Genomic DNA, 126,983 nt, shown 5'->3' with positions numbered 1-126,983 from the left:
ACCACATTATGGGTCGCGTCGTTACAGTTTCTAGTTATACAAGAGAAATTACAATTAGTCATAAAAGTAGAGAGGAGCTTGCAATGACGCACATAGTTCTCAATCCCCCAAATAGAGTCATCCCCTTTTAGGTTTTTGATAACAATCTCTGAATCACTCTCCACCAAAACAAAAGGATGATGCAATGAGACCGCCGTCTCCATGGCTAAAAGACAGGCCGCAGCTTCTCTAGTGAGTGGGTCAGAGAAGTGTAGCCTTTTAACCGCCACCCACTATACTGATTCGTTATGATCTCTCGTAATCGCCACAGCACACATAGTTTCACCTCCGACTTTGACATCGCAGTTGATTTTAACCCAATCTTCCAGCGGTAGAGACCAAACCTGAGTCCCAACAGACTGTGGAGGGGAAAGAAGGCAAGAGCCATAATCTGTGTAACAAGAAGAAATAGAGTCAGTATAGTGTTTAATGTTACCCATTGATTTATTATGTACCTTGTCGTTGCGGGACCTCCAAATCGTATCTACCACAATCGAGGCATAGAGGAATAACTCATCAGTATCAACTCCTCTGGATTTAAGATTCCAAAGAAAAGTAACCCAATCCCACATTCGGGCTTCTGAATCCAGAACATGCATAACCCCCCACGGAGAAGATCGCCAAAGGTGGAAGGCAAAGTTACAATACAGAAACAAGTGCTTTGTGGTCTCCTCAGCCTCTCCACAAATAGGGCAGGAAACCTCCTCAAAACCTATTCTCTTAGCAAGAGGGGCTCGTAAGGGTAGAGCATTGGAAAGGATACTCCACCAATGGACCTTGTGTCGCTCCAAAATTTTTGAGTTTCAAAGTTTGTTCCATAGTGCCGGAGCAATGTTGCACAAGGGAGCCTGGTCAAGGGCTTGAACAAGATAGGCAGACTTGGTTGAAAACAGACCATTTGATTCTTTTGTCCAGATCCATCTATCCCTTCCTTGGCCACTCGGATTACCGCCTCTTAAGATGTTACTAACAGTTTCCTGGTCAAAAAGGTTGTGGAGCTTGGGTGTGTCCCAATTTTCGTCAGGTAGAAGTAGATCCGACACTTTCTCTAAGCCCCGTTGTTGACGATAATTGGACTTAGGGTAAAAATTCGTACCATGGATAACCCAAGGGTCATCCCAAATACTTGTCTCTCTCCCATCGGATATTAGCTTGCACACCCCTTTTCTTAAAATCTCTTTTGATCGCACCACATTTCTCCAAAACCAAGAATCAGAGCTCTTAACCTCACAGTCAAAAAATTGTTTACCCTTAAGGTACTTAGATCTGAGAACATTACAGCATAGTGACTTTTCCTCAGTAAGCAGAGCCCAACCCCACTTAGCCAGCAATGCCTGGTTCATCTCTGCAATCTTTCTAAAGCCAAGCCCCCCACGGGACTTTGGAAGGCACAACTGGTCCCAGGCTTTAAGACAGATGCCTCTATTACCTTGTTCACAGACCCACCAGAAGTCCCTCACCATACCATCAATCCTAGATGAAAGCTTTTTAGAAAGCTTTGTCGTCTGCATCGTGTAAACAGGAAAAGCAAGCCCCACCGATTTGATCAGTGTAGCACGACCAGCCTTTGATAACGATTTTAATTTCCACCCATGGAGTTTTGACACCAGGTTATCAAGGATGAAGTTAAAATCTGCATCCTTCTGGCGAGATCTAAGAAGCGGGAGTCCCAAATAGTTTACGTTACCCATTTCACAGTTCAATTCCAGAGCCTGCCTGATGCCTCGTTTCATACCATCACTTGTGTTACCGCTAAAGAAAATGGAGGTTTTGAGCTTATTAATTCTCTGACCAGACCAATCACAAAACTTTTTCAGGCATTGCCACATACCCCTTGCTTCTTCAAGGTTTGCCCTGCCAACAAAGATCAGATCATCGACAAAGAAACGATGGGAGAGTTTGGGGCCCTCTCTGCTTAGCTTTATACCACTTATGGTACCGTTATGAAGGGCGTGCTCAAGGATGCGCGAGAGGATTTCAGCAGCCCAGATAAAGATGTACGGAGATAGGGGGTCTCCTTGTCTAATGCCACACTCTGGGGTCAAACTGTTAAATTTCCTTCCATTGAGAAAAAGGTTGAAGGAAGTTGTTGTGATACACTGGCATACATAGTGGCAGAATTTGTTAGGGGCCTTGAAATTACGCGGAACGTGGTCAATAAATTGCCAACTTAGTTTGTCGTACGCCTTAACCAGGTCAATCTTGATTGCAAAAAACCCCTCTTTCCTTTTTTTCCTCTTGAAGGAGTGTATGATCTCCTGGATTAAAACATTATTATCTTGGATGTTCCGGCCTGAGACAAAAGCTGCTTGAGTAGGACAAATCAATCTGGGCAGGAACACTCTGATTCTATTTGCAATGATTTTCGAGATCACCTTATAAATCACATTGCACAAAGAGATAGGTCTGAACTGGGATACTTTTTTAGGGTTGGGGACCTTAGGAATGAGAGTAATATTTGCAGCATTAAAGCCTCTATGCATATTCCCTGACTGGAAAAAGTCCACAACTGCATCACAGAAGTCTTGTCCCACAGAGTTCCAATAGTGTTTGAAGAAGAGAACTGACATACCATCCGGACTGGAGCCTTCAAGCTTCCCATAAAGAACAACGTTGTCTAATTTCCTCGTGACCTGGGATCACCTCAAGCTCAGACTGCTCCAAAGGGGAGAGATGATCATGGATTAAGTAGTCTAGGCTTTCCAGAGGGCCCTGAGGCGGGTTTTTGAAAATTTCACCCAGAAAACCAGAAAACTCATTACCAATCTCTTCTTTATTAGTTATCCACACACCATCCTTGTCCAAGATACTATTCACCGAGTTTCTTCTATTACGAATCGTGGCGGAAATAAAGAAAAAATTAGTACACTTATCACCATCCCTAATCCAAGAAACCTTGGATCTCTGTTGCCAGTAAATTGCTTTCCGCCTTAAAGCCTCATTAAGCCTTTTCCTCACCTCAATCTCCGTAGCCCAAATTCTGACACCAGCAGGCAAACTTTGGACAACTTGTAATTGACCCTCCAACTTAGAGATGCAAGAATCCAACTTACCAAATTATCCTTGAATTTTTAACACTATTTGGTTTTACTCTTTAAAATATATTATTTGTTAATTTTTTTAAAAAAAATATAACAGTTATATAATTTTGTAGTAGTGCTTAATAGTATTGACACGTAAAAAAATACTAGACACCACTAATACTTTTTAGAGGAGTGCTAATCACACCTTATTTTACACTCTCTTTTGCACTCTCTCTATATTCTAATGACAAGTGTCATTTTTTAAGCAATGTTTATTGAGGAGTGCTAATCACATCTTATTTTACACTCTCTTTTGCACTCTCTATATTCTAATGACAAGTGTTATTTTTTAAACAATATTTATTTATACCTAATATCTAGTCATTACATTTCTCAATTATCGAATACTGAACCTGAAATGGAACTAATGTAATGGAAAAGGATGATACTGGAAACACATTTCCAATGATAATTAAATAAAGGTGAAGGTGATACGTGTGGGGTACTGTAAAACGTGGCATTGTATAATGTGGTCAATGTGGGCACGTGTCCAAAAGTTAATGGCTCACTGAATTGGTGGAGAAGTTGCGAGAGACGTTCAATTCAAACACTTGGGTCTTCAGTTCACACAACAATGCAGCTGGCTTCAATATCAACGCACTTCACGCGCTCTCTTCTAATACCATTCTTTTTTTCTTTCTTTCTTTTTGGGTACGGGATTTCATACTCAAGAGAAAATTAGATGGTTGCCATTTGAGTCACAAATTAAATTGCCATTGACATAAAAATTAGATAGTGTTAGTGTTAATATCGTTAGTTACATAAATCATCATATACTAAAATTAACAAACCATTCAAAATAATAATAATAGTAAAAAAAAAATTTCTATTATTTAGAAACTTTTGTCACACAAAAATATTCAATAAAAATTCAGCAAAAGAAATAAACCAAAATTAATTCATTTAGATTTATTATATATATTTGTGATATTTATGGTGAAATTCTTTTAATATTTGTAATTGTTACATATAATTCTAATAAAATAAGTAATGATAAAAATATCTTATCTTATTATTTTATTGCAGTCGTATTATTTTTTGATTGTTAATTATCATTTAAGCTCATTAAGTGCCACCTCAAAAACAAGTGACGACATATTTTTTTAGCTTATTTAATGCATAATTCAATAATATTTCTGAGTTGACATTTAATAACTAAAAAAGTACGACTGCAACTGTTGCCCCTGATTTTGCTTAAAATACGTGGACCAACCGGATGGTGACACGTAGATGGAAAGGGTTTAACATTTGAATAAATCAGGTAAGTCTCCTTAAGCCCAGGATTACTCTAGGCATGCCTCCCGGAGAAGGCATGTGAGTCTCATGTGCTCTCGGAGAGCAAGGCTACAACAAAGGCATCTCCGGGAAGGTGTCAGGTCTCATCTGAACAGTCATCTCGCATTTAATGCCGCATGGGAGGAGGCGTATTGGAATTGCCATATGTAATAAAGTCTAACGGCACAACCCCCATTCTCTACCTTCTAGGCTATGATCAATAAAGTCTAGTGACGGCTGCTCTATGAGGAATCACATCAGTCAAAAAGGATAAAGGACTACACCCATAAAAACCTTACAGAACCTAGGGATTAGACCATGCATTACCTATGATATATTCATTGGGAATGTGTGGCTTTACTGATAGATACAGAAAGACATGTACCTCAATTCTAGGGATCACCCCACATAAACACTATAAATACTCCCAAACTCATTAAAGCGGGAATCGAGAATTCTGGGTTTCATAAGAACTAGAAGAGGAAAAATCCACAAAGAACATTCTCTGTAATAAATACTATCATAAATACACACACTCGTGGACTAAGGCTCATTAACGCCCCAACCACATAAAAATCCCTCTCTTAATTCCTTATAGTTCTTTCTATTATTATTATTATATTGGTTGCCGAAAATCTCGGTCAACAGCAACAAAATCATAAAATAAAATACTTTTGCCGCCACTTTTTATAATTAAGATCATATATGTAACAATTATAAATGTTAAGTAATTTGGCACAAATATCCCATATATTTTAAAAAAATCTAAAATACATTTATTTTAATTTTATTCTTTTTATTAATTATTATTATTATTTTAAAAAGAAAAAAAAAATGGGCAATAGAGCGAGTAGGGATGAACTTACATTCGCGCGAATATGAAAAAGAAGCATACCAAATTTGATTGGTATAACTATAAATAGGCAACTTTGTGTGTCACATTAAAAAGCCCCTACTTTTCATTTTCACCTAAACTAATAAACCCCAAAACCCCTCCGCCCAAAATGAGCGGAGCTCTAATGAGGAACGCCGCCACAATCCCACGCCATCTCTTCAAGAAGTATTCAATCACAGATATCTTTCTTCTGCCCGACCCCATACGAGCACCCCCACTCACTTTCGCAACAACCCAACAATCTTCTAGACCTTTCCTTCGTTTTCCTCACTTTTTAAAGAAAGCCAAGGAGTTTGAACTCTCTCCTTCTTCATTTTCCTCCGCTTTCTCTTCCTCTTCCTCTTCTTCTTCTTCTTCCTCTGCCGCTGCCAAGGAGGTTGGGATTATCAGTTGGTATCTGGGCATGGTTAAATGTCGCCCTATTCTAACAAAAAGTGTTACTTCTTCGCTTATTTACATCGCTGCTGATTTGTCTTCTCAGGTACTATGAATAAAATTGTATGTGTTTATATTAGGCTAATCATGTCAGTTGTTTATTTAATTGTAGAGCAAAAGGGTTCGTTTCTTTATGGTATTGATTGAACATTTTGATTTAATAATTGGGTTTGAAGCGTTTTATGCTTTAGTAAATGGGGTTCTGTAGATTTGTTGGGATTGAACTCTGTAGAAGGGACCTGTGTCTTAGCACCTAGATGAATACGGATGCTAATGTTTTAGGGGTTTTATTTTCTCATTCCTTCCAAAGATTAGGGAGCTTTCTTTGGTCGCTAGCTGCTTATCAGCTTATGGTAGTTGAAGTTAATTGATCTTTATTATGCTTATAAGAGTTTTTGTTTCTTATTTTCAACAGACTATAGCTAACAAATCTTTGGACTCTTACGACTTCTTGAGGACTTTACGTATGGCTGGATATGGACTGCTAGTTTTAGGACCTTCACTGCATTTTTGGTTCAACTTTGTGTCAAAACTTTACCCAAAACGTGATCTATTATCTACATTGAAGAAAATGGCTATGGGACAGGGAATATATGGACCTACGATGACTGTGATTTTCTTCTCCCTTAATGCTCGTTTACAAGGTAAGTGTTTCTTTGGTTATTATTGTGTTATGTTTGTTTGTGTCCCTGGAAAACTTTATGATGTTTTCATTCAATATTAGTTCAGTTGGAAATTTTATTAACGTGATTGAGATCCTGATCACAGGATCTTATTTTACATTACTATTAAATGAAATTTCTAATTTTATAATTATCATCTTTTTGTTGATTAGTTTTTAATGAATAAGGATTGAGACTAATCTAAAGTTTGTTAGTCGGTTATGTTTCTAAGTTAGCTGCCATTATTGCCTAGTGCAGGCGAAACTGGCTCAGAGATTGTTTCACGGTTAAAAAGAGACTTAATCCCTACATTGTTAAATGGAGTTATGTACTGGCCCATGTGTGATTTCATCACTTTCAGATTCATTCCTGTCCATCTTCAGGTAAACCTTATAGAATTTATTTTTCTAGTTTCAGTTCTCATGAAATTTTATGAATGAAATCTGTTTCTGGAGTACTTGTAGTGCAAATTCAAGTCTCAAATCCAAATATATCTTATGATCTCTGATCAGGGTATTTTGCATTATAGTGAAAACCTGTTCATTAGTTTCAATCTCTCTATTGACTAATAAACTACTTGGTTTTTCTCATTTTGACAGCCATTAGTGAGCAATTCATTTTCGTATCTATGGACTGTTTATATGACATACATGGCGGGCCGCGAGAAAGCAACTGTAACCACAGTTACAGCTGATTGACCAAACAGACCACTCGCGTCCAAGCTTTTAACTTGATTCTCAAAAGAAGGAAGCTTGCTCTTTCTTCTTCTACAAAACCAGTAAGGATGATGATGTGAATCAGAGAGCGACCTATATGCCTCTTCAATTGAAGAATTGATTAAAATGAATCATTTGTAGCTTAGTTTTGTTTACACTAGACTAATCCCAACAGGGTTATGTAAAGCATTGGGTTCAATTGTTTGAAGCCTTTTAAAAGAGTACTTTCACAAGCATTTATATTGTTTATTTATTTATTAATTTTTCAGGCATTTTCCTGATTAGTTTCTTTTTATTGTATTTTCAAGTTTTTTCCAATGCTAATTTGGACAGGCATTGTTTATGTGAGTTTTGTTGGAAACTAACATTTGTATTTTCTTTCAATATAGTATATGATAATAATCTTCTTTATTGTACGGAACGAAAAAGTTTACATATTAATTTATTAATCTAAATCTAATCTTAATTACATAGCCATGCTTTAGAAGAAAGAAACATATGCTGCTAAATAAATTGGGAAGTGCAACAAAATGACACTTAATAGTTCAAATGTAATTACAAGTGACTACATTTCTGGAAATAAAATAAAATAAGATCATTTTTCTTTTTTAACAAAAAGAAAGAAGTACAAATGAATGAACATGACAAAACTAAAAATGGTATATTTTATGTACATGAACAATTGGAATATTAGTACTAGCTGAATACTGTGTATCAAGACTTAAAACTACTGAGACTTATCAAACTATTGTAGTGATAGAGACATTTATGTTAATTTCCAAAAAATGAGATTCAATTGCAGATGCAAAGTCAACAAGTCAGCATTCCAGAAAAAGATTCACAGTAGCTTAAAATTGGTATAGGATGCTACATTATAAGCATTCAACATCTAATAGATCAACTTGGAGAGCATAAAATAATTTGTTAAGGGACACAATAATTCCATGATTCCTTGAGTAAGTTACATAAACAATAAATCATATAGAATAAAATTGAGTTTTACAAGCTGGGTGAAGAATCTTTTGGGATATATGATCCTTGATCAAGATAAACAGTGTTCTATGCTTTCTCAAATGCTTTGCCGGAACCACTATTACCATACACAAGAAGAATTAGTACTTGGTTACCATTATGAAAACAGAAATACAAAAAGAAGTTATATAAATATATATATATATATATATATAATTCAAGAATGGTGTTAAACTCTTCAAAAAGTAAGATCATTAAATGTATCAAGGAGTTACAAATGGTTGTATAAACATGCCCCCTCCATAACAAATATCAATTCTATATCTAGATGCAACCTAATGAACTTACTCAAAACTTTCCCACAGAACCCACTACTTATTTCCTATTGTAATAAATGTGACATTCTAACATGTAGAGACCAAAACTCATGTGAGGTTAAAGAATTGATTCAAATTACTGAATCATCATGTCTTCTGGTCTGCACAACCGCTGACTTTCTGGCCAAGATGCAAGTTTTGTAACTTTTGTTCACTCTTCGGAAGCACGCAAGCTAATCTTCTCAAGCTGTAAGGCCCAATCTTGTCCAATTAATTTGGGATTTAACTCCATTGCTGCATGGAAATCTAATAAGGACAGTTGACTTTGCTGTCTTCCTGGGACTACTGTTCCATTAGCACCAGCTATATGCCGACTATTTAGCTGTTCCATACGACCATTTTCACGCCTTGACGCAGCAAAACGTATACTTGGCTCAATCAATCTTTTCAAATATGCATCGAGCCCATTATTCAACAGGTTGGCACAGTCCACAGACATACTGAGTCCTTCCATCTCCAACTTCTGTTTCACACGACTTCTTAGCGATTTTGTATCAGGTAGCTCACCACTGTTTTGACAGGTCTCTGGCCAGTAAGATAAGTTAGACAAAGTTTTACGAGCTCCACCCAGATTCATTGATACACCAAAAGGAGCTGTAACTGGGCTTCTACTCTGTACACCAGAGCTTCCTGCATCCTGTTCAACTTCTTCCCCATCTTCTACAGATACAACTTCAACTGGAGGTCTGCTACCAAGAGAAAGCAATTCAGTAGCACTCTGCTGCTCTTGTGCCTTGGAAATCAACTCCTCACATGTAATGCTTTGAGGTTTTCCATAAGGGCCCAAAGGACTAGGCCGATCTCGAAACTTACGGTCTCGACTGACTGGAGACCTACCCTTGCGAGGAGAAGGAGTAAAGGCATCCCCATAGAGAGATTGAAGATTATTCTTCTGACTTCCATTTGCAATTTTAACATTAAGGGTGCTCCCCACTTTCCTTATACCTTTTGTTGGTGGAATTTTAGACAAGCATGCGTTCTTCACAATTGATCGAATGAGCTGGTTATGAAGAGGGAGATTTTCCCTCCCAATAGTCCGAATACAGAACTTGTTGAACTCACATTTACTCATCTTAAAACTGAACAATCTTCTAAGCTGATCAAAGTATTTCTCAGCCCTCTGAAGCCCAATCTTCTGGACAATCATAGCTTTCAGCCCTAAAGTGTCAATTCGAGAATAACTTTGATTGAGAGACATCTTAGCCTCCCTTATTCACAAAAATCAAATCTTGTATTCTTCAGCAAAACCCAGATGACAATCTACAGGATCGTCAATCCGAAACCCAAAACCCTAATTTCCCAAAATGTTCCCATCTGTATAGCGATCAAAATTGCATTAGAAAACACTTGCCCAGTTTCTTAAAATGAAAATAAATTAGAACCCATCTGCAAACTTAGCACAATAACGCACTTTCATCATTCTAAGATTTTAAATGACAAAAATTCAAACATAAAAAACTGAAAAATATTGTCCAAATATAATTCACAAGTATAAAGATCATAACTTTACAACAATCTACAATTAAGGAATTATGTAAAAACAAGAAAGATAAACACCAAATACGATTAGCAGAGACTACGAAATTAGAAAATAAGAGAAACCCATTACTGTAATTGGATGATAAATCAAAACCCAGAAACCAATTTAGCGATGGAGCAAGGTAGAGTGAGAAAGATATACCTAGGGAAGGTGAAGACGGGTGTGAATTGACACCGAAATAAGAGTCTTCGTGTTTGTTTGTTTTTTCACTTTGCACATCCTTTTTCCCCAAATTGGCAATAGTATGTTTCTGGCGATTAAAGCCTTTTCCTGTCAACCTGTTTGTTTGTTTTTATGCCGTAATTTAGACAAACCAAACAGAGATTAAGAAGTAATGCTTGTGAAACATTCTTCTATTGAAACACACGTGACCCTTTTGGTGTTTCAAACGTGACATTTTAAGGGAACGTTTGTTTGCTCATCTATTCTTTTTCCACTTTAGATATAAATATGACCAAAAAGAAGAAAAGGAAGACAAGAGTGAATTCTTTTGTTCTGTTTTTATTTATATATTTATTTGGATTAGTCAATGTCTTCTAACTTGGGTACTTATACATCGGGAAGACTTTTCAATCAACGGGACATTGAAGATAAAATAAAAGATTAGAATTAGATTTAGAGAGTTCCCTTTAAAAAAAACAAAATTATCTAAAAGAGTGTTAAAGTGACATATCATCATTACATATTTGTTTAAGAAAAATACTAAAATATCAAATTTATATGTTTTAATTTCTTATGAATGTGATCACATTGTTGAATAAATGTTGTTGGTGGTCACAAAGAGTGTAAAATGCTATTGGAGTGAGTAAGATGAATATGTTATTGTGTGTGACCTAAATCTAGTTGTCTTTTACACCCCCAATTTAAAAAAGCTTCAAATGTGATCAAGTCAACTAAAGTAGTAACGAAAGAATTTGTTTTACACTAACTAAGGTCATAATATAAATATAAGTGTATTTATGGAAAACTACAATATATTTTCTATGTGTCTAAGTTGTAAGTGGAAAGTAAGATAATATTAATGTAATTTACTTAAGCATTTAAAAAGCATAGTGAAAATTTAATTAAATAACCTAATTAATGCTCTAATAATAGGGAAATTTAGTTCTTTTAGTAAGATTATAAAACTATCTTATCCAGTTTACTTTTCATAGGGAAATTTTATTTTTTTGCCCTTAATAAAACCCCAATATCAAAATTTAGACCCTCCACTAATTTGTACAAATTAATGTAATTACATGAACTTCCTATTTTACCTTTTTTTTTTAAAAAAAAAAAATTGTTAAAAACTAAAAAACTTCCTCTCTCTCTCTCTCTCTCTCTCTCTCTCTCTCTCTCTCTCTCTCTCTCTCTCTCTCTCTCTCTCTCTCTCGTGCACCTCTCTCTCTCTCTAGAAAAAATTGAAAAAACTTCCCCCTCTCTCTCTTCCCTGTTGAATGTTTATTTCTCGGTGGGCGGTGGTAGAAAATCGAAGCACACCCCAATCACTCAAGAATCTTACACTATTATAATGGATAAGTTGTGTTTTAAGCATTTTGTGAGATTTTATGTAATTTGCTTTTGTTATATGTGTCGTATTTGTTAGAACTGGTGTTTTTTGGTCTGAAATGGTAGAGATCTTGCAAATCTAGTTTTCTGTTGAAATCTGGGTTTACCAGATGTTATCAATAGTTTATTGATAGAATATCGATGTTACGTTGATATCCTGCTAAGAAAGGTCAGGGATGACCATTATCGACATGATGTCGACAGTTTATCGATATCATGTCGATTAAAAAGCAAATTAACATACATAAGTTATTTAAGAATTTGTCGACATTCGATCAAAGTTGAAAGTAGTTTGACCAATAAAATTGTCTGTGTTGTTAATGCATATTGATAGGATGTCGTAGGTGTATTGATAGGATGTCGACACAATGAGAATAAAAAAATTTGACCTAAAATGTCAATAATTTGTCGACGGTATGTCTATATTTTGTCGACAATGTGATTTAATTGCTTTTTGTGTGATAATATCGACCTCATGTCGACATTGTGTCGACAATTTTGTTTACTAAATAGGCGTGATCATATACTTGGAATATCAACAACATGTCGACAGTATGTCGATATGTTGGCGACAATGTGATGTAATTGCTTTCTGTGATTGCTAAGTGTGATATCGATTGAATGTCGACATCATGTTGATATTGTGTCGACAAATTCTCAAATAACTTATGTATGTTAATTTGCTTTTTAATCGACATGATATCGACAAACTGTCGACAACATGTCGATAATGGTCATCCCTGACCTTTCTTAACAGGATATCAGCATCGATATTCTATCGATAAACTGTCGATAACATCTGGAAAATCCAGATTTTGACAGAAAACTAGATCTACAAGATCTCTACCATTTCAAACCAAAAAACACCAGTTTCAACAAATACAACACATATAACGAAAGCAAACTACATAAAGTCTAACAAAATGCTTAAAACACAACTTATCCATTATAATTGTGTAACATTCTTGAGTGATTGGGGTGTGCTCCAGGTTTCCACCACCGCCCACCGAGAAATAAACATTCGACAAGGAAAAGAGAGAGGGAAGTTTTTTTAGTTTTTAACAATTTTTTTTTTATTTTTTAAAAAAAAAAGTAAAATGGGAAGTTCATGTAATCAATGAAATTAATTTGTACAAATTAGTGGATAGTCTAAATTTTGATATTGGAAATTTTATTAGAGATAAAAAGTGAAATTTCCCTTTTTCATATGTACAAAATTATTTTAAGTAAAAAAGAAAAACTTGTCACAAAAGTGACATAAGCAATCAGTCAAAACCTTTCAAACTTTATATATATAAACACATATATTTATTGGAGAAAAGAAATAATGTGGTTTATTGTCCAAAGTAAAAAAATAATTTTTTTCCCGTATAATAGTAAAATTGAAAAAAAAAAATATATATGAAAAAACAGTATGATATGTAAATTTTTCAAAAAAAAAAAAACATATAAAAAAATTATATGCTAGCTCTTAAGAGTTTCTATAGGAATTTATTTAATCAAGTGTAATAGAGTTCTTAATTGATAAACAATAAATAAAAATAAAATTTAAATATTATCTTATTATATACAAATAAAAAAATATTTTCTAATAATTGGATCATATCAATTTTTGATTGGATTTTAAAAATATCATTCAATAACCGATTTAATATAATTAGAATGTAATTCCTAACAGTATCTTTAGGGAGCTACACCATTGTGCTAGCTTTTCTTTGATTTCAATAACATTCTCACTTTGCAAATAAAAATAAATAAAAAGTTTGAAAGTGCATATTTTTAACTAAGTCCTTCAAGTTAATAATGTAAAACTTCATAATTAATTAGTGAAAGTATAGTTTATTCTCCATGTACACAAAAGTTGAACTAATAAAATATCAAGAAAGCTCCTTGAAGTTCAAATTTTAGGAACTTTTTCTGATAACCATCTAAAATAATGGAGTCAAATGAAGAAACCATAAACACTTGTTGCTTATTTCTCAAGATTCTTTACAACTTTTTAGATAAATTGGTTTATTGGTTGATCATAATCTTTGTTTGCTGATTCTTAAGCTAAAACTTTCTTATTTTTCTTTCTAACTAGTGTCTGGTGTGTTCTTCTCAATTTTTTACTATTTAGCCTTTACAAGAAACAGTTTAGATTTCTACAAAAGAATTTGCTTCAAAACATATCCCAACTAGCCAACTTAAGTGGAAAATGGATCCACATAGTTTTGAGATTATTTTGTTAATATGAACCTGTGAAATTGTGAGGTTAGCCATCACTACAAGTGTTTCTCTACAGTTACATTCGACACCCTATTCGATATTTTTGAAGATTCTTGCTCTGTCTTAGCTGATGAATCCGAAAGAAGACTAATCGAGGCCTCATCTTCAGCTTCTTGATGAAGTTTTGACACAACCAATTGGTGTTCCAGGCTAACAGTAGGAGGCATAGTAAGTTCAGGTTGTTCTGAAATGAATTGCATCAAATTCTTTTCCTTTACAAGAACTAAAATGGGGTACAAGAAGACCCCTAAAATGATTACTGCACAACTTACAAAGAATGTTTTCACAGAAGCCAAACACATAACAAGAACAAGCAAAATTGCAGGAGGAATGCACAGCATTGTTGCACCAAATGTTTCAAAGGGAACTCTGTATGGTCTGTGAAGGTCTGGCTTTTCGATTCTCAGTTTAATGAAGGCTGCAAACTCGAGTAGCATTCCAATGGAATATAAGAAGTTGAGAAATTCCAATATTTCTTGAAAGCTCATCCATGACAAGAATATGACTCCAGTAGCTGAGCACAAAATGCTTATGGTTGGTGTCCCATATTTAGACCTGCAAGTTTTAACAATCCTTTTAACAAATTCATTTGAAGTTTTTCGGGTAATTAATAGAGTAGACAAGTACTAACAAATTCATTGTTACCTTAAAGCAAATATAGCTGGAAGCATTCCCATCTCACTCATCCCAAGAAGTTGAAAAGCATCACTACTCATTTCTGCTTCAAAAAGTCCCATGTTGGACATTGCAGCAGCTGCCTGAATCCACCACTTGAGCCAAAATCCACCAATTAACAAACCAACTTCTGCAAAGTACCCATCACTCCACTCATTAGGGGAAGAACTCAAAGCTCCTGTCCCAGCAAGAAGTGGAATCAAGTATGAAAAAACCACCAAAATCACAGCTCCAAAAAGTGCCTTTGGGAATGTCTTACTTGGATTCTCAACTTCCCCAGCAAGAGTACTTGCCTTATCCCAATAGTTTAAATTCCAAAACATACTATTGAAGTACCCTCTCCAATCCACCTTTTTCAAATCCACAACAAGCCACTGCTTAGGCTTAATTCGAGGAATTGAAAGAACACTCATTACAACAAATGGTAAAAGAGAAAAAATGGCTAGAGATACAGCAGAAAAGCCAACTATATGTAAGCCTCTGTAGTTCAAGTAAGTCAATGAGACTGTAATTCCTAGTAGAGCTGGGATTCGAGCTAGTAAATGATTAAAGATTGGTAATGAATGTTTAAGGTAATCAAGGAACAATACAGGGTAAAGGGCATTGTCCATAACCCCACTAAACCATTTCCAAAAGCCTTCTTGGAAACCCCAAAAGGGTCCAAAGGCTGCTGATATCCAAAGCACATAACCACCATTTTCAGGGAAACTTGTGGCCAATTCAGCTGTTACTAAAGCTTCTGGGATACTCCAAATAAAGGGAAATATTACAAAACCAAGCAAAGACAGTAAAGGGCCACCTCCAGCTCTAACTGAATCCTCTACTCCAAAAGGACCCCCAGAAACATCATAGAATATCAGGGCAATAAGAGGTAGTAATGTCAGTTTTGGGTTTTTATTCTTAACAATAGGATTCTCTGCATTGCTTATCATCATTCCCTCTTCAACCAAACACTACTAACCCTTTAAGACCCAAGAGCCTAATGAAGAAAATTATCAAAAAAAGTGTACCTTTATTAAGGATTGATTGGAAGAGATCACTCTTGTTCTGCAGCTTTTGTTGAATCTCACATGGAGTTTGAAATTGGCAGAATCCAATCTTTGGGGTGAGGCTGAAGTTGAGGATTTAATGTTTGATAAAAGTCAAATTTTGATTGTATGATACAATACATGTATAGCACACAATGGAGGCATGTGGGACCCCATGTGACGTCAATTGATGATTCCCCGTGTCCATATTCCTATCCTAGGAGTTAGGAGTAGGACAACTTTGTAGTTTGTACTATAAAATTATCATATAATAATGACACTATTGAATATTGATAAAAATATTTTGACTCCTACAGGAAGCATATTCACTATTGAAAAAGATTTAATGATATTTCCACACTAAATAGGTTTTTTTTTAATAAATTATGGAATTTTATTAGTAGAAAAAAATAATAATTTATAATTTAATTGAGACATTTTCTTAGTTGGATACACAATCAGAATTAGAAAAATAAATCAAATAATCATTCGCCTAATTTCTAAATCGTTTGACAAAAAAAAAAATAGATGAAAAAGATTACAGCATCACAATTAACCTTAAAAACACTTATATTTTATTTTATCCACCGCTTAGAAGACACAACAGTAGAAACTCTTGCAACAAATTCAACCTCGTAGCTTGAGCACTCAAATTGTGTAAGGTACGTAACTGCACCACTAACAACCTCTTCAGTTGCAAAAAACTTGTTATTCCCAATTAGTAACAGTGATGTAATGGCAAAAAAAGAACCACAACAAAATAAAATTAAAACTTTGTATTTTAATATTATCAATTTATTATTTAATTCATTAAATACAAAATAATAAATATGGTACTAAACTAGTTATTTTGCAACTACAAAGGCAAAATAGAAAAACCAACAAAGAATAAAAATGCATTACAATTAAAGAGCAATATTTTCTCATCTGATTACATATATGTATTACAATTAAAGAAAAAGAAAAGGCAACCCACCATGGCTCTATCATATTCCTTTCCTACCACATTTTCTAAAATCTCAACAGACTGATCAAAACTAATATCACATTAATAATCAAAAGCTAATTTTAATTATGCAAATATTACATCAGAGAATTTCAGTTCCAATTGTATATAACCAAGTTGGTAATGGAATGGAAATTCACATAACTTAGATATTTCACATGTTTGGTTTACATAAGCTTCTCTCTGAAACTTGCCATGTTTGTTTTGAAGATTGTTCTGAATTATTACTCATTTTGGTCTCAGGTAAAACGTTTTTTAAACAGATGATGCCGCTTGGCTGGATCTTTGGGCTTATTGCTCTTGAGCTGTCCTTGCCCAGCAAGTCTGCGTCCAGTACTGTGTAACGCAACACGGTTTTTATAAGAAAAGAGGAACTAAGATAGGAAGAAAACACAACACCACACCACATGGTGTCATTGTTCCACCAAAATACATAAAAATCAATTTAGGCTTCAAAAACCAGCATACCTGTACTCCATGTAGACCATTCCATTTGCACCTGACATGGCACTCATGGATCCCATAGAACGACGGGCTTTATGGAGGGCTATGTCATCTGCATCTTCTTCCAGTTGCTCTAACCCAACTGCATCATCACCAGCACTCAACACCTACCATGAAGAAACATATCAGGAATTTATACCTCAAAGCACTAAAAAATGAAATGTGAAGGAAGCAAAATAGATAAATACTTTTGAGAGAAGAGATAATTGTTCTTCAAGGCGATGATAACTCAACTCAGGCCCTGTATCAGCTGGAGGCAAACTCGTGATCACCTTTAAGAGTAAATTAAAGTAAAAATTAGTAAATTTGCAAGATCCAATAATCGTCCTAGTACAAAACCAATAACATGATAAAGTGTGGTAAGCTGACAAAATAAAATACAAAATTATTAAAAGAAAAAATAAAGGATACCTTGAAACTATAACCTTGATCGATCAAGAACTGCTGTCTTTTAGTTGAATAGTACATCTCCTGCATAGCATTCAAGCTAAATATGTTGGGACTAAATAGATGATATGAGTATGAACATACATGAGCGTTTTAGAGTAAATAACAAAGTATTATCTAGTAGTGGTGGGCTAGGCTTAAATAAAAAATGAGGGAACAACTAACCTGTGTATCAGTTGATACAAGTGAATAAAAGAACGCATTGTACTCTTCTTTACCTCCTGCCATCCTATCCTGAAGCTTACCCTGTTGATCGCAATAATTCATCAAACAACCATAATTACAGTCACCGTGAATGATGCCAATTAGTAAGTACTGCAGTCTTCACGGAAATTAAAAAATGACCATGTATCCCGTAAGCAGAAGAAGCCATTTCAAAGTAATTTAAAGAAAACTATTAATTAATTGTTCTGTTAATGTAATGATAGATGATGAAAGTGTCACCCAAAACAGTATGAATACAAACCTTAGCCCTAAGAATACGACCCAAACGCTGAGCCTCCTGACGTCTTGAACCAGCATGGGATGAAATCTGAATGATCACGTTGGCCTCAGGAATATCTATGGAATTATCACCAACCTGTAATATAAAATATCAATCACCATCCGGGAAGAAATTCTAAGCTTATCTACTGTTTCCAGCTTATAATAAACTAAGGGAAATTTGATTTTCTATACTTAGAAAATCAAAAAAAAATTTCCCTAAACCAAAAATTTAAAACCTAAAAAAACTATTCTTTTTTTTTCAAAACCCCAAAAATACCCCCCTCACAATATTCTCTCTCTCTCTGCATCATCTCTCTCTCCCTCTATCTCACCCCAACCGCCCACCCTCACCCGAACCACCCTCACCCACCCACGTCAACCCCAACGCCGATCACCACCCTCACCCCCGTCGACCACGACCCCAACCCCTCCGACCCCAACCCCAACCCGAAAGAGCAACCCCAGTCCGACCCCAACCCCTCCGACCGTCTCTGAAACTTTTTTTTTTCCTGCGATTTGAGAGAGGGAAGAAGACAAAGGTCCGATGGTCGGACCTTGGGGTCCGATGGGTCCGACCAATCGGACCCATCGGACCCCAAGGTCCGACCGTCTTTTAAATTTTTTTTTTTTTTCTTGCGATTTGAGAGAGAGAGGGGAAGAGAGAGGTCCGATGGTCGGACCTTGGGGTCCGATGGGTCCGATTGGTCGGACCCCATCGGACCCCATGGTCCGACCATCGGACCTGGGGTGTGGGATTCTTGGGACCGGCCGAGATAGAGAGAGAAAGAGAGATGCTGTGAGAGTTTGGGGGTATTTTTGGGGTTTTGAAAAAAAAGGTATAGTTTTTTTAGGGTTTAAATTATTGGTTTAGAAATCAAATTTTTTGATTTTCTAAGTATAGAAAATCAAATTTCCCATAAACTAATTTGTTTAGAATATAAAATGATTGATGCAATGCAACAATGGTAAAGGGTATGGGATTTGTTGAAATAGAAAAGTTATTCAAGCCTAAAATTAACCAGACACCAATTTGTTTGTTGCTTGGTTTTTATTCCTTCAGTTTTTAAGAAAAAATGTATAAACCTCCTGAAGCAATGCCAACTAAAATAAACATTCCAAAAATATAATTTTAAATTCACAAGGAACAAAAAAGAATCATGGTAAAAGTAAATGACAATCCAAATCTTGTATTTTGACCCTTTGTTTTGCAAAGCTTACTAATTTGGATCCTTCGTTTTGCAAAGCTTACAAATTTGGACCTTTTGTTTTGCAAAACTTACTAATTGTACCTTAAAATAACAATCCAAATCTTATATTTTGCAAAATGGAACGTAATAGTATCTCAAACGCAATTTTGGTCGAACTTCTTTCGAGTAAGGAATAGAATAGACATTGAACCACAATTGTTAAGAGTTAGGGAGTAGAAAGGTTTACGGTTAGGAAGGTGAATATTTTAGAGTTAGGATAAAAAAAAAAGTTCGACCAAGCTCAAGGTATTATTATGAAAAAACACAGGATCTGAATTATTATTAGCAAAACAAAAGGTCGATGAGTAGCATTTGCAAAACATGGCATTTACCCTAAACTATGTATTCATTTCATATTGAAATCGTGGAGTAAGCCAAAGTGGAGTACCTTTGAGAGAAAGATGGTATTTACATCCCGACTAGTTTTGAAAGCTTCAAGAATTTTTGTCCTCTCCACGTGACTGCATGAAACATAAGTACATTAGCGAAAGTTAGACACAAAACAACACCCATTAAAATGCAATTCATAGAGGAGAAGTTATGTGCGTAAAAAAAGAACCTGGTAGCACCATAGATCATGGGTTTGCGGAGTTTCATAGCATACTCCGTGAGTGCAAATAGGTTGTCAGCAAAAACAATTATCTTATCACCACGTTGTTGTTCATGAAACCGGATGAGAAATTCACATGCCCTAAACTTGTTTGGATTCATCACATAGAGTGCCTAAAAATAAATAAACCCATTATCCTGTGGGTTTTGTAAAGTTGGTAAAAAATTAAAAATTTATAATACAAGAAAATTATATCCAGAATCCTCTGAGTTGATTACTAATTACCATTATAGTCTACAGATATAGCTGGGGGAATATGTTTGCTATACATAATCCATTAAACAATTCATTTTTATAGAATTACATAACAAGTTAACATAGCAAACTCAGACCAAACTCTCCAGATAACTCAAGATTAAACACGATAGGTACATAGCAAGAGTAATAGCTCTTTTATTTCGGCTATTACCAGCAGAGTTATCAGGCTATCAAAGAAACTGATTTAGTGAATCATCATTAAGAGCCCGAAAGAAATAATCTCTTATAATACATGATGTCTCTCACCAAGGGCCAGATATGAGCTAAGGCAGGCTAGGCGCAGGCCTAGGGCCCACCCAGCCTAAAAGCCCGAAAATAAAAAAAAATCATTTTAAAAATACCACATTTCCTTTTGAAAAAGGTCCAATAATTTTATTGCTACCTAAGGCCCAATTAATCTCAGGCCCGGTGTTGCTCTCACGGCAAAGAAATCTTGCACCAAGCAAGGAAAATGAATATTTAAAAAATCAAATACCTGTTTTTTCTTGGAGTTTTCTTTCTTTAAATATTCCGCAAAAAACTCCTTCGTCATTGGACACCACACTTCAGCGCACTGTACATTCGCAATAAATCCACCTTTTACCAAATCCAACCAATTTGCTTCATACAATTTGGGACCAATAAGAAAATTCAAGTCTGTAATCCTCTCGTCCTCTCTCACCAGTGTGGCTACAGTCACATAACAAAATTTCACTTCCAAGCCAAAAGAACTAAAGTCTGTGTGTTAGTGTCCTCTGCAATAATAAAGGTACACATACATACCAGTGAGCCCAAGCTTGCAGTGAGATTTAGTGATACTAATGACCTTTCTAAACATGTGCGCTGGAACAACATGCACCTGAACAAACCAATGTAAGTTGATGTTTTAAAAGGCTTTAATAACTTATTTAGCTAAAAAAATTACAAGGTTACCTCGTCCATAAGCAGTAATCCCCATTCTCTGTTTCTTATTTCTTCAATAATCTTTTCTGATTCTTCTGACCGTTTTCCACCAAAAGCAACCATGTTATATGTTGTTACAACCACTCCAGCATTACCACGGAATCTTTCTTTGCTATCTGATGTAAAACGACAAATTTGATCCTCTCGGATGGTTGACCAGAGCCTAAACTGAAATGCCCATTGATCCACAGACACGGCATTAGTTGCTAGACAGAGACAACTCTTTTTAATTCGGCTGGCTGCAGAAACACCAACTAAGGATTTTCCAGCACCACAAGGCAACACAATGATACCAGATCTTGCTCTTCCTGCAATATTCCAAATAATGAACTTGTATGAATAACTTGGATTCAAAGTAGTATGACTATGATTACCAAAGTTAGTTGACAACTCTGAGAATAAGTATCAAAGTGTCATTCATTTATGCTTATCATTGTCAGAAATCACCAAAAAAAAAACCATTTAGAATATTAGGCAATTTCTAAGTTACCAGGAATGAGAGAGAGCATGAGCAAGTTGAAAAGATTCCCAATCAATCTATGTATGATTTTATTAATTACTAGAAATTAAATGATTAAACTTGGAAAGCTAATTATACCATTTCCAAACATTTTACTCAAGCTTTTCTCCTGATATGGTCTGGGTTGTGCTTGAGGCTTCAGCTCCATGTCAAGGTCCGGATTGACCTATAGTACCATATGAGCACATGGTTCCGTATATCAGACATACCCAATAAATCAGAGAAAATCTCTCACTTGTACACTGACCACCACAGCTATCTAAAGCAAGGAAAAGATCTTGTAAACTTACAGTATCATTTCTGAAATCATACTCCTCTAACATGGGATAATTTAGAGCATTTGGCAAGCAACGTTGCTTGACATTTTCAACCTGCCAATACTTAAATCCTTACTAAAAAACAAAAAAAATCTAACATAAAGCAAGTAAAGATTCAAATAAAGTGGTTTACAAAAGAATATAAAATTATATAATTAGGCACAAAGCAACATTTCCAACCCTAACGTGGGCAATGCATTTCAGCATTTGTCATTTTTGAGGGAAAATTCAATGATATTTATGTATAAAAAATATACAATTTTATATTTAGTGATGGTATTTGAATCAAAAGAACATGGGTGTCTAATAAACCAGCACTTACTTCACAAGCTAGTATACAATAATATGAAACTGAGAAGTGCTATAAGGCACATGACAAAAGTAGGCCTCGCAAACCTGTGAAGGATCAACTTCAAATGAGTGAGTTTCTTTTTCTTCGGCTGCAGCTGCAATTTCTGCTTCATTCAGCAACCCATCATGACCATCTACCATCTCACCCATACTTTTGCTAATAGTAAATCCATCGTTTCCATTCAGACCCTATAAACAATTTGAAGTTAGATACATTTCACAAAACAATCAACTAATCAACTAAGCAGACATATAAATGACCAATCTAAAACTTAAATACATATAAGCAACTAAGGACGTATGAACTTCTCAAAGTCAAAAATGAAACACATGCTTGGAAGGGTGATAAATTCACCATACAATCCAAAATGTATTTACTTATGAATATGCACTTAACAATAAGGAGAGCAAGAATGAAATGTCAGGAGAACAAAAAATCCTAACTAGAAACATTATGACATCGAATAACTTACCTCAGAAATAATCCTTGCTCGAGATATAACTTCATCCTTGAGCAAATTCTTTAGCACCTGCATATAATTAAAACAAAAAAAAATTATGATCCTAAATTCCCGATGGCAATGTGCATAACGTGAAAAGAAAGAGGTGAAGTATGAGAGTGGTAAGTATCCTGCCTCTGGGAAGGGGGATTCGACAAAGTATCTATTCTTCTTAAGAACGAGCTTCACTTTGCCATAATTAGCCGTAGAGCCATGTATGAAGTCTATCATCTCTTTTGGAAGCTTAGTCTTAGACAATTTATTCAAAACAGCTATGATTGTTTCAGTTTCAAGACCAACAGACACAGCGGCATACAAAGAATGCGGTGTCAAGTTGTATTCGTGCATTGATTCTGGCCTAGAAAACAAGTCACAGGCATAGATGTTCAATAACCCCACAAACAATATATAGCAAATGTCGACTACAACTAACAAACTACATTAGGATTAGACTTTAAATTTCATACCTGCAAACTGGTTCAGCAATTGCAATAAGAAAATCGTAAGCTTGTTTATACAAAGGTGAGAAGGTTTCAAGGAAAATGCGTCCATCCGCACAAGCCCACAATGGCCTATTGGCGTGGTCAGGTTTCAATTCTAATTTGGTAAAATCCCTCCTTTTCCCCTCACCTTGAATCAATCATAGATTGGCCATAATCAATCAATCAATACCCATAATCCTTAATCGACCAACCAAAAAAGAAAATAGAAAGTAGTAGAAAGAAACCCCTTACCTTCACGCAAATCCTCATCGACTTCATCCCCATAATAACCACCATCGTCTTCAACAAATGGATGATTCCTATGCTCTTCCTGAACACATTTCCCTAATCAAATTAAAGCCCAATAACAATGATAAAACTAACATAAAACTATTGCATCAAATAAACGAATGAATGAATTAAACCTTCGCCGATGATTTGTGCTTCTTATGGGGTCGACCCTTATTATCACCTGAAACATCGATTCAAACAATTAACACAAAAGAAAAAGGATCTAGAGTGAGTCTGATGAGAAAGAGAGAATTTGGGAAAAATACCGTGTCCCATAGCTTAGCTTCTATGAATCAAAATATTAATGTGATCAGCTTCTGCAAAAGTATATAACTTGAACTTCTACTCAATCCACTTGTTCACTTCAAAAACCACATTTTCTTCTTCATATTCCATAAGTAATGATATATAAAACAATACATCATACATATACTAATCTAAATAAATATATGATAAAAATAACACAACAAAGTGAGAACAAATTATAATCAATTATTTAAAAAACTATTTTTACTCCTTACATTTTTAACACTACCCGAATTTGCCCACTCGTTAATTATGCCCTTTATTGTGTTAGGTTAAGTTTTTTTTTTTTTACTGTTTATATTTTTATCCTTTAAATTTTGACCAATACAAAATTTTTTTCTTATTATTAAAAAAAAATAATTTAAAAATTATAATATTCTATGAATTCTAAAAAAAATATAATAAAAATTATTTAACAAACTATAAAAATATTAAATTAATTAAAAAATATTAATTTTATTTAAAAAAATATAAATTATTCGTAAAATAATATTTTTAAACTTTATTTTATTTATAAACACATATCTTAAAAAATAAAACTAAAATATTGAAAATCCAATAAATAATTTAAACAAACTAAGATTTTTTGAAAAAAAAATCAAATTTATTTGTATTTATAAACTCATATCTTAAAAAATAATTAAAAATTCAATAAAAATATAAAATTATTTTGAAAAAAAAAAATAGAAATTAAACTAAAAAAATGTTATGTTTACTTAAACAAATCTATATTTTTTGAGAATAACAAAATAGACTCGTTTGTTCTCGAAAGACTATGCATAAGAGCATAAATGTAAAAGAAAGACCCTTCAATTGATCTCAAGATAAGAAAATTACCTTGTCATAATTTGCAATACCCTCATAACCAGAATAATAGATAAGAATCTAATGAAATACATCTTAGATGACATATACCGAGTTTTTCTTTTTTTTTGAAAGTGGACATATACCGAGTTACTTTAATAGAAAACATCCATTTACAAGATACAGAGTTAAAAAAAAAAAAAAAATCAAAAAAGGCTAATTAGTAATTTTTCTCCATGAATTTTGACATGTACTAAATCGTGCTCCCTGAATTTTTTAGTCGTTAAAAAATTCCCCCGAACTATTGAGATTATTAAATTTAAGGATTTTTGTCTAATTTTATTCAATTTTACTGTTTCAGTAATTGTTTATGTACTAAATCATGCTCTCCAGACTTTGATATCTACCAAATCATGTCCCTCAAACTTTGATATATACTAAATCATGTCCCTTGAACTTTCATCCATGTTAGAATTTTTTTACTAAAATTAGACAAAAGTCCTTAAATTTAACAATCTCAATAGTTGAGGGGAAATTTTTAACGGCCAAAAAAGTTCAAGGGCATGATTTGGTACATGTCAAAATTCAAAAGAAAAAATTACTAATTAGCCTTTAAAAATCATAGCTTCTTGATCAAAGCCATTGGCTTAGGCTTCAAACCAAACTTTATTCATTGTCATAGTGAAGTTTGATATGTTAAATTTTTTTCTATATCTTATCATTTACCAATTCTTAATGTTCCTAAATTAAATCCAAAAATAATCCTCTGGTCAATCTAAAAAGCATCCACAAAGTCCAAAATAATACCATGAATATATATATATGTATATTTATATAAAAATCACTATGCCATTAAAGTTGAAATTAGATTTCATAGAGTATAAAATATCTATCAACCCAGTTCATAAAATTGAAAACCTGCTAACGAAACTGACCTAGGGATTTTGATTACACACAACTATATACATAATTAGGAATAGGGATGATACCTTTCGTGGCCAGTGGTGTTCGAATATTTGGCCACGCCGAAATCTCCTAATTTTCTTATCGAGTAATGGAGGTTGAGACGGACCGATGGAAAAATCAGAAAGATAGAGCGGCATCGGAGTTCAAGGTGGACAAAATGGGGGCTGAAACGAAATGGGCACCGAAGTTCAGAGAGAGAGAACGGCACCAGAGTTCTCAAGAATGAAAAATAGAGCCAGAAAATCGATTTTTCTTTGAAATTTTCGATCGAGCAGGCTGTGTGATGAAGTGGGGAGAATGAGGGTTTTGTTATCAGTGCTAGTAACTATATAACTATATATATATATGTATATGTGTGAGTTTGAGAGAACAAAGAAGAATCGGAGATGAAGAATCGCAGATAATAATTTTGATTGTGGGGGTGAAGAATCACAAATAAAACAATCGGTATTTTGTCTTTTTTTTATTGGAAAGAATGAAAGTTCATATGTATTTTGGTTTGAATGGTTTGAAAAAAATGAGAAAATGAATATAAGTTTTTGATATATATGGAATAAAAATTTAATTACACTAAATATGATATTTTTTTAAAAAAAAATTATAAATATGAGAAAAATTTATGAGAATTGTTATAAATATTACATTTAATTAAAACTGGTTTGAATTATTTTATGTTATTTATATTTATTTATTATTATATTACAAAATTGGTTATATTTTAATTATAATCGGATTGAATTATTAGTTTTTATTCATTGAACCAGTTATATTTTTAGTTATATTTGAGACATTTACTTCAGTTGACTTTAATTTTTCTGGTGATTTTTCCAGCGACGGTAATTTTTTCGGCGACTGTGCTTTTTTCGGTGACTTTTCCGGCGATACTAACTTTTCCGGTACCGGTGATTTTTCCGATAAAACTTATTATTGTTTTACAAATATGGAATTTCTATTTTTTTTTTTACAAAAGTATAGCATAAAAAACTCATAACCTTATAGTGTTATTTATTTAAGCCATAAAAAATAAATTATATTCTCAATTCCTATATTTATGAAAATTTCCTATAAAAATATGGCATATTAAATACAATAAAAAAATTCAAACGTGAAAAAATATCATAAAAGAGTGACACACCTATAAATGCCAACTTTTTTATAAAATCTATGTAACTTTCACTTAGCAATAATGTGTCCCCAGGCTCGTGTGAGACGCAAGTCATCCTTAATTTATGGCTAATTAATAATTTTTTTCCCAAACTTTGACATATACCAAATCATGCCCTTTGAATTTTCTAGGCCGTTAAAAATTCCCCTGAACTATTGAAATTGTTAGATTTAAGGATTTCTGTCTAATTTCATTCAATTTTACTGTATCAGTGATTGTTTATGTACTAAACCATGCTCCCCAGACTTTGATATCTACCAAATCATGGTCTTCAAACTTTGATATGTACTAAATCACGCCGCTTGAATTTTCATCAATGTTAGAATTTTTTTATTAAAATTAAACAAAGGTCTTTCTAAAATTAAACAAAGGTCCTTAAATCTAACAATCTTAATAGTTCATGGGAAATTTTTAACGGCCAAAAAAATTCAGGAATATGATTTAGTACATTTCAAAGTTCGGGGAAAAAATTGCTAATTAGCCTTAATTTATTTATTTATTTTTATTATTAATTATTAATTATTTATAGTAATAATAATGTTAATTGTATTCAGAAATTTTTGTAACAGTAACTTAATGGCACGTTTACTATACAGTAATCAGAATCGGAATAAATTAATGGAGAAATGTAACGGAATAAATGAAAAATAATCGGAATCAATATTTGTAATATGTTGTTTACTAAATTTTTTTAGAAATGGAATAGTTGTGATTTATCTTGTTTACTTTATTAGGAAACGTAATCGGAATGCTTAAATTGACTAAATTGCCCTTTTGAGTTAAACTATATTATATGGTAGTTATTTTGCAAGACATATTTTAAAGGACAAAATTGTCATTATATATTTAATATTAAAAAATAAAATAAAAATAATAAAAATCCAATTCTGGCTTAATGGCATTCCTTATAAAATTGGTGGGAGAAGTTCTCCCTTTCTTTTCTCCCTTATTTAATCAACTTCTCCCTTTCCTAATTTTAATAATGCAAGTAAACAAATGTAAGGGAATGATTACCTTACTATTGATGCCCATTACTTATTAGTAAACATGCCATAAAATCTAATAAGTTCACTTCTTCTTCTTCTTTTCTCTTCGTCACCCCTAACCCTAAACCCACCATATCGACACTCGACGCTCTCGTACTCACCATCACCGGTGCCGGAAAAGCCTCTCTACTCTCTGTTCTACCACCCTCCCCCTTGAGGTTATCTTTCGTAGATATTTAAAGCTCTTTCATTTTTTTATGGCTTCAAATTTTGATTTTTTTCTATCCCCAAATTCATGACTTCTTATCTGTGCTTAAGGAGTTAAAATAAGAGTATTTGATGAAGACAAGATGTTTGGTCAAAGCTAACATCTTTATTTTTTTTACATATATTGAGACTTGAGTAGTAAAGTTTATATTTTTGTTGTTTTACAAATAAGAATGAGATGTATAAGGTTGTTGTTGTTGATGCAGTGAATTATTAGTACTAATTCTCTCCATACTCCATTACAGGAATCATCCACCACAACAGGCCTCCTCACTCCCATTAGTTCTTTTGTTGCTAAGATTTTATTGGAAGCTAGTTTTAAGGAGTTAATGTTATTGGGAAGAAATTCAGTATAGGAAAAAATCGGATCTTTATAAATAAAATTTGAAATGAATATGGGCTATCAAGTTTCTTGTGTAAATTAGTTGCAACAAGCTTCTTGTATAAAAAAAAAACAGAGAGCAAACCAGAAATGGCGGATGAAGAACTCAATCCAGCTTCATCTCCATGTTTGTACCTGTTCTCAGCTTTTCTTGCCATGGAACCCTCAGACTCTCTGATCGAATTAGCTCGGGTTTGCGATGAAGGGTCGGTTTCAGAAAGAGTACAGAGATTCATTTGGAGTCATTGCATAAGCAAAGTTGAAGGAAAATTTCATGCACCTTATTTGAAGAATTTTTTGAAGAAGCTTATTAGTGAAGCTGAGAAGAACTGCTGCAGTGTTTTAGATGAAATATATGAACAATATGCTTTTTATATGACTTCATTAAAGGATGAAGTTTCTATGGGAGAAACTAAAAGGGTCAACAAATGCATCTCATTTCTTTTTCCTGATGGCTATCCAAAGTGGAGGAAATTGCTGATACAGCTCCAATGTTCTCTTAACATGCTTGAAGGGGATACTGGGTGTTCAGTTTGGCCTTCAAGTCTTTATTTATCAGAGTGTATACTTTCCTATCCTGAATTGTTTTGTAATAAATCTTGTTTTGAGGTTGGCTCAGGAGTGGGTTTGGTTGGCATTACTCTTTCCCATGTAAAAGCTTCTGAGGTGCTATTAAGTGATGGTGATGTTTTGACTCTAGCAAACATGAAAGTTAATTTGGAGTTGAACCAGTTGAACCAAAACAAGGTAAAGTGCATTCATCTTCCATGGGAATCTGCAACAAAGGAACAACTTCAAAGCTTTAAGCCTGACATAATTTTGGCTGCAGATGTTATATATGACCCTGTATGTCTCCCACATCTTGTTCGAGTAGTTGCAACTCTTTTAAACCACACAAAAAAATCATATTCTGAGGAGGAGGAGGTTAACAACTGCCAAGGCTCTTCAATGGGAGAAACACAAGGCAATCTTGGTCTATGGAGGAAAGGTCCAGTGGCCCTCATAGCTTCTGTTATTCGCACTATTGACACATTCAATTATTTTCTTGAATTGGTAGACAAGGCTAATCTTAGCATCACAGACATAACCCAAACACTCAAACCTGTGAACCTACTTTCTTACATGAAGTCATACAACAGATCCAGTATAAGCCTATTTATTGTGTCATCTAAATAACTAATTCTCTCCCTCCTCTTACCCCAAAATTTTCCTTCATTTTCATTTTTTTGCCCTTCATTCAATTTTTGTGTTGTATTGCAAGAGAAAGCTTTAACTCTGTATTGATTCTTCCTTAAAACGATAATGGTTTTGAAGAAGAAAAAAAATACAATCCTTTTGATCTTCCTAGTAAGAGTACTAAGAAAGTTGTTACCTTTTTCTCTTTGGCTTATTGGTACCGTATTTTTTTTAAATTATATAAATTTTGGTAACTTGGTTTTAATTTTTTTTAGTAAACTAAGTGTTTGGTTGTATTTTATTGAATGATAATTAAGTCATAAAAGTATACTAAACTTTAAATTTTGATATTTTTAATATATTTTTTAAAATAATATGAGTATTAATTATTTAATTTTTTAATTTTAATAGAAAAATTGGTCGCGAATTTTGTTTAATATTTTAATATTTAGACACGTACTTAACTTTTTTATTTTTTTTAGCAGAATTACTTTTTAAATTTATTTTTCTTTGTAAATTTAAAGTGTTAGTTAAATATCAACGTCAACTACCAATTGGATCACCACTGTATCTCAAAATATATTAGTTTTGATAATTTTATTTTTTGACAAATTGGTTCTCAAATTTTTATTTTCTTAAAAACATAAAAGGCCACCTATTGATACTACTAGGTATTTTGATATTTTAGGGAAATATTACCAAGAGCAAAGTTGAGAAGTATTAATTGATACTACCAAGTATTGTGAATGGAATAGAGCCATCTATTGATAATTTTTTATTTTCTATATGGTTAATTGGTGATATGTAGGGCTATCTTTTATTGAGAATGGCTATAGAATCAAACAATTTAAACAATTAAGTTCAGTCTCGGGTGACATGATTACACAACATGGGTTTAAAGGACTTGATGGTTTGTGTGACTATAATATTTGCCCTCTAGAGCAAAGTTTACATGCCTATATGCACCTTTCTTTGTGGGCTCTCTATTGGAGGTTCAACAAGTATTACATGCCGTGGGAGAGGATTTGGCTGGGCGACTTTGCTGATGTACTACAGTGATACCTATAAATCAAGAGCAAATTCCTCAATCTCACCTTGAGGTCAAGGTGACTTTTTCGGCAAGGGTATTGATAGTCATAACTACCAGGAGCCACAAATGGTGTTTTTAAGAGTATTTGAAAGAGCTAAAGAATTATAGTTGGCTTCAACTTACATTTCAGTAGTGAGAATTATTGTTTCACGTTGAATGACGAGAATCTCTCATTCCTCAATTTCGCATCGAGAGGCAGGTTGCTTGTGGGTTTTTGACCAAGGACAAATGAGCTCGTTTTCGATTTCAGCTTCTAATCTTGAGTATGAGTTACAAGTCTTCATTAGCACTCCTTATGGACATGTCATGACAGCAGCTTAACGAATGCACTTGTTGGCTTGGTTCTTTAATAGAGGACGAACACAAGTTATACCTTCAAATTCAAGATACGAGCAGACAGGAAGTACCGCAGCTACTCGTTGGATTTTCGACAAAGGACGATGGCCAAAGTTTTTGTTCTAATGCTTTCTCGCAAAAGGGTAATTTGGGCAAACATTGTTGTTCTTCACCTTGAAAATAAGGTGAATTTTAAGCGGCCAATATTGTTGGGCCTTGGGATATTAGAATATTAAATAAAAGGGCATAAGTATAATTGTATTGAGAGTATTGGTATTATATATAGAAATGAATAGTAAAAGAAAGGGTGTGAAGAATTTGGCTTAATTTGTAACTGTTTTGGGAGAGAATCAGGCTCTCGAAATCCTAGAATTCTTAATTTACTCATAAAAGATCTTTTAATAATAATATCTAAACACTTTGAAAAACACTTTTCATTAAAAATAATCTTCATATAATAGTTATCCAAACGATAAAAATAAGTTAAACCTTATACTTTGAACTATAAGTAAAAGTAAAAACTTAACCGAACAGAATCATGTATGATCTACATTCTAGAAAGAAACTTTACACACAATTTTGACACCATCTTCACACTGTGTCTGTGAGTCTAGAGTTTGAAGTGCATTTCATCTAAGCTTCAAAATGGTCAAATGGAAGATTTTACTAACAGGCAAAATACAAGTTAAATTATATAAGGCAACATTGTTGTCATAAAATACAAATTAAACAGCAGCCCTTTCACTTTTTCATGCAGCCTCACTGAATGAGTACCCTTCAAGATTTGCCTTCTCAATTACCTCTTTCTGCTCCATTAGATCATTGAAGAGAATGAAAAAAAACATGTCAAAACATAAGAAACTGAGTATTGTATGACATGGAAAAAAGATAACACTAGGATCTGCACCTAACACTACAATATTTGGGGACCAGAAAATACCCAGGAGGGACTTGAACATCAAATCTTTTAACAAATAGTTTCAATGGAATTGAGAAGTATATTCACGATACATTATAGAGGGCAATATATAAACTTGTTTTAAAAAAGACTACAATAACGAAGAAACAGTAATTTACCTGGATCAGTCTAGTGATAATTCCAGGACTTCGCTGCTCATAATCAAGCATTAAAAAAGAGTAATTACTAGTGGGAAAAAATCAAATATTTTTGGGATCAAGTCAATATAAGGATTCATCATGTACAAATGAAAGGAATTTGGAAACCTCAAATTGCTTTTTATTCCATGATATGTCCTTCCAAGATTTTGAATTGAGTGAATCCCACGAGTCTGGAATAGAAACTGTCTCTACATGTTGGAGAAGTCTCAAGCTATCTGCAATGGAAAATGATTATATTGAATGCTATTAGGTCAGTCTATCATCTATTTCTCAGCACGAAGAACTAGAGCTAGTGTAAAATACATACGAATGAATGACAAAAAAGTATAACAATTTTACTTGTGAGGAATGCTTCTTCCCAAATCTCATGCTCCGACCACATTGGTGCTACTTCTCGAAAGGGGATGCCTTTGGTTAAGCATACCCTAAATAAGTAAAGGATGTCAAATGCAGTAAACTTAATAGATCAACAAATTGGATATTGTTGTGTTCTGCCCCGACTAGGATCTTAACTGAATATCAACAAAAAGAGGCAAAATCGCAGAGAAAATAGAGACTTGGAAGTCAATAGGAGAACTAGACAGATTTGATGTTTGATACTATACAGAGAATATTGAAGAAACATTGGAACAACTTGTCAATTACAAGCTAATTCTCTCCATAAGGCTCTAATTCTTCTTACTCTCCTATATACACTATTGTATTCCCTTTATTGACTATCTTCTCCCAATCCTAGATACTTTCATTATTGCGATTAAGAACCAGTTAATAAATAGTGAAATTGGCAGTAGAATCATGGGTTAGAACCAGTTAGATACTTACTCAATGACTAGTTGCCGAATAACTCCTGGAAGGACACCATCGCCAATAGGTGCTGTTTGAACTTCAAAACAATCTATACTTTCTTTCTCGTCAAAGGACGTTCCTTCAGCACCATCTTTGTCCTGAAAAAACCTTTACACTGAATGTCATGCACAAAATGAAACAAGTGGAAAGGCATAACCTACACACTTGGTATAAACACAAATAACTCTAAGATTCAATTCTTTTATCCATAAAGTCAACAGTCTGATAGGAAAAAAAAACAATGAAATGGTGTCACTAATAAAGTTCTTCCATTACTCCATTAAAAGGCCTGCTAGTAGATAACTCGATACTATAAATCAAAGTTCATTGAAGCTTAACACAGCCAGAAAATCTTACAACTTGATCATTCTTCACCTTGCGACAAACAACAAAGAAATTAGTAACACTGCCTTCAAGTAACCGATTGCCGTCATTTGACAACAAAAGATCAGTTGCCAAGGGAGGTTTCAACTTCTCCAGAGATTTTCTCACCCTGTAAAGAAAACACCACAATTCCCATATGAGAGTAAACTGTCAAAGCAATATAAGGGTCTTAATTGAAAATTTATATTACTACTCCATAAATAATGAGACGTAAAGAAACTGAAGCATAGTGTAGTGTTTCCTTTTCTATTCATGTGTGTACATTGTTTGATGAGTGTTGTGAACATAATTAATGCTAAAACTAAAAAAGGACAAACCCAAAATAACACAAAACATGTTACTTTCGCATTGAAGATGGGAATTGAGAAATCTACCTCACCCAATCCGAGTACTTCGCAGACGCAACATCCCTCCCAGGACCAACCACAGCCAAATGAGAACCATTTTCTCGGATGCCAAACACAGGAGGCACAAAATCTCCGATATATACAAGGACATCAAAAACATCTACCACACTTTCACGTCTCACATTCTCCTTCTCATACTCACTCTGAGTCTGAATCAGTTTCTCGAAATTTCCAGTTACTAAAGTCGTAATTGAAAGTTCCTCACCCTCACTCCTCTCCTTGAGCGCAATCGGCACAACTTTTCTTACAGAATCATTAATGAGACCACGAATTTCCGATTCCCATGTCCCAGAGATCGTCGAGAAATGAGGCGACGAGTCTTTCGAAAATCTTTTAGCCTCGAACAGAAGCTGCGGATGCGAATCCAAAAGTATCCGTACAGATTGAGAGAGTCTTCTCAAATGTCTTTCCCAGAACAATACGCAGGCACCATCGTTGTGAGAACGAGTAGTCGTGTAGGCACCTTGGGGAGAAAGGGAGTTTCGTGTTCATTGTTGAAATGGAACAAAATACACACACACAGAGAGAAAGAGTTTACCTGGATGGGTTTCGAGGAAGGTTGATAAGGGAGGGATGTGGGTGGAGTGAGAGAGAACGCCATTATTGAACAAGAATTTTGAGTTTGACATAGCTCAGATCTTTGTTATAGAGCACTTATTTTGTTTATTAGAAGAAAAAAAAAACAGTATGAACTATGAAGAAGAAAAGGAATCGAAGAGAGTTTCTTGATTGAACAAAGCTCTATTCACAACAAACTAACTAACAGATCGATTAGTTAGAAGACAGTTAAAGAGCTTAACTGACTTAACTAAAAACTTAACTAATATCATTTACATTCCTCCTAAAACTAAATGGTTAGTGTTGAAAAATTCACTGTCTCCTACTAAATTCAACAATGTTTCCTGAAATTGATAGAACAATAAATAAATTATTGCTAATAGTCAAATAGTAATTAAAATATGAAAAAGAATACATCTTCAATAGTTCATTTTATTCTGTCATTACTAAAGGATCAACAGAAAATGAAGGAAAATTATTAAAGCTCAACATACAATCTCAAGAAAACATTATATAATTTTAGCCAAGTATAATCAGATAAGATGATTTGGAACTAAACAAACTAGCAAAATGTATGTAGACAAGTTTCATTTGAATATTTATATGTAAGAAGAACAATATGATTTCAGTTCACCCTCAACTCATCATCAAAACCATACACATACTAAAACGTAGCTATACTATATTATATATATATGTACTCAAAAAAGAAAAGGAAACAGAGGAATATCAAGTAATAATAAGTAGTAACTAATTAGTAACCTTCTGGAAAATTAGAAGGGTGAGAGAATGCCAGAAGTATCTCTAGCTGCCCATCCAAATGTCTTCTGTGCCATTTTTGTTTGTTCTGAAATGAGAGAGAGAGAGAGAGAGAGAGAGGGTGAGACTACTAGAGTGAATACTCATCACAGACACCAAACCAAAAGACATTGCATATTCGATTTCTAAATATTACAAGTACTTCTACAAATAAAATCGACGAAAATAAAAACACCAAATCCACTCAAATTGAATACTTAAGAGTGGATTATTACCATACATGATATCAGTATTTGTAATATATCAAGTTAGAGAATGAGTACATCAAATATCAGCCACAATATCAATCAAACCAGAAAATCTCATACACCCCTCCCAAAAAATCTCATCAGTTTAAACTATTCTGCAGTGAAACCATTTGTGATACTTGATGAGTTTATCTTTAAGGAGCTGATGCTTGAGAAGAGATCGACTGGATTTCAAACAGACCCAGACTCTACAAACATTAAACCCAATTTTCTTTTATTATTTTTGGTATATTGGCAGGCACTAACAAATCAAATGTGTATATAAATAACGAAATTTGTAACGATAACCAGAAAGATTACTTCAGTGATAGGCGAAGAGAAGCTGTTGACCTTAACACTGGTGACAATGGTGTCGAGATTGGGATGAAATGATAAAAAAAAATAATTAGGGGTTGGGATAGATGATTCTGCGCCAGTTGAACCTGTACAAAAAAAATTTGTAAATCCCCCAAACTGAATAAGCCGCCCATATCAAATCGAAAAAACCGATAAAATTTACAAACAAATAATCCGAAAAAATAATAAACCGCCCACTCTGTTAATTGGGCGGGTTGGACCAACCAACCTAACCAATCCGATTTTGCACCTTTAATTTTTTTTTTTTAACTTTTTAGTTTGTATTATATAGGGAAATTTGCGGCAAAAGTCCCCAAAAAGTTCACGTTGATACAGATTAGTCCCCAAGGTCCAAAAATAGCGGCAATAATCCTCAAGGTCACACTTTTTATTTGTCCGTTGGTCTCCAAGTTAACAGATTCGTTAAATCCAATTCAAATGCCACGTGTCGAAATATCATTGGTGGGTGTTTATTATTTTAATTTAAAAAAATAAAAATAAAAATAAATAAATAATTTAAAATTAATTTCTTTTTTTCTTTTTCTTTTCTTTTTTTTTCTTTTTCTTTTTCTTTTTTTTTTCTTTCTCTTTCTTCTTCGTCTGTCTTCTTCGTCTTTTCTTCTTCTCACTGCCAGAAACCCACAACCCCTAACCCCAAACCATCGATTCCAGCCCTCGATTCCAGCCCTCTTCTAAAGAAAACCGCAGCATAGAACAGGTGGCGGACTCCTCCAGCCAACTCGACTCGGACTCGAAACCAAAAGGAGACTTACTCGCAATAACAAAATCGACACTCGAAGAAGCCATGGAGGAGAGAACCCTAGCCTTGGGCCATGAGGGGTCAAGAGGGAGAAAAGCTTCGCCGCACCTCAGCACGGCCGATGCGACGCCACGTACTCCGCTGAGGGCGGTGCGTATATCCCAAATATTCTGGGTAGTGACGAAGAGGTGAAGGCGAGGGGTAAGCGGAGACGGGAGGCGAGGGAGTTGACGGAGGCGAGTAGGTGGGAGTAGGCGAGTAGGTGGGCTGGAATCGATGGTTTGGGGTTGGGGGTTGTGGGTTTCTGGCAGTGAGAAGAAGAAAAGACGAAGAAGAAAGAGAAAGAAAAAAAAAAGGAAAAAAAAAAAGAAAAAAAAAGAAAAGAAAAAAAAAGAAATTAATTTTAAATTATTTATTTATTTTTATTTTTATTTTTTTAAATTAAAATAATAAACACCCACCAATGATATTTCGACACGTGGCATTTGAATTGGATTTAACGAATCTGTTAACTTGGAGACCAACGGACAAATAAAAAGTGTGACCTTGAGGACTATTGCCGCTATTTTTAGACCTTAGGGACTAATCTGTATCAACGTGAACTTTTTGGGGACTTTTGCCGTAAATTTCCCTATTATATATAACATAAATATATAATAATATAAAGTTATATACTTAATTATTATTTTTAAAATATTGTAATTTAGTGGAATGTGATATTTTTAATTTATTTTTTTAATTTTTATTAATTTTGACTTTAAAATTTTTAAAAAAATAAAAATTTGGTCGGTTTAGGCAGGTTAATCCGACCAAACCGTTAGTCGGTTTATAGATTTTTTTTTTTACATTAGGCGGATTGCACTTAAACTTTAGCAACCCGAACTTTAAATTGAGCTAGAAAATATATAGAATAAACCGTACAAACCGATTGATGTCCAACCCTCCGTTGAACTTTCAAAGGTTGAGGATAAAGATTTTGGGGTCGGAGCAGTAAAAACACGCCGGAGCTAGGGACGGAGAGAGAGCCCTCTATTCATTCCAGAATTTTGAATGACAGAGCCGCAGTCTGCATAAAAAATTGAAGATGAAATTATTTGTAAATACAAAAAAGCCCTCATGAAAAACTGAGTGAAGGATATATTTGTAAAATAAGCAAGAGGATGGAGGTTTTATTGTAGTAGAAATACTGTGTGTGCTTCCTCTTTACTTCTCTCTCTCTCTCTCTAACATTTCCGAACCAGAATGTTGGAATCCGAGAAGAACCCATTGCAGGGTGTACTCAAATGTATGGACAAAATTTCCTCTTTCATCCAAATTCACCTCTCAAATTTCATGCTTCCATCACCCAAACCACCTCTTTTCTCTCTCTCTCACTCTTCCAAACAAAATCCTTGGAGCACTCACTCTCTCCCTTCCATACCCCTCAAAAACACCAAGGTACTCTTTTTCTTCGTCTTCTTATTTGTCTGATTGCCTCAGCTTTTGATTCTTCGGTTTGTTTACTAAGTGTTTGTTGGAAGTCCCGACTGAGTTACAACGATTTTGTCTGCTCTTGGAGGAAATAAACATGAATTGGCTCGTGGGCATTGCAATTCTATATTATCATGTCTAGTAGAGCAGTAGATTAAATAAAGGATTAACTTTTGTTTCTTTCTTTGGCAAATCAATATGGGAAGGAAAGTTTATGAATTTTTAGAACTAAAATGATAGTGATATCTTCAGGAAAAATCAGGTGGACCGGTTTCGAAAGAAGAGCTTGGAAGAGCAACATGGACATTTCTTCACACTCTTGCTGCCAGGGTATTCTTCTTCTTACATCATTTATTTTCCCTGTTGTTTTGTTCAGAGTCTAAATACTTGTAAAATTGGAGATTTTCACATTTGATTTAACTGGAAATGAACAGTTTTCTCACTTTCCAATGTTAGTTGGGAAACTGAAATGATTACATGTTGGCCATTTGCATCTTTCACACTACAAGATGCAGTTAAAATAGAATAAAGCCTCGTGTAGAATGCTTTGGTGATTCAAGGATTGTACTCATCAAACTTTTATTTTTACTATCTATTTTAGTATCCAGATAATCCAACAAGGCAGCAGAAGAAAGATGTTAAAGAATTGGTAAGATACATTTCCCCTATTTATGTCCTGGACATTATATTCTTGAATCTAGAAACTATTCATGAGGAGGTTGAAATTTAATTAATGACTAAGCCAGATAGTGATATGCTTGTAAGAATTTGTACTTTTGGAAGAATTTAGAAAAGTGTTTAGATTTATTTGGTATAATCAGGCTTTTTCAGTGGTTTTATATTTTCTGGTGGCATGCAGATGGCGATACTAACTCGAATGTACCCTTGCAAAGACTGCGCAGATCACTTCAAAAAGGTTTTGAGGTATTATCCTTCATGCCATTCTGGGAGAGGTCCGGTTATGCTTTGAGGGTTTTTTTTCCATATTTTCTCCCAAACAAAATTTCATTTCTGCTGAGAGCTCTGTGTGTAATGTGTTAAATTATCTTTGTATGTGTGTACGTTCTACTATCTCCAAGTTTTTTCATATTCGTTTGGCTTAGCACATTTCAGTATGGTCACCATATTTTCGCCACTTGGGGTAAAGGTCTAAGCCTTATGCACATGTTTTTGGGGGGCCTTTATCAGCATCCTGGCTTTTATGAATTTGCAAATGAAACTTCTAAAACATTGTATTTAAACACAGATGGTAAAAATGAATTACCGTGTTTACTTATGAAATGAGTTTGAAGCCATCTATATAATGTTATTTTTCATGAATTTGGTCATCCCTCTGTGTTGTTGTTTTTTTTGAACAATGAACATTCATTTCCCTGTGTTGTCTTATTTGCTCTTAACTTCTTAGTTCTTTCATCATCAACTGATTATTTTGGTATTCGCACCTTTGCCATATTGTCAGTGAAAACCCTGTACAAGCTGGATCTCACACCGAGTTCTCTATGTGGCTTTGTCAAGTGCATAATGTTGTTAACAGAAGGTATTTTTCGTTTCTGGTCCTTATGTTTTAAATTGTCAACATACTTTTTTATCACCTGTCCAGAAAATTTGGGCAAGTTAATAATTTTATGGACTTGTATTGCGCATTTTTGTCTTTCTAGATTTTTGTTTCATAGTTTCAATTATTAGATGGCACTAGTTGTTGCTACAGGTGTAAGAGTAAGGGAAGACGATGACATTGAGCAATTAAATAATTGTTTCAATTGGTAGAATTTTTGTAAAGAAAACAGAAAAGGAGTAATAAATGACATGGGCACGGTCATAGCATTGAAAAACACCTACATACTTAAGATCCTTGATATGCAACTATGTAAGGAATGTATTATTGCGTAGAGATGAAAGGGGCAGAGGCTTAGCTTTCTCGCAATATTATTGTACCTCATTGGATTTGGATACAAATGTAGATTGATACATGTTGTTTGTAGTCAATAGTTATACCACTTACATGTATGAGTTTATCAGTAACACCAAGTTGCATTGTGTGCAAGTGTTAAGAGTTTATCAATATATGTGGTGTTTTGCTGATATTCTAGATTCTATTTGGTTATTCTAGATTCTATTTGGTTTTTCTAGATTCTATTTGGTTTACATCTATCTTCACAAACAAACTACTAACATTATTTCCTATTGCTAATACTGAATGGCTGCAGTCTTGACAAACCAATATTCCCATGTGAGCGGGTCGAGGCTAGGTGGGGAAAGTCAGAATGCCCGGAGCGCGAATGTGATGTACTAGGTAGTACAATGGATTTTTCGGATACCCGACTCTAATTTTAGAATGACTGAAATTATTGTTGGGACTGTCCATGGCACTATTATTTTGTAAATTACTATATATATAGACATTTCATTGAAGTGGTAGTAATTCCTCCAGTTTTTCATAAAGGCAGTTGAAACAAGGATAGAAACCTATAGATAGGCAACAATGTTCAAATGTACTTAAACGAAGGTACACATTTTGATTCTAACAAAGCTAAATGGTCAAAACAAAGCAACAACCTCCATGAACCCTGCTCTGATTATTGTCCATTCCTGTCTTCAAACCGATCTAAAGGGAGGAGCCTCGCCGAACTTCAGTAGATATGCTGTTTCATGGACTGGCCGCAGTTGCTGGATCAACTGTGCATCCAAGTAGGCCTCACAGGAGAAGCACCAAACTGATAAATCACTGTCATAATTATAGATTTAAGAAACCACATGAGCCAAGAAAAACTCGAATTTAGAATGTACAGAATTGACAAAATAGAGTAAGTTTGGGTTGAACCTGTAGCTAAGTACAAGAGAATGGTGTGTTTGGTGGTAATGATTGAGCATGTGCTTGTTCACAAAACGGCTACACAATACCTCCTTGCAGCACAAACACAGCCAATTCTCTTTTGGGTGTTGGCACCTTTTATATATATAAATATAATTCAATAATTAAAAACAAAATGAATTAATCAAATAGAAAAGTGGGAAGAGAAGAACTGGGTTGGTTTATTACGCACGTGTGGCAAGGAGTATGAGGTGTGGGGATATGAGCGAGATCGGAGGAGAGGGAAGGCAAGTGATCGCAGGTGGTCTTCGCCTCTACCCAACCTGATTCGGCTCCGTACAACAACTCCTCATCTTCTTCCTGATAATGAAAATGTTTATGGACAAGTCAGGTGAAGACTCCATATGTATGTTAATTGGGAAAAAGAGAGAAAGAAAAGAATTATGATGTTTACCAAAGGAGCAGAAGAAGAGGAAGAAGCAGCTGCGGCCTGGTTCGCCATGGACACACTTATTTTCTCAGAAAAAGGGTGCAAGTGAATGAAGCAACGAAGGTGTTTGTCTTTACGGATTCCTAAATATTTTGGTTTTTTCACTAATTACAACGCCTTTTTTTAATTTTTCACTAATTACAATTTGAGCCTGTTTTTTTTAAAATAACATTTTATCTCTTGCTCGAGGGTGCACATCGGGCGGGTTTTAATGGGTTTCAGCTTTAAGTTCGGGTGTATAAAATTTAAGGATAATTACATAAGGTATTATTTTTTGCAAAAAAATTATATTTTTACGTTTTAAGAATTCTTTTTACATTTTTACTATTTTCTATAAAAGTAACACAAAAACAACAAAAAAACTACATAAAAGTAATATGAAAATAACATTTACATAACATCAAAACAATAACAAAAAATAGCATACAAATAACAAAAAATCAACAACAAATTAACAAGAACAAAGCATAAAAATACCGTATTTTCTGTAAATAAAACCAAAAAAATCGTAAAAATATTTAAAATTCCGTAAAACCATATTTTTGTAATTTTTGTTTTATTGTTTTTGTGTATTTATGAAATAATCCCTAAAATCTATAGCCCAAACTCGCCCGTTTGTGTGACCGGGCTTTTGGGTTTCGGGCTCGGTGGGTCGGGTGCAGGTGGTTTGGGTCCAAGTGGGTTGGGACTGGATTTTAGGTTGGGTTAGGCCTTTTTTTTTCTCTTTTTTTTTTTTTGAAAAATATCAATTTATATACATTTTTTTTTTCATAAAAGTTCTCAAATTTTAGCAACCTTTTCACTTTAAAAAAACCTGCTAGACATTTTACAATACAATATTTATAACTTTTATATTATAGAAAATATTTACTACTTATCCTTAACTACTTCTAAACTTATTAAAATTTCTAAGAAAAATTAATCTAATAATTTTTGTTGATCTTGCTTCTAACCAACGACATTGAGTTAAGATAAAGCAATTAGATAAAATAAATAATAGAAAGCGAAAAAAAATAAGTTAAAAGAACATTAGAATTTATAGAAGTTCGAACCTTGTGAGAATGGTATTTGTTGTATTGACTTGAGAACACGAATGAAGTGATCTTCCTCTTTAAAGCTATTAAAATTAATCTATGAGTAATTATTTATTAAATCGTTTTTCTCTCTTGAGTGTTCTCTTATAACTAAACTTTCGTCTCCCTCAATTATGAATACATGTCATTATGTATAGGAGCTTATTGATTTCCGTTAATTTATAATAAATAAAATAAAAAAACTACATTAATTCTATAATTACAATACAAAGAATGGGAAACTAAGGCGTATTGTATTTATTCTCCGACCTAATATCACGAATGTAGGGATTATCTTCGTGTCTTGGAAGCAACGATGCTTGTCTCTAAAATTGCCAACTCACATATCCTACCCGGTGCGTGCGAGTTAATCACGTGATTATACTTTGGTCGGATGTCCCTTGATTACTCTGCTCGGACATCCTGCTATATGTTGATGATAAAACTTTATATCAACCTTCGGGGGCTGCTAGGAGTACTTCCTTTTGCCCGGGTAGAAAAATATAAGATATGTGTCATCCAGTTTACTGTCACGTCATAGTGCAAAAAATAAGATAACATTTGTCTCTAAGTCTGCACGGGACCTTCTTGGTCGCACGTGGACTTCATTCGGTCAAGAGTCTTGTCCGGATGGATGACATGTGTCTTTAATGGTTGAGGTTGATCCGACATGATTTCGACTAGGGTTTAGAGTTGAGGTTGATCTAGTTCACTGTGTGACATTTAGATTATTTACTTAATGCAGATCATATGCTAATTTCTTTTAGAGATACAAATAGATAATATATAATTTAAGATCTTAATGATAGAAGAGTTAAAGTTATTTTCATAATCTGTTATCATTTAAAGAAAGAAAATTGATAAATTGCATTCATAATTGGGTAACTTAAATAACAAGATTCATATTTTTAATCTTTCATCCATAGTCAAACAAAATTAAAAGTTGTTTTTTTTAAATTTTTTTTTTTTTGTCAATTATTTTTATTTCTTTTTAACATTATTTTGAATAAACTAAATAGAAACATAAATCTAATTAAATAGTAGTCAAATTTAATTTTATTTACTTGAAAGTTAATAATTTTATGTAATGTTTGTGGATGTAATTTTATGTAAATTTATCACCCTAAACCAAAATATAGTCCATTATTAAAGATTTTTTTAAGTAGTAATTTTTTTAAATCAAATCGGGTAGTAATCGGGTTTTGTCCGTACGAATAGGGAAACCAAATGCGGGTCAAAGCGTAGACGATCAAATTAGGGTTTGGAGTCTCAACATATATAAGCAAGATTTCCACTCTTTCTTAAAACCCTAGCCTATTCTCTACAACTGCTTCAACTCTCGATTCCAGCCCTCTTTCTCTCCCGCCTCCCATCCAATCATGGGACACTCCAACGTCTGGAATTCTCACCCCAAGAGCTATGGCCCCGGTTCACGCACCTGGTAACGATCTAATTTCCTACAACTTCTTCGTTTTGATTCAGATTCAAGTTATTTCTTTTTGGGTATTTCATAGATTTCTAAATATCACTGAACACTGTGATTTTGACTTTGTTTTGTTGTATTGTGTTGGATCGTTACCATTATCGACAGCCGTGTGTGTGGAAACCCCCATGGTTTGATCAGGAAGTATGGTCTCATGTGCTGCAGACAGTGCTTCCGCAGCAACGCCAAGGAGATTGGCTTCATCAAGGTAAGATGCTTTAATGATTTTCCCATCACTTTAGATTTACTCAAACCATTACTGCTTTGTATGCTTATTATTGCTTTGCACCTTTGTTTGTCTTTTCTTTCCCTTTTTGCAGTACCGTTAAGAGGGATTTGGCTTACAAATTTTATTGGAGCGGATATTATGGCCTAAAGGATTAATCTTATTAGCATTTTATTTTTCTGTTTTAGATCTATTTCTTAAGAAGAAAGATTTTGTTTTCATGTTTTAGTTTTGTTCTAATGATGACCATGAATTGGATTTTGAATCCTTTGGATTAAAGTAAATTTAAAGTAAACTTATCCGCTCATTGTTCCTACCATGCTTTTATCATATTTGTTCTGTTTTTCTCATGCCTATTTGTTTGATGTTATTACCAGTTGACATATTTCATGGCTTATTTTGATTAGTTCATGCTATTCGATATGTTCAAGTTTTTCTGTGCAATTAATGTGAAGTTGGTTGTGAAAATTTACCCTATGAGATTTAGGGCAATGTGAGTTTCTGTTAGCCATGCCATCATTATATTGTAATTGTATTATCAATTTTACTTTGTCTCTAGCTCCTCGAGTAATCGAGTTTGTTAGCATTTAGTTTGTTCAAGTTTAAAATGTTAGGAGAAGTTTTCTATATATCAAGTTAGAACAATATTTTATGCTCTTACCTTGTGTTGTGTATCTAAATGTTTCAAGGACTATGCTAATCGATAGGCCTGTCCTAATTTTTGACAAGTTGAGACTCAAAATCTTGCCACTTCAAAAGCCCAATAAGAAATTGGATCATTAAAATGTAATCTATTAATGTTGAATCTGCTGAGTTGAACCTAAAACCCTTTGTAGTTGAGACACAAAATCTTGCCACTTCAAAGCAGTTGCAACCTTTATTGATTACTGTGATTAGTTATAGTTTAGACTTGGGTCGTTGAGTTTAACTTAGAATAAAAGAATTAGTTGATCCAATGTGTTACATATTCAGTCTTAGTTGACCCCAAATATTTGTCGCCAAATCTACTTTAATGTGCATTTAGGAACTGGTGGTTACCACATATTAGGTTGCATGCTAATTAAAGGGTATTATTCTCTAATTTTGATTATTCTTGGCCTTTCTTGCTGTCAAAGTTCACTTTTTTAAAAGACCAGGATAGTACATTTATTTTCGTTTTTAAAGATCAATCATCTCTTATAGGGACTCATGTGAGTGAGGCTTTCATATTTTTTCATTTTCTTTTGGGACCAGTTCTTGATGAGTTGAGTAGTTAGTAGGGTCATTTGAACTTGTCTAATAGTCTTGAGATATACTTAAATATCCCCCATTTTTTTAGTAGACACCTTTAAAATCAAGGAAGGTAAAATTGGTTAAAAATCACAAACAGTTAATATTATTTAATAGATATAATGAAAAAGAACCAAAAACTAAATCTCATACCTGTCTCACTTTATAAACTAAATTTTTTATTTTGAGAAAGTATTGCTAGATAGGAATTCATTCTATGCACATGCCTGCCTCTATTTAAGAGGGAATATTGTCCATTCATTATGAGAGTTGTTTAGATTTCCCATCAATCCAATATACCCAGTGAGCCATTAGATGTCATATCTTCTTCATCTAAATTCTATATCCATTGGCTAGCATTGGTTTCATGAGACTAATGAGAATGCTTACTTAAAAGTCCTACCTATATCACTATATTTATTTGTATGTTTATGCTTATATTGTTAAAAGCAATCACTTTCCAGTTCACCATTCTTAACTTTTTTCAAGCCTTACCATCCCAAAATCAGTAAATAACAAACTAGAAGTCACAATTTTACACCAACATTACTTGTGTTGTGTTCTTATAGATGTCATGACATAATTAATTAGTAACTTAATAGTGACATAGAAAAAGAAGAAAGAGGTATTACATAGCATTTTATCTATTTTTTTTCCATTCTATATTCTACTATAAAAAGAAGAAAGAGGTATTAATTAGTAACTTAATAGTGATAAAAATTTAATTTAAAAATATTAAATATTATTTTTATCAAATGCATATAAATTTATATTATAGAAAAAAAATAATTAAAAATATATAAAAAATAAAAATTTTATATAACATAGATTTTTTTTTATATATTTGTGATTATAATTAACTAGATTAAAATATTATCGTTATTATAATAGAATCTTAACAAGTCGCATTATCAAACACTCAGTTCAGCTTTTTTCCACAGTTATGCTACAACTGCTTTTTCTCACAGCATAGCTACAACTGCTTTTTTTCACGGCACAGCTGTGCCAAACTGGCCCTATGGATCTAATTATTGCAAATGAGTGTTAAAAGCAATTAATTCTGAAAAATAGAATTAAGAAAAAGAGAAGTCTCTCCTGACAAACCTCCTTGGCTATTAATATTATAAATATTATTATCTCATTCTCATTTTTTTTTCATTGGAACCCATATGAAATTCCTTTCCTTACATTAGTTCTTTCTATATTCTAATTTTAATTACCTTAGAAATTTTCTTAAATCAATAATTTTAGTCGATTAATTAGGAAAAATCTTTTTAAGGTCTTATAAGTTATCCATTTCTGCATGTATTACAACGATACGAATAATATCCAACATAATTATAAGATGACGTCTTATACGTTGTCAATTTTTATAATTATTATTAAATTAAAATATAAGAGATTTAATATTAATTACATAATAACAATATAACACTACTTGAGTGTTGGACATGGTTGATGGCCTTTAAAATTCATATGGAACTAATAAAAGTGCACCTCCAAATTATGTAATATAAAATTATATTTACTTATAATTACACCCGCATATAATTTTTTATATCGTATTTTTATAGTGGACCTCATTTATTATTATAGGAGAATTTTTTTTAAAAAAAAATTAATATTTTATTTATAATTTTATGGTCTAAAGTTTTTATTTATAAAAATATATTTGTAAAATTTTAAAATTACAAAAATACATTTTATTAAGTAAAAAAAATAAGAAAAAACTAAAAAAAAAAATAAGAAATTAATGTTATAACAACTATAAATCAATTAATATTAAACTATAAAATAATTAAAACAATCAAAAAAATATTTTTTTGACAACTATAATACAATTATAAATAAACTATAAAACAATTAAACGGTTTATTATTTTTAATAAAGAGGTATTTTTGTTAATAAAAAAATTTAAAACGTAAAAATATATTTTTTTTCATATTAACGTATTTTTATAATTTTTTTTAAAAAATATTTAGTCTATATTATGTAAAATTTTCAATTAAATATGGTCTTTTATGTTCAATAAAATCATAAATATAAATTAACGAAAAGGAATTAAATAGTACAATAGATTTAAATTTGTATCATATAATTTTCTTAATTATTATTTTTGATTTATGGTTTAATTACAAAAATATTGAAAAAAAATATTGAACTGTAAAAATATTAAAATTTTCGTAACAAATAGTATTTTGTGTATTTTTAAAGGTATGTATACAAATTAAACCTAAATTAGTAAAACTTTCATTTCCACATGTACGTGATGGAGCATTTTTCTTGTTCTATTTGCATATTGAAGAATGAGAAAGAAGACACCAGTGAATTTTGGCCTATACATTATTTCTCTTTAATTATTACGATTCTCAAATATAATTAACTCAGCAATTAACACAAATATTGTATAGTTGATATTTTTACTATTTTATATATGTGGTTTTATCTTATATAAAGAACGTAGCTTTTATAAAATTGTTTTCAGAAAAATCTTGAAATAGACAGACTCATATTATATCATATCAACTTGGCCCCCGAAGCTAATTCTCTCTATACATATTTGGATTGAATGGAGATACCCTAACTTATACATATTTATTTAATATATATTATTATTATATTATGTACATACATGTGTGTATAAGCCTTATTGTGTATGTGTCACCAAATATATATATATATATATATATAAACATTAATGTATAACTTAGAATAGAGGAGATGTTAAGAAGAGAAAATGTCAAAAGTCGTGACTTTGATCAAGGTTTTGGGGTGCTGAAATTAAAGGGAGTTTTGCAAGACACGTACATTTTTTTTTTTGAATAGTGTACTTATTTTATTATGAGACTAAATATTATTGGTTAATTAGAATTTTTGTATTTTGATATGTATTAAATCAGTTTTTTAAACTTTTTTAGCTGTTTAAAAATTCTCCTTTAATTATTGAGATTATTAGATTTAAGAACATTTATTAAATTTTACTAATTTTGTGATTGTGTACTAAATCATGCTATTTGGACTTTACTATCTAGCAAATCATGTCTCTCGATCTTTGACATGTACTAAATCAAGCCACTAAACTTTCATCCATGTTAGACTTTCTTTACTATAATTAAAAAAAAAATTAAATTTAACAATCTGAATAGTTCAAGGAAGATTTTTAACGAATTTACAAGTTTAGGAACATAATTTGTACATGTTAAAATTCAAAGGACAAAAATACTAATAAACCAATATTATTATTATTATTATTATTATTATTATTATTATTATTATTATTATTATTATTATTATTCTCTAACTTTGGAATCTTCGATTCGAAGAAATTTAATAAAGTAATATAAATTCCAACCAAATTATAGCCACATTTTTGTTTCGGTAAATAAATAGTCACATTTGTTTTATTTGTGGGGTTGAAGTGGAAAGGAGAAGCAACGTTGGAAAGCTATGCCTTATATTATACTAGGGAACTAAGCCGCGCTTCGCGCGGTGTTGTCCAGCTTTTGTAATATTATATATATATATATATTGTACTTATACTGAGTGATATAATTTAAAATATAACATTTTGATGTGTGTTATTATAAATAAAGTAATAGTATTGAAATCAGAAACATAATTTACTATTTTTAAAATATATAGAAAAGTGATGATTTTGTGATAAATATTAAAAATGGTAAAATTACGTACATGTATTTTTAAACATAATAATATTGTATATGTTCTACAAAAATTAATAATTTAAAATTAAAATATATATTTTCTTATTTATTAAGAAACTTTAAGAATTTTTTTTAATTAATATTTGACAAAGATTGAAAAATGCGAAAATATATGTTGCATTAATTTTAAAAAAAAATTACAACTAATTGGAGAAAATTAAATTTATCAATTACTCAAATTGTAAATAAATAAATATCAATCACATTATTAATAAATAATACTAATTTTAGAACAAACAATAGTGAAATATATATAACCTATAAGTTTAGCATTCACAATAGTGTCATGTCACGAAAAGTATATACATAAAAAGATATATTTAAGAAGTCTTATTATTCTAAAATAAAATATCATGTATTAATAAATGAATATAATTTAAATTATTTTATGGATATAATCATTTTAAATATAAAATGACAATAATATTTTTTTTATAATTAGAAAAATTGAAAAATAATTTACTTTATATGAAAAATAAAGATTGAAAAATATGATATATGAAAAATAATTAAAGATGTTTTTATAATTATTTTAAAATTTGATAAAGATTGAAAAATATAAAATTTTACTTTACATTCACTTAAAAAAAATCAAGTAATTGGGTAAGATTAACATTATTAATTACCTACATAGAAAATAAATAATACTAACTTTGTCACAGACCAAAATAAATAAAAAAAAAATGTTGATGTATATAATCTAGAAGTATATTACTCACAATAGTTTTTAAACTATGTGAGACTTTTTCAAAATAACTCTCGTGTTACTAAAAGTATAAAAAACAAAAAATGAGAAAAAAGATACACTACAATAAAAAATACATAGCAAGTCACCACTTTTGTTTAGACTTTCCTTTATATATATTGATATTAATTATTTTATTTTATTAATTAAAAATGAGAAAAATAGATAAAACAAAGAATGTCAACTAAAATTCATGTAATGCCACATAAATCATTTTAAATTTCATATTTTATTTTTAATTTTTAATGTAAAACTACAAAAAAAAAAATTATATTTTAGGTAAGAACATCAATTTTTATCTCTAATTTTAACCATCTAAATAATTTAAACTAAACTTAAAAAAATATAATAAGAAAAATGCTATACTATAAAAAAACAACTTGTAGAAATAGATATTTTCTATATTCTAAAATTTAAATAATAAAAAAAGTAACAAAAAATTAAAAAAATATATAATCAAGAATTCTCAAATAATCTTATAAGTATGGTCACCCCTTACAGATAAATTTTTAATTTTTGAAAAAATAAAAAGTTTAAGAGAAAATATTTTAGTTGTAAAAAAATATTTTTAATGAGCAAATAATATAAAAATCTAGAATAGTAAAATAAAATTCGTAAACTAAAATTAATTTCATAAATATATGTATAATAAAAAATAATTATTACAAAGTTAATTATTTTATTGGAAAATAAATGACTACTTATACATATATAACAAATTTATTGGGTAAGAAATTAATCAACCACCCATAAAAAATAATATTTCTTAGACAAATGTAAGTAAAATAATAAAACTATTATTTATAACTTACATGGATAGCACTTAAAAAGTTTTTAACCAATGTGGGACTTTTAGTTTGTATATGTAGTGTATTTTTGAAAAAAAATAAGAGTGTGTTAGAATAAAGGAAAAATAGGAAGAAAAAAAAATAGGATGCCACTTAGACTCTTCTTAGGCTTTCCTTTATGTATATATATTGATTATAATATATATATATATAATTTAATCAATATGTATGCAATAATAATTAATAATAATATTATCATAGTTTGTAAAAGTTTTTATTATCAACTTTCAAAGCAAACTAAGTCATGCCCCCAATTAAATAAATATCACACTAAGTGGGTATGTTACTTTTAAACCAATAAATAATTTGGAGTAAAGCTCAAGTCACATGGTCCTCTCAAACATTCCAAACATATCATCATTTTTATTATTAGCTACATAATTAAAAACCACTAAACTACCCAATTATCTGCCTAATCCATTTAATTTAATTTGTATTTACTACTATTTATGCACTTAATGCTAATTTTTTTTGTTAAGTAAGAAAGGTGAGTTCTTAACAGATTTTCATAATTATTATCGGTTAGTAATGTAATGATTTATAAAATAATTTGTCTGATCTCTCACTTTAACTATATACAATTTCATAGTTGTTATGTCATTGTTTTGATTGTCCTCAATATCCAAACTGGGATTTAATTTAACTACTACATTTACAATTTTAATTACCATTATTAATCTCTCTAAAATTATATGTCTCTTGTTTGTTCCACCACTTGCAATTTGATATACCATAAAATATGTACTTATATAATATGTGTATAAATAGATAATTTCTCAAATTATAACTAATGACACAGAACAGAAAATATAGAGGAAATTCTTCAAGTTTATCTGACAAAAACATATGTGTGTACTGTTGATCAAACTTTTCTATTTTTAATACACATGATCACCTTCTTATCTGATTTTCATCAGAGGATCACTAATTTAATAATACTTTCATTAATCTTTTGTCTGTTAAAAAAAATAAAAATAAAAATAGAATGGGTTGTATGTTAACTTCTTTTGTGTCTATATCAAGTTCAATATATGTAAAAAGACCATCAAACATGTCCCACATATACACATATATGTATATTATATATATTGAATAGTTTAAAGTTAAAAAAAAAAATTAAAAAAAATTGACATCCTCTTTGCCTCATTTGGTTTTGTATGCTAGATAGTTCCCATAGATGGGTGTGTGTCTTGGAGGTTCTGGGTTCGAGTCCCAAGTAAAAAATAGTTGTAATATATAAATGTTTAAATTAAAAAAATATATTTTTTTTAAATAGAAAATTCTTGCATTAAAATTAACCAACAAATTCTGCTATCAAATAAAATAGCAAGTCAGTTAGAACATCCTCCACATTGAATTGACGACCAGAATATAATATAGAAATTTTAACAAAATTTGAACTACTATATTAGTTCATCGTTTAACAAAAATAATAGAAACATTTCATAAAATCGAAAGTAAATTTTAACCATCAATATAATAAATGACTCTTTTCAACTTCCAATTCTATGTCTCCACCATTTTTTAAGAATACTCTTTTATAATTTTATATAATTTCATTATAAAATGTGCTTATGTTAAGTGCTAATTAACCTCATATATATATTTACAAATTCAAAGTCAATAATTTTTGAGTGGCATTATATTTTATTCTTCAACTTTTTAAGGAAACAAAACAAAAGTACTTCAAACTATTTTAATACTACATATTAAGCTAATATATATATATATATATATATATATATATATCTTCTTTTCCAAAGCACATACATTTAATATAGAGACTACTTGAAGCTGAAGATACTCATATCCAATTTCATTTACCTTAATTTCTTGACTTTTACTGTGTTGACCTTGGATGGTCAGTAACAATCTAATTATTTATTTTATTTTTCTCTTGAAAATGAAATAAAAGGGTTGTTGAATAGAGGCAACAGAAGTTGATTAATTATAAGTTTGATGGAACAAAATAACTGCTTAAGAATAACAACTAATAAATTGTTAAGGGAAGTTGACCTTGCCATTAATTAAGTTGTTAATTGAAAAATTAAAATGAGATATATTTGAGCAATTGGGATCATTATTATTACACTTGCTTTGCTTGGCCTAAAAGTTGTTACTTAATATATGTAATAATATTGGACCACTTCATAATTTTTATGTTTATTTTAAGAAAACCCTTAATGGAAATACAAATACTCCCCTTAAGAAAAAAAAAAGAAATTCCCATTTTGGAAAATAGATTTGATTGTAGAGACTATTGGAAATTTAATGAGAAGAAAGGTTGGACCCACAAGTAAAAATGTATGAAAGCAAAAGGGCAACTATAGATTGAGGAGGACATTGATAAAGATATGTCATCTTGTTCTTAAATTCATAACCCTATGAAATATATATCATGGGTTTTAGCTTAGCTTGCAAAAATCACAACTATCTATTCTAATGTTATTATTTATTTATAAAATTTTAGTTTACTTTAATCTTGTTAATTAGTCATGTTGTACTATTAAAGAAGTTATTGATATTCAACTATTTGTCCCCTCAAAAAAAAAAAAAAAAAAAAAAATCAACTGAAACCACTGTTTAGAAGGTCCTTTCATGTAGGTTAGCTCAATTCATTCATTATTTCGTCATGGGGTATGACTTTAATTATATATTCATTAAAAAAAATGGGGGAACAAACCTGTTTTTGTTGTTATTAATTAAAAACTAGGACATAATATTAGTTTTGAATTACATAAAGAAATTTTTATAAAAATATTAGATTTTGGGGGAAAGTTTACAATTTTACTATTATAAATTCTTATAAAAATACTATTTTTTTTATAAAACAACCGTAAAACAACAAAATAGAATAATTAAAACAACAGTAGAATAATTTAAAAATAATCGTAGAACAACAGTAAAAATTTAACACAGTATATATAGTATTTTTTTTAAAAAAAAAATCCACCCCACAATAAAAAAAATAAAAAAGTTAGAAATTTCAATATATAATATAAAAATTCTTTATATAAACACAAGTTTAGATTCAACCTTTTTATTTTGTTAACATGTAAGACAATGTGTTTTTTCATTTACTAGAGAGAATTAATAATAATTATTCCAAAGGGTTAGTAAGGAAATAATAATAATAATAATAATAATAATAATAATAATAATAAAAGAAGATAAAATAAGAAGACTATAAAAAGTTTTTGTATTGCTGTTGGAATTGATAACTCAATGGTCTGTCATCCCACTTTTCTCATTATTTTGTTATTAATTCACAATTAAAACAAATAATATTGCACCACATGTTTCTAACTACACTTGATTATTTCTTTTATGAAACAAAACTCAACAAATTAAGATGATGTACACATTACCCACCAAGGGAATGGCCTCTTATTAATTATTTTACTATAATAATATTGCTAATTAAGCTACTTATTACATAATTACATTAATATTATAGGAGGGAAGAGACCATCATATAACACGAGCTAGACTGATTAATTAAGGCATATTAGGCATAATGAGAACATTAAACAAAACCAAAATGAGTATGTCCAAATATATCACTCAATTTACTGCTCACTTTTTAGAGTTCGATCACATTAGATTTTATCCAAATTAATAATGAAAAAAAGTTATGCCATTTGTTAGAAATATGCAACTTTTTAACCCCAAGATACACAATTAAAATTTAAAAACACAAAGGTCAAAAGCTTGTTAATAGTGCGTCCACAATTAATTTGGTAAAATCAAAAACAAACTTATGGAAGGTTTGAGATTTGAAAATAATTTTATGTTTTTGAAAACTTAAGAAGTGGGGGTCCATATAAAAATATTTGATTAGTTTAGTGTTTTTAAAAACTAAATTTGAATATGATTTTGAATTTTAAGCTTAAAAATAAAAACAATAATTTTATGTTTTCTATGTTTTTAAATTATTGAATCTAAAAACTCTTTAAATACTGTCTTACTTTTTTTATTTTGAGATTCCCAACTAATCACAAATTTAACTTTTTAAAACTCAAAAATATAAAATTACACTACAATCAATCACATATTTAGAAACAATTTGTCACATACAAAATTCAAATTTTTGTTTCCAAAATACTCTTTTAAAAGACAATTTTTAAATCTTAAACCAATCAAGCCCTATTCAAGACCTAAAAAAGTCTTCTCCCGAAGACCACCACCTGTTCAAAACTTTTCTTTAACCTATTCTATGAACCACAATAGATCATCACAAGAAAATCAAAACCTAGTTGAACGTACTCTAGGTTTTTACAAAGAAAAACCTCTTCTCACAAAGCTAAGATATGAAATGAAGTTAGAAGAGATAAGAGAAGAGATTGTTCTCTAGGTTTCATTTATGCACTTATAAAAATCCTAGAGATAGCTATGACACGTTTTTACAACTGTATAAATTTTTTTTCTAAAATAAAATAATCTTGGATTTGAATGTTGATTGATCTGTAGCAATAGATTCACAGTTTGATGTGATAAATTAATTTGGATCTTCTTTACTAGTTTCCCTTTTAAGTTCATCTCCACCAAATTAACCATAAAATCTATCATATAAAACCACACGATTTGTTGTATAAAACCAAACCCGAAACAATTAACAAAAAATGAATTAATGTAATTTAATTATACTTTTATATCTTTTATTTCCATAAAAAGAATATTCTCTTTATGAAAATAAACCAAATAAACTAAGATCTCTCACCTATAATCAAATCAATATAATATGAAATATTAAATATCTAAATTAAATTAAAAAAACAATATTTTCTCAACTAAATTGCTAAAACAAAATTCACAAATAATAGCACTTAAATACTATTTCATTATCACTACTCTAATTAATACAACTAAAAGATAAATTAAAAATATATATTAAGAAGGTGAACAGAGTACTTTGATAGAGTGGTTAATTTAATATTGTGTAATGATAAGTTATCATCAACATACATTAATGTTCACTAAGTGTATGCTTTTTAATAATTTCATATTTGTTTGGCAAGTGCAAGTATTGATGAGATGGAGTGGTTGATTTTGCCTATATATGTGTATCTCAACAATTTTTTTTACCTCGTATGAATCATGGTATCTTATTATGAAAATTTTATTATAAGGCTACCATTTTTGTCAATACTAATATAGGTATTTAAATTTTTAGCACTTTGAGAATTTTTTTTTTTTAAAATAACAATGTATATTAGTTATAATTGATATTTCACTAATTTTAATTTTTTTAGAAATAATTTATAGTGTCATAAACAGGTATAACATTCGGTTGCATGGATGCTTATTTTTTTTTTCCCTTCATACGCATCCAATAAACTATTTTAAATTATATTATTTGGAATTTTTCGAAAAGATAATTTATAGTGGCATGTTTATTATAATTATAATTATGAGATGGAGCAACAGACATCATGGAGAGAAGAGAAGTTTAGGTTTTGGATTTTCTAAGGGCCTTGCCGTGGTTATTCGATGAAGAAGAGAGAGAAGGAGAGGGTGAGCCCGAGAGATCGGGGTTGGAGCTGCGTGCGATTGACAGAGAAAGAGAGGGAGAGTTGAGAGAGAGAAAGAGAAAGATTAGGGTTTTCAAAAAAATAAGAAAAAAGAAGAAGAAAAAAAAAAAGAAAAAGTAAAAAAATAAATTATTTTTAATTATTTTTTGTTTTAAAATTTTTAAATATTTAAAATTATTTTTAATAATTAATATTACATAGACTACTTAAAATTTATCACGTGTAAATTTACCACTTAAAATTTACCATTATGATACTTAACTGAAGTTTTTAGATAAATGTATAATAAACAAAATAAAAGTGAGGTTACTAAATGTGTAATTTAAGTAATATTGCCGTCAATATCTCTTTTTTAGATCATTAGTTGATATAAGTATGAAAATAATATATTTTGTATCAAAACAATGAAAATGTACATGCTTAATTTAATAAATTTATGTATGAAACGAAATAATTTTTTTAATCTTTAGATAAATGTGAATTTATATGTATATTTTCAAAAACTAAAAAAAGTATAAAAAAACAAATAGTAAAAAACAAAGCTACTTTACAAAAAAATATATATAAAATAAATTATTTTTATTACATTAAATATTTTATTCATTTGTCCAAAACTAAAATATTTTTGTTACATGTACATAAGTGTACATATGGACAGTCCACTATGATACTTAACTAAAATTTTTGGATGGAAGTGTAATGAGCAAAATAGAAGTGAGGTTACTAAATGTGTAGTTTGGATAATATTAGCGCAAATTGTTAGACTTTTTATTTGAGCTTACATTAACTTTTATTAGTTTATTAAAAGTACCACTCGATGGTTGTAGACACAATTGTGCGAGAAGTGGACAAGTTAATCAACGGTGGGTTGATTGGATAGTTCTTTGCTGTGTTAGTCCATATTGTTGGTGATCATAGTTAATGGGTTTAACATCTGTGTGTAAAGTCTAGGTGAAGCAGAAGTGTGAGCTTTTCTAGTTAGTTGAAACCTTTGATAAGCAGGCCCAGTCCAACTAGGATTATGTAGCTAAGTTTTCTCCCTAACTCTATAAATATATATTGTCTCATCACAATTGTATACTTTTGATAAACAAATAAATAAAAATACTTCTGATTTAGAAGCATAAGGAGGAAGACTTAGTTGATAGTATTACACTATCGAATTGTGGTAATTACCATGGATCAATCAGGTACGAATATATAATTATTATTTATTATTCTTGTGTTCTATATTATATACAAATTGATCTTGAGTTTATTATTAATTTTTCTATCAAATTGTGTAATTTCTATGACTCAATCTAGTAGGCATACATAATTGTTATTTATTATTCTTGTGTTCTATATTATTTATAAATTAATCTTGATTTATTATTAATTTTTTTAACATAAATATCTCTTTTTATTATTAGTTTGATACATGTATTGAAATAATATATTTTGTATCAAAACTATAAAAATGTACATGCTTAGTTTAATAAATTTATGTATGAAACGCAATATATTTTTTTGTTTAATTTTTACATAAATGTGAATTTATATGTATATTTTCAAAAACTAAAAAAGTATAACTAAAAAACAAATAGTAAAAAACAAAGCCATTTTGCAAAATATATATATATATATATTTATATATATAAAAAGTATTTTTATTACATTAAATATTTTATCCATTTGTCCAAAACTAAAAGAATCAAATTTTATTTTTCATTTTGGTAGGAAATAGTAAAATAATCAAATGTTTTTTTTTTTTTTTTTTTGTATGAGTAAGAAATGAATGAATAATTAATATTTTGGAATTAGTTGTTTTAAATCATAATTATATAATCCCCAAGAAAAATTCCTAAATGTCGTATGAGTTTTCTTTTTATTCACAAATAATACGTAGTGAATATATAACTTCTAACATAATATATAGGATATATATATTTCTGCATAATTAAATTATTACAGCTTCAGAAAGAAACAACACAATAATTACTTCATATGAGAGAAAAGTATTATATGATTACTTTTTAGACATATGATTCAGAAAAAAATAAAACAATTACAAGCAAATATTAATATAATAGATGATTAATTATAAAATAAATAAATAAATAAATAAATAAGAGTGCTACTGTCAACCTTCTATTACAATCTCTTAATCAACATTCGTCTCTAAAAACACATGTAGGAATATTTTTTGTCAATTTTTATGACAGTATTCGTAAATTTTTAAATAGTTTACAGTGCTAAAAATACGTTTAAAGTTTTTTAAACCCGTGGTAAATTAAAATATCAGAAACTCTATTTTTAGTATTGTAAATTATTTAGAATTTTTCAAAAATTTACAAAAATAATAATATAACGAATACTATTAAAAAAATCTTTTAAAAAAAATATTTCATCATGGGTTTTTTTGGCGTAAAAATTAACTAATTAATTATAATAAGATTTTAATTAGCTTTCCTCAAAAATAAAATAGTAATTAAGAGGGTTTGGGAAACTGATAATTAATTATTTTTTTTTATAACTTAAGAAATATTAATGAAGATTAACATATAACGTTTCTTTCTACAAAGAATCACCAAAAAAAAAAAAAAAAAAAACCGAAAGCCAAAAGCCCCAACTTCTTACTTGAGAGACTCTACACTCTCTCTTATACGCTCTCACACACATCACAAGCTTCACCTACTCTTTCTCTCTCTTTCTCTGAACCCAGAAAATGCAGACAATCGGCTGAAAAGTGAAAACCCATTTCAAGATTTGGCATTCTGGTTCGATTTCTTGAATCTGATATGTGGGTTTCTTCATTCTTGTGGTTGTGTATGTGAAGGGAGGTCTGTGAGTGGTTTTGTTTAGCTGAAAAGTGAAAACCCTTGGTCTTGGTTGGTCTTCTTCTTCTTGGAGAGGGCAATGTGAGGAGAAGCAGTGTTTCTGAACAGAGAAGGCCTATGATGGTGGCAGCCATTTCAGGAGCAACAGCTTCAACAAACCCTCAAAACCCAAAGACATCTTCTTCGCTTCGTCAACAACAACAACAACAACAAGGACAACAAACCCATCTTCAAAACCCATCGAGACCACCTCTCTTACCTTCAGAGAAAAACAATGGCGTTCTTCCCAAAAAACCAAGAGGTAGACAAGTTTCTTCAAGGTACATGTCTCCTTCACCTTCTTCTTCCTCTACTTCGAATTCAACCACATCGTCTTCTACCTCTTCTCGGAGATGCCCTTCTCCCTTGCTCTCACGCTCCACCAATTCCACTTTGGTTTCAACTCCGTTGAACTCTTCGACGCCGAAGCGGGCTCAATCAGTGGACCGGCGGCGTCCCGGGACGTCTGCCCGCTCCACGACTCCTCTCCCGGAGTCCACCAGGCAAGGCAATGCCGCTTCGGAAGTTTCAGCGGCGAGTAAGCTTTTGGTCACTTCGACAAGGAGTTTATCGGTTTCTTTCCAAGGAGAGGCCTTCTCGCTTCCGATTAGCAAGACTAAGACAGCTGCAACGCCGAGCTCGCGTAAGGCTACGCCGGAGCGACGGCGTTCTACCCCCGTAAGAGGGAAAATCGGCGACGGAGGAGGAGATCAGGTAGAGAATTCCAGGCCTGGGGATCAACATCGGTGGCCTGCGCGAATTAGGCAAGGGAGTTTGAATTTGGGTACAAATCCGATGTCGAGAAGTGTTGATTTTGGCGGGGACAGTAAGAGACTCAATGGGTTCGGATCTGGGAGTGTGGTTCGGGCATTGCAGCAATCAATGATAGATGAGAGTAGAAGAGCCTCCTTTGATGGAAGATTGAGCTTGGATTTGGGTAGTGCTGAGGTTTTAAAGACAGTTCAGCAAACCCCAGATGCTAATTCAGTGAATGAGTCTTCTGTGCCTTCTGATCTTACAGCTTCTGATACGGACAGTGTCTCGTCTGGTAGCACTTCAGGAGTACAAGACTGCAGTGGGGTTTCCAAGAGCCGAGCCGGGCCTCGTGGAATTGTGGTGTCGGCGAGGTTTTGGCAAGAGACCAATAGCCGTTTGAGGCGTTTGCAGGATCCGGGTTCACCATTGTCGACCAGTCCCAGTTCCAGAATGGGAGCTTCGTCCAAGTTTGCTCAGCCAAGGAAGTTCGGTGATACCCCATTATCTTCTCCAAGGACAATGTCTTCCCCTATTAGAGGAGCCACTAGGCCTGCATCGCCAAGTAAACTGTGGTCTTCTTCTTCAACACCATCACCATCCAGAGGAATTGCTAGTCCTTCCAGGGTCAGAAGTGGAGCTTCTGCTCACTCTAATGGTAGTTACCCTGGCACGCCTTCAATTCTGAGTTTTTCTGTGGATATTCGTAGAGGGAAGATGGGGGAAGATCGAATTGTTGATGCACATATGTTGAGACTTCTGTATAACCGGTATCTGCAATGGCGGTTTGTAAATGCAAATGCAGATGCTACCTTCATGGTGCAGAAATTGAATGCAGAGGTACGTTTTTACTTTTGTTATTGCTTATATGATTTTAGTTGTTGACATGTTCAAGCTTGATTTAATCTGTACTCCTTTATTATTTCGAAAGTGACCTTCTGTTCAGCAGAGGCAATGGCATGAAAATTCTGTAGTGTAGTTTAAATTGTTGGTATGGCTGATTGTGTAGGTGCTTAGGGCTATGTTCATTTATGTGAGTTGAATGACTTTCCAGCAAGAAAGTGGTGAACTATAAATCTTAGGCTAAGTTCAAGTTGTGATCCAGGCACACATGTTGAAAGGATCGATTAGAAGAGGGAGCTAATAACCCAAGTGTACTAGAATGCTATGCAGTAGATATAAGGATTTTATTGTAGAGTGTCTATGTAGGTTGCTTTTATCTTAAGGCAAGATGTGGTATTAACAAAGACTAGAAAAATGATCTGGAACTGTTTCTTTCTTTTTCATCAGTTTTCATTTTCTTTTGAGCTTTTTCTTGCAATTTGATTTGTGGTGCTTTTGAGGACGGGGTTGGGGAATTGTCCACTCTCATATATATGGCTAGTTGGTGTATTCAATGCCGTTTTATTATAAAAAAACAAAATTCTACATATGGCTATAAATGTGTTTAAATTACTAGAAAGTTCATGAGTTCTTGTTTGCTGGACCAATTAGGGGTTGTTGGTAAACTTGTATGAATCATCTACCAAGTAACATATGCTATATATGGTGGTTTAATAGCGAATCTTTCTACGAACATAGGCTACTTGTCGAGTATGCATACAGTGAACCTTAATTTGTGATGGTAATAGATTTTTTTGATTCTTGTCTGAACTATTTAGTCCCATAAGAAAGTTAAAATAAATAAAAGTAGATGAAGAAATAATGTCTTGTGAACTTGTGATTTTGTTAGTTTTTGATAATATAATACTTGAGCTTGAGAACATGTCTGACTGTGCCCAACATAGAAACTTACCCATAAGTGACCTCTATACTTTATTCAGGCTGTCTCTAGATGCTTATGTGGTTTTATTTGACCTTTATAACACATGGAGAATGAGCCAGTGGTTATCTGCTGTATAATGTATGGTTTTGCTGTATAATACATGTTTTTGCTTTGTATCTCATATGTTGCATTTGCTTAGATTAGATTTGCATGTACGTGTTTTGAAGTATGGAAAACCTTTGCTCCCACTGCATTCTCTGGCTCTATTTGAGGCAATGAAATAAACTACTTGTTTTGCTCTATAGCATTGTTGGGGGTTCAATGATCTAATGATATTTTTTTCTCTTTTTGGTAACAGAAAAATTTATGGAATGCTTGGGTAACAATCTCAGAGTTACGACATTCTGTCACACTTAAAAGGATCAAGTTACTATTGCTGAGGCAAAAATTGAAGCTCACTTCCATCATCAAGGGACAAGTATGATTCAAATCATTATATGTCTCTTAATTTAATTGGTGGTTTATAATCACTTAATTCCTAAGACACCCATTGTCTAAAAAATACAAGTTTCTGTTATTTTATTTATTTATTTGAAAGAAACCAGTTTCTGTTATTTGAAATGGAGGAAGGCTAAAAGCTTACCTGGAAGTATCTTCACTTAAAATAAAATATATTACTAACTACATAGGGCTTAAGCAACAAACCTTTTAACTGTAGTAGAAATATAATCAGGACATTTTTCGTGAGCCCACCTTGTCTAACCATATATGGTTTTTTTTTTTCGAAATAGAGTTTAGCAATACATGAATGCATATGTGGTTATGATTGGAGATATTTTAGAACCAATATGCAACTGTGTCTAAACTTGTATTGGAACATGGCAACAGGGACCAATATGCTATTGTCTCTAAACATGTATCGGAATTTGGCAATAATTTGAGAGCTAGCAAATGTATTTATACATTGTAATTATTTATTCTTGTAGCTGTTATGTTGGAGTTTTATCATATTGGCAACTCTTAGTGCAATATCGTAGGAGCTTAGATTGTGTATTCTGATATCCTGATTTAGTTGGACAGCTGACTCCCCCTTTTGTATCGATACACACACACTCAAGATATTGTGGAAGCAAATGCAAGGATTTGAAAGCAATTTCATACAATATTTTTGTATTTATATATAAATACATATTTGTATGTATTGTAATAATTATACAGACAACTATCTTGGATAATTGTTTACTTGTGACCTTTGCTACTTTCTCGGTCAAATGATGTTCTTTGCTCATAATGTTTATTTTACTTTGTGGATGTAGATTACTTATTTGGAAGATTGGGCTCTTCTAGATAGAGATCATTCTAGTTCCTTGCTTGGAGCGACTGAAGCCTTAAAAGCCAGTACACTACGTCTTCCAGTTGTTGGGAAAACAGTAGTATGTCTTCTTTTTGTGCTTCTCTTCTCTTTTCTTTGATAATGAGATATTAATTCTCATGTAAAACCTTAACATCATTCTGATGGAATGCTTTTTCTATTCCACCTTATCAGGCTGACATTCAAAATTTAAAGGATGCTGTGGGTTCTGCCGTTGATGTGATGCAGGCAATGGGATCATCAATATGCTCTCTTTCTCTCAAGGTAATTTGTCTTTTTCTTTTCTTCTTCTTCTGAATGTTTACTAGTTACAACAATTATTACTTTGAGGAGAAAATATTATGATTTCTGGCAAGGCACCAAAGAAATTTTATACTTAGGGTGTTATCTAAACATAACAACAAAACTGCACTACCTTGAATTTTATGTGATGTGAAAGAGTTCTTATGACTTTGGTATCCGGAGTATGATGAAATATGAATATTTCGTTGCCTCATTTTTAGAGTGATATTTCTGCCTGTTTACAGAAAACAGGCAAATTTCTGAAACGAAGAAATTGCTCTCTATTATTTTCTTGCTAGTTTTTGAATCTAAAAGATGAAGAATCCTTGACATAAAGCGTAAATTGATTTTCAATTTATAAAGATAAAGACCATATGATCCAAAAGTTCACATATTCTAAAGTTTTATAGAGAAACCACAGTTGATGACTATGGAGGAGGTTTCTTTTAGTATCCACATGAAATTATAACTCAGTACATTTTCTCATGCACTAACTTACCCACTCAATCGTTGAGCTAGCATTAAGTGTCACCTGTCATGACTTTTGTTGTCATCTACAGATGGAGGAAATGAACTCGGTGGTGGCAGAACTTGTGAAAGTAACTGGGAAAGAACGGTTTCTGCTTGAACAATGCAAAGATTTTTTGTCCACTGTAGCAGCCATGCAGGTAAGTGTGCCTTATATTAACTTCCTCCAAATCTAGTGTTTGGACCCTTGAAAGAAACATAAATAATTTTTCACCATAAATGGTTGGGACAGGTGAAGGATTGTAGCTTGAGAACGCATATAATACAACTAAATCGTGTACCAAGTACGAGCAGCCTGACAACACGTGTGTAGAACTGATCTGATTTTGACTACGACTCACTCTTATGCTAACATTACAACACCATCCATTTCTTTTACCACTACCACTACCACTACTACCTACCAATGAGTATGAGGAGGCAGCACTGGCAGGTAATAAGCTTGATGGGTTAAGATTTCAAGTCATTAAGAGGTATTATTACTAAGCTGGTTTTGACTTCTCATTTGGCATATTTTTTTTTTGCAACCTTTTGTGGTCTTCTCTATGTCAAGTCATGTATCAGAAAAGGGAAAAAAAAATAAAGAAAAAAGAATGGCCCCTTTCTTTATTTCTTACAAATTAGCTGTATTATACAAGAACACTGTTTTCCTTGAGGCAAGAAAATGTATATGTATATAATGTAATTGACCTGATCACTATTGATTTAAGTAGTTTGTGCCAAAATTTCTCCTAAATATGCTGTTGTTATTCTTTCTGACTACACAAAACCAATCTATTATTACTCAAGTGTTGTTATTATTAAGTTATAAGATGATTGTTATAAATTCCTACTTCCTAGTTTAGTTGGTTAATCTGAAATTTTTGCAGGGCCACATCACAAAATTCATCCCTCACCATTAATTACTGTCATATATTCAGAATTATATTTTGCTGACACTTGGATGATGTTGTTGCATAATTTTTTTTGTTACTTTTATAATTATTGGTTGTTATGGTCTTTGTGTTGACTTGTTGACTAGTTTAGTCAGCGACAGCACACGTTGATGTTCCTGTACGTGCGGCGGTTGAAGCTTGTTAGTTAGTCCCACACTACTTTCCTTCACTCGATCCATTAACTGCTCTTTTGTTGGGTCTCTCTCAGGCCACAATTTTACACCTAAAAATACACTCCACATCTTCATGACCGACTTTTTTTTTCTTCTTATATAAATTTTACACCCATCAAAATAAAACACCATGACATTTATGGGAGACCTCAACAATCATACTGAGACTTGAGCTTGAATTATGAACCAATTTTGCCGTAAAATATGTGTATTTTGTAACAATAATCTTCTTAGTTTATTAGTTAACTTAGTTTATTTTCTGGGTTTGTATATTTACTGAAAAAAAAAGAGAAAAATATATACATGTAGTCTTTGTAGAGAGAGTAGGGACAACATGATGTCGGATCTAGTTAGTAATGGACAAAATATACATAATCTATTTTGTCTCCAAAAACAATGGGTATTAACAACCATTAAATAGAATATAATAGCAAGAATATTGTACTTAGAAAAAAGTGTATAACTTGAAAACAAACATATATTACTATTTGACAAAGAAAAGAATGGTCATTTTTATTATTTTTGTGGTACTTGTTTAGGTCAAAAAAGTTGAACATATTATTGATGTGAAGAGAAATTGGAGTTGTTTGTAGGATGACGCGGCGACCCAACATTGACTTAACACTCCCCACTAACTATATATTCTAAAAAATGCTTATGCATAGCAATAGCATAATTGCATAAACACACTACTGCAGCCTTGGTCGCAACCATCTATACAAATACAACAATAAATTCTTATCAATAAACGACATAAATAAGTATATTACTTGTCACATTTCATTTTCTAATTCTATCATGTTGCCACTACTTCAATATACTTTACTTTAGTTTGATTTGTTTTGTTGCATTAATCAACGTTCATTTTAATGAAAGTTGTCTAATTATTATAACTTGAGACTTTATTATATGAGCGTTATTAATATTATTAAGCCATACTATCATAAAATAGCTTTTAGTAAATAATTAATGTTTATTTTTATAAAATACAAAATTAGATGAATAATAATATGACATCTCTTGAGAATATAATAATTATGCTCACCCAAAGTATTTTTTTTTAGCATTTCTCATATTATATATTTTACTTTTTTTTTTTTTTTTTAAAAAAAGTCCATTACTACTTATTTGTTTGCATGCATACTAATATATTGTTATTAGCATAAGTATATTGAATAATAAACTAGCAATATATTTATTTCAATTTCCTTTAGCTTATTATAGATGTTACTTTAGGAAATATTTTTATATTTATAAATCAACTTATTTTTAAGAAAATACAAATTCTGTTGTGAGGAGATGCATCTCGTTTATCATTGTAGATTGATAATTAACTACTCGAGGCTAGCTGATAGCTTAAGTGGCCATAGGTGGATGTATGTGTTGGAGGTTTTGGATTCGGGTAAAATATGCTTGTAATATATAAACGTTTAAATAAAAAAAAAATTGTAGATTGATAATTGAATTGATTTAAACGATTATTAATCAATATATAACTAAATACAACACAAATCTATTGCTTAAAACTTGTTAAAATTATAAAATATGAAACACTTTTGCAAGAAGTTACTCTTTCAAACTTAGAGCTTGAGGAGCAGGTTTTTAAAGTGATTTTAAATGGTAAATCCAACCAAATCCTTCAACCAATTTTCTTTAAGGGTGTGTTTGGACGTAACTGTGTAATTACTAGGCAGGGTAATTACTAGGGTAGTAATTACACAGTTTAGTAATTACACTATATTTTAAAATGCAAGGTGTGTTTGAATATGGGGCGGTATAATTCCTCATATCTTGTTTGGCAAAATAGTTAGTAATTACATAGAAAAATAATATTTTCTAATAGCTAATGTTTAATATGAAAAGTTTTTAGTAATTACATTCAATTCTCATGGGGGCCCATGAGAATTGAATAGTGTAATTAGAACCCCTCAATTACTTCCAATTACACAGTTACATCAGACAAACATGTCAAATTGTGTAATTACTTCCAATTACACACAAATCTAATTACATTTTGATTTTCCAAACGCACCCTAAGTAAATACTTGGCCAATAAGAAGAGTAGTGGAGATAGGCCATGCTTAGACCCCACTCTAACTTATGCTATATTTTCCATGCAGTAGTTAGATCGTTTGTGTGCATACACAAAGGTAAACATATAATGAGAAAAACGAAGCTTAGATATTTCTCTTATAGTATATATATCTTTTCTTTTATTCTTAAAAAAAAAAAAAACTAATCACCTCATTTTGGCCAAAATGAAAAAAAAAAAGAAGAGAAATAAAAATGATTACAAATTAAAGAGTTATAATTAATTCTACATAAACAATCTAAGAAGCTTAGATCTTTTATCATTAATTCCTGCACCGCCTAAAAAAGTATCAGAATCCACTGAATTACTACCCAACGTCGTCGTTTCGGACCCTTCCTCCGAAGTCGGACTCACCTCTCTACTGATCTTCTTCTCCATTTTAGTCCCGGCAGCCATCAAGCACAGATCAAGATCCGACGGTTCTAAACCGTACGGATCCGATGTTCCCTCATCAAAATTATTAACGGTACTACATGGTCTTTTCTTGGGCCATCGCCGCCGCGAGACCGTTGGATGATCAGCCGAAGACGACTCAGAGAGTGTCCCCAACGCGCCGCCGCGAAGAACAGTCTCGACGGCCGCCTGACACACGTGCCAGTTTCCCATCCATAACAGACCTACGGCGCCGTTGACCGGATTCACAGTCCTTCCAACGGCTTCGTATAACAGAGATTGAAACAGAGCTGTTCGATGAAAAAACCTGATCAGTTTATTAATCAATTGTTTGGGTTTTTCCATTTTCATTGAATTGAATAAGTAAATAAATAAATACCAGGGCGGTGGTGTTGTGGGACGGCGGAGATGAAGGACATGAGGCCGGCTCGTCCGAAGAACTTGGCGACGAAGAGAGTGGCATGAGCTTGGGCCTGAGGCGTTTCAATCCACTGTAGACATTCTCTAAGCATACAATTATCACTGCAACCTTTTCGGAGAACTCGGCAGCCATTGCAGCTCATTCTGAGTTTACTCAAATATATAATTCTCACATATATATATTTATATTTATTCTTTGTGGGGGCAAAATGGTAATCTTACAAGACTGAAATGAAATGAGAGTGAGAGTGAGAGTGAAAGAGGGAATATATGTTTTTGCATATATAGAGAGGGAAAATGTGCATTGCGGAGAAAATTGAGGTAGATTAGTTAAGAAAGTAACTAGGGTTAAGTTTTGGTATTTAAATTTAACCGGGGTTGAGTTTTGTTTTTATGGGTTCCAAGGAGTTAGGGTGAATGGTAAACGGTTCCGTGTTTCCACACAAGAGGCTGATCCAATATTTTTATTGAAATTTATGTGATCAGATCAAGTTGTTCTTTCATTCTCCACCGTCGATTCTTTGGAAAACAATGATCGTACGTATCTATATCTATGTCCATCTCCAAAAGATTCTTTTTCTCTTTTTTTTTCTTCTTTTTATCTCCTTATTTCGGATCAAAATTATACAGTATTTTTTAGTCAATTATATTTACTTACAACACAAATCACACTCTTGGTAGTATAGAATAGTCAGATGTGAGTTTCTTTATCCTATCTTTTAAAATAACTCAGACTCGTTTAGTATGTATTAAGTATTATATTATATTAAATTAAATTATATATATTTTTGTATAATAATATATTAAATTTTATTTTATGTACAAAAATATTATATATTTATATGTCCAGAAAAATAAATATCATATTAAAATATTTAATATAATATGAAATTTTTATATTTCTTTTCAATACTATCTTTCAACTTTTTTATTATTATTAATTAAATATTAAAAAATAATAAAAGTAAATAAATAATGTACAATTTAAAAAATAGACAAAGCAAAAATTGTAAAAATATATTATAAAATATTTTAAACCATCAATAATTTGTAGCTATATTTAGCTAAAAAAAATAGCTAAAAAGTTCTTTAGCTAAAATAGAGAAGAGTTTGGCACATTGATATGGGGAAGAATAAGATAATTAAAGTTTCAGCTATATATTTTACCTCTTAGCTATTATATTTCGTGGGTGCATATTATTACTCAAATAATAATAATGCCAAGACTTCTTAATTTTGAATGAAATAATGGAAGTTGATTGGCTCAATTACAATTTTACATGCATAGAATTATTACAGGAATACAGTCAATTAGATAGTACATATCAATTATTGTTTTCCTTTTTGAAGAAAAAAATAATCAAACATTTTTAACAAGGCCAGTTTGGTAACTTGCATGTTTGAGGAGGTTCTTTTTTTATTATTTATTTAGCTCTAATATAAAAACTAAAAGACAAAAGTTTGTGTATAGAAAGTTAAATAAATTAGCATAAAACAATACGACGCAAATATATGTATATTTTAACTTATTACAAAGGGAATTCTTTAGTTGATGAATTGAATTTTCCATTGTAATAAGAATATTTAATTATAAAGTGATTAACCAAAGCAAATAGTTGCTATGAAAGTGGATAAGAAAGAGTGGTGGATCTAGCTGGCTTTATTAGCCGACCTAGCTAGTTGAGTACAAATGTGAATCCATATTCCATGAAGCTCATTTCTCTCTTTTACACCTTAAAATATCACATAATAATAATTTTGTTTGGATGTGATATTAGTATTGGTGTAATTAAAGATCAAATTTCATATATTTTTAAAAATATTACTAACTAATTAAGCAATGCTATTTATAAAAATCTCAACACTATTAGTACAATATTAAAATAATGGTTTAAGAATCTTTTAAGTTTTAACCCTATAAAATCTTCAACCGATGGAGGATCCTATACCCAATAAATTAAAATTAAATATGTTGTATACATTATTAATCATTGAATAATATAATTTTCTTGGCAATGCATGATTTATTTGTTGAAATTGTGATGAGATAATAAGTGATAGCTAGTAATATAACATGCATGGACTTTCTAATAATCTTGATCAATACTTGAAAACAATAATGATATATAATTGATAATTATTAGAAAACGTTAATATATATATATATATATAATCGTATATTTCTATGACTTCTCTTGCTTGACTACTCGAGATAAACGTAGAGATATATATGTATAACGTATATAATGTACATAATGAGTTAGTAACTAGTAACTAGTGAGAGAGTGACTGCGTTTTCGAGGCGCTGATTAGTAAGAATATGGAGATAATTAAATTAATACGAAATAGGCATTAATAATGAAGTTGTTGCAGTCATTGGATTTGGCTACCTACGTAGGATCCTTGTCATTCTAATATTTTTACAAATTTTCTGACCAGGACCACACTATTTTTTTTAATATATATAATTGTTCTACTTTAATTGCTTTTATTTATAATTAAGACCAATTATTAGCCGAATGTATCATTGTATATGTGTATTATATATATACACATATAACGGTAAATCTAAAAAAAATTATTTTGATATATATTTTATATCTGTTTTGGTATTAAGAAAAATATTATAATCTAATCTTTTATAATTATTTAAAACTATATACATGCAAATTTCTAAAATATTTATAGTTTATACTTTATAGTATCATCAATAAAAATTCAAATAATGTGTACTGCGTGCACATACAAGAAAAAATAATGTTTCGTACAACAAAATAATTTTAACACCGTAAATTTTTTAATTTTTTTTTTTTGAAATTAGAAGTAATTTTAAATAATAACTTTATAATAAAAACATTAATTGGACTATTATTTTTTTTTATATATATATAGAGACTGTACTAAAACAATTAAGGGTACGTATACTATAAATTTTCCCTACTTACTATTACTATTAATTGTACGTTTGAAAATTGCATTTAAAAGTAATTGTATTAATTTTCCCTACATAATTATATATATAACCTCTAATTTGCTGCATATATATACATACATATAGAATTAATACTTATAGAACATATAAAGATATAATATTTCCAAGTATCCCTATATATAATTTGGTTTTTTTTAAAAAAAGTATCCTATAATTTAATTAATTTTTATATGCACATTTCTAAAAAATAATAATGTTAGCTGATGATAATTAGATATACACATAATATTTATATAAATTTGTAGTGAGTAGAGATTAGATATGGGGTCCTCTTGGAGAAGTGGGATAATATAGATATAACAGAGGAAGGAGGTAACACTGTGATGGTGTAAGAAGAATGACCCTTTTGTGTGTTGGCCTCTCTCTCTCTGTTATATTATTATTATTATTATTTGGAACACTATACTCAGTACTCACTCATATATTCGCTCTCACACATAATAATATTTATAGCGTCCCTTCCATGGCTTAAAAAGACATATGTGGTTTGGGACAGGGGTTTAGTCAAGCTTAGGTCATCATTTTCCCACTTCTCTCTTAAAAAGTAAAACATTACTGGCCAGTACGTACATTTGCTATATCTCTAGATCAGGCCTAAACGACCATTCTTATTCACCTGAGAATCATATTTGTATGAATTTGCAATGGATAGCTTTTCTTGATTTTTCTATTTTAATAAAACGGCCATTTTGACAAACTAGCTAGTCTCTTTCTGTCTCAATATTGCTATATAATTACTTTGTAATAGATGCTTATCTATATCTATTTTTTATATAAAGTGTGCCTATATAACTGAATTCTTGGTTTATGAAAAATTCATGGGTGACTTCTTATTTATATTAAAAATAAAATGTTTTATTATTAAAAATAAAGTGGTTTATGAAAAATTCATGAATCACTTTTTATTTATATATAATAAAATAAATCTCATTAAATAAAAAAAAATAAAAAATAAACATCATTAATAAAAATAAAAAAATGACTCAACATCAAATCTTCAATTACACGATACATGTAATTACTCAAACATCACATCTTTCAATTATAAAAAAAAATGACTTTTTACGAGGGAAAATATGATTGTCTAATAGAGCTAAAACAATATGTTTTCAGTGTGATGAAAAATTAAAGCAACAATTTTGTTAATATAAAAAAGTTTAATTCAATTAATCTTATAATCTTAATTTTACTCTTTCTAGAATCATTATATGAACAATAATTTGAATTAATCTTATAATCTTAATTTTTTAATTCAATTAATAATTATTTGTCACGTAATTATTAAGTCTTTTCCCTTTAATTTTCCTTTTGTTGATGATGCTAATTTATTCATATTTTGATTTCTACAATTTTTGTGTTCAGACCATTAAGGTAGTGTTCTACTAGGAGATCTAACGAGTTTTGCCTCTTCGCTAATGGCATCTAAGAGTTCAAATTCCAGTATTGTATAAATCTTCAATTTGTTCTATTTCTTATATTAACTGAAATTTTGCTACTTTTTTTTTTAATTTACAACTTTATTGTTTATATCTTATTAGCGACATTCATGGAAATTAGAGTTTCTTTGAAATATACAATTAATAAGCATTACTTTTTGATCATAGTGTGTTTTCCATGGCTGAAAACCTCAATAATCTCTATCATTTGATATCAAATAAAATAAAATTATCATGATGTATACATTAGTGTGTTAAAATTGTCAAGCTGATATTTAGAATTGTTTATAATTAAATTGTTTCTTTGTCAAAATTAATATTAAGTATATTTATATGTTTATAGGTTTATCTATTTTCTCTTAGATCAATCATGCTCATATAGCAAAAAAATCATCCTCATATAGACATGTTATTTTCATTTTGTAATTTAGATCTTCTTAGTCATTATTTAGTTCACTTAAACCTTTTCCGATTATGGTAATTGAAGTTTTGTTTCTTTTAGGTACTCCATTACAAAGATCTGTATTACATGTATTATTTATTTTTGACTATGAGGAGGCGGATATTTTTATTGGGAAATGTTGACCGAGGTTTTCGGCAACCAATAAAATATGAGTATAATAATGAGCTGTACGAAAGCGAGATGAAGACTTTTTACGTGGTTGGGGCGTTAATGAGCCTTAGTCCACGAGCCACTGATATTTATGGATGTCTTTAATACAGATCTTACACTTGGGAGAATGTTTTTCTCCTTAATACAAGGAATGTTCTTGGTGAGTTTTTTCTCTGTTTGCTCTTCAGCAGCCAAGATTTTTCCGACCCCATTAAATGAGCTTTGAGGGGGTATTTATAGTGTTTTAGTGGGGCAATCCCTAGAATTGTACTTACACATGTGTCTGTAAGTATCCATAAAGTTGGGCATTTCCGATGAATATACCATGGGTGATGCATGGTCAAATCCCTAGGTGCTGTAGGGTTTTTATGGAGAATGTCCTTTTTGTCTTATGATTGACGTGACTCTTCGCAGAGTAGCCGTCGCTAGACTTAAATGGTCATTACTGTAGCGCTGCTGTTTGGGGGATGTGCCGTCAGACTTTATTGCGTGTACAGTCCTAACACGCTTCCTCCCATGCGGCATTAAATGCGACTTGATGTCTCGGGAGAGACCTGACACATCCCGGAGTGCCTTTGAGTTGTGCTCGCTTCCGGGAGTACCTTGTACTCCGGGTGTATCTTCCGGGACCCATGCGAATAACGCTTCCTGGTGCCATTTAAAGACTTAGCAGCTCTTCTCAAGTAGTTTGATCCACGTGTCCCTTCCTGACTGGTCCACGTATATTGGGCGATTTTAGGAGCAACATTTACCCCCCAAGCCTTGTTTACTTAGTAAAAATAAACCAAGGCTTGTCCAAGTGTCTCCAGTTGACTCCTCGTTTCCCCAGCTCGAGTCTCGAGCGCGTGGGAGGCACATTAAATGACGTTATTTAATGCGACAATTCGTTTGTTCGTAGGAATGTTTCCAGCCGCCTCCTCGGTCTTACGATACGACGTGGGGCGCGTGAAGGTGTGCCTAATAATGGCATTAAATGCAGTGATTCACTTTTGCAGAGGTCGATTCGTTTCACGCCCCCTGATTGATGCGGCGCATTGATGGTGTCAGGCGGATACTCAAACGTTTGCACCGCCTTAATGGCGGATTGATCTGGCCCGTCGATCTGTTGGGAATTCGAATCGTGTGCTTCCCCAACCGTACGATTGGTAGGTGAAGACGCCTGTTCCTCAGGCATTTTTGCCTATAAAAGCCACCACCTTTCCTTCATTTTGGTTACTTTCCATTCCTTACCATTTTTGCTTGAATTTCTCAGAGAGAAAATTTCCTCAAAGTAGCACAAACCGTCTTAACACTTGAACATTTTCTGTAATCTTCCAGTGTTCGATTTCGCCAGTGCTTCTCAACTCTCGCTCAACCATACCCAGTACCCCCAGTTCAACAATCATCTGTAAGTTTTTCGCATCTTTAGACACTAGCATGCTTACATTTATTTTGTTTGTTTTCTGGGTTCGTACTCAGGGATTTCTGGAGTGTGAGTGTTTGAGCTCTTTGAGTTCTGCTCTTACGTTTCACTGTATTAGTTGTAGTCGTACAGTTTTGTTTGAAGAAGGCCGTGTATCCTTCGCTTAGCATTTGCTTAGGGCATAGGAAGACTTTTTCTTTTCCTTTTTGCAAAACCACTTTTACTGTGATTTTACTGCACCCGACACTTGTTCAGGGATTCTCTTTCGAGTTTCCCAGGTGACACGTGTCCGGAGGGGGCCTCTTTCCAGCGGTTAGGGGACCCCCACTCCCTTTTTTCTGGTTTAGGGTTTGATATGGGGCCTAACTGCTGGGTTTTTTCTTTTCGTTTTTCTCAGAGCATATCATGTCTGCTTCTGGCTCAAAGTCCTCGAAGAAGAAGGGGAAGAGTATTGCCACCCTGGAGGAGGTTTCTCTGGGACCTGTTGCCCAGGAAGGGTACAAGTCCCGCGCCACTGGCTGGGAGGCGGCCGAGCTTCGATCGACCCTGACCTGCCCTCACCAGCTGGAGAACATCATTAACGTAGCTGGAATCAAACCCTCTACCTCAGGGACCTTCCACCGGCCTCCCCGTGATTCGGAGACACCCAACCTCAACTATGATGGTTTCGGGGCTTGGAGTCAGACCCATCTGATGGCCGGTGCTATGCTCCCGCTCCAGGACTATTTTGTTGATTTTCTTGTATTTGTCGGCCTTGCGCCATACCAACTTATTCCTCAAGCATACCGCCTGCTCTCAGGCTTATTTATTTTTTATGCCGCACGCGGCTGGGGGTCTCCCAGCCCGGCGGAGATTTTATATTTTTACGAACTTGTATCCGTCCCCAAGAAAGGGGACAAACTTAAAGACGGTTTTTATGGGTTCCGGATCCACCCTGCTAACGAAGGGGTGGTTCCGTATAATAGGCAGACTCATGTTAAGGAGTACCGCCACCGATTTTTCTTCTCCTCCGGCTTTAGGGCCGTGGACCATCCGGAGCTGCTCACGGAGTGGGTGCGGATCCCACCTTACCAGCGGACGCTCACTACTCAGGCGTTCCTTCGAAGGGCCCAAGCCTTCGCCTCTTACGACCATGCCGATCTTGACGTCGGGGGCTTGGTCACCACGGAGAATTGTAGAAAGGCCAAACTCATCCTTTCTCACCAATCCGTGGATGACTCCAACCTTTCCAAGGTTATCTGCCCCAACGTGAGGGCGCCAGTCGCGGAGAAGGCCTTCCGGGATGAGCTTATTGCTACGGCAGAGAAGAAGTACCAAGATTATCTCTACCGGAGGGCCCAGGAGAAGGCGTATTCCAGTGCCCAGGCTGCCTCTGGGAGAGGGCTCCGCGTGGGGAGCCCGGTGGTGCGGAGGAGCCAAGCCATCGGCGGGAAGTCCGAGGCAAAATTTTTTGACAAGATTCTTCAAGAAGAGATTGGAGGTCCTTCCGCCGGGGGACCCCTTCGTCTTGAAGGTTCTTCCGAGAACCAGACTTCCCGGCCTCAGCCTTCAGTCCCCGAACCAAACTCGGGCGCTCCGGGTGCTAGCACTTCTGGTGCTGGTGGTAAGTCTCCTTTGATAATTCAATATGTCCCTTCAGTTGATGAATATACCAGTCGTAGGCCCATAGGGTTCGACGAGCGTCTCCGTAGGTTTAAGATGCCGTCGACCCGGTGGGGGGATCATTTGAAGGAGTTTTATTTTACAAACTTAGGAGATTACCTAGGTCGGTCCCGGATGGGCCCCGGCCCTCCGGAACCTATTCCCTTAGGTCCGTCGGCTTACATAGCGTCCAGCTGGTTTCGGCCCTCGGACAGTTATCTTGGAGACGATGCTGCCAGCATTAAAGTTCGGGACTTTGCTAGGGCCGAACTAGGGAGTCCGGGTAGGAGTAGTTTATTTACTGCGCCTTTTTGTAAGTAGTTTCTCACGGACTTTTAACACTTGCTTGCTTTACTGGAACAGGTACCTCCATGGATGCCATCCTGGAACGGCTGGCTGGGGTCCATACTCCGGTGGCTCCTCCGGCCTTCACCCCTTCTCCCCCGGCCCCTTCCTTGAAGGTTTCTTCCGGCGCTCCTCCCGAAACCATCGACTTGGTGGATGACGAGGAGGTGCTTCCGGGAGAAGGCCAGGGGAAAGGGTGGGACTTCTCGGAGGAAGCCGCCGAGGGTGCTGGAGACCCTCAAGCTCTCCCAGTGGTAGCAGAGGAGGACGAGGAGGAGTCTGAAGTGGCTCTGATCCGCAAGCGCAAGGGCAAGATGATCGCCCAAGACGAACCGAAGAGGCCTCGGAGGGCCGATACTCCCGCTCATGGCCTAGACGGCGGGGTGTCTCCGATGGAGGAAAATCCTGCTCCTCCTCGCATTGAACTTACCCCGATTCCGGGGGATGAGGCAAGGCAGGAGCTTCGCATAGCCAAGCACAACTACGCTATGGACGAGTACTCCCGGGGATATGCCGATGTGGAGGCCCTTAGGAGAATTCTGCGGGCGGAGGTTGAGGCGAGCATTAACCATCCGGACTATCATGATCCGTGGAACCTCAACCTGGATCCTTTGGCGGACTGGTTCCGTCCCCTCCTAGGGCCCACTCTGGCTCCTTTTGCCGCGGAAATGACCGGTGAGTTCGCTTCTCAGCTTACACGCTGTGCGCCCAAGCGGTTTGCCACTTGCGCTTCCCTGAACTCTATCTTCCAAGTCCAGGACCTCAGCCATTCCCTCACAGTGGTAAGTACTTTGCAATTCCTTGCGTTTCCTTTTTGGTGTTTGTATTTTGTTTTCTTTCTTTGAGGAATTTTTCCTTACATCCCGTTATGGTTCAGCTTAGGGGTGGGCATCCGATCCAATCCAACATTTTTTTCCTCATCCGATCCAATCCAATTAGTAATTGGATTTGGAAAATCATCATCCGATCCAATCCAATTAGACCTCAAAATCCAATCCAATCCAATCCAATTACTAATTGGATTGGATCGGTTTTTTAATTGGATATCCAATTACACACCTAAATTTCAATATTAGCTTAAAAATATAAAAAAAAAATACGTAAAAAACTAAGTATTACTTTTTATTTAAGTTTAATACTTCATAAATATACTATTCTTACAAGTGTATTGTAGCTAAAAGTTTTAAATAATTAAAACAATAACATTTCTAAGTAATAAAATAGAACAAAACATCATAAAAATAAATACACTAAACAATCAAGTGTTACAAATTTAACATACAAAAAAATCTAATAAAAATATAATAAATATTTATTGTATTTTTCAATATTTTTTATTATATAAATAATTTTTTAATATATATAAATGTAATTGGATTGGATCGGTTTTTAATTGGATTTTGAGATTGACATCCAATAACCGATCCAATCCAATTAGAATCCAACTTTTAACATCCAATCCAATCCAATTGTAATTGGATATCCAACTTTTTGTAATTGGATTGGATTGGATCGGTTCGGTTCAATTGGATTGGATTGGATGATGCCCACCCCTAGTTCAGCTTGCAGCTGAGGCTGGTCGCCTCTCCAAGAACATCATAAGCCATGGCTTCGCTATGTCCGATTTTGGGGACATGAACGACGTCAAGAAGGTCCTCCAAGACCTTACTGCGGAGAGGCAGATCTACCAGGAGGCCGCCGAACGCCAGGAAGCAGCGGCCAAGGCTAAGGAAGAGAGGGCCAAGGCCAGGGAGGAGGAGGCCGTCCGGAGGGAAGCTCAGGCGGAGGACATGATCCAGGCCGAGGCCCAGCGGAGAGGCAGGATGGAGGCCCATCATCAGGAGGAGTTAAGGGCTCAGACCGAGGCTGCCGAGAAGGCTAGGCGGGACCTTCGGGAGGCCAGGGAGGCTTTGGACGAAATGGCCGCCAAGGTGAGGTCTCTAGAGGAGACTCACCAGTCGGATATTGAATCCAAGGCCGCTCTGGCTGCGGAGTTGAAGGAGCTTCGGGACTATAAAGATCAGTCTATTAGGAAGGCCAAGAGGGCCGAGCTCCTTTCTCCCGTCTCCTGCGCCCGGTGCCCGAAGCGCTTTGATGATGGTGTCTACATGGCTTGGGCCACCAACGATCAGAGCATCAAGCTTTCTTTCTATCCCAAACCCGAGGACATGATTGCCAAATTTCGGGAGAAGAAGAAGAGACTTGATGCTGAGCTTGAGGCACGGATCGGACCTCGTCTTCCGCCACGGGCTGACTGAGCTGCCCTATTATTGACCCAGATTGCACCCGTTCTTTTCATAACTCTTTTTTTTTTCTTTGTACATACTTGCTGCTGCCTTGGTACAGTTTACTTACAGGCGGCAGCCTTCATTTAAAGGGGAGACAATTTAAGGCCTGTCCCCGGGCCATTTATATGTGTATGACCTAACCTTCGGGTTAGGATTATTTTATTATATATATATATTTTTCTTATATATATGTGCGATCTTTTTTCCACACTTTATATATTTCAACCTGTCCTTTGGCTCAGGATTTCATACTTACGCCTTTTATTTTTGCGCATGTTTTTGACCTGCCCTTTGGGTCAGGATATTTTTCTTAGCTTAACCTGCCCTTTGGGTCAGGATGTTTTACTTAGCTTGACCTGCCCTTTGGGTCAGGATATTTTACTTAGCTTGTTTTTGTTTGTCCGTGCGGTATACCCTAGTACCCCCCTGAGTGGCATAGAAACTTTGTTTTTAAGGCACTCAGTTTTATTTAATATAGAGGAGGCATACATTTGGACGGTACAAACCCTTTGAACAAAAGCTAAGTTTAATTCGCTACTGGTAGTATTTTCTGAGGTGATCGGCATTCCAGGCTCTTGGGACAGTAGTTCCGTCCATTCTTTTCAGTTTGTAAGTGCCAGAGCCGATTTCGTCCTCGATTTCATATGGTCCTTCCCAATTTGGTCCAAGTACCCCCACTCCGGGTTCTTGGGTGGCTGGGAAGACCCTTCTTAGGACCATGTCACCGATAGCGAATTTTCTGTTTTTAACCTTGGAGTTAAAATACTTGGTCACCTTCTTTTGATAAGCAGCCATCCGTATTTGGGACTCATCCCGGAGTTCTTCGACTTGATCCAGCTTCTTGGAGCAGGGCCTGATTGGTGGCCGGATCATAAGTCGTTCTCCTGTGGGATGGGAATAATGTTTCCACCGGGACCATTGCTTCACAACCGTATGCCATTGAGAACGGCGAGTGACCGGTTGTGGTTCTGGGGGTCGTCCGGTAGGCCCACAATACCCTTGGCAATTCTTCAGGCCAGTTATTTTTACAAGCCGAGCCTTCTTTTTCAAGGTGACCTTTAGGATTTTATTGACTGCCTCCGCCTGGCCGTTTGTTTGAGGCCGGGCTACCGCGGAGAAGCTTTTCACTACTCCGTGTCGGTTGCAGAAGTCAGTAAATTCCTCGCAATCAAATTGCTTTCCATTGTCTGAGACTATTTTGTGAGGTAAGCCGTATCGACACACTATGTTTTTGACAACAAAGTCCAACGCCTTCTTAGCGGTTATTGTCTTCATAGGCTCAGCCTCCGTCCATTTGGTGAAGTAGTCTACTGCTACTATTGCATACTTTACTCCTCCTTTTCCCGTAGGTAGAGACCCGATGAGATCTATGCCCCAGACCGCGAAGGGCCAGGGGCTTGTCATCGCCGTGATCTCATTTGGAGGAGCTCTCGGTATGTTCGTGTACCTTTGGCACGAGTCACACTTTTGGACATAGTCTATACAATCTTTTTCATTGTTGGCCGAAGTATCCCTGCCTCAATATTTTCTTTGAGAGGCCGGGTCCTCCCGTATGATCTCCACGAACCCTTCGTGGACCTCCAAAGATGATTTGTCTAGCTTCGTGGTCCGATACACACCTTAAATAAGGCATGCTGAGTCCTCTTCGGTAGAGAATTTGGTCCATCATTACATAACGATGAGCCTGATACTGAATCTTTCGAGACAGTGCCCTCTCTTGGGGCAACTCACCTGTGGTTATGTATTTTATGATGGGGACCATCCAGCTGGGTTCTTGCCCAACCGTTTGTGTGGTCTCTTTTATTTTGATGCTCGGCTCTGCCAAGCGTTCCACGGGTACTACCCCCAGCTCTTCGATCTCACTATCCGAGGCTAACTTAGCCAGACAGTCCGCATGAGCGTTCTTTTCTCGGGGGATTCTTTCTATTTTATAGTCCGTGAACTCGTGGAGCAGTTCTCGGACTATTGCTACGTACGCGGCCATCCTTTCGCCGCGGGTTTGGTATTCTCCGGATACTTGGTTTACGACCAGCTGGGAATCACTGTAGATTTCCACCCTCTTGGCTCCTACAGCTTTAGCCAATTTTAGCCCTGCTATTAGGGCCTCATATTCGGCTTCATTGTTCGAAGCTGTAAAGTTAAATCGGAGTGCTGCCTGGAGCCGCAACCCAGTGGGTGATATCATAGCTACTCCGGCTCCCGAACCGTTTTCGTTTGAAGCTCCATCCACGAATACTCTCCAAGTGGGAATGGGTGGCTCCGAGTATTGGCGTTGCCTCGGCTTCATTACATTCGGTGATGAAGTCTCGCCAAGGTTTGGCCTTTTACGAAATCCGGGCACGTAATGCAAGTCAAACTCGACTCGGTTCCATTGCCCATTTGAGGAGTCTTCCGAGGCTTCGGGTTTACGAGGACTTGCGGAGTGGATGATTGGTCAAAACTCGATTGGATGGGCTTGGAAGTATGGTCTCAACTTCCGTGATGCCATCAGGAGGCAGAATACTAGCTTTTCGATGACCGGGTACCTTGTCTCGGCCCCTATCATGCGTTTACTAACATAGTACACGGGATGCTGGATCTTTTCTTCCTCCCGGACCAATGCAGCACTGACCGCATGTTCGGAGACCGCCAAGTAAAGGAACAAGTCTTCTCCAAGGACGGGCTTTGATAGGATAGGAGGTTTTGCCATATGGTCTTTTAACCTTTTGAATGCCTCCTCGCATTCGTCCGTCCATTCGAACTTTTGGCATTTCTTCAGTATGTTGAAGAAGGGTATGCACTTGTCCGTGGATCGTGAGATAAAACGGCTCAACGCGGCCACCTTTCCGGTCAAACTTTGCACGTCCTTATGTTTCCTGGGGGATGGCATGTCCAAGAGAGCTTGAATTTTCTCCGGGTTCGCCTCAATCCCTCTCCGTCGACTATGAAGCCCAGGAATTTTCCCGACTTGACTCCGAAGGTACACTTCTTCGGATTGAGCTTCATGCCGTATCTCCGGACGACTTCGAAACATTCTTCTAAGTCGTCTGCATGGCTATTGCATGCTTTGGATTTGACGAGCATGTCGTCTACATATACTTCCATGTTTCGTCCCAGGAGGCTTTTGAACATCCGGTTAACCATTCTTTGATAGGTTGCTCCGGCGTTTTTCAGTCCGAAAGGCATGACTAGGTAACAGTATACCCCCTTATCGGTCCTGAAGCTAGTGCACTCTGATCTGCCGTATGCATCTTTATTTGATTGTACCCGGCATAGGCATCCATGAAAGATAGCAGTTTAAATCCGGAGGTGGCGTCCACCATCTGGTCAATCCTGGGCAGCGGAAAGCAGTCCTTTGGGCAGGCTTTGTTTAGATCTGTGAAATCTATGCAAACCCGCCAAGTCCCGTTCGGCTTGGGCACCAGGACCGGATTGGCTAGCCATTCCGGATAGTATACGTCGCGGATCATGCTGTTGGACAAAAGTTTATCCACCTCTTTCTCTAAGGCCTCGGCTTTCGCCGAGTCGAGCGGGCGTCTCTTTTGTTGTATAGGAGGCATGTCCGGGTTGACGTTGAGGACATGGGTGATGACATGAGGGCTGATGCCGGTCATGTCCTCTTGGCGCCATGCAAAAACATCAGTGGCGCCCTTCAGTGTTTTTATTATTTTATCCTTTTCCTCCGGATCTAGGCCTCTTCCTATCCGGAGTACTTTGGTGGAGTCGTCGTCGCACACTGGTATCTCTTCGACGTCCTCCATTGGTTCTACGACCCTTTCGGATCCTATACGAGGATCCAACTCGTCTTCTTCAGCCTTCTCTACTTCAGGAGGCCCCCGGACCATGAGCACTGGCAAGTGGGTGGCAACGTTGTAACATTGCCTGGCCTCTCCTTGGTTTCCCCTCACCGTTCCGACTCCGGCTTCCTGGGTAGGAAATTTTAGGCATAGGTGTCGGATAGAAGTTATTGCACCGAAGTCGACGAGGGCCGGTCGGCCTAAGATTGCGTTGTAGGCTGTTGGACAGTCTACCACCACGAAGGTGCAATACTTAAACGTGCTCTGTGGAGTGTCCGGGCACAGGGTAACTGGGAGCCTGACTTTTCCCATTGGGATTAGAGTTGTCCCGTTAAACCCTGTGAGCTGCGATCCGCTAGGAGAGAGGTCCCGGTCGGTCAACCCTATCGCAGTGAAGGCCTCTTTGAAGAGCAAGTTCACGGAGCTTCCATTATCAATCAGGACCCTGGCCACCACTTTATTTGCAATGGGGGTCTCTATGACCAGCGGGTCGTGATGAGGAAAACGCACCGTCTTGGCGTCTTCTTCCGTGAACGTTATGGGTTGGTCCATTAGCCGAGGCCTTTGAGCTGGGAGTTGAGCGACCTCCCACACTTCACTGTGCCTTGCGGCCTCGGCATATCTCTTTCGCTCCTTCCGAGTGTTTCCTCCGATATGGGGACCTCCGGAGATCATGGCTACCCGTCCATTAGGCCGGGGCGGTAGTCCGGGTATATGCTGGGTGTCACCTGCGGGAGCAGCTGGAGGCAATACTCCTGCTGTACCCCCTGGTGTCCCCGAAGGCATGCCCCCGGCCACCTGCCCCGGGTTAAGGTGGGGTAACCTATTTTTGATCCACTCATAGAGGTGGCCCAACCGGATCAGATTCTCAATCTCATCCTTGAGATTTTTACACTCGTTGGTGCTGTGGCCGATGTCGTTATGATATTCGCACCTTTTGCTCGGATCTCTCCGGGAGCTGTCCCTGTACAATGGCTGGGGTCTCCGGTAGTGCGTATTCTGCCTTGTGGCAAAATAGACACGTTCCTGAGAATCCGTGAGCTCTGTGTACTGGGTGTATTGGGGGGTATACCCCTTCTTCTGGCGCTTTTCTCCCGTCCGGGTGCTGCCCTTGGAAGACCTCTTGCTTCTAGACCCTTGAGTAGGGCCTGTTAAGCTAGCGGTTGGGGCAGCCTGTGAAGGAGCCCGTCCGTTCACCCCGGACGAATTGCCGTAATGGGAAGACGCCGGGGGCAGAGCTTGCCCTTGGTTGTACCCGGGAGTGGCAGAAAACTGTATGCCACTAACCGGAGGGGTCGCGGTCGGGACAGTACCCGAGGGCGATACTCCTGGCATGTATCCTGCTATCCCGGTTGGATAATAGCCCCCGTAAGCCACGATCTGGGCTTCTTCGAGGTTAATATATTTTTGGACTCGCTTCTGGAAGTCCTGAAGGCTAGCAGCGCCTTCTTGCTGTAATTCGTTCCAGAAGGGAGTCCCCGTACGGATTCCTGCTTGGAGAAGCGCAAGCTGTTGTCCGTCGTCAACTTTCTTGGTCTTCGAGGCTTCCTCTCGGAACCTCTTGATGTAATTTTTCAAAGTCTCGGTGGGTAGTTGCTTGATGTTAGTCAAGGCACTGACTTCCAAATTGACCTTCCTGGCGGCGACAAATTGCCTCCGGAAGTTGGTTTGGAGTTTGTTCCAACATCCCACCGATCCTGGTTCTAGTTTCTTGAACCACTCCTCCGCCGAACCGCTCAGAGTGAGGGGGAAGCATAGGCACTTGGCGTCATTGCTGACCCGCATGACTGTCATGACTCGGTTGAATCGTGACAGGTGATCACTGGGGTCGGAGTTCCCAGTATATGCCGCCATTTCGGGCATTTTGAAGTTTTTAGGGAGCTCCGCCTCCAGGATATGCTTGGCGCAGGGCTCCCGGTCCTCACTGTCCGAGTCGGAGTCATCTCCCTTTTGTCTCCGGGAGACTCGGGCAATATCTTTTCGAAGGCTGGCGAGCTCTGCCATAATCCCTTCGTTTACAGTACCCGAGGAGACTTCGGGTCTGTATCTTTTTTGATCAAGATGAGCCCGGAGGTCACCTTGATTCCCATTGATTTGATTTCTCAAATCAACGGGTGGACATCTCTGTCCCCCTCTTCCTCTACCCCCCGGTTCCTGGTGCACGGAAACGCTCTTTCGGTCCCCTCGATCCTGAGGGCCAAGACTCCCTCTTTGGGGCTTGCCCCTCTGCGGACCTTTCCCTTTAGGGAAATCTGAGCGGACCTTACGCGGATCCTGCGCCTTTTTCTTCCGACCAGGGGCAGAAGTAGGGTTTTTTGTTTGGTTTTCCTCAGCAGGGTGCCTTATAGGGCTAGGTTCCCTAGGCCTTTGCTGCTGGGAATTGGGCGAAGACGTAGCTGGCTCCCCCTCGAGTCCAGCGGCCATTGCCTTGGGATGCACGTGAATGCCAGCTGCCTCCATGGCTTTTTGCATGGCTAGCATCACCTCATGCATTTTTTGATTTTGCACTTTCTGAGCTTCGATCTCAGCTTCGTGATCGATGGCTTTTTGTCTGAGGAGCACCAGCTCTTGGTAGCTTCCATCATCGTAAGCGTACTCGTCGAGGCGTTCCTCGTGGTTTTCATCTGGAACTTCTTCCTCGGACTCCTCTGCTGCCCTCGAGGCTACATCCTCTTCATTGGGATCTTGAGCGTCTTCTAGAGGGCGAGGGTGACGTGTAGCTCTCGTCTCCACCATTGTTGTGAAGTTAAATGCTTGTTGCGAAGCAGCTTTCCTCAGCTCTCAATGAAAGCACCAAAATGTTGACCGAGGTTTTCGGCAACCAATAAAATATGAGTATAATAATGAGCTGTACGAAAGCGAGATGAAGACTTTTTACGTGGTTGGGGCGTTAATGAGCCTTAGTCCACGAGCCACTGATATTTATGGATGTCTTTAATACAGATCTTACACTTGGGAGAATGTTTTTCTCCTTAATACAAGGAATGTTCTTGGTGAGTTTTTTCTCTGTTTGCTCTTTAGCAGCCAAGATTTTTCCGACCCCATTAAATGAGCTTTGAGGGGGTATTTATAGTGTTTTAGTGGGGCAATCCCTAGAATTGTACTTACACATGTGTCTGTAAGTATCCATAAAGTTGGGCATTTCCGATGAATATACCATGGGTGATGCATGGTCAAATCCCTAGGTGCTGTAGGGTTTTTATGGAGAATGTCCTTTTTGTCTTATGATTGACGTGACTCTTCGCAGAGTAGCCGTCGCTAGACTTAAATGGTCATTACTGTAGCGCTGCTGTTTGGGGGATGTGCCGTCAGACTTTATTGCGTGTACAGTCCCAACACGCTTCCTCCCATGCGGCATTAAATGCGACTTGATGTCTCGGGAGAGACCTGACACATCCCGGAGTGCCTTTGAGTTGTGCTCGCTTCCGGGAGTACCTTGTACTCCAGGTGTATCTTCCGGGACCCATGCGAATAACGCTTCCTGGTGCCATTTAAAGACTTAGCAGCTCTTCTCAAGTAGTTTGATCCACGTGTCCCTTCCTGACTGGTCCACGTATATTGGGCGATTTTAGGAGCAACAGGAAACATATAGCGTGACAAATTATTGTTCATATATTGAATAATTATTTTTGAATAATGGGATTCATATATATAACTGTGTATATTGAATTCTTTATTCAAATAATTATTTTTGATTTTTACGTGATTATTTATTGTTCATATATCTAGAACCTTATTTGATTAAAGTTAAGATTATAATTTTAATTAATTTGTGATTTCTTCCTATACACATAATAATAATCTCACCTAATAACTAATAATATTTTTTTCTTCGCACGTAGTTTTTTGCTTATATATATATATACTAGGTGAATGTACGTGCCGAGCCACGTATTGCTAGTTTCATTTAAGATTTTGGTCTTTTTAAGATATTGAATGTATTTTATTTTTAAAGATTACAAATTTTTTGTTTGAAAAAATTAAATATTTATATTTGAAATATTATTTAATAATGTATTAAAAATAATATTAGTGTAATTATAAAATTGTAAATAAATTTATTATTGGAGTAGTAGATTATTCTATTTAGTTCTTTTTTTAACATATCATTGTAATGTAAGTTTATATCTATAAATATTCTGTAAAGTGTTAATATTATATGAACATCTCCATTTATAAAGCTAAAAAGTGGGTCAATGACAGAATTGGTATATCTGCAATCACACAAAGATAGAAGTGGTATTTCTGCTTCCTATGCTTATCCAGAGAAAACATTAGATAACGTGAGGTTAACTTTAATATATAAAGATTTTTCTTTTTTAAAAATAAATAAAAAAAATTATTAATATTAGGTTTGTTAGAGAGATATGTGGCTAACATGATTTTTTTAATTTAAGAAGAGATTATAAATATTTAAAAGATTGTTTAATTTTTTGGTTTAATTATTGAGATTATTTGTTAACGGGAGATCAAACCTAATCGTTAAATTTAACAGATTATTCTTTTTTATTTTTAACTATATTCTATTAAACCAAAAATTGCCACACTTTTAATATATAAAGACATAAGATTATTATCAGCTTCATTTAATTAGTTCCTTTATATAAGGTTCATTTTTCAAATATCGCAACCAACAAAAATGTGTACTTATTTGTTAATTAGGGAATAAGAAAACTTTATTATATATGAATATAGTAATATATCTGTTTGTGCTTAATTATCGAATAGCCGCACCACACTTATTAAGCCTAACGATACACACACATATAATAAATAAAACATACGTAATCTCTCTCATTTAAATAATATGTATAACCTATATATATATATATATATCACTACGTTAACGAGAAACGAATAATCCTCCTTGAGGAGATCCAAAGGTCTTGGACGAACATTTCGAAGCTTGATAATGAGGATTCATATGTACTTTTTTTTTTTTTTAAGTATTATATGATATTACAACGCCTAATTTTAGTACAAATTTTTGTTAATTTATCGTATATATATATGCATGTAAGTATTATTTTGTGATAGGGTCAAAATTTGGTTTGGTATTTGACCAATTATATATTATATATATATGGTGGTTGCAGTGAGGACGGATCCACATAGAAAGCTGTATATTAATGATATTTATTATAGATATAATATAAATATAATTGAGTTAATTCTGTAATTGAGCAAATGAGTCTGCTTATCAAGTATCATCACTTGTTTAGCGCTACGTACAGTATTATATATATATATATATATATAGTATAAGGACATAATTCCTTATATGCATTTTCAGATTGTTTATATATGTTGAGTTGGCAGAATAATACATAGATATATTCATATATGGGCTCGTTAAATTTATATTGGATTATTTATACCACAATTTTAATTTTTTTACTGACGGAATTTTTTTAGAAAATAATTAGTAAATTTTATACTGTATTCTATGTTCAATTTTCATTGTTGTTCTACGGTTATTTTTGGTTGTTTCACTGTTATTTTTAGTTGTTCTATTTGTATTCTAGTGTTGTTTTATAAAAGACAATATTTTTGAAAAAAATTCTATGTGACAGTACTTTTGTAAAAGTTCACCCAAATTCTAACATTTCTATAAGTTTCCCTTTAAATTTCACATTTTATTTAGAGCCTATCATTAAAGAATGTTCACATCAGCGAGGGTACCCTTGTAGTTCTCAATGGGAAATTTGATTTTCTATGCTTAAAAAATCCTAAAATTATATCCCTAAACCTAAATGTTATACCATAGTCAATATCTCTCTCTCTCGGCCAAAACACCTCCACCACCTCCTGCACCACCTCCAACGACGACGACAAGGACCACCCAGCCCCCTCTGTCGGACCCGAAGCCTCAACCCACCCAGCCACCTCTCTCTCTTCGTCTCTCTCGGACCTGAAGGCTTAACCCACCCAGTCCCCTCTCTCCGTCGCGAAGCCTCAACCCCGAAGCCTCAACCGACGGTGACGGCGCACCGCGCACCGGCCCCCATAGCCCCCTCTCTCCGTGCACCAGCCCCTCTCTCTCTTTGTCTCTGTCAAACTGAAAAAAAAAAACAGAAAAAAGAAAAACTCCAGTGGTCCGATGGTCGAACCATGGGATCCGATGGGTCCGACCCCATGGTATAACATTTAGGTTTAGGGATATAATTTTAGGATTTTTTAAGCATAGAAAATCAAATTTCCCTTCTCAATTTATATACGTGTATATGCTTTGCCAACAAAAAAAGGACAGTAAATTAAAAATACATCTTTATTTTATCAATTAACCAAATCTACCTCTAATTTATATTTAATTGAAATATAGCTTTTTTATTTGTACTCTACCTAAAATACCCTGACATAAAAGAGTTACATGAAAAGTATTTTGAAATAACAGGAGAAAAATTGGTTCAGTGTTTAAAAAAAAAGGTAAAAATGATAATTTTTAAAGAAAATGTAAAAATAAAATAGGACAATATAAAAGAAACATAGAGTCTAATTTTCTCAATAAATCTAATGCCCTTTTAATGGGTATTACTTATGAAGGGGTAATAATATTAAAAAAATTTGGGTTTTTATATTGAGAAAATTACACTCTATACCTTTTTTATGTTGTCCTCTTTTATTTTTACCCTCTTTTTTAAAATCTATCATTTTTATCTTTTTTTTAAACATTGTATCAATTTTGCCCCTGTCACTACAAGATACTCTCCATGTGACTCTCTTATGTCAGGATATTTTAAGTACAATACATATAAAAAAAGGTATGTTTCAAATAAATATAAAATTAGAGGCAAATTTGATTAATTGATTAATAAAAGAAATATTTTTCAACTTACCCCTTTTATATTTACTTTTTTAATTTAATTAGAAAAATATCTTATTTTTATATTATATGGAGTTGTTCCATGGACTAAAAAACAAATAAGAAGATAAAAACCAATTTTTGGCAATTCTTTTTACAAAAATTTCACTTGAATTATATAAATCATTATAAATATCTTCGTTCAGCTACATGCATTCTATCCATTTTTAAAACCAATTTGCTATTGTGACCACAAGTTACAGGTATAGATGCAATACAATGGTTTATTTAACAATTTTAAGATAACCAAAATAACACTAAACATATACAAACAATTTTAGTTCTAACAATACATATATATACATTCTTATTATTCATCATTAAAAACAGTTATTTTTGTATTTGTTTTTTGTTTGAATTCTTAAAATTAATGTACATTAGTATTATATCAATAAATTATTTAAAGAACTAAACAGAATATAACTAGAGAAAGATATTTGTAACAATTTTTATATTTCACGAGCAATTTATGCAAGAGGAACAAATCTTATTTATTCTAAATAATACTATAAAAATAGTATTTTCCTTATTTATTCATCAGAACGTGGCATTTCTATAAACTAATTAGTCATGGTATATATGTGGTATGAAAAAAGAGTTGTTATGAAGAAAAGCAATGATGATTAAGACATTGATTAATAATGAAAGTTACTAATGGGCAATATACATCGTTCTTTTTTTTTGGGTCTTACAATAAATAAAAGTGGAAAATGTAGAAAAAAAAAATTAGTGAATACGAATGAGCAAAGCAATTGTTGGAGTTGGAGGCATTGATTCGAACTTGGAAGGAATAAGTTAAAAATATTTCTTTTTTGTATCTATTAATTAAAAATATTTTTATATTATTTTTTATTAAAATATACCAATTTTTTTAGTAGATTACTTAATGGGAAATTTGATTTTCTATACTTAGAAAATAAAAAAATTTGATTCCTAAACCAATAATTTAAACCCTAAAAAAACTATACTTTTTTTTTCAAAACCCCAAAAATACCCCCAAACTCTCACAGCATCTCTCTTTCTCTCTCTATCTCGGCCGGTCCCAAGAGTCCCACACCCCAGGTCCGATGGTCGGACCATTTCCGACCAATCGGACCCATCGGACCCCATGGTCCGACCATCGGACCTGGTTTTTTTTTTTTTTCCTTCTTCATTCGATTTGAGAGAGACTTAGAGAGAGGGGGCTCGATGGTCGGACCATGGGTCCGATGGGTCCGATTGGTCGGACCCCATCGGACCTGGGGCTTTTTTTCCTTTTTTTCCTTTTGTTTTTTTTTGGCTTTCGATGACCGGCGGTGAAGAGGGGGCTTGGGATTCGTGGGCTTCGACCGCCGGTGATGGGGGGCCTGGGCAGGGCCGGCCCTGAAAATATATGGGCCCAAGACGAATTAAATTTTGAGGCCCTCAAAAATACATAAAAAAAATATCAAAAAAAAGAGTGTAGTGGGATTTGAACCCATGACCTTGGGTATTATGGCTTCCACCTCAACCAACTAAGCTATAAATATTTGTTATTTGTAATACACTTAAATTTTACTTAAATAAAAGCCTAATAAATTTTTTTATTTTTTCATTTTGGGCCCCCGAAAAGTGTGGGCCCTAGGCACGGGCCTAGCCCGCCTATGCCTAGGGCCGGCCCTGGGCCTGGGATTCGTGGTCGACGGGAGTGAGGGTGGTTTGGGTTGGGGTTGACGTGGGTGAGGGTGGTTCGGGTGAGGGTGGGCGGTTGGGGTGAGATAGAGGGAGAGAGAGATGATGCAGAGAGAGAGAGAATATTGTGAGGGGGTATTTTTGGGGTTTTAAAAAAAAAGTATAGTTTTTTTAGGTTTTAAATTTTTGGTTTAGGGAAAAAAAATTTTGATTTTCTAAGTATAGAAAATCAAATATCCCTACTTAATATACCTTCATTTTCTACTTGAGTCTACCATATAATTTACATAAACTAAGGAGTTTAACGAGGTTACATCATCCATAAAAGTGGGTATATCTAAAAAAAAAAATATGAAAATATAAATAAAAATTATACAATGTAATTTCCTCCTAGAATATGATTGCTTACCATCTTTCCTCTACACAAATATATGTATATATATATATATATACTAGTAAAAAGCTACGTGCGAGGCACGTACACTAAATTTTATGCTAATTTTTTTCTATGTTATTTGAAAGTTATACGATTAAAAATTAAAGAAAAAATATTATTAGCTATTATGTGAAATTATTATTATGTGTATAGGAAGAAATCACAAATTAATTAATCTTATAATCTTAACTTTAATCAAATAGGGTTTTAGATATATGAACAATAAATAATCACATAAAAATAAAAAATAATTATTTGAATAAAGAATTCAATATACACAGTTATATATATGAATCCCATTATTCAAAAATAATTATTCAATATATGAACAATAATTTGTCACGCTATATGTTTCCCATTAAAGAAATCCACCTCCTCATAGTCAAAAATAAATAATACATGTAATACAGATCTTTGTAATAGAGTACCTAAAAGAAACAAAACTTCAGTTACCATAATCAGAAAAGGTTTAAGTGAACTAAATAATGACTAAGAAGATCTAAATTACAAAATGAAAATAACATGTCTATATGAGTATGATTTTTTTGCTATATGAGCATGATTGATCTAAGAGAAAATAGATAAACCTATAAACATATAAATATATTTAATATTAATTTTGACAAAGAAACAATTCAATTATAAACAATTCTAAATATCAGCTTGACAATTTTAACACACTAATTACTTATTAAATAACCATAATGTATACAACATGATAATTTTATTTTATTTGATATTAAATGATAGAGATTATTGAGGTTTTCAACTATGGAAAATACATTATGATAAAAAAGTAATGCTCATTAATTGTATATTTCAAAGAAACCCTAATTTCCATGAATGTCCCTAATAAGATATAAACAATAAAGTTGTAAATTAAAAAAAAAATAGCAAAATTTCAGTTAATATAAGAAATAGAACAAATGGAAGATTTATACAATACTGGAATTTGAACTCTTAGAGACCATTAGCGAAGGGGCAAAACTCGTTAGATCCCCTAGTAGAACACTACTTTAATGGTCTGAACACAAAAATTGTAGAAATCAAAATATGAATAAATTAGTATCATCAACAAAAGGAAAATTAAAGGGAAAGGACTTAATAATTACGTGACAAATAATTATTAATTGAATTTAAAAAATTAAAATTATAAGATTAATTCAAATTATTGTTCATATATTGATTCTAGAAAGCGTAAAATTAAGATTATAATATTAATTGAATTAAACTTTTTGATATTAACAAAATTGTTGCTTTAATTTTTCATCACACTGGAAACATATTATTTTAGCTCTATTAGACAATCATATTTTCCCTCCTAAAAAGTTATTTTTTTTTATAATTGAAAGATGTGATGTTTGAGTAATTACATGTATCGTATAATTGAAGATTTGATGTTGAGTCATTTTTTTGTTTTTATTTAATGATGTTTTTTTTTTTTTAGATTTAATGAGATTTATTTTATTTTTATTTTATTATATATAAATAAAAAGTGACTCATGAATTTCTCATAAATCATTCTATTTTTAATAATAAACTATTTTATTTTTAATATAAATAAGATGTCACCCATGAATTTCTCATAAACTAAGAATTCGGTTATATAGACACACTTTATATAGAATAGATATTACAGTATATTCCACTTATAAATGAATGGGAGAGAAAAAGAAAGTACTTACAAAAGTTTATGAGTAAATTAAAGCCTCATCAGCCGCCATTTCCACTTACTCTCTTTCTCTCCACCTCTCTCTTCATTATTGGCATGCATTTGTAACCGACGAGAATCATCATCTCTCTCACACACACACATTAATTATAAAACACTGAAATTATTAAGCCCTTATTAGTTATTATTACATTACATAAACTATATATGGGAATTGAGAACGAGAGGCCCCTTTAAAAAAAAAAAAAAACTGAAGGGCCACTCTTTCAAATTAATAAATTCCAAAGGTGTGTACATTATTGTACATAATATTCATTTTATAAACATACACATTTATAAAAATAAAAAATACGTACACCAAAATTAATATTAATATGCAAAGAAAAGAGAAGAGAAGAGGAAGGGAATGTACAATCATTCAGTTCTCATCCTTTATTAGTCGATCGATAGAAGAGGAATTCCAATCATTATGTAACTCCCCAACTGGCTTATTATTACCTATATAGCTTAACACTTCAATAGCTTTCTTTCTTTATATATATATATATATATAAAGTGATTCTTTGGCATATTATTCCATCACCTTTTTCATACACTCCTGCTATAAAAACATTTCTCTAAGCCCTTGCTAATAATTCTTAACTATATATAAATCTTATTCTCTGTTGGTGTACTGAGATAGTGATGATGATGATGATTTGTGTGAGAGAGTTAGATCTAAGAAAAGATAGCATGGCTGTGGAAGAGTTAGAGAGTAAGTGTGAAACAACAGTTTCCAGTACAAACAAAATGTGTCTCTTCACTCATCTCTTGGGTGATCCCATTTCCAGAATTCGCCACTCCCCATCCTTCCTCATGCTGGTTAATTAATATTATTCCTCTTCTCTCCTCAATTTACTTAACGTTCATTTTCTTTTAATATATAAACGTTACTAATTAAGTTATGTACTATTTTATATATATATTCATTCAGGTAGCTGAAGTGGGTGTTGAGAATAAAGAGATTGTAGGTATCGTTAGAGGTTGCATAAAAACTGTTACTACTAGTACAACTACTGATAATACTACTCCAATTTGCACCAAGTTGGCTTACATTTTGGGCCTAAGAGTCTCCTTTTCTCATAGGTACACTCGATATTTTCTAAATCAAAAATGTTAAAATGCTCTAGTGGTGCTTAACACCTTTTTATTCTATATTGTTTAATAACCCTGCTATTTTATATTGTTTAATAACTTTTAAGAATTATTGTTAGCTAATAATAAATTGATATGTGGAATAATTACATACGGCACTATTTTTTGTAAAATATTTACATTTTTATGTTCAAAGAATGTTTTTTTACATTTTTACGGTTTCTCAAAAAAATAACACGAAAACAACATAAAATCAACAAGAAAACAACATAAAAGTAACATGAAAATAACAACAAAAAAACAACAAAAAATAACATACATATAACAAAAAATTAACAACAAATGAACAAAATTTCAACATAAAAAGACCGTATTTTATGCAAATAAAATCAAAAAAATTGTAAAAATGTTTAAAATTCCGTAAAACCGTATTTTTGTTATTTTTGTGTATTTGTGAAATTAACCCTTAATATATTTAAAGGTGTTAAACACTGCTGAAGCCTAATAACAATACTCGTTATTAAGCACTAATAATATTTTTAGCAATTTTTCAACTAAAATAATACAATTATACTACATCAATTTGGTGACACTTCTTATAATTTAATTTATTTTTCTTTATGGGTGTGACATGTGTGCAGGCGAAAAGGTATTGGGTGTAAATTAATTAAAGAAATGGAAAATTGGTTCATAAAAAATGGGGCAGAATATTCGTACATGGCCACTGAGCTTGATAACCAACCATCACTAAACCTCTTCACCCAAAAATTACACTACACCAAGTTCCGTACGCCTTCCGTATTGGTCCAACCCGTTTTCGCTCACTCACTCCCGACCTACGCCAACCGAGTCGCCATCTTCAAACTCACTCCAACCGAAGCTGACTCACTCTACCGCGCCCGATTCTCCGCCACCGAGTTTTTCCCGACCGACATTGATCGAGTTCTCAACAATAAGCTTCATCTCGGCACTTACGTCGCCGTGCCGGTAGGGTCTAGCATGGACGCGTTCTTGTCTGAGCCGCCCGAGTCGTGGGCGGTGGCGAGTGTTTGGAATAGTCAAGAAGTCTTTAAGTTAGAAATTAGGGGCGCGTCGCGTTCACGGCGTTTGGCTGCTAAGTTTACGCGCGTGTTGGATAAGGCTTTGCCGTGGATGAGGATACCGTCGGTGCCGGAGGTGTTTAGGCCGTTTGGGATGGTGTTTTTGTATGGTTTGGGAGGGGAAGGCCCACGCGCGGAGAGAATGGTTAGGGCGCTTTGTGGTCACGCGCATAACATGGCGAAGGAGTTGAGGTGTGGAGTGGTGGCCACTGAGGTGGCTAGTCAAGATCCGTTGAGGTTAGCGATTCCCCACTGGGATAGCCTATCGTGCGCCAATGATGTATGGTGCGTAAAAAGGCTGGTCAAGGGTTATGGGGATGGGCCTCTTGGGGATTGGACCAAGTCCAAACCCGGCCTTTCAATATTTGTCGATCCAAGGGAATTCTAAACTTCAAAGATAAATTATTTAATTTCTTTCTTGGATAACTTTTTTTTTTTTTTACATTTAAAAATAGAAAATAGTTCTGAAAAAAGAAATAGAAAAAAAAAACATTTGGGTTCTGTAGATTATACCAATGACTTTTGCCCTATCTTATTCTTATGATATGTGATGTAATTCTCACTCTCCTTTTATTGACTTGAACGAAAATATTCTATTGTTATGCATGAGTAACGTTATTCATATGTACGTATCCAAGATCTCCAAGATCAACCTAAAATTGTTTTCTTCTAAATGATATATTTACTTCATTCCTTGCTTAATTAGAAGACAACCATAGTTTTTCCAAGTTGCTAATGTCATAAACAGAAGAGAACCTCCAAAAAAGGAAAAAAAAAGGACCAAAACCTATTCTGTCTGGTAACTAATTCCCACTAGGAAACTGAATGTCTCCTATTTCTAGAGGGAGTTGATTTAGCTTCTTCTGGATTGGCAGAGCCTAAACTCTCCGAGGAATCGGAGCCACTGTTTTCGCCTTGTGCCCCTTTGCTCGAAAAGAGCTTTGCAAAGATCTTCTTTGATTTAAGAAGCCCTCTCATTTTACTTATAGTAGCTTTGTCCACCCCACTTTTAACATCACCACCATTCCTCTCATTTCCACCAACTCCATTGCTTAACCTCAATGAGGCTAGCTCCCCCCTAAGGGCCTTGAGCTCCTCAGCCGTGGCCACTGCATCCCAGTCTTCCTCTGTGTTTGTTGTCGCGGACCTTGAGCTCCCGTGTGAGGTGTTGCTGTTTAAATCCTTGATGCCTTTAGGCAAGTCAGGAGTGCTGCTGCCAGATGATGCAGCAGCCCTCACCTGCTCGAAAAAGAGTACTTGCACAACCACGCGTAGTGGGAGTCTCTCATTTTGTACGGCGTGCATGCAAGCATCAACAGATAGCTTTCTGCAGTCCATCAGTTTGCATATCCTTTTCCTCTCACTTTTGGTGATCCCTGGATGTTCCTGCATTTAAATAGTTATGTTAAACACCATGAATCATATAGTAATCGAAACAGCAAATACTTTTCAAGCTCTTACCTTGAGGAACATGTCAATTGCTCGATATATGCCATCATGGGCAGGCCGAGAGATACCTGATACCATCTCAGCAAGACCAAGAAACTTTGACAATGGTAAATTTGGATCCTTTGCGATTTCAGCTAGATATCCATCAATCAACTTAGCAACCATCAACTTGGAAGCATCAGATAAAATCCCAGGCTGCATCCTCTGGAGGTGATCGCCGTCTTCCAGTGATTCAATCTCAGTGTTTTGATCTTGCCTTAAGAACTCCTCGACTATTTTCTGCACAGCAGCAACGTCATACAATGCAGTGTCCTCTTCTGGTGCTCGTATCAAAATGTCATTTACAGATGCCTCCTCAAGTTGCTGCCCTATTCTTCTCACAAGCTCTTCTTTGACTATATCTCTAGAGTCCAAAAGACTTGCTGCTTTCAGCAACTTTAGCAGGAAACTACACGAGACACTGCCTCTCTCGGCCGGCAACAAACAAACTATTGCGTCTACTGTTGACTGATATTTTACCACATCTCCAGACTGGATAATACCCCTGCTTAAACCAGGCATATTTCTGTAAGCATAAGCCTTCAAGGCTTCTCCAATTACTTCATAAGACAATAGTGATTTGTTTTTAATATTTGTTATGACTCGCTTGTACAGATCAATTTCAAGCTCACACAAATCTTCAACCCACCAATCCTTTGGCACAGGACGCTTTATGCCACCATTCAAATTCGGTTCATTACCATTTTCCTCATAGATCTTTTTCCTGTTATAGGTGTATGACCAGTCAACTTTCGATACATCAACACAGGCCTTGGTAGCTATAGACTCAACACAGCGGCCAACCAATTTCAGGTCCTCAGACATTGGTAAGAGAGGTTGTGTAGTCTGAAGAACTATGATTGAGTCCTTCCAGCTGCGGAAAATGCTAGAGCTAAGGAAGACATCTATCTTGTAAATGAGATTTCCTTTTTCAATAGTCTCATGCATTCCTAAGTATTCTGCCCCACATCTTGCTGCGACGACATTGTGGGGATTGAGGGTAACGGTCATACCATAACAAAATTTAGCACAGATCTCAAAGGCTTCAGCGCCACCAGGAATGTCCGAAATGTCAACTCCCTCGGTGCTTTCATCACTAGCTGTTGCAACCAACTTCTGCAAGTAGACACTCTTTGATAAAAGAGGAAACTGCAAATGAAATTTTCAGTCCATCAGCAACACTAAATATGTATTACTCAACTCGAAATGGGAAACAAGTGTGTGGCTTTAGTATAAATTAGCTGAAGAAATTGCTTTAAATCAAAACTGTTCAAACAAGAAAATACATGGGCAAAGTTTTATAGGAAGGTACTCATTTCATCATGATATACCACAGAAACACAAAGACGTGCATTTGTATCGGCCACGATACAATATAAAGCTTTAGATAATAGATCCTACCTTATGCAGATTAAACTTTACATCCCCTACAATTACAGTGATGTCTGTAGCCAACTCACTTGGCACATACCTGCACATGTGTAAAAGATTGTTCAGTACTGCTTGTGTGGAGTATTTTACATTCACCACCGCACATAGGTAAAATAACAAAGTTAAGACAAAGCAAGAAGTTGTAATGTTCAACCACCACCATTCTAACAGGTAATGAATAAGATGCTTTTAAGTAATGGGCAACACACAAAATTTATCAAAAGCCAGTAGATTCTACCCACCACCTGGTGCAGTACAATGATTTTTTTTTACATCTAAATGACTATGGATGAAATGACAAGAGTTGGTAAGAGTAAGAAAACAATATGATAGCAATTATCATAGAATTGTTGTCTTTACTCATTCTCCCAACTGCAATAACTATAGTCCAAAACAGAATCTTTAATAGCTCATTTTATTTAATAATAATGAAATGGATAATGGGAGAAAAACAAAGAACAATGAGAAAAGGCAAAGTAACTAGCTTATATATTGATAGCCACTGAATAAAACCAGAAAAGCAAAAACATGTGATATAAGTTTAGATTGGAAGGGTGCATCAATACAAGATCTTCAAAATCAATGGAGGAAAAGAAAAAACATAATACATAGATAAAATAGAAAAGAGTGCATAAGATCTCTCACCTGACATTTTTCCCTTCATTCTGAAAAGAGTCCGGCTTCGATCCAAGTTTCATAAACTTCATATTGGGAAAGCTAAAGATCTGGTGCTAAAAGAAACAAACTTTTCCCACTACTCAACTAAGTTAAATCAAAGACTTGCATGAAACACCACTCATTCCTTAATACAAAAGTGCATACTTTGATTTGAAGAGAAGTTAGTTCCCAGATTGTGTAAGATGTGGACCAGAGATTCTCACTATATAATCAACTTCCTGAGATTAAGAAAATAAATCAAATAAGTAGGATCTCAAAGATGGTAAATGATATATGCTATTATTCAAGGCAAGACCGAATCTTGACAGCAACCAAGGCTGAGAAAGTCTTAAGAAAGAAATGTGAAAGAGGAGATAGGTTGTTGTGGCAATATTTAAGAAAGAAAAGAAAATGATTCTCTTGAATGGCAAGAGAGCCAAGAAAAGAGTGTGTTTCCTTGGTCGGCGGCAAAGCCCACGGAGCTCGGGCTCACCAAGTCAGCACAGGAGACAATGCCAACAGACTCATAACACTAAACTATTCAAAAAAACCAGAGACACCCACAAGCACAAATCTGACTCCACCACACTCCCCCACTATTTGTTTATCTTTCTATTTCTGATTATTTGTTTCTTTGTTTTCCTTCTCTTAAAAAAAGAGAAAAGAAATAACTAAAAGATTCATGCCACAAACCCCTTCAAAGGCTTTAGCTTCAAGTTCCAAACCAAACACATTACATACATATCTAATTTTTTTTATATATATTTTCAATTTTCATTTTTTTTTAAACCGTTGAAATTAGAAAAGCTGCAACCGAAAACAGCATCTTGGTATCAGTTGAAGAAACCACCAAAACGGTAGACAACAAGCATCTCCCTTTATTTTATTTTATTTTTGGGCAAAAGTATAGGAATATATGAGAGATAGGATCTCAAATACAAAGCAAGTTACATTATTCAAGCATTAAACTTCAACTACCCAAACAGCAAAATCACTAACAACACTAAATGTAAAATCTTGAGAATCTACCAGAATATAAAGTATCAAATCAAATAGAATATTGAACTAAGATCACCATATTATGCTGTATAGTGAGAAAACCACATGATAATAAATATAAATTTACCACATTATTGAGAAGAAAACAGAAAGACAAGCCCCAAAATCCACTCTCCGCGTAAAACCCATCAAAACCCAAGAACCATTACTCAAATCTAGAGAATTACACAATGGAAATCCCAACTTGTAACATGTAGTACCAATAGCAAAAAAGAAAACCCTTTTTCTCTTTCTTACAAGTTTGATCAAATATAAACCCCAAGACCAAACCTAGACTGATATTTGAAAATAAAAAACAAGATAGAAAATTTATATGAGAACAAATTGCAAAGTTTAACTCACCCACTAGTACTCACACCACCATTGCCAGCATTTGGGGTTGAAAAAATCAGAAGAAGATTGGTTGAACAGTGAGACAACTACAAGTCTACAAAAGCCAGCAGCAGACCCATTGGCTTGAAAAGAAAAGAAAAGAAAATAGTTTAAGAAAAATGAATACAAAACAAACCCAGTTGAGTCACAATCCAAGGTTACAACTTTAAAAGTCCAGCTAAGCTATACTAAACTACTGGCTGGTTGAATCGTTTAGTAGTAACAACAAAAGACGAGTATCACTTTTTTCAAAGGAGACACTTTTATTACTTTACTAGTTTGGTGTTATGATTTGAAGTTATTTTTTTGAGGCAGAATTTGATTTTATTTTAGTTCTCGAGAAAGGAAACAAGAGTAGAAAAATAAAATCGTTTCATTAAATTTGAGGGCATTAAGATTCAAACCAAACCAAACCACCACCTTGCTCAATTATGCACGCCAAGACCTGACATGACACTCAGCTTTCTTATTTCTCTTCAATTATCAAAATTAAAACTCTCTCTCTCTCTTACAATATTATTCATCATGACGGGGTAGCATCAGAGAAACTTGGGAATGATTATTAAACCGTGACCAAACTACAGTTAGTTTATATATATAATATAATATTTTATATGAGAAATGAGAATTGAGAAAGTGAATGAGAAGGACATGGCTTTGAGAAATGCGATATGATTGGCTTGAATGTGAAGGATCCATGTCTAAATCGATAACGCATTTCTTTGGCTTTTTTTTTTTTACTTTTCTAATAAAAATGGAAAAATTATCAAATAATATTTATACTCGTATTTATTTCCTCATATTATAGAATAGAATAGAATAGCCGAGCAAGCAAGCATTATTAAAAAGCATGCACTTTTTTTTTTACTTTCTTTTCAGTCGTTTTAGACTGAAGACTATATTTAATACTTATTGTACTCCCAAATTATTGTACTCCCATATGTTTCCATCTTATTTTTTATAAGGCTAATTAGAATTTTTATCCCCTAAACTTTAACATATATCAAATCATAAATGCCTCATGAACTATTGAAATTGTTAAATTTAAAGATTTTTGTCTAATTTTAGTAAAAATATCTAACATGGTTAGATTCAGCTTGATTGTATTATTTATGTTCTTAGAGGTGTTCGTGAATGCTAACCAATGATTCTGAGATATTTACATCTTGAGAACATGGTAGTAAAATGATGATTTCCTTCGAGCTTGGCTAAATAGAGATATATGATTGAGATCTCACTTCAGTAATTATATTAGTTTACTGAAATATCATTTATAGGTAGCTAAGTATTTTAAGGATAAAATACATTGAAGGGTATAACGGTAAATTTATCTCTTTTCGATGTAGATCATCTATAGAGGATCTTTGACTATTAGGATTGTAACAATGGATAGTCATAACGTATCTATATCGTGGTACATATAGAGCGTTCTATATAATTGAGAGTGTTATTCAATTCCAAATCTATAGTGGCGCAAGACGGAATTAAATAAATTAGAGAATTTACTTGGTAAATTCTAGATCTACTTATTGAAAGCTCAGTTATATAGGTCCATGGTCCCCTCATTAGTTGAGATAATACTACTTGCAAACCCAGTCAATTGATTTTAATTAATCAATTATAATTCTAAAATTAGACTATGCCTTATTTATGAATTTTCACTAAACAAGGGCTTAATTGTGAAAAAAAAAAAAGAGGTTTTAGGGTCAATTTATTAATTAAGAGATTTTGTATGGTATAACTAATAAATAATATAAATGGCAATTTTATTTGATAATTAATTATAATTATTAAATAAATAGTTTTGCCATTTATATGATTGAATTGGAAAATATGGTATTATTGAAAGAAGAATAAGTAGTTGAAATACACTGATAAAATTGTAACTAGAAAATGGTCACTTTAAGTGTACGGCCATTGAGTGATTTTTGCCCAATATTCACTACAAGAAAACCAACTTTTGCCGGCGCATTTTTGCGCCGGCAAAAGTACACTAACTGCGCCGGCAAAGCTTTGCCGGCGCAGTTGTGCGCCGGCAAAGCTTATCTGGGAAGCTTGGTCGGTAAAAGACTTTTTACCGGCGCGTAGAGTAAATGCGCCGGTAAAACTTCCTTTTACCGGCGAGAAATTACGCCGGTAAAAAATAAGCGCCGGTGTTAAAAAGTGCCCTTATCCGCTATGAACCTGCTTTGATAAAGTTTTGCCAGCGCAATAGTGCGCCGGCAAAACTATTGGCGCCAATCTGACGGTTGGCGCCAATAATTTTTGGCTACTTTTACCGGCGCAAAAATGCGCCGGCAAAAGTATTAATTTTTATTTTTAAAAAAAATTAATTAATTATATTTAATTAATTATAATATTAATTAATTAAATATAATTAATTAATTTTTTTAAAATAATTATAATATTATATTAACAAAAAAACCAACATAATTTACATTAAAAGATAAACGAACATTAATTATATTATGTTCTACTAAAATCAGTATATAAACAAAATGTTAAATGTTCGAACCGGATAATAAAAAAAAGTACAGTTCTATAGGCGGGTAATGTCGTCATCGTTGTTTCTCTGAGTCTCGGGAGGCTGCGATGACAATCCAGCAGCAGGAGCAGCCGACGATCCAGCACCAGGAGTGGGCAATGGTGGAAGATCCATGGGAGGCAAGTTGAAACCCGGCACAGCTCGAGAAAGATACTCAAACTGATCTTGGAATCGTCTGAGGTAGAGTTGTTGTGTCTCATACTGCTGCCTCGTATGTTGAGTTGTCTGCTCCGCTTCCTCCACTTTTTCTCGTAAAGCCTCGTCTTGTTCCATTGTAACGGTCGGTGGGGGCCGAAGGATGCGTGGCGGGTGCTCTTTTGGCCCCAACTCCTTCGATGCAGGGGAGATGGCCAAAGCCTCTAAGATGTCGAGATCGTTCCCCGAGTACTTGCGTCATAACAGGTAAGTCTCGGGGGTACTGTGTAGGATCGACATCAGGCTCATCGGGCTCATCTTCAGTGGGCGCTGGTTGAGTTGCCGCTATTTCAACCATTTGCTCCTAAAACAAACAAATAAGTTAAATGGTTAATTTTAATACAAAATAAATTGAAAGAAATAAATAAAAATTGAATTAAAATGTAAACTTACGTAAGCTTGTTGTGCGTACTCGTTGCGCCAATTGTTGCCTTTATGGTGAAACTTTTGAAAAGTTTCCACCGCAGTTGGCAGTTCTCCTGTGTCGGGGTTAGCCTATTTTCAAGAGAAAATATATTAGTATTGCTATTTTACTAGAAAAATTTAAATGAATGATAGTTAAATATAAACTTACCCCCTCGACAACATGTGAAACAATAGGCTTGGAGCCCCAGCCTCCTAGAAATTTCATCTTACCCCGAGCTTTCTTTATTTTTACGCTCTACTTTGAAATTAATAATTTTTCTAACAATTAATTATTTATTATTGACTATATAAATTAAACATTACTAAAATTAGAAATTTTTAAAAAAATGTACCTTTTGTTTCTCTGTGCTCCAATAAGCGATGCAGTCACTCCACACCTCTTGAGTTACTCCCTCAGGAGGTGACATGTCGGCCCTCTCCTGTCCAAGCTCCTCAATATTTTGTATCCACTTTTTCTTGCGGTCACGCCCTCCAGTCACGTAAACCCTTTGACATCTCGTACTCACCGTAGTCTACGAATGTAGGGTTATCTCGTGGGAGGACAAACTTGGTCTGCAAAAAGTTACACATTAATACATTAATTACAATTTAATAAGAGTATAGTAATTTAGAAATTAAAAAAATTATTAAGACATACCTCAAGTCTATCCCAGAGGGCATTGATGTCAGCTCTACTGACATCTTCCCATTTGAATTTATTAATGGGGATAGACATCCGAGTCATCCATTTCGCCATATTGTTGAATTTTTTTCCGTTTTTGCCGACGGGGGTGCCAGTCTCTGCGTGCAGCTCAATCTGTAACTTGGCAGATTGTGTTTTGGAGAGCTCCTCCTCAACATTCTTGCCTTTGTATTTACCTCTGACCCCTTTCTTTTTCGAACTGCTGCCACCTGGTGTAGACATACTACATATACAACACTTTATTATAATTTGGAGAAGCGTATTTAAGAGTCCTTACTGACTCCGCCTCTCTAAACGGGTCTAAGGTATTTCGTGCATGTGTAAAATTTTAAAAAAAATTATCACTATGTGATAATACAAATACATTTGTTAAATCCTATCTTTGGTGTATAACCAAAGAGATCAAGAAAAGATAATACAAATTTAATTTTATGCTATTTTACAATATCTTATCATATACTTTACAATATCTTATGCTCATTTATACTTATTATAACATCATTTTATTACATTTTCACTTTTATTATTTAAATTAAAATTACAAACTTTTTTAAATTTATAATATCACTTTATTATATTTTAAATTGTATATTACATTTTTCACTTTTATTATTTGTTTAATGCTATATTATTTAAATTAAAATTACAAACTTCTTAAAATTTATAATATCACTTTATTATATTTTAAATTATATATTACATTTTTCACTTTTATTATTTTTTTAATAATTTATTATTAAATTAAAATTACTAACTTTTTCAAATTTATAATATCACTTTATCATATTTTAAATTATATATTACATTCTTTAATTTTTTTTTCAATCATTTATTAATTTTTAATCATTTTTTATTTAAATTAAAATTACTAACTTATTAAAACTAATAATATCATTTTATTATATTTAAAATTATATATTACATTTCATAATTAAATATTTTCCTAATTATTTATTATTTAAATTGAAAATGTTTTTTTTAATACCTAAAAAAATTATTATTTTACTAACTTTTTAATTACATATTTTCAATTTCAATTTCAACATTCAATTAATTTTACATTTTTTCTACTAAAATTTCGGCAGCATAACGGCTTAAAAAGTGTAAACCCAAAATTTTTAATACCTATAAATAACACAAACAAATATTTCCATACAATATATACACAAACAAATAATCCACCCATCCAACAACGATAATTTTATCACGTAATCCTACTTCTCTAACATGCATATACATATTAACTAATAACAAACACTGCTACGTATACTAAGCGAAAGCAAAAAAACATACCTGAATCGAGTGCAAAAATGACAACTGCAGGCAGCTAGCGGTAATCCCGAGCGGTCGAACACGGACCTAATTCCATAAAAAAGTAAAACCAAATTAAAAATTTAATACCTATAAAAATTTAAAAATTTTATCACATATCCATTACCCTACACTAACTTACACATACACACACACATACACATACACACACACATACACATACACATACACATACACATACACATACACATACACATACACTCACACACACACTCACATACACTTATACACACACATATACATATATATTTACATACATATATACATACATACACACACATATATATGCATACTTCTTTACATACATACATATATATATACATACACCAATATACACATACAAATACATGCATACTTATATATACACACCCACACCCACATACACATACACATACACATACACATAAATACATACACACATACATACATACATACATATACACATATATATATACACACCCACATACACATACATACACACATATATATACATAATCCCACATACACATACATATACATACATACATGTATTTATACACATACATACATTTATACCCACATAAATATACATACACATACATACAGAAATACATACATATACACATACATATACTAATACACACATACATACACAAATCTATACATATAAACATTAAAAAAAAATTAAAATTAGAAAAATTAAAAATACCTTAAATAAATTGGAGGAGGTGGGGCTTGGTGGTGCGGTGGTGGTCGGCGTAGCTCGGCCGCCGTCGATGGTGGTGGTGGCCGACGGTGGTGGTGTTGTTGGAGGTGGTGGTGGTGGTTTTTTTGAAGAGAAAAAGAGAGGGATTGAGAGGGATTGAGAGGGGGGGTTAGAAATTGAGAGAGATTGATAGAGAATGAGAGAGAATCAAAGAGAGATTGAGAGAGGGGGCCGAGAGGTTTTCGGAGAAAACCTAGGCAAAAAAATGAAAAATGGAGGAGAAGAAGGGGCTTCGTGCTCGATTCATATATATACTTTTACCGGCGCATCCAATTGCGCCGGTAAAAGTGTTTTTAAAATCTGACCAAAGTAGCCAAAAACGAGCGTTTAAGTAAATACTTTTACCGGCGCAATAAATACTTTTACCGGCGCACAATTGCGCCGCTAAAAGTATTCTCACTTATCACATCAAAATCCACACGTTTCCTTTAACACTTTTACCGGCGCAATGGTGCGCCGGTAAAAGTATTCCCACCTACCAGGAAATCCACGCGGGAAGTTTCCCTCTCTTTTTTTGAGACTTTTACCGGCGGAATTATGCGCCGGTAAAAGTAAACAAGCGCCACAATAAATGAAATGAAAGGCGGCAAACTTCTCGCGCCTGTTGGCGCTTCATTTGGTAACTTTTACCGGCGCATATTTAGTATTGCGCCGGTAAAACCAGACTTTTACCGGCGCAATAATGCGCCGGTAAAAGTAAAGCCTAAATGGAAGTGAGAATTCAGATTTTGTTTTATCTCGACAACCTTTACCGGCGCATTTGACGAACTGCGCCGGTAAAAATGCCTTTTCTTGTAGTGATTTTATTCTTTTTTAATCCATATAATTCAGTCCTAAGCCCTTGACACACTATAAAAGGAACACGATGCTCTCACTCATCCACTTTTTTGACAATTTAACTATTGCCTTCAACCTAGATGAGACAGTTCCTTCCATAGTGATTTCAACCTCCTTCATTGTTCTTAACCATTCGAACCCTTGAGTGATAGAGTGCCATGCCCACACATAGCAAGTCAACTCAATCATAGTGAGTAAGACGGTGATAACCAAATATGAAGGAGATTAGAAAGAGATCAAGGTTCAGATCTTGATAATGCTCTGCGACATAAACGAATCAAGCTGGTAAGATTTTCCGCTGCAATCAAGCTGGTAAGATCCAGGTTAAGGGCTAGAGATATGAACGAAAGGAGTCATTATATTCCGCTGCAATCAATGTAAGATTTTCTTAAACTCTTATGTGTTTAATTTTATTATTTTAGAGAATTCATATTTAGGATGTGAATTCAACATACTTGTTAGTAAATTAAGAGCTTGGTAAAATATTCTCAGCATGTATCTGAGTGTTAGATAAAATAGGTTGAAAATACATTCAAGATAAATGTGAATGCATCACTTTTTGAAAGAGAGGGTAAGTATGGCTTTGACATTGTAGCTAGAGACAATATTGGCAAGCTTATTGAAGCACTGGTTGCAATAATGGCTATTATGCTACTGAGGTGGTTGCAGCTATGTGAATCAAGGAGGTTCTTAGTTGGGTCAAGAACAAGCATTGGCAGCAAAGTCGAGGTTGAAACAAACAGCATGGTCTTGTTGCTGGCCATTCGAAGCAATCAACCAAAGTGTTTTACATTTGTTTGCTCATTGACTGTCAAAATTTATTATCTTCTTTTTATTTATATTTTATAAGACAATCAATAAATCGAGTAGCTAATACACTGTGTTGCAAGACACTTTTGGTATTAATTGTTTTGGCTTATTTTCAAAGCTTGTGTTATATTTAGAGTGCTAAATTTTAATAAAGTTAATATTTCATTTAAAAAAAAACTTATAAATGTAAGGCTGAGTTTAGGTGTGAGATAAACCATGCAATAATATTGAGATCCCATATTTATTGGAAATTGAGTACGTAGGTACGTATATATATACCTGGTTGGTTTTTGGTCACTGCTTACGTTTAATTATCTTCATATTTGGCTGCCCTATTCCCTCTCCGAACACATTATTAGGTTTTAAATTTAAAGCCTCTACAAAAAATCATGTGCAGAAGATCAATATAACGTGCTCCATATATAATTAAGTAGTATTTAATATTAGATATATATTTTTCTTCCTAAATAACAATAATATTATATTCATAACTTTCACAAAAAAAAAAAAAAGAGTAATAAAATATTATCAGTGATATTGCATATATGGCAAACCAGGAATGACATGGTGTGTAGCAGAATTTTGAGTCTGTGGCCAAAAAAGTTTAATTAGAATGATTTAATTCATTGTTGTAGGATTATTAAATGGTACTTTAAGTACAGTATTATTTTTCTCTACAGATCTTATTTTTAAAAAAAGATAATATATAGGATGTAATAAATTGATTTAGTAAATTGCTTGTTTAAAAAAAAAAAAAATTCTCTATGATGACAAACAAATAAAAATACAAAAACTTGACAACCAGAAACAAACATTTTTTTTTAAAGAAGAACTGATAATCAATTTTCAGAAAAATATAACCAATACGTAAGCATGATTTCATAAATGTATATATATTTGTCATTTATTGATTAATATAATATGAAAAGTTCTGAGTTCTGAGGATAGGTCATGTGTATAATTATATAAATTATTTGAGATGATATTCCAGTATATATATAATATAAATGCATCCCTATTCCCTATGATAGTGCTTCATTTTATTTTATATTTTATTTACATTTACTATATAGTTTTTGCTTAACATCAGATATCTAACACATGGTGCTGACTGTACCTACTATGCCATACCATCACACAACTATAATAATTAATATTCATTATTAAATATCCTTTTTCTTTTATTATTATTATTAGTAGTAGTATTATATCCAAAAAAAAATTTATATATAAATAATAATTATAATAAAGGGAAAAATAGCTAGCTTAGATATCTTGTGAAACACTTGATTCCTTTCAGTTTCAGCTACGTAATGGAGTGATAATATATGTATATGAATATGACTATATATATATATATTTTTTTTTTGTTTTAGCATAAAGTCATCATGGTGTGGTGGAGGGTTTTTCGATAAAGATCAGTCAACAAATAATTTATCCTCAATTATATTATTAAATTAAAATTTTCTTTCAAAAAATTATTAAATTAAAATTAATATTATATATATAAGAAAAACTCTTACCTTAATACAATAAAGTCTACCTCATATTAAAAATCTATTTATTGGAATACTTTGACCATAAATATTATTGGTGTGTATATATATAAACAAATATTTTAATTTTCATGATATGTGAAATATAATGCGTAAAATTTAGACAAAAATCGCTATATTCCAGCTTCTATTAATTTATTAGTTTGAGGAGATATTAATAAATATTTATATTAACTGTAAATGTACATATATATAGTTTAAAATAATTGTTGATGTGTATTTCTTATTATGCCAAATACTAATGAGTGAGAGCGATAACAAATTAAGAGAGAGCCATATAGGGGACAAGTAACAATAATTTCCAGATTTTGTATTCAATGACACATACTATAAATAAATATATATATATAATGTATATTTATATAAACATGATTTTCTCTAAGAAAGATCCAGATTTGAAGTACTCTTATAAATTTAAACAATATGGCATATTATTAATTTCAGCTATCAATCAGAAGATTAATACTCAATGTCAACTTACATTAGCTATTATAATTAAGTACTCTAAGTATTAATATTTCTTAAAGGGAAATTTGAATTTTGATGATTAATATTAAATTTGATCTTTTACTAATTTGTACCAATTAATTCTTTTGATTATATGAACTTTTAATTTTACTTTTTTTTTTAAAATTAAAAAAAAAATAGTAAAAACTTAAATGGTCCACCCCTCTCTCTCTCTCTCTCTCTCTCTCTCTCTCTCTCTCTCTCTCTCTCTCTCTCTCTCTCTCTCTCTCTCTCTCTCTCTCTCTCTCTCTCTCTCTCTCTCTCTCTCTCGGTGGTGGAAAACCGGACCACACCCCCCAATCACTCTAGAATCATTCACCATTATAATGGGTAGATTATATTTTAAGCATTTTGTTAGACATTAGTAATAGTATGTAGTTTACTTTCGTTATATCTGTAGTATTTGTTAGAAATAGTATTTTTTGATCTGAAATGGTAGATTTAGTTTTCTGTCGGAATATCGACAGTTTGTTGATATAATATCGATGAAATGTCAAAATTATGTGAAGGAAGGTCATGGATGACTATTATCGACATGATATCGACAAACTGTCGATATCATGTCAAAAAAGGAATTTAAATAATTTCATTTATTTGGCAATGTATCGACAATTTGTCGATATTTTTCGACTTATATTTGTCGACAATATGTCGATAGCATGTCGATATATATTGTCGAGGTTAAGACAGTTGACAGGAAACAAGTGAAATTTTTTAAACATAAGTAAAGACTACTCAGATGCTGACTGGGCAAGCTGTCTAGATGATCGAAGATCAATAAGTTGTTGCTCATACAAGCACAGAAAGTGAATTCGTGCTTTAGCAAACACAACATTTGAAATTAAGTGGCTCTCCTCTGTTTTTAAAAGAGCTTCGGATTTGTAATATCCAGTTTAAAATAGTATTTAATTTTTCGTTTGGATATTAATTGTGCGAGGATAATTAATTCATTTATTTGTGTTGTTAGTGAGTTGATATTATTGCTTAGAGTAGTTGTACCATTTTTTAAAGAAAGTTAAAGTTGTATTAACTACGAAAGTAAAATATTATGATATTTTCATAAGTAGGTAATCGTTTAATTAAAGCCCGATATGAAAGTCTATTAGGTTTATATAATATATTTATTAGATTTAATTAATTGTATAAGTGGTATTAAATAATATTATTATTTGATTAATGTCAGAAAAATTGTAAGTTTAGAGAAATTCGCAGGTTTAGAAACTGTTTTACGAAAATGACCATATCTGGAGTTTTATAACTCCGATTGAGGTGATTCTAGTGGCGTTGGAAAGATAATTCAAAGATCTATAAATTTTGTAGAAATAGCTATATCATAATTCGTAAATTTTCTAGGTCAAAACTAAGCCCTAAAGTTACCAGATTGAGAGGTTACAATTTAAATTTAAAAGTTAGATATTTATTTATTTAATAATTTATCATATTATTACTGTTATTATGTTAATATTATTATTATTAATAAAACTAAACCTAATAAGAGTTAGATAGTATAGGTTTCCTTCAACCCTAAAATTATATCGTTCTTTTCTTCCCACCCATCTGAGCAAGACTAACTCTAAAATTTTCAAGTCATCTTTCCATTGCCAAATCTATACCTCTCTTCACTCTCATCTTTGATCACCATCATCTTATGTCTATCGATCCAAGCAGCTCGATGTATTTGAGGTAAGAAACTCTACATTTACTTATTTATTGATCACAATAGAAGAATATTCGTAGGTCTCCTTTTCTTATTTTTCAGAATGAAACATGTCTCAGTAAAACTGTCATATCTCTTTAAATACTCATCCGATTCTCACAATCTTGGTGCCTATAGAAATCTTATTGAATTTCCCATAATTATTATGAAGAAAGATTTTACTGAATTGAAATTTATCTATGTCAAAAATTAGTATTTCTACGCTGTTTGTTGTAAATCATTTTTTTATATTTTCTATATAAGTTGTCTCACTAAAATTCAAATATCTCTCTGAATAATGATCTGATTCTAGCGATCTTGGTACAGTTGAAAAGATAATTCAATTTTCTAAATGTTTTATGAAGAAACCATTCAGTAATTATTTATTATTCTAAGTCAAAATTATTGTTTTATTGCTGTAGTTCGAAATCCATTTGTTTCAGGATTTCTAGAAAACTGTTTCGGTATAATATCTATATCTCTTACGTTATAACTCCGATTTTAAAGATTTTAGTGTCATTAGAAAGGGAATTCGATTTTCTAAAACTTTTATCAAGAGAGTATTCTCTGATTTGGAATATTTTAGTATCAAAACTTTTGGATTTTTGATGTCTACTGTGATTCGTTACTCCATATTCCTTCTCAGAAATAGTTTCAGTAAAACTATCATAACTCCCTCAGTTTTAATCCATTTTTAGTGATCCTTATATCATTAGAAAGATAATTGAATTTCCTATAATTTTTATGAAGGAAACTTTCACTGAATTCGTGTAGTTATTGGTCAAAAATAGTATTCTTTCTGATGTACTGTAAGAGTGCGAATTTTAATGTTAGAGCCTTGACCCATGTGTTATTATAGGTAGTAGTGACGAGATAACAAGTTTAAGCAGCGGGATTTGAGGTAAGGAAATTAGATAGTTTTGTTTGTGTTTATTTGCATAAATTTAAATTCTTTATGTATTAGAATATTGTTTATGCTTTGTTATTATGAATATGTATGTGGTACTGAGAATGTGTAGTATGGACACAATATGAGTTTATGAATTGATATATTGATTAGGGTTGTTTTGACTTGTATATGTTGTATGTTGCATTCATATATTGTGTGTTGTATGCTGCAAGTTGTATGCTAACGTCTCAGGTAAAGTGAGGGACCATGGTGGGGTATGATACGGGGTAAGGCCGTTGAATGTAGAGATACCCTACCCTGCATTTTTCTGAGTCGTGTATGAAATTATTATGGTGGGGTATGATACGGGATAAGGCCGTTGAATGTAGAGATACCCTACCCTACATTTGTCTAATTCGTGTATGACATTGTTATGGTGGGGTATGATACAGTGATGTTACTGTTGAATATAGAGATACCCTATCCTATAACAATGGTAGGGCTACATAGACCCAAGTTATTATATGGGCAGATTAGGCCCAGGATATTGTAGGGCCAGGCTAGGCCCGGGTTATGTAAGTAATGGCTATGATATGTCAATGTTATGGTAAAGACATGATATGATTGAAATATTTTTTATATGTTATTGCTATGATTGTGCTATGAGTATGATGTCAGGGTTGTGGTCCCTACATATATGTAATGGTTTCGTTTAGTACAAATATATGGTATATGATATAGCTTTGCATATCTGAAGTTATTTAAATTACAATTATGAGCTAAGGTATATACTATTGTTAAGACTGGTTATGTTAATATTATAAAGAATCGTATTATTGTGAATTTTAAGATATGTATAGTGTATTGAATGCTATTGTATGTTAAGCATTTCCTTACTGGGCTTTTAGCTCACCCCCTTACTTTCCCCCTACAGGCAATAGACAGGGAACATTGAATATAAGTTTGATGAGTTGGGTTAGTTCTGGTATGTATACTGCGAGGGGCTATGGACGAGCAAACGGTCTAGAACGCCGGTGGAGCCTTGGTTTTGTTTTTTTATATAGTAAAGTAATCTCAGCTCAGTGGGATGTTACACATTTATTTTTTTTGCACTCAACTACTTATTTTGTTTTTAATATGAATGATCATTCACCTTTTTGCATATTTATTGTAAAACCCACTGTGTATTTCCAAACAGCTTTGAATCTTTTTAATTAATGCATCAAAATTAGTATTTTGTAAAATAAGGCAAAATATTGGGGCGTTTCAGTTGGTATCAGAGCCGATCGTTCCTTAGCCCGAAGGGATACTCACAGTATACATACAGAAGACTGAAAAGATCACTCTCACTATAACGTAAGTGTTAGTTCTAATATGCTTAGTATTGCCATTAATAGTTTTATATGTGATACATAGATTTTTGTTAAAATATGTTTCCTAGAATTAGTGCCTCATCTGTAGTGGGTGCTTAGAGAAATTAAAAGTATATTACCTGTTATGATTGATTACACTTTTTATGAAGAATATGAATAGGTTTTATTTTTCTTTATTGTCTTGAATTGAAACTAGGAAGGACAGTGTTCCTTTCTTGAAAATTTAGAATAAATTATATTAGGAATTCATAAGACTTTGTTTGATAAATATAATATTACTAGTTAGGCTTGACAACATTAAGTTTAGATATATTCATGGAATCTTCTCTCCCTATAATTGAACTCTTTTGTTTTTATTAAATCAACATTTCTTGTAAGAGCTCACACATGCAACCAGAAGATCAGTTAGAATCAATTTGAAAGGAACGACCAGTAGAGGTGGGGGCTAAGGATGTGTGTTCCGCTGACCCACAAATGGTTGATGTTCCAGATCGAACCCAATGGTAGTTAAGGCTAACGATCTAATAGAGGCATTGGAAGGAATGTGAGCATGACTAAGACGATTTGTTGAAGAGTTTTCACAGGCTCAGCGCAATAGATCACCAACACTAGTAGTGGAACTTGAAGCACATAATGAAATGTACCAATAGCCAACTAAGTATCGATGCATAGAATTGCACCTGTCTACAAATGGTTAAAGATGAAGTCTCTACACCTAGTTATGAAAGGAAGCCCAACCTATAGGGAGTAGGGAATGATTTAAGATAGTGAATGCTATACTAGACTAGATAGGGTATTTTATGAAACTGACTTATTAAGAAAGACGAAAGAATAGACCTATAAGGAGCAAGTACTGTCTTGATGGATATTCTATGGATACACACCCCTAAGTTAGATGGAGAAGTACGAATATTGTATATGAAGACTTTAGAGAAAAGTCTATTATACAAATTAGTCCAAAGAGGACTATGCCATCACGTAGAAAGGAGTGTAGCGTACTGAACAGAATCTAGAATAAGAAGTTAGAAAGAAACCTGATATAATTTTTTTTAAAGTAATGACTTATGAAGGTATCTTGAACACCAAGAGATAAGTAGAGCATCAACAAATATTAGATTACCGAAGGAAAATTGTAAGTTTCAAACTCAAGGTCAGCTACTTTGTGAGGAGACAATAAAGTAAAATGCGCATGGTTTCGATAAAGACAATTTCAAAGGAGGAAGAAAAAGAAGATTTAGACACTGCTAACAATTTGGGTACAACATGAATGAGAGGCAACACAGAGGACAACTATACAGAACAATTCAAACTTGACAACTTGGAGATCATAGATATAGCTTCGTAAAGGATGAAAAAAAAAATGGAGATCATGAGTGATACATCTAGAAGAATTTCATGGAACGACAAGGACCATACGAGTTTTTGTGAAGTGTTGGGATTATAAAATGATCAAGCAACATAAAAGGCACAGAGTATGCAAATGATACTACAATCCACTCATGATTTGCTTTGTGGACAATAGTATGAGTATGTTTAAGTGAATAGAAGCAAATAAGAAAAAAAAAACTTACAAAAGTGTTAATTTTGGTCAAGAGAGGTGGCATTTCTATGCTATATAGTGTTAGAGGAAAGAATGACATCAGATCTGCCAAAAGTTAAAGTTATCAAGAGCTAAGAATTCAGACAAATATTTGAAATTTTCTCGACCTAGAGGGCTAGTAATGGAGCAATATCGTAGAGGAACATACTAAGATGGAATACGACAATAGCCATTGTTTGGAAAATAACTAAAGTTTATCTAATTGAAAGTGAGGAACTTATAAGGAAAGAGAAATGGATGTATATATTGATAACATGATTGCATTCAGATATGGAATGAAGATGCTTAAGTGAAGTATGCACTGGTTTTAGCCTCATTGTATTGTCTTCTCCTATAAATAAAAGGTTCTGTTCAAAGAACCATAAGTAAGTTTTTACAATTCTTTATGTTCAATTCTTGAGTTGGTCCAGATAAGTTTTTACAATTCTTTATGTTCAATTCTTGAGTTGGTCCAGATAAGAATTGTATAGATAAGCATCTCTTTCAATAAGCAATGAAAGTATAGAGTTTAGAGCGAAACTAAAGTTTGTGGTAAGTGAGGATGCAAAAAACGAAAACACAAGCAATTGAACACACACATGATGAGAATAAGATGGTGGTTTCTTATATAGCATGCACTACAAGAAATGTCACTTTTACTAGCACAGTTTGCTACTGTGCTGGTAAAAGTAAGTTACTTTTACCAGCGCATTTCACAAACTGTGCTGGCAAAAAGATCAAAATTTTACTAGTACACATTTGCAGTGGCTAAAATCTAACTTTTACCAGCGCATTTACGCGCTGGGAAAAGTCATTTTTGCCAGCGATTTTCATTTTGTACTGGCAAAAGTTCTAATACTAACGTTGATCTGCTAACCCATTTTGCCAACACATCAGAAGTAAATTTTATTTTACCAGCGCAATACCAAATTTTCGCCAGCACATAACATTTCTTGTAGTGTAGTGTGGCAAAAGGAGTGGAGAGTAAGCATAGGAGTGAGCATATGCATTTATAATGAGATAAATGTCAGATTCAAATGCATATATAAGACCACTAGTGGTGATTTTTGCGCTCTACACGCCTATTTCAGGCAAAGTTGTGAGAAAAAGAATAAGAAAAACCATGATAAATGTCAAGATTAATTACCAAAGAAAGAATTGAGAGGGCGAATTAAACTCACCTCTAAATCCATCAGTTTGACAATTTGTGTATATTCTCTATATTAAATTACTGTATACTTGGGCATAGATATGCTATATAAAAGGAAACACAAAATTCAATCAAATACATGTAAGTACCACAAACAATAAACGAAGAATTGTATATATCACTATTTTCCTTAAAAAAATTTGTCATATTTTTTTTTTTTATGTAATATTACTACAATTTATTTACCCTTGGTAGATCAGTAATAATTGATGGATGGATGTGTGTGGAATTGGATAATCCAACCCTAATTTTATTTGTTTGATAAGAAGAAAAACAAGAGAATGAAATGGCTATGAATTGCCAATCTTTTGGGCCTACCAAAAAGGATATGAATTGATTACAATATATTTGTTAATTTATTTTTAAATAATTAACATGTTTTAATTTTATTATTGTGTTATTTTAAATAATAAAAAAAGTAGTTATTTCTTTCCTTCTATTACACCAAACAAATTTGAGATACACACCCAAATTCAATATTCCATCCAACTTACCAAATAAAGTGTTAGTATTTCACATGATTGGCCCAATGCCAATACCGATATACATATATATACGTAGGTACCAAAATAACATAGCTTTAACAGTAAAATTTTAATGAAAAACTATATATATAATATATATTTATATATGTACACGTACACATCTAGGTTTTGAGAAAAACAACACTCAGATAATCATGACAACCATTATATGGGTATGGAGATGGCTTGGAATATATAGTTACATTCTGCACCACATGATATTATATCTTCAATACATCCAACCCAAAAATCAAAGATGGGCATGCGTCAAAGTATAAATATATATGTATATGTATACAAATTAATTAAGTAGATGAGTGTGAGGACCACCATATCCATATGCATACATATACATAAGCTTAAGCATCTTCCCCATGTTTCATGTAATTGGTTTTTTCAATAAGAAAAATAATCCAAATATATTCACATATGCATGCATCAAATATTTATATATGTGTTATTTATGTAATAACTCAAATTAAAAAAATAATTTTGGAAAAGGTAAAAATTGCACGCGCAATAGTAGTTCAGTGGAGAAAAAAGTATTTATACATAAGTTGTATATATTATAAATATAGGGTTGAATTAAAAAAGAGTGTCTATATATAGAGTGAGGATATTTGTGCATACCAGATTCATCGAGCCATGCCAACAAAATATAAGTCGACACTCTACTATATATATAATTTAGATATTTTGATTAATTGATACCTGCATAATTTATTTATTTCTACTACCTATATATAAATATATAGAATTGAAAAGTGATTTTTTCATAATTAATTAACAAAAGAAAAATTACAAAATAAGGTTATATAAAATTTTAAATATTTCTATGAAATGTGTCTATATATAAATACTGTTGTTATGTTTTCACATTTTTTTATCACTTATTTTCTTGTTACTTACATGTTTCTTTTATTTTCTTTTTTTTTTTTGCTTTTGTGAATTTCTGTAATTGTGATAAAGAAAAACTGTAAAGATGAAAATTATAGATAGATTGAAAAAACGTAATTTATTTTTTTATTTTTTATGATTCAGTAATATTGTATTCAACAACTTCAACTTTACACCTTGCACTCAAAATTAATTACAAAACAAATTTTAAAACCAATTCCTTTCTTCATTGTTTATCCTTTTCTGTCAATTTTGTGTTTTGACGGTATAAATATTAAAATTGGACCAAAACTAACATTTTATATATAAAAAAAAAAAAACCAATTTAAAATATAATTTAACATAACGATATACATTATGGAAACATTCTACTCATTTATAAAAACTTTGAAATAATTTACAATATAAAAAATAAATAGTTCAAATAATTAATTAAGCGTAATTATTTAAAAATTTTAAATACTGGATATCTGATATATTTTATATAATGTATACATTAAGTAAAATATTTTGGTTTAGATCACTTTTCCATATGTCAAAAATAAAATATTCCTAAACCACTTGAGACTAGCTCAAGTGGCCATAGATGGGTGTGTGAGTGTTGGAGGTCCTGAGTTCGAGTCCCAAGTAAAACATGTTGTAATATATAAACGCTTAAATAAAAAAAAAAATATATTCCTATAGGAGCAGAAGTACTGATGCCTTGCCTTATAGCAGAAAAATGCATATTTGTGGGTAACATAAATATTTCTTTTAATTGTTTGATTGTAATTTATACTATTTATACGATAATTTTGTAGTTGGGACACCATTTTTTTTATGGGTGTTGTTCCAAAAATCATCCAAGTGACGTGACACGAAATAAGGACATGTGGCGTTAAATGGAAGGCTAGTCGACACACACTACAAATTTGGAAGGTTAAAGGCTAGACAGTTTAACTAAAAGACAGAGAAGTACAATATACTATGCTAGAATTGTTGAATCAATTAGAACAATCCAACTATGTCGACCTAATGTCCATGAAATTGGAGTAAACCGACAAACCAACCGTACCGACCAAGGAGGATTAATCCAATTCTTCTCAAATATTAGATTGCGACACCCTGGACGGACCATTCGACCAGTATAGTTCGACTTATTCCAGATCTGCGACATGAACTCCACAATTCATAAAGACCAGGTCATTATGAGAACCTAACATCGTGAAATTAAGAGAACAATCAACCTTTAATGAATATTTTATAATTAATACCATTTTATTCACTTGTAGCTTTATAAATAACGCGACTCATTTAGTTATTTTTGAGGATTCGATTTCGATACTTTCTAGAGAGCTATTACGTTATAAAAAAAAACAATCATTTGTAATCCATCTGAGAGTATTAAGAAACTCACTTGACTCTGATTCTTGTGATCTTGATATTCCAATAAGAAATATTAAGAAAAAGGAATAGGTTATTACTATATAATTGGAGTCGAACCATTATAAAATTATTGTGTCGTTTATTTACTTATCGTAATCTCATATTCAAATGCTTTTATTGTCGTTTGTGTGACAGTCAGTAGTCTCATGATCCGTAAGTTAAATACCAAGTAAGTTGTGCAATCCCACATCATCTTGGGAAGGTCGAGTGTGATGATTTTGAAATTGTGTAGGTATGAGACTACACAGTTGAAGAGGGCTTAAATGAATTGATTGATTCTACTTATCTCAACAAGGTGCATCTTGTTTTTGGTAGCCCATCTTGAAAGAACTCCACAGTTAAACGTGCTTGACCTGGGGTAATTTTAGGATGAGTGACCACCTGGAAAGTTTTCCCAGGAAGCATGTGAGTGAGGACAAATTTGTGTTGGTCTATAGGGCCAGTCGTCAGTTCTTGACGCAGTCAGAGTGGCGTACCCATGTATAAAACCCATGAGTCCGTGGGGGAAGGCTCAATGGAGGCTTGAAGCGGGGAGGTTACAAATAGTATCAAAGCCTTAACCTAGCTGGAAGTGTGGTCGACGAAGACGTCGAACCCCGTAAGGGGGGTGATTGTGATAGTTAGTAGTCCCGTGATTCGTAAGGAAAATACCGGATAAGCTGTGCAATCCCACATCGCCTAGGAAAAATCACGTGTGATGATTCTGAAATTGTGTAGGTATGAGACTACACAGTCGAAAAGGGCTTAAATGGATTGATTGGTACTACCTATATCAACAAGCTGCATCTTGTTTTCTAGTAGCCCATCTCGAAAGAACTCCACAGTTTAGCGTGCTTGACTTGAGGTAATTTTAGGATGGGTGACCACCTAGGAAGTTTTTTCAGGAAACGTACGAGTGAGGACAAAGCACGCTGGAAACACTCATGTTGGTCTATAGGCTTGACGCGAGGACGTTACAGTATGACTCTGCGTCGTTCACCAAAAATGGTCAACAATGTGCACTTTTGTTTTTGACACTATAGAAAAATTTATAATTTATTTATTTTATAGATTAGTTACTACAAAAAAATTTACTTTTAGTCACAACAAAATTTATGATTAAAAGTGAAAAAATTGTGACTAATTATAAATCGTCATTCTTATGCTGTGACTAAAAGATCTGTGGCTAAAAGTATTAGTCATAAAAATTACAATTTATTGTGACTAAATATATTTTTAGTCACAATACTTGTTGTCAATAAAACTAATTAAGTGACAACTTGTAACTACATACTATGTTTTAGTCATAAATAATATTTTGTAAAAAATTATGATGTGATTAAAAAGTTATTACTAAAAGTATTAATTTTTTTTAGTGAGTTATAATAGATGTTTAATTTATTTTTAAATTTTTTTTGAATTATACAGAAAGAAAGAGAGTTTAAATAATTAGTTGATGTTTCTATTTTTTTATATGTGCAACTAATAATTTGAGATTTGTTTCTGCACGATAAATGTTAGAATTATGATGTACATATTATATAAAAAAATTTATAAATTATTTACATGCCAAAAGCAAAGATGCCCTACCAAAAAAAAAAATACCTTGAGTCCTTGACTATAAACCAAACACCTTAAATCCTTCATTGTATAATACTTTACTATATAGCCATATAGGCCTTCTCTTTTGTAATAAATTTTTAAATATTACCCCAAAAAAATGTAATAATTCTTTTTTTTTTATTATTATTTTTATGAACGACATGTCAATGAACACCATGTGGTGTTGAGTGGTCATGTGTATTATAATTTTATTTTTCCACTCTACTAGTTTGACTAATGTTCATATTAAATTTTAGAGGTCGGCAATCTATGGAGATTGAAATAATTAATTAAATCTTCAAATGAATGTGAGAAAAAAAAAAGTTTTAAACCATGTGATTGGGAGTTTGATCTGTATTTCCCATTCATGATAGTGACTCGAAAATTGAGTTGAATAATCCGAATGATTCACATTGTAATAATTTAGTGATAATTGTTGTGTTAGTTTTGTTATTATTATTCAAGACCTATCATGTAATGTATTGTATCATATTCATAGTAATAATTTTTGTGGTTTATTATTACTATTATTGTAACCAAAGTAGGGGTTGCTTTCTTTGAAAAAAAATATATATACATTTTAATTAATTATAATATATATTTTTGAAAAAAAGTGATATTTATAAATATAATACAAACGTTGATATAATAGTAAAGTTATTTTATTACATAGTGTAGGTTATGAGTTCTAATCCCAATTAAAACATTATTTTATTACATAGTGTATGTTATGAGTTCTAATCCCAATTAAAACATATTTACTTTGGTATTTGAATTTTACTTTTTGAACTTCTATCAATAAGACTTGTATTTAGTGTTTTAACTATTGAACCCAATATTTTTATTGTTAATTTTTTTTTATTTTATACTATATTTAATATTAAAATACATATTTGAATCAATTTTTAATATGTTATATAATATAGAAAAATAAATAAATAAATGAAAAACACCCTCCCTCACTTACAAAAGAAAATGTCACCCCTCTTCAACTTAAATTCTGAATCTGCCACTGCAACCGAAAGATTTTAAAATCTCTTTAGTCTTTTGAATGCATAATTATTTATTTGAGGGGAGCTCTTCTTGTATTACTAATGAATAAAAAATTCCCAAAGAGAATGGCCTACTAATCAAAATTACACAATTAATCATGTGAAGGGTAGCATTAATAAGTGCCCAAGCTTTTAAAAAGTGTCAATCAAGAAGCCCTGCCCACAACACAATTTCATATTAACTCAATCTAAGCTTAGCCCAATTGTAAAGTTTATAATATTTTATAATATACAATCTTCTAGCCTAACTTTTAAGTATGTGGCCCAAAAGGCTTCTTATTATTTCAATAAATATGGCCCCTTTTATTGGCTTTTGCTTTCCTCCAAGTGCATGCTACACTGAACTGTCATTTTTCTTTTTTTGTTTATCCTTTTTAAACAAATGTCTCCCTTTCTTTAAATGATAAATATGTATTAAAAAAACACTGCTAATTCATGCATATACAAAACCATGAACAAATCTAACTTAACAATTATAACAAAATCAAATGGTATTAAGGATAGAATTTTTATCCAGATTGGCCAAACCCTTTTCTTTTTTTTTTCTGAGAAAGTTTTGTTCTCAACTTTATGTTATGCCAAAACAATTTTAAGTCTGTGGTTTGTGGCCTGCTTAGGCTAACTCCAATTGGACACTAAAATAGTGACTAAATTTCTCTATTTTCTCTCCAACTATAAAATCAACACCATATATGGTGTGGTCTGCATTAAGTCACACCATAATTGTTTATGGTAGACAACAATATCCTACATTTTTTTGTTATAATAATACTAATATTATAACTTTAATCTTTTTTTAAAAAATATACAATATTGATTTAATATTCTAATTTAAAAAGTACATAACTTTTTCATTAAGATTTTTTTTCCTTATTAGTTTTAATTCTAACTATTTTTCATTAAAATTGTCTGGCTCAGTCACATTTGTACCACATGGCATTATTAATTATGACACATGTCTTAACTCGTATATAAATAGTGAAGTGATCATGCCTTTATATACCCAAAATTTAGAAAAGAAAAAAAAGAAAGAAAGAAGAAGAGTTTTTTTTTTTTTTTTTTTGAAACGAGAAGGAAGAAGAGTTCATATACCTTTATACCTATATGATGATGACCATTGAAAACTGCAGCATACATAAATTAATTACTTCAACTCCCATCATATATAGATATATAGTACTACTTACATATAATTAATACTATACAGAGATATAATCATTCAAACTTGACAAAAGAAAGACTTGCACGTTTATATCTATTTATAGTCTTTCCCACATGAATGAAAATGAATGAATGAGCTGCTATGTGAAATTAGCATCTTATTTAAAACCATTCATATATAGTTCTATATGTAAATTATCTTGCTTTTTAAGAAGTTTTTCTTTATTTTCTTAAGTTTATGTAAATTCCAAATTAATATTTAATAGCGGCGCAAGACAGAATTAATAAGTTAAAGAATTTATTTAGTAAATTCTATATCTACTTATTGGAAACTCGGTTATATAGGCTCATGGTCCGCTCACTAGTTGTAATAATACTGATTGCAGACTCACTTAATTAATTTTAATTTATCAATTTTAATTCTAAAATAAACTATATCTTATTTATGAACTTTCACTAAGTAAGGACTTAGTTGTGAAGAAAAGAGATTTTGGGATCTATTTGTTAATTAAGAGACTTTGCATTGTCTAATTAATAAATAATATAGATGATAATTTTATTTGATACTTAATTATAATTATTAAATAAATAGTTTTGACATTTATATGATTAAATTAGAAAATATGGTACTATTGAAAGAAGAATAAGTTGTTAAAATAAAGTGGTAAAATTATAACTAGAGATTGGTCCTTTCAGTGGCCGGCCACTCTAGTGATTTTCGCCCAATATTTTATTCTTTTTTAATCCATATAATTCAAATTTAAGCCCTAGTTGAAACACTATAAAAGAAACATGATGCTCTCATCTCATCCAACTGAACTATTGCCTTCCATCAAATCAAATTTAGTTTTTTCTGTCAAACATACAACTTTCAAGCCTCCTTCATTGTTCTTCATAGTCGACCAATAGTGATAGAGTGTCATGCCTAGCAAGTCAAGTACTCAATCATAGTGGGTAAGACGGTGGTAATCTACCCGAATGAGAGAAAGAGATCTAGGCTCAGATTTTGATAATACTCTACGACAGAAAGGAACAAGGGTTAGAGATTTGAGCAGAAGGAGTCATTATATTTCGCTACAATCAATGTAAGGTTTTCTTAACTCTTATTTGTGTAATTTCATTGTTTTATAGATATTCATATTTAGGATGTTAATTCAACATACTTGTTAGTAAATATAGAATCTGGTAAATTATTCATAACAACCAGACATCCAATATTTTTAAGTCTATATATCCAGGTCTGATCCTATCATATATTGGATGTTAGATTTTACTATCCGATCTGATCCAATTAATTTTAGTCATCTAATCGATCCAATATTTATTAGATGTTGGATTGAGTCAGTTCTATCAGATTTATTCAATATTTTAAATTTGGTATTTTTTTTTATCAGATTAGATCCATCTAATTTTTTAGATCCAGTATTTATGGCCAATCCAATCCAAAAAAAAAAAAGAGTAAAATTTTATCTTAATTTATATATATATGTAACACCCTAACTAACTTAGGCGTATTACGTGATTTTTAAACGTACTGTGCAGCTCGTTGCTAATCAACGAGGTTTATGGAAAAACGTGATTAATTAAAATTTTGCTTTTTAATTAAACTTATAAAACAATATTACAAAAGACTCGGGATCCCGATTATAAAATCATTTACAAAAAGATTTAACTGATTAACTGTTACATAAAATAAAAGTCGTCTAACGACCAGTTACAAAAATCAGCCTCGATGTCCCGATGATCGTACGCTCCAGGCCTAACCGCCCCGACATGTACAATCTTCACAAGCTCGCTCACGGTCCATCAGCTTTAGCCTTGCCTTTACCTACACATGAACGTAAACTGTGAGTCGACAGACTCAGTAAGAAAAGCATAATAATATTCATACATAATTCTAACTGCCGTGTCCAACACGATACTGAGTCCCGCTACTGCCATGTCCAACATGGTACTGAGCCACTACTGCCATGTCCAACATGGTACTGAGTTCTGAACGTTCATAGGGATTGACACGTAACAACCTGATCGGTCGAACCGGTCATACTCCGGCTGCTGGTCATACTCCAGCCTGTACCGACGTGTTACTATATCCTCCTGATCGGTCGAACCGGTCATACTCCGGCTGCTGGTCATACTCCAGCCTGTACCGACGGGATACGTCAATAGCACGGAACCACCAACCAAGTGTCAGCCTGATCGGTCAAACCGGTCATACTCCGGCTGCTGGTCATACTCCAGTCTGTACCGACGTGACAGGGTTGGATGGTTCGAAGCCAACATACAACTAATGTAATCTAATAGGCTTCCTACATGCTCGCTAAACATGTAATCTACATATGCATACTGTTATACTAATCTTACCTGGATTCCGAATTCAGGTGTGCCGGTCAACCTGACTGGAACTGAAGCTGAGCGGCGGATTACTGGCTCCTAAACCATAAAAATCACAACGCTATAAGTGACACGCTAAATCACTTCCCGGGGACTTAAACTAGGAACTAAAAGTTTCCCTATCGATAAAAAGCATGGCAATACCCCTAAAAACATAAAAACGAGGAAAACTAGGGTTTCTGAAAATTCCCCAACCGGTAGACCGGTTGCCCAACCGGAATTCCGGTTCTGGGAAATTCAGGACACCCATCCGGAATTCCGGATGCACAACCGGAATTCCGGTTCCTCGCAGGCAGCAACATCAAATTTTCATAACTTGCACAATTCAACCCCAAATCACCTCAAACTTTCCAGATCTGTTCTATACCTTCCCTAGAACATTTCTAAGGCCTCAAAACAACCCAGAACACACAGAAACAAAAATCACCATTGGAGCTCAAGCTTTGAGTTCTAAACTCAAACTTGAGCAAATCTAAACAACATGCATACCAAGCAGCTGAATTCTACTTAAACATGCTTAAAATAGCTTCTGAAATCAAATAAAAACATCAACAACAACCCAGCAACAGATTCAATCAATTCTCTTTGAAAACCATATTTTGAGCTAAAACTTCCAAATTTGAGCAAAGCAATTTAACATTCATTACTAACAACCTAAATAATCACAAATCAACATACTTAAATCTCAGGAACAACAACAATATTTCAGCAGCAACAAAATCAAAGAATCAAGCATGCATCACATTAGAACTCATCCAAAATTTCAAAGAACATGTAAAGAAGCTAGAGCAAAGTTTACCTTGTCTAGGATTACTTAGATTTTGCTAAAATAACTTGAATTCACCAAGAAAATCCAGCCCTAGCTGCTCCCTAAGCTTGGCCGAAAATGAGAGGAAAGAAAGAGAGAGAAAGCTTTGAAAATTCTATTTTTCCTTTACTTAGTAATTTTGTAAAAATTTGGAATAAAGTATATACACTTAACATATAACACTTTCAGCCACATAACATTAAAATAAACATTATTTTCCAATTCATCAAGTCACATAAGACAAAACACTAATGGGGCAAAAAGACCATTTTGCCCCTCCACCATAAAATCACATAAATCATACTAAAGGGGTATTTTTGGGAAATTCTAAATTCCCGGCCATTCCCGACATTCCCAATGTCTAAAACCCGTCCCCAAACTACTAGCATACTAAGTTGTGATTTCTACTGAGCCAAACGCCGAGTTCCAAAATACCGGGCACCGGAATTACAAAATAGGCAAGCTATACTGAATAACATAAATAACAGTATAATAAATTATTTAAATAGCTATAAATAATTTCATAATTAATCATAAACAACTGCTAATTTCCAAATTAACTAAGCGGGCTTTACAATATATATATATTAAGTATATTGAGATGTAATTACTCATCCAAATTAAATGAAAATACTAACAAGTTTGATTGAATATTATGTGTATTTAATTTTCGGACACCCTATCTAATATTATCCAAAATTGCAACATGATCACAATTAGATATTCAATATTTGAC

General features: G+C 33.4%; 15 protein-coding genes across 34 annotated transcripts; 7 read left to right on the top strand and 8 right to left on the bottom strand.

Annotated features, from left to right (window-relative positions):
* Positions 1 to 5,293: 5,293 nt before the first annotated feature.
* Positions 5,294 to 7,533, top strand: LOC115704278 (protein sym-1). The gene is made up of 4 exons (XM_030631495.2): positions 5,294 to 5,773; positions 6,143 to 6,371; positions 6,648 to 6,772; positions 6,989 to 7,533. Exons 1-4 carry the CDS (start codon positions 5,402 to 5,404, stop codon positions 7,085 to 7,087), a joined length of 825 nt encoding a protein of 274 aa, XP_030487355.2. The 5' UTR covers positions 5,294 to 5,401; the 3' UTR covers positions 7,088 to 7,533.
* Positions 7,534 to 8,306: 773 nt separating this feature from the next.
* Positions 8,307 to 10,606, bottom strand: LOC115703048 (uncharacterized). 3 transcript variants are annotated; one of them, XM_030630540.2, is made up of 2 exons: positions 10,136 to 10,606; positions 8,307 to 9,847 (listed from the first exon to the last, which is right to left on the bottom strand). In XM_030630540.2, exon 2 carries the CDS (start codon positions 9,650 to 9,652, stop codon positions 8,606 to 8,608), a length of 1,047 nt encoding a protein of 348 aa, XP_030486400.1. In that variant the 5' UTR covers positions 9,653 to 9,847; positions 10,136 to 10,606; the 3' UTR covers positions 8,307 to 8,605. The 3 variants fall into 3 exon arrangements, with proteins under 3 accessions (XP_030486400.1, XP_030486401.1, XP_030486399.1); XM_030630541.2 differs by having other exon boundaries at positions 8,307 to 9,840; positions 10,136 to 10,513; XM_030630539.2 differs by having other exon boundaries at positions 8,307 to 9,768; positions 10,136 to 10,445.
* Positions 10,607 to 13,720: 3,114 nt separating this feature from the next.
* LOC115704101 (probable polyamine transporter At3g19553) lies at positions 13,721 to 15,839 on the bottom strand. Its single transcript, XM_030631322.2, has 2 exons — positions 14,456 to 15,839; positions 13,721 to 14,365 (listed from the first exon to the last, which is right to left on the bottom strand). The coding sequence occupies exons 1-2, from the start codon at positions 15,418 to 15,420 to the stop codon at positions 13,807 to 13,809; spliced, it is 1,524 nt and encodes a 507-aa protein (XP_030487182.2). The 5' UTR covers positions 15,421 to 15,839; the 3' UTR covers positions 13,721 to 13,806.
* A 544-nt stretch (positions 15,840 to 16,383) lies between these two features.
* Positions 16,384 to 25,974, bottom strand: LOC115703047 (general transcription and DNA repair factor IIH helicase subunit XPB1). Of its 2 annotated transcripts, none has more exons than XM_061106823.1 (20): positions 25,574 to 25,974; positions 23,741 to 23,836; positions 23,609 to 23,655; positions 23,436 to 23,514; positions 23,169 to 23,331; positions 22,675 to 23,059; positions 22,247 to 22,390; positions 21,824 to 21,904; positions 21,612 to 21,699; positions 20,984 to 21,321; positions 20,834 to 20,909; positions 20,547 to 20,740; positions 19,763 to 19,926; positions 19,592 to 19,664; positions 17,937 to 18,050; positions 17,636 to 17,716; positions 17,435 to 17,494; positions 17,212 to 17,295; positions 16,988 to 17,130; positions 16,384 to 16,855 (listed from the first exon to the last, which is right to left on the bottom strand). In XM_061106823.1, the coding sequence occupies exons 2-20, from the start codon at positions 23,748 to 23,750 to the stop codon at positions 16,759 to 16,761; spliced, it is 2,421 nt and encodes an 806-aa protein (XP_060962806.1). In that variant the 5' UTR covers positions 23,751 to 23,836; positions 25,574 to 25,974; the 3' UTR covers positions 16,384 to 16,758. The 2 variants fall into 2 exon arrangements, with proteins under 2 accessions (XP_060962806.1, XP_030486397.1); XM_030630537.2 differs by lacking the exon at positions 25,574 to 25,974 and having other exon boundaries at positions 22,675 to 22,731; positions 22,837 to 23,059; positions 23,741 to 24,039.
* A 1,778-nt stretch (positions 25,975 to 27,752) lies between these two features.
* LOC115703046 (uncharacterized) lies at positions 27,753 to 29,776 on the top strand. 2 transcript variants are annotated; one of them, XM_061105373.1, is made up of 2 exons: positions 27,753 to 27,919; positions 28,214 to 29,776. In XM_061105373.1, exon 2 carries the CDS (start codon positions 28,441 to 28,443, stop codon positions 29,524 to 29,526), a length of 1,086 nt encoding a protein of 361 aa, XP_060961356.1. In that variant the 5' UTR covers positions 27,753 to 27,919; positions 28,214 to 28,440; the 3' UTR covers positions 29,527 to 29,776. The 2 variants fall into 2 exon arrangements, with proteins under 2 accessions (XP_060961356.1, XP_060961357.1); XM_061105374.1 differs by having other exon boundaries at positions 28,175 to 29,776.
* A 1,698-nt stretch (positions 29,777 to 31,474) lies between these two features.
* Positions 31,475 to 35,819, bottom strand: LOC115703045 (uncharacterized). 14 transcript variants are annotated; one of them, XM_030630531.2, is made up of 11 exons: positions 35,634 to 35,815; positions 35,301 to 35,521; positions 35,029 to 35,113; positions 34,247 to 34,610; positions 33,676 to 34,171; positions 33,275 to 33,410; positions 32,894 to 33,015; positions 32,411 to 32,496; positions 32,177 to 32,286; positions 32,030 to 32,062; positions 31,475 to 31,758 (listed from the first exon to the last, which is right to left on the bottom strand). In XM_030630531.2, exons 4-11 carry the CDS (start codon positions 34,335 to 34,337, stop codon positions 31,702 to 31,704), a joined length of 1,131 nt encoding a protein of 376 aa, XP_030486391.2. In that variant the 5' UTR covers positions 34,338 to 34,610; positions 35,029 to 35,113; positions 35,301 to 35,521; positions 35,634 to 35,815; the 3' UTR covers positions 31,475 to 31,701. The 14 variants fall into 14 exon arrangements, 12 of the variants coding, with proteins under 12 accessions (XP_030486391.2, XP_060961351.1, XP_030486392.2 ...); XM_061105368.1 differs by having other exon boundaries at positions 35,306 to 35,521; XM_030630532.2 differs by having other exon boundaries at positions 35,349 to 35,521.
* A 1,548-nt stretch (positions 35,820 to 37,367) lies between these two features.
* LOC115703043 (FAD-linked sulfhydryl oxidase ERV1) lies at positions 37,368 to 40,317 on the top strand. Its single transcript, XM_030630526.2, has 6 exons — positions 37,368 to 37,866; positions 38,152 to 38,229; positions 38,501 to 38,548; positions 38,759 to 38,823; positions 39,359 to 39,436; positions 40,107 to 40,317. The coding sequence occupies exons 1-6, from the start codon at positions 37,672 to 37,674 to the stop codon at positions 40,225 to 40,227; spliced, it is 585 nt and encodes a 194-aa protein (XP_030486386.2). The 5' UTR covers positions 37,368 to 37,671; the 3' UTR covers positions 40,228 to 40,317.
* On the bottom strand, positions 40,275 to 41,315 carry LOC115703044 (uncharacterized). The gene is made up of 4 exons (XM_030630527.2): positions 41,166 to 41,315; positions 40,944 to 41,071; positions 40,721 to 40,846; positions 40,275 to 40,624 (listed from the first exon to the last, which is right to left on the bottom strand). The coding sequence occupies exons 1-4, from the start codon at positions 41,211 to 41,213 to the stop codon at positions 40,495 to 40,497; spliced, it is 432 nt and encodes a 143-aa protein (XP_030486387.1). The 5' UTR covers positions 41,214 to 41,315; the 3' UTR covers positions 40,275 to 40,494.
* Positions 41,316 to 43,510: 2,195 nt separating this feature from the next.
* LOC115703108 (small ribosomal subunit protein uS14z/uS14y/uS14x) lies at positions 43,511 to 44,290 on the top strand. Its single transcript, XM_030630605.2, has 3 exons — positions 43,511 to 43,715; positions 43,866 to 43,965; positions 44,078 to 44,290. The coding sequence occupies exons 1-3, from the start codon at positions 43,654 to 43,656 to the stop codon at positions 44,084 to 44,086; spliced, it is 171 nt and encodes a 56-aa protein (XP_030486465.1). The 5' UTR covers positions 43,511 to 43,653; the 3' UTR covers positions 44,087 to 44,290.
* Positions 44,291 to 58,646: 14,356 nt separating this feature from the next.
* Positions 58,647 to 64,392, top strand: LOC115703042 (QWRF motif-containing protein 2). Its single transcript, XM_030630524.2, has 6 exons — positions 58,647 to 60,549; positions 61,833 to 61,952; positions 62,791 to 62,907; positions 63,021 to 63,110; positions 63,689 to 63,796; positions 63,889 to 64,392. The coding sequence occupies exons 1-6, from the start codon at positions 59,035 to 59,037 to the stop codon at positions 63,967 to 63,969; spliced, it is 2,031 nt and encodes a 676-aa protein (XP_030486384.1). The 5' UTR covers positions 58,647 to 59,034; the 3' UTR covers positions 63,970 to 64,392.
* A 2,644-nt stretch (positions 64,393 to 67,036) lies between these two features.
* LOC115706665 (LOB domain-containing protein 37) lies at positions 67,037 to 67,928 on the bottom strand. Its single transcript, XM_030634383.2, has 2 exons — positions 67,629 to 67,928; positions 67,037 to 67,539 (listed from the first exon to the last, which is right to left on the bottom strand). Exons 1-2 carry the CDS (start codon positions 67,810 to 67,812, stop codon positions 67,082 to 67,084), a joined length of 642 nt encoding a protein of 213 aa, XP_030490243.1. The 5' UTR covers positions 67,813 to 67,928; the 3' UTR covers positions 67,037 to 67,081.
* Positions 67,929 to 76,114: 8,186 nt separating this feature from the next.
* On the top strand, positions 76,115 to 79,217 carry LOC133032192 (uncharacterized). The gene is made up of 2 exons (XM_061106060.1): positions 76,115 to 76,880; positions 77,661 to 79,217. The coding sequence occupies exons 1-2, from the start codon at positions 76,125 to 76,127 to the stop codon at positions 78,354 to 78,356; spliced, it is 1,452 nt and encodes a 483-aa protein (XP_060962043.1). The 5' UTR covers positions 76,115 to 76,124; the 3' UTR covers positions 78,357 to 79,217.
* Positions 79,218 to 93,016: 13,799 nt separating this feature from the next.
* Positions 93,017 to 95,638, top strand: LOC115714769 (probable N-acetyltransferase HLS1-like). Its single transcript, XM_061107113.1, has 3 exons — positions 93,017 to 93,643; positions 93,756 to 93,907; positions 94,558 to 95,638. The coding sequence occupies exons 1-3, from the start codon at positions 93,467 to 93,469 to the stop codon at positions 95,402 to 95,404; spliced, it is 1,176 nt and encodes a 391-aa protein (XP_060963096.1). The 5' UTR covers positions 93,017 to 93,466; the 3' UTR covers positions 95,405 to 95,638.
* Positions 95,639 to 95,664: 26 nt separating this feature from the next.
* Positions 95,665 to 100,720, bottom strand: LOC115703039 (BTB/POZ domain-containing protein NPY2). Of its 3 annotated transcripts, XM_061107109.1 has the most exons (6): positions 100,444 to 100,720; positions 99,994 to 100,106; positions 98,581 to 98,831; positions 97,906 to 97,975; positions 96,478 to 97,653; positions 95,665 to 96,402 (listed from the first exon to the last, which is right to left on the bottom strand). In XM_061107109.1, exons 3-6 carry the CDS (start codon positions 98,640 to 98,642, stop codon positions 95,830 to 95,832), a joined length of 1,881 nt encoding a protein of 626 aa, XP_060963092.1. In that variant the 5' UTR covers positions 98,643 to 98,831; positions 99,994 to 100,106; positions 100,444 to 100,720; the 3' UTR covers positions 95,665 to 95,829. The 3 variants fall into 3 exon arrangements, with proteins under 3 accessions (XP_060963092.1, XP_060963093.1, XP_060963094.1); XM_061107110.1 differs by lacking the exon at positions 99,994 to 100,106; XM_061107111.1 differs by lacking the exon at positions 100,444 to 100,720 and having other exon boundaries at positions 99,719 to 100,005.
* Positions 100,721 to 103,651: 2,931 nt separating this feature from the next.
* Positions 103,652 to 104,599, bottom strand: LOC133032086 (uncharacterized). Its single transcript, XM_061105913.1, has 2 exons — positions 103,827 to 104,599; positions 103,652 to 103,741 (listed from the first exon to the last, which is right to left on the bottom strand). The coding sequence occupies exons 1-2, from the start codon at positions 104,091 to 104,093 to the stop codon at positions 103,652 to 103,654; spliced, it is 357 nt and encodes a 118-aa protein (XP_060961896.1). The 5' UTR covers positions 104,094 to 104,599.
* Positions 104,600 to 126,983: the final 22,384 nt, after the last annotated feature.

Source organism: Cannabis sativa, chromosome X (assembly GCF_029168945.1).
Source record: "Cannabis sativa cultivar Pink pepper isolate KNU-18-1 chromosome X, ASM2916894v1, whole genome shotgun sequence".
Classification (NCBI taxonomy): domain Eukaryota; kingdom Viridiplantae; phylum Streptophyta; class Magnoliopsida; order Rosales; family Cannabaceae; genus Cannabis; species Cannabis sativa.
Note: the sequence above shows the minus strand (reverse complement) of the source record. Positions and strands in the feature narration are given on the sequence as shown.

Excerpts from the sequence above, each read along its gene's own strand:
- LOC115704101 (XM_030631322.2), bottom strand. The coding sequence starts at position 15,420 with ATGATGATAAGCAATGCAGAGAATCCTATTGTTAAGAATAAAAACCCA. Across the intron at positions 14,366-14,455 it reads CCAGCTATATTTGCTTTAAG|GTCTAAATATGGGACACCAA; the intron begins GTAACAATGAAT and ends TAAAACTTGCAG.
- LOC115703047 (XM_061106823.1), bottom strand. Across the intron at positions 20,741-20,833 it reads CTGCAAGCTTGGGCTCACTG|CCACACTGGTGAGAGAGGAC; the intron begins GTATGTATGTGT and ends ATGTGACTGTAG. Across the intron at positions 17,495-17,635 it reads TTGTATCAACTGATACACAG|GAGATGTACTATTCAACTAA; the intron begins GTTAGTTGTTCC and ends AATGCTATGCAG.
- LOC115703042 (XM_030630524.2), top strand. The coding sequence starts at position 59,035 with ATGATGGTGGCAGCCATTTCAGGAGCAACAGCTTCAACAAACCCTCAA. Across the intron at positions 60,550-61,832 it reads TGCAGAAATTGAATGCAGAG|AAAAATTTATGGAATGCTTG; the intron begins GTACGTTTTTAC and ends TTTTGGTAACAG. Across the intron at positions 62,908-63,020 it reads CAGTTGTTGGGAAAACAGTA|GCTGACATTCAAAATTTAAA; the intron begins GTATGTCTTCTT and ends CCACCTTATCAG.
- LOC133032192 (XM_061106060.1), top strand. The coding sequence starts at position 76,125 with ATGGATGCCATCCTGGAACGGCTGGCTGGGGTCCATACTCCGGTGGCT. Across the intron at positions 76,881-77,660 it reads TCAGCCATTCCCTCACAGTG|CTTGCAGCTGAGGCTGGTCG; the intron begins GTAAGTACTTTG and ends CCCCTAGTTCAG.
- LOC115706665 (XM_030634383.2), bottom strand. The coding sequence starts at position 67,812 with ATGAGCTGCAATGGCTGCCGAGTTCTCCGAAAAGGTTGCAGTGATAAT. Across the intron at positions 67,540-67,628 it reads CCCACAACACCACCGCCCTG|CTCTGTTTCAATCTCTGTTA; the intron begins GTATTTATTTAT and ends TTCATCGAACAG.
- LOC115703043 (XM_030630526.2), top strand. The coding sequence starts at position 37,672 with ATGTTGGAATCCGAGAAGAACCCATTGCAGGGTGTACTCAAATGTATG. Across the intron at positions 37,867-38,151 it reads TACCCCTCAAAAACACCAAG|GAAAAATCAGGTGGACCGGT; the intron begins GTACTCTTTTTC and ends TGATATCTTCAG. Across the intron at positions 38,549-38,758 it reads AGAAAGATGTTAAAGAATTG|ATGGCGATACTAACTCGAAT; the intron begins GTAAGATACATT and ends GGTGGCATGCAG.
- LOC115703039 (XM_061107109.1), bottom strand. The coding sequence starts at position 98,642 with ATGAAGTTTATGAAACTTGGATCGAAGCCGGACTCTTTTCAGAATGAA. Across the intron at positions 97,654-97,905 it reads TAAAGTTTAATCTGCATAAG|TTTCCTCTTTTATCAAAGAG; the intron begins GTAGGATCTATT and ends TTTCATTTGCAG. Across the intron at positions 96,403-96,477 it reads CAATTGACATGTTCCTCAAG|GAACATCCAGGGATCACCAA; the intron begins GTAAGAGCTTGA and ends ATTTAAATGCAG.
- LOC115714769 (XM_061107113.1), top strand. The coding sequence starts at position 93,467 with ATGATGATGATGATTTGTGTGAGAGAGTTAGATCTAAGAAAAGATAGC. Across the intron at positions 93,644-93,755 it reads CCCCATCCTTCCTCATGCTG|GTAGCTGAAGTGGGTGTTGA; the intron begins GTTAATTAATAT and ends ATATTCATTCAG. Across the intron at positions 93,908-94,557 it reads AGAGTCTCCTTTTCTCATAG|GCGAAAAGGTATTGGGTGTA; the intron begins GTACACTCGATA and ends ACATGTGTGCAG.
- LOC115703108 (XM_030630605.2), top strand. The coding sequence starts at position 43,654 with ATGGGACACTCCAACGTCTGGAATTCTCACCCCAAGAGCTATGGCCCC. Across the intron at positions 43,716-43,865 it reads GGCCCCGGTTCACGCACCTG|CCGTGTGTGTGGAAACCCCC; the intron begins GTAACGATCTAA and ends CATTATCGACAG.
- LOC115703044 (XM_030630527.2), bottom strand. The coding sequence starts at position 41,213 with ATGGCGAACCAGGCCGCAGCTGCTTCTTCCTCTTCTTCTGCTCCTTTG. Across the intron at positions 41,072-41,165 it reads CCTCTTCTTCTGCTCCTTTG|GAAGAAGATGAGGAGTTGTT; the intron begins GTAAACATCATA and ends TTTCATTATCAG. Across the intron at positions 40,847-40,943 it reads CCTCATACTCCTTGCCACAC|GTGCCAACACCCAAAAGAGA; the intron begins GTGCGTAATAAA and ends TATATATAAAAG.
- LOC133032086 (XM_061105913.1), bottom strand. The coding sequence starts at position 104,093 with ATGTCTACACCAGGTGGCAGCAGTTCGAAAAAGAAAGGGGTCAGAGGT. Across the intron at positions 103,742-103,826 it reads CCCTCTGGGATAGACTTGAG|ACCAAGTTTGTCCTCCCACG; the intron begins GTATGTCTTAAT and ends AACTTTTTGCAG.
- LOC115703046 (XM_061105373.1), top strand. The coding sequence starts at position 28,441 with ATGGCGGATGAAGAACTCAATCCAGCTTCATCTCCATGTTTGTACCTG.
- LOC115703048 (XM_030630540.2), bottom strand. The coding sequence starts at position 9,652 with ATGTCTCTCAATCAAAGTTATTCTCGAATTGACACTTTAGGGCTGAAA.
- LOC115704278 (XM_030631495.2), top strand. The coding sequence starts at position 5,402 with ATGAGCGGAGCTCTAATGAGGAACGCCGCCACAATCCCACGCCATCTC. Across the intron at positions 5,774-6,142 it reads CTGCTGATTTGTCTTCTCAG|ACTATAGCTAACAAATCTTT; the intron begins GTACTATGAATA and ends TATTTTCAACAG. Across the intron at positions 6,372-6,647 it reads CCTTAATGCTCGTTTACAAG|GCGAAACTGGCTCAGAGATT; the intron begins GTAAGTGTTTCT and ends TGCCTAGTGCAG.
- LOC115703045 (XM_061105369.1), bottom strand. The coding sequence starts at position 34,337 with ATGTCAAACTCAAAATTCTTGTTCAATAATGGCGTTCTCTCTCACTCC. Across the intron at positions 32,497-32,893 it reads ATTCGGCAACTAGTCATTGA|GGTATGCTTAACCAAAGGCA; the intron begins GTAAGTATCTAA and ends TTACTTATTTAG. Across the intron at positions 31,759-32,029 it reads TTATCACTAGACTGATCCAG|AAAGAGGTAATTGAGAAGGC; the intron begins GTAAATTACTGT and ends CTAATGGAGCAG.